General features: G+C 56.7%; 9 protein-coding genes across 15 annotated transcripts; 4 read left to right on the forward strand and 5 right to left on the reverse strand.

Moving 5' to 3' along the window:
* Positions 1 to 7,197: 7,197 nt before the first annotated feature.
* Positions 7,198 to 15,249, forward strand: KDF1 (keratinocyte differentiation factor 1). 3 transcript variants are annotated; one of them, XM_030964607.1, is made up of 5 exons: positions 7,198 to 7,242; positions 8,276 to 8,447; positions 10,412 to 11,534; positions 12,359 to 12,433; positions 13,027 to 15,249. In XM_030964607.1, exons 3-5 carry the CDS (start codon positions 10,430 to 10,432, stop codon positions 13,107 to 13,109), a joined length of 1,263 nt encoding a protein of 420 aa, XP_030820467.1. In that variant the 5' UTR covers positions 7,198 to 7,242; positions 8,276 to 8,447; positions 10,412 to 10,429; the 3' UTR covers positions 13,110 to 15,249. The 3 variants fall into 3 exon arrangements, with proteins under 3 accessions (XP_030820467.1, XP_030820469.1, XP_030820468.1); XM_030964609.1 differs by lacking the exons at positions 7,198 to 7,242; positions 8,276 to 8,447 and adding an exon at positions 10,103 to 10,139; XM_030964608.1 differs by lacking the exons at positions 7,198 to 7,242; positions 8,276 to 8,447 and adding an exon at positions 10,204 to 10,272.
* Positions 15,250 to 17,430: 2,181 nt separating this feature from the next.
* NUDC (nuclear distribution C, dynein complex regulator) lies at positions 17,431 to 26,147 on the reverse strand. Its single transcript, XM_030964547.1, has 9 exons — positions 26,012 to 26,147; positions 24,911 to 24,988; positions 22,246 to 22,464; positions 21,895 to 21,978; positions 21,397 to 21,510; positions 20,803 to 20,997; positions 20,144 to 20,227; positions 19,935 to 20,053; positions 17,431 to 18,292 (listed from the first exon to the last, which is right to left on the reverse strand). The coding sequence occupies exons 1-9, from the start codon at positions 26,105 to 26,107 to the stop codon at positions 18,241 to 18,243; spliced, it is 1,041 nt and encodes a 346-aa protein (XP_030820407.1). The 5' UTR covers positions 26,108 to 26,147; the 3' UTR covers positions 17,431 to 18,240.
* A 1,233-nt stretch (positions 26,148 to 27,380) lies between these two features.
* On the forward strand, positions 27,381 to 28,704 carry NR0B2 (nuclear receptor subfamily 0 group B member 2). The gene is made up of 2 exons (XM_030964359.1): positions 27,381 to 27,897; positions 28,433 to 28,704. Exons 1-2 carry the CDS (start codon positions 27,381 to 27,383, stop codon positions 28,702 to 28,704), a joined length of 789 nt encoding a protein of 262 aa, XP_030820219.1.
* Positions 28,705 to 30,332: 1,628 nt separating this feature from the next.
* Positions 30,333 to 34,863, forward strand: GPATCH3 (G-patch domain containing 3). Its single transcript, XM_030964661.1, has 7 exons — positions 30,333 to 30,721; positions 30,931 to 31,366; positions 32,863 to 33,037; positions 33,464 to 33,523; positions 33,774 to 33,895; positions 34,052 to 34,179; positions 34,529 to 34,863. The coding sequence occupies exons 1-7, from the start codon at positions 30,342 to 30,344 to the stop codon at positions 34,746 to 34,748; spliced, it is 1,521 nt and encodes a 506-aa protein (XP_030820521.1). The 5' UTR covers positions 30,333 to 30,341; the 3' UTR covers positions 34,749 to 34,863.
* Positions 34,864 to 35,720: 857 nt separating this feature from the next.
* Positions 35,721 to 40,057, forward strand: GPN2 (GPN-loop GTPase 2). Of its 2 annotated transcripts, none has more exons than XM_030964591.1 (6): positions 35,721 to 35,774; positions 36,144 to 36,588; positions 37,786 to 37,942; positions 38,204 to 38,364; positions 38,925 to 39,055; positions 39,498 to 40,057. In XM_030964591.1, the coding sequence occupies exons 2-6, from the start codon at positions 36,172 to 36,174 to the stop codon at positions 39,568 to 39,570; spliced, it is 939 nt and encodes a 312-aa protein (XP_030820451.1). In that variant the 5' UTR covers positions 35,721 to 35,774; positions 36,144 to 36,171; the 3' UTR covers positions 39,571 to 40,057. The 2 variants fall into 2 exon arrangements, with proteins under 2 accessions (XP_030820451.1, XP_030820452.1); XM_030964592.1 differs by having other exon boundaries at positions 35,726 to 35,774; positions 36,090 to 36,588.
* A 3,906-nt stretch (positions 40,058 to 43,963) lies between these two features.
* On the reverse strand, positions 43,964 to 45,663 carry SFN (stratifin). The gene has a single exon (XM_030964581.1). It carries the CDS (start codon positions 45,155 to 45,157, stop codon positions 44,417 to 44,419), a length of 741 nt encoding a protein of 246 aa, XP_030820441.1. The 5' UTR covers positions 45,158 to 45,663; the 3' UTR covers positions 43,964 to 44,416.
* Positions 45,664 to 48,031: 2,368 nt separating this feature from the next.
* Positions 48,032 to 58,868, reverse strand: ZDHHC18 (zinc finger DHHC-type containing 18). Of its 4 annotated transcripts, none has more exons than XR_004061354.1 (10): positions 58,621 to 58,761; positions 56,515 to 56,600; positions 54,968 to 55,117; positions 54,117 to 54,254; positions 53,665 to 53,713; positions 53,240 to 53,342; positions 51,950 to 52,059; positions 51,207 to 51,306; positions 49,421 to 49,512; positions 48,032 to 48,622 (listed from the first exon to the last, which is right to left on the reverse strand). XR_004061354.1 is itself a non-coding variant. In XM_030964702.1 (9 exons), the coding sequence occupies exons 1-9, from the start codon at positions 58,866 to 58,868 to the stop codon at positions 49,471 to 49,473; spliced, it is 1,101 nt and encodes a 366-aa protein (XP_030820562.1). In that variant the 3' UTR covers positions 49,316 to 49,470. The 4 variants fall into 4 exon arrangements, 2 of the variants coding, with proteins under 2 accessions (XP_030820562.1, XP_030820563.1); XR_004061353.1 differs by having other exon boundaries at positions 48,033 to 48,622; positions 56,515 to 56,675; positions 58,621 to 58,868; XM_030964702.1 differs by lacking the exon at positions 48,032 to 48,622 and having other exon boundaries at positions 49,316 to 49,512; positions 56,515 to 56,675; positions 58,621 to 58,868.
* Positions 58,869 to 59,116: 248 nt separating this feature from the next.
* Positions 59,117 to 64,635, reverse strand: PIGV (phosphatidylinositol glycan anchor biosynthesis class V). Its single transcript, XM_030964701.1, has 5 exons — positions 64,479 to 64,635; positions 63,418 to 63,528; positions 61,785 to 61,938; positions 59,977 to 61,128; positions 59,117 to 59,893 (listed from the first exon to the last, which is right to left on the reverse strand). Exons 3-5 carry the CDS (start codon positions 61,869 to 61,871, stop codon positions 59,597 to 59,599), a joined length of 1,536 nt encoding a protein of 511 aa, XP_030820561.1. The 5' UTR covers positions 61,872 to 61,938; positions 63,418 to 63,528; positions 64,479 to 64,635; the 3' UTR covers positions 59,117 to 59,596.
* Positions 64,636 to 66,532: 1,897 nt separating this feature from the next.
* ARID1A (AT-rich interaction domain 1A) lies at positions 66,533 to 119,857 on the reverse strand. Its single transcript, XM_030964462.1, is given in 21 exon segments — positions 66,533 to 69,489; positions 69,726 to 69,856; positions 70,142 to 70,322; positions 70,324 to 71,007; positions 72,730 to 72,826; positions 72,906 to 73,037; positions 73,287 to 73,437; positions 73,584 to 73,756; positions 74,062 to 74,194; positions 77,613 to 77,820; positions 78,261 to 78,470; positions 79,335 to 79,444; positions 79,525 to 79,670; positions 80,999 to 81,314; positions 82,019 to 82,186; positions 82,810 to 82,899; positions 83,175 to 83,415; positions 96,092 to 96,205; positions 97,425 to 97,871; positions 98,534 to 98,746; positions 118,763 to 119,857. Coding segments are annotated over 21 exon segments (6,765 nt in total). The 3' UTR covers positions 66,533 to 67,764.
* Positions 119,858 to 121,896: the final 2,039 nt, after the last annotated feature.

Below are 121,896 nucleotides of genomic sequence, written 5' to 3' on the forward strand. Positions count from 1 at the left end.
CCTTCCACCAACCCTCCTGTGCTCACGGACTGCGTCAGCCTCCCTGGCCCGGAGGAAAATGGGAATAAGTGTGAGAATTGTAATGGATGTCATGTTCCAGCTGAAAATACTCCAGGAATACAAAGTGGGATGAGACTGTATCCTTACTGAGACTGAAGGTGAGGAGCAACCATCACACACAGGGATTTTTAATGATTTTGGCCTTTCTGCTTTAATGGAGTTGATTTATTATACATTTAAGATCTTTCCCTGCATTTCCTCTAAGTCGGTTCCACTCTAATCAGGTCAAAAGCTGATTTCCAAATAATCACCACAGAAAGGGAAAAAAAAAATCAAGGGATTTAAGGCCAAGCTGTGCATTCCACACTATTAATTGAAAGCCAGGAGAGATAATGTGTCTCTTCTCCTGGCTGAGACCCCTAAGCCGCTCTTAGCAGCAAACTCTGCTCTCGGCTCTGGGAATCACCTTTCAGCTGGGATTAGACAGGGGAAAATCTCCCTGGCCCTGGGGAGGGAAAGGGCAGGAGCTGGGGAGCACCAGAGGTGTCAGAGCATTCACAGCTCTGCACCGGGCAGCACAAAACCAGGAGCTGTTGGAAACCTGGGATTAAAGGGGAAAGGCAGAGCTCCTGAGCGTGGGGCTGCAAAGGCAGGATGGGAGCTTGGGTGTTTCCCTGCCACCTATTTTCTGCAGATATTTATGTGCAAGCTGTGCCTTGTTTGTCACCCAAGTTTGCCTTCTTTGTCGCCTTATGTGAGTTTTTCAGGACAGACCATGTCTGTATATATATATATATATAACAGTGATGTCCTGCTGCAGGAATTCTGAATGTATTCTTCCCCATCTCCCCACACACTCAGAGGAGGGAAGAGTTTGATAATCAGAGAAATCCACTCTAGTATTAATTACATGCCATTACCAGGGCTTATTTGCTAATCCCCATTCTAATCACCCTCCCGGTTATATTTCAACCAGCACTCGAGGACACTGCACGTCATGAATAAAATATATATCAAAGTTTATTCCAGAGCACGGGCAGCACGGTGCGGGCAGCGCAGCCAGGGTTACACAACAGACCTGCTGTCACACCAGCGGAGGGCGGCACATTCGGGCGTCAGTGAATCCCCCACCCCAGCCCAAACCCGGGGTCTGGGCTTTAAATTTAAATAAATAAATAAATAAATAGATAGATAAATAGCAGTGGGTCGGTGAAATCCCCCCCCCACGGTTTTTTATATTTTAAAATTTCAATAAATAAATAAATAAATAAATAAATAGCAGGGGGTTAGTGAACTCTTCCCCCCACCCCAGCCCAAACCCGGGGTTTTGGTTTTTTAAAATTTAAATAAATAAATAAATAGCAGGGGTCAGTGAAATCCCTTTCCCCCACCCCGGCCCAAACCCAGTGTTTTGGTATTTTAATTTAAATAAAGAAATAGCGGAGGGACTTAGGTTTTCCGGGGGATCCATGCAGCTGCTGGGGAGCGCCACTGCGGAAGCTCGGAGCGGCGGAGCGGGCGCTGCTGGCTCGGCGAGGCGCGGAGGAGGAGCGGGGCCGGCCGAACCTCTGCAATTCCCGGCGGGCACGGGCTGATCCCATCCGGCCCCAGCGTCCGTCCTGAGGCCGGCTCAGGGCTCTGGGACAGCGGCGGGGACAGCGACACCAGGGCCCTGCACGGCTTTCAGTCCGGAGGGAGATCCTTCATCCCGGACAGGGAACCTTCATCCCGGAGAGAAGTCCTTCGTTCCGGGGCAGATCCTTCATCCCGGACCCGGACAGGGATGCTTCATCCCGGAGGAGATCCTTCATCCCGGAGAGAAGTCCTTCGTTCCGGGGCAGATCCTTCATCCCGGAGGAGATCCTTCATCCCGGAGAGGAACCATTCATCCCGGACAGAGATCCTTCATCCCGGACAGGGAACCTTCATCCCGGAGAGAAGTCCTTCGTTCCGGGGCAGATCCTTCATCCCGGAGAGAAGTCTTCGTTCCGGGGCAGATCCTTCATCCCGGACAGGGATCCTTCGCCCCGAGCCCATCTCCGCCTCCTCGCGCCTCCCTGCCAGCCCGCAGCGACCGGCTCTGCCCCCAGGTGACATTGGGTGCCCCCAAGGACGCTGCTGGAAGCACCGGGAGCGTTCAGTGTCCCCGCGTGGTTCGGTCGGTCACCGAGCAGTCCCAAACTCCGCTCGCGGCGGTGAACGGTGCCCGCGGAGCCCGAGCCCCGCTCCCGTCCCGCTCTGTCCCGCCCGGGCTGCTGCAGGTGCGGTGGCCCCGAGCCCGCCCCGCTCTCCGCCGAGGCTTGCGGGGGGCACCCCAGGGCTGCCCCGTGCGAGTCACAGTCCCAGCAGTGTGCCAAGGGCTGGGGTCCACTCCCGGGGGCCGCGGGGCTCAGGCGGGGAAGGGGCCCTGCCCCAGAACCTGCTGCCTTCAGGGCGGATGTGACCCCAGACCGGGCTGGGGGTGCTGGCAGCAGATTCCTCTATAAACACCCCCAAACCTGGCAAGATCCTCCAGGGATCCCAGACTCTGAAGTGTCTCCCAGTCCCTGGGAGGTTCCCAGAACCTGCTGGGTCCCCCAGTCTCATTGTGTCCCCCCAGTCTGCCAGTTCACCTGGACCCTGATCCTGCAGGGTCCTTCGAGCACCACAGCCTCAGGGATGCTCTCCCCACCACACCCCTCAGGGCACCCCAAGGTCCCCAGACCCTGCTGGGTCACCTGGAGTGCCCTAATACCACAAGGTCCCCTATGGAACCCCAAATACCCCAAAGTCTCCCCCCATCAGACCCCTTGTGCCACTGCTGGGGCTCCCAGACCCTGCTGGGTCCCCCCACCCCACAGAGTCCCCAGGACCCTGCAGGATCTCCCTGGCACCCTCAAGGATGCTTGAGCCCTTCCAGCCCTTCCAGCCCTGGATCCCATCCAGTGGACCTCTCAGACCACCCCCAGACATGTCCCCAGACCTCTCCCACCCTGCAGGATCCCTCTGGCACCCCCAAATCCATTGGGTTCCAGCCCACTGGATTCCCCAGACCCTGCTGGGTCCCCCCACCCCACAGGGTCCCCTGGACCCTTCACACTCTGCAGAATTCAAATGTAACCCTCAAACCCACCAGTTCCAAACCCACCAGACTCCTCTGAAGGACCCCAGACCGCACTGGGTTGCCCCACACCAGGTGGGTCCCCCAGATCCTGCAGGGTCCCCGAGGCCCCTCACACTCACCAAGGTGCCCCCGACCCCAGGACTCCCAAACCCATCGGACTCCCCAGGACTCCCTGAACGACCCCAGGCCCTGCTGGACCCCCCCACAGCCCTGGCTCCCACAGTTCCCCCAGTGAGCCCAACAAGGTGTCCCTCCACTTGCAGAGCCCCCAGACCTCCTGGTTCCCCACGGATCAAACCCCCTCAAGCACCCCAGACCCCCCCAGCTCCCCAAACCTCCCGCGTCCCCACCATTTACCCTTCCCAAAACCCTCTGAAGGACCGGATCCCCCCCACCATGGGCTCCCCCAGATCCTGCAGGGTCCCCGTCACCCCCAAGGCGTCCCCCACCTCCAGAACCCCCCGGCTCCCCACCCACCAACTCCGCCGGGTCCCCCCGACCCCCGCAGCCCCCCGGCCGCCCCGCAGCCCCCCGGCCGCGCTAGGCGGAGCCGCGGCTGGCGGCGGGCAGGCGGCGCACGGGGGGTGCCCGCGGCGGCCCCGCGGCTCCGTGCGGGGGCCCAGGGCACGCAGCTGCGCAGGGCGCGGGCGGCGGCGAGCAGCGCTCCGGGCCGGGGCCGCGGGCGGCGGCGCAGCCCTTCTGCAGCCGCTGGCTCTGCGCGGCCAGGGCGAGCTGCGCCTGGGCCACGCCGGCCCCGAGGCGGCCCAGGGTCTCTGCGCGGGCGGCCAGGCGCAGCTCGGCGTGCAGCAGCGCGCAGTGCACCTGCCGCACCCGCCCCTCCAGCTCGGCCGCCGCCCGCCGCCGCCCCTCGGCCGCCACCAGCCGCCGCCGCGCCGCCGCCAGCTCCACCGCGCCCGGGCCGCCGCTCTTGCCGTCCCCGCCGCCGCCGGGGCCGCCGCCGGGGCCGCCGCGGGACGGGCGCTGCGCGTCGCCGCCGGAGGGGCTCGGAGGTGCCGGTGCCGCCGCCGCTGCAGCCATGGGAGCGGGAGCGGCGGCGGAGGATGCGGCGGGGATATATAGCCCGGGGGCGGTGCCGGCGGCGGCGGCTCGGCCCCGGCGGGGGCGGCTCCGGCACCGGCACGGGGAAAGGGGGTGGGGGACACGCGAGACCGGACCGGCACGGCGCAGCCCGGGGCTCGGTACGGGCCGGCACCGCACCGGCACCGGGCTCGGCGCGGCACCGGGGCGGGACCGCTATGGACTCGATGCTACACCGGGCTCGGTGCCGGCATTGATGGGCCCCGGGCTCGGTGCGGTACAGCCCTGGCCCGGTACGGCACCGTCAGGGGTCTGGGCTCGGTACCAGTCCCGGACAGCGGGCTCGGTACAGCTCGGTACGGCACCGGCCCGGGGACGTTACCGGGGCTGGAAACGTGCCCTCCCTTGGAGGGAAATGCGGAGCTGGGGCCGGGTGGGAGCGCTGGGAAGGGCACCGCGGGGTCACGGGGGGTCCGGGAGGGGCTGGGCCGGGCTGTCCCGGCACCGGGGCGTCCTTGGAGGTGCGGCTGTCACAGCAAGGTCGCTGCCAAAGTCACTGTGATTACACGGTGTTAATAAAGCTGGGAGCGGGCTGGCGGGGCAGGGGGCTGCAGCAGAGGTGCCACTGCCACCCTGCTCCCCCCAGAGCCTGGATTTTGGGGTTCCTCCTGCTGGAATGTCATCCTCAGCGGCTGCATCTGCGTGTGGCTGCGTGGGTCTCGCATCGGAGCAGCAGAGATGACAGAAACCAGGTGTCAAGGTTTCATCCCACCCCCAGACTGAAATAAAAGCCTAAGCCAAAAACAAAACCGAGCCTAAATCTGTTTCAGGCAGAACCACATCCAGGCCTTCAGTGGATGTCGCCCACGGGGCTGGTGACATTTTTGCTTTCCTTACCTTAGGAGGGAAAAAAACTCCCATCTCTTGTGCTTTGCATCACATCCCTGCTCCTGCCAGGCTGCCACACGTCTGCCAGGCACCGGAGCAGCGTCAGCAGCTGCTGCTGCGTCACTGCTCAGCCCCCGCAGCCGTCCCATCCCATCCCATCCCACCCACCCATCCCATCCCATCCCATCCCATCCCATCCCATCCCATCCCATCCCATCCCACCCCCCGGCTGCCAGCCATCCCCACCCGGCTCGGAGCACGGCCCCAGCACCTCTGGAGCTCCTCGTGCTCCTCTCCCGTCTGGGGGGAAGCTGGACGCCGGGCTGAGCCTTCATCTATCCGATAGAAGGCAGGAATTAAACATAATCTCTCATTTTATTATTCCTCCTCTCTCATATTTTTTGCTCTGATCCAGTGGAGCTGGACCCTCGAGGGTCCCCCCAAGAGGGGATAGGGCTGGGGTGTGTCCTGCCCTGAGTTTCCCCCTCCCCAGAATGAACCCCGGGATCACAGAGGTTGGAGGGAGCTCAGGAGGTGCCTGCTCCGTCACTGCCTGCTCAGAAATAATCTCTTTTTTGGGTCACCCCCCATGTCTGCGCTGCTTGACGCCTTCCCAGCTCCAGGCCCTGCTCCAGGGTGAGAGAAGGACATGGAAAGGGGGAGCAGCTGTGCCTGGACACGAGTTCCAGGAGGTGAGCTGGGGACACTGGGCAGTGAGGCTGAGCCCCCAGAGCAGCCTTTGTGTCTCCAGGCTGGCCCAGCACATCCCAGCGGCGAGCACACAGGGGCTGGTAAAGGCAAATCGTAGAAAAAGACAAGAAATGTCCCTGCCCTGAGGCCAGGCACAGCCTGAGTCCCCAAACCCCTCTGGCACTGCAGGATTTCTCCTCGGGCTGCCGAGCTATTAATGATTTAGCAGAGGAGGCTGCAATTAGCAACGCTCAGAATAAACCTCGGTGATACAAAAACCCGGTGAGAGCTTCGTTCTCCCTTTGCTCTCCCTTTGCTCTCCCTTTGTTCTCCCTTTGCTCTCCCTTTGCTCTCCCTTCGTTCTCCCTTCGTTCTCTTTTTGTTCTCCCTTTGCTCTCCCTTCGTTCTCCCTTCGTTCTCCCTTTGCTCTCCCTTTGTTCTCCCTTTGCTCTCCCTTTGTTCTCCCTTCCCTGGCAGTGCCGCTCTGCCGAGGCACCGGGGTGGGACACCAGGACAGGACAGCAGGACGGGACACGGGGACAGGACACCAGGACGGACACCAGGACACGGCCCTGTCCTGTGTCCTGCAGCCAGCACAGCCCCCGGCACTGCCCCGGGACACGGGACTGGGGATGCAGGAGGATGGAGTGAGGGATGAGCAGCGGCCTCTCTCCAGCCTCCATAACCCTGCGCTGGGATGTGCTCCAGAACAGCCAAGCCTCGTTACAGGCAGCAATAATTAACGTCGGTGCCCTCCCTCCCAGCCTCTCCCCAGGTTTTTTCCCGGCTGTCCCAGTTACCAGGGCAGGAGGGACTCGGCGCTGCACTTCCATCCCGGCAGGTTTAGGGAAGGAATCGTGCTTCAGGAGTGCAGGTTTAAGGCCCAGGACTCCTGGGCTGGCCCAGCTCCCTGTCCCACCATCCTTTTGGAGCCCAGCAGCAGACTCAGTGCCCCGCTGCCGTTCCACCAGGCTGCCTCCCTGCTGCCCTCCGATTCTCGGGGGCAGGATCCGACCCCAGGAGTGAATCACCGGCTCTTTGGGATAGGGACACCTCGGGACAGGGGTCCTCGGGGCTGGGAACACTCGGGGTGGCCCCAGCGATCCTTGGGGAGGCGATCGGGCCGGCAGAGACCCCTGGCACCGGGGGGCTTTGGGGCACGCACCTTTGGGGGGCCGGGGTTTCTACTGGGCTTTGTGAAGGGTTTGTACCCGGGTTTGTGCCGGGTTGGTACCCAGGTTTATACCGGATTTGTGCCCGGTTTGTGCCGGGTTTTTGCCCGGTTTGTACCTGGGTTTGTGCTCAGGGTTTTTACGCGGGTTTGTACCCAGGTTTTTGCTCGCGTTTGTGCCCGGGTTTGTCCGGGTTGGTACCCGGGTTTATACCGGATTTGTGCCGGGTTCGTGCCCGGGCCCGGAGCAGCTTCGCCCGCCGCGCTCTGCTGTCCCTCGGCGCGGCCCGTCCGGGTCACGTGGCGCACCTGGCCCAGGTGAGGCGGGGCCGGACGCGCTCCCGGCTCGCAGGTAACGAGACCCGGCCCGGCCCGGCCCGGCACGGAACCCGGCCCGGCCCCGACCCCGAACCCGGGCACAAACCCGGCCCCAGCCTCGGCACCAGCCCCGGGCCCGGCCCGACCCCCGCCGCCGCCCGGCGCTTCCCGGCCCGGCCCGGGGCAGCCGCAGGCCGCGACCGGCAGGGACGGAGGGAGGGAGACAGGCAGGGAGGGCTCGTCCGTCACCCCACAGCGGGCTCCCCTCGGCCCCCGGGCTGCCCCCGGCGCAGGGAGCCCCGGTGCGGACAGCCCCCGCCGCCAGCGTTCGGCCCCGCTGCCCCCTCCCGCTGGCCCTGCGGAGGCTGGGGGCGGTCGGGGCTCTCCCGGGGGTTTGGGACCGGCTCTGATTCCCAGGGCTGGAAAACGGAGCGGGGGCCGCGGTGGGAGCCGGTGCGGAGCAGGGCAGGCGGGGATGGGGCTGCTCCTGCTGCCGGAGCTCCTCTCCCCAAAATCCCCCGGCTGGAGCTCCTGCTGGGGGCCAAGGTAGGCAGAGGGAGCTCCCTTTGGCGCCCAGGTGGGTGTGCCCTTTTCCTTCCCTTTCGTTTGGGGGGGAAAAGGGTCGAACTTTGTTTACCCGCCCCGTGGTGGAGCCCTGGCTGTCAGCTGGAACGGGGTGGGTGTTTTGGGCCGGGGGCACAGGGGAGGGTTTGGCAAGAGGCCGTTCCTCGGGCAGGTTGTTGGTATCCCAGAGGGATGCACAGGGACAGTGCTGCATCCACATTTACCCTGGGTCAGCATCTCCATCCCCCTGGTGCCAGCAGAGCAGTGAGGAGCAGGAGCTTAGCAGGGGACCTCCAGCTCCTGGCAAGGCTCCTTAGGACACTTCCCAGCTGTGGATGCTTCCACAGAGTTCAGAGAAGCTGCATCAGTGTGTAAATCCCGTCTCCTGAATTTAGGAGACATTCCCTGGCTGCCAGCAGCACCATCAGCGTGGTAATTGTCAGATGGATGTGACATTGTTCAGGAGATTCACAACTTAACTGAGCTTTTTTAAAACTTTCCAGGGAAATCCCTCCCTCTGAACAATGAAGATCTTAGACCCTGGCTAACTCTGAGTGCTGCAAACCCCCTGTGGATCCTTCCTGGCTCCTCTGGAGCAGATGCTGAGGCTCTCTAGAGGGACCTGCAGTCACTCCCAGTGCCTGTGTGAGAGCAGAGGAAGCTCCCAGCCATCGTGTGAGTAACACTTGGATGTGGATTGTGGTCTGAGCATTTATTTATGGCTGGGGGTTTTGGTCCAGCCTGTTCCTGTGCTGGGGGAGCTGCTGGATTGAGGAGCTGTGTCCTGTCTGTGCCCCTGAGGAACTTTTCCATGTGGTTCAGAGGTCCCAGAGGTGTGAGCTGTGATGGGAATGGGCCAGCCCAGAGGTGTCTCTGACCCCTGTGCCTGCAGGTCTCCTCCTCAGAGCTGAGATAGTGCTCCTCTCTCTGTCCCAGATGCTCTGAAGTCTCAGAATATTGTCTGTTGTTACATAAAGGGGTGTTGCTGTGCAATGCAGATGTTGGGTCTCTCAGTGGGGCCTTGGAATGAAAAGAAACATCCCAGTAAGCAGTTCCCAGTTCAGCTCAAATGTTTTCATTTCACTTCATGGTTTTTTTCAGTCTGTTTTTAAATTCTGAACTGCATTACAAAAATGAGGAGGTTGAGGGGAATAACCCCTGACTTGTTCTGAAGTGAAAGCAATCAAAACTCTGCAGTGATGCTGAAGTGAGGGAGCTCTGCCTGCTCTGCACTGAAATTGGAGCATCTGGGGCTTTTTATTTTGCATATTGCCCAGGAATGTGCAAAGGGAGCTCCTGGGATGAGTTTTCATAAGGTAACACAGCCAAAATATTCCTGGAAAGCAGTGGTGTGCTGTAACTGCCTGGCTTTCCGTCTGGGCCTGTTTCTTTGTGAGGAAAATGTGACTCTGGGTTTAAAAACCAGGGAGAAAGAGGCAGGGCTCTAACAAGGTCTGACAGATTTATTTATTCATGCTTGAGGTGCCCTATAGAAAGTCCACAGTAAAACAACAAGGACAGCCCTACAACACTTACACTATGGCTGGGCTCTCACTGCTTATTAATTACCCTAATTAGTATTTGAAAGGATCTCTTGGAGGTGCAAGCAGCGTTAGCCAAGAAGCCTGGAAACCATGGAGAATTCCAGGACCCACCACAGCCTGGGATAAAGGCTCAGCAGAAGTGGAGAATGACAGCCCTGACCCGACTTTCCTCACGTCACGCCGTGCTGAGCTTTAATAATAAAAAGATTAAAACCAGGGAGAATGAACGTGCCAGAGTGTGAAGGCTGGCTCTGTGCAGAGGGAATGTGACAGGGATCTCTGTAAAAACAGTTCCCTGCTGCCTGCAGACCTGGAGGAGCTGTGCTGGCACAGCTGAGCACAGTCTGCTCTGGGGTTTCTGTTTCTGTAGGGTTTGTAAAGGTTTTGTTCCCATGAGGGGTGATTTGAGACCGACTTGTTGACAAGGTCTTTTCTTTAATCCAGATGAAGACGTTGGGTTTTCACAGGGAAGTCTTTGACATCGCTCGACCTTAGCATGACTGGCAAAAATCATTAGTGTTGGTAATGCTGTCATTGCTAAATCCTCTAAATTGAAATAGCAGCAAATAACGTGGAGTTGGAATTGGCAGCTTGCATAATGATGGATTGCCTGTCATCTCCTCCTGGGCACGATGTGTTTTGAAATGGATAAGTGCTGTCAGGGCCCAGCCTAATCCTGAGGAATGCAAGACAAAGGGAAGTTGTTTAAAAAAAGATACTTTCCCTTTGGAGCCTGTCAGTGGCTCCACCTCCAGCTGTGCTGCTCCTTCATTGCTCTGGAGCTGACTCCTCTTCCAGCTGCGTGGAGGAAGCTCTTCTGAAGGTTACGGGGATTTTGATGTCTGAAAATAGCCCTTTTAAAGCATCTCTCTTCTGGTGAGAGCATCTACCCAAAGCAAGCAGCAAGGCTTGGGTGGTGGGAGAACCCTGGAGCGCGGGCCCTGAGTGAGAGCAGCGTGAGTCCTGACACAAAATATTCCCGTAAATCGTTGGCTTTGGGAACCTCTGGCTGTCAGATCCCTCTGTGCTGACGGACAGCTGGCTGAGGTGGGGCTGGTGGTGCTGGGTTGCTCTGATTTCCCCCATGTCCTGCAGGTGCCCCAGTGCCGAGCCATGCTGGGCCGGAGGAGCCGCCTGCCCCCCGAGCTGAGCAGCGCCCGGCAGAGGGAGCAGCCCTGCCCGGAGGCCGTGCCCCTGCGGGCCCGGGCAGCCAGGGACTCCAGGGACAGCAGGGACACCGATGTCAGCCTGGAGGTGCTCAGTGGCTCCGAGATCAAAGCGAGCCGCGGCCGAGCGCAGCAGATGCGGGACAGGAAAGGGCGCAAGGCCGAGCTCAAAGACCCCAACGGCCGGGAGGCAGAGACCATCACCTTCATCTCTGGGACAGCAGAGGCTCCCCCAAACCAGAGCTTCTGCTGCTCCTCCCTGTCTCAGGCCTGGAACACGTACAAGGCTGTTTTCTGTTGCATAGTGACGTGTGGGGGCTGCTTCCAGGACTGCAGTGTCTGCATTCCCTACCCAGGGCCCGCTGAGACCTCCACAGATGATGGGAAGAACGGAGACTACAATGGGCGGCTGCCAAACAGCCCCACCAACACCTCTCCTGCTGAGAAGAACGGGAACCAGATCAAAAAGTCCAGCATGGGCAGCAGTTTCAGTTACCCAGACGTGAAGCTGAAGGGCATCCCTGTCTATCCAAACAGGAACACCAACCACCACGTGGAATCTGATTCCTGCTGCAAGGAGCTCCTGGAGAAGCCCTTCAGGAACAGCATAGAAAAGCCAGCGCTCCCCAGCAGCCACCGGAGCTCAGAGGAATATTATTCCTTCCACGAGTCCGACGTGGACATCAGCGAGCTGAACGGCTCCATGTCCAGCAGGCAGATCGACGTCCTGATCTTCAAGAAGCTCACGGAGCTCTTCAGCGTCCACCAGATCGACGAGCTGGCCAAGTGCACCTCGGACACCGTCTTCCTGGAGAAGACCAACAAGATCTCGGACCTCATCAACAGCATCACTCAGGACTACAACCTGGACGAGCAGGACGCCGAGTGCCGGCTGGTGCGGGGCATCATCCGCATCAGCACCCGCAAGAGCCGCGTGCGGCCCCACATCTGCAGCCCGGCCAGCCAGGGCCACCAGGACCCGTCCGGCCGCGGCACCGCGCCCGACAGCGGCAACGAGACCATGCTGGAGTCCATGGTCATCAGCCAGGACGGTACGGGGGGTGCCGGGGGTCCCCGGGGGCTGCAGGAGGGCGGTGCCAGCAAAGCCACCGAGCTGTGGCACTGGAGCGGGGCTGGAGGCTGCTCTGCCCCAGTGGGCACCTTCTGCTGGGCTGTGTGAGTGCAGAGCTCTGCTTCTCACCCTCCTCCCTGTGCTGGGGCTTTCCTGAGCCTGTCTTTCCCTGCCCATGAGGTTTGTGCTGAGCAATAGATGGGTTTGTGCTGCTGCTGCTGCTCCTGCCTGTGCTCATCTGAGGGAGGCAGAAAAACGGTGAGTCAAACTGAACTGGTAGGACCAGACGAGCTGCTCGTGCCCGAGGATGTCCAGTTACTCAGCTGGCTCTCTCCCATGTGCTGCCTGGCTCATGCCACCCCTAGACTCTGTGACAGCGTGTCCTCAGAGCCCAGACCTCCTCCTCACAGTGAATATCCCTGCAAAGAGGAGGGGAGGGCTGTTCCACAGTACCAGAGCTTCTGCTTCTTCCTCCTTGTGGGAGCAGCCTCAAGTGTCTGAGCTCCAGAGCAGGCTATAACAGTTTGTTGTAGAAAAACCTTGAAAAGCTGAGTGTGGGAGCAAGGAGACATCCAGAAGTCCCAGAGGAAACCGTGTGGGTGTTGTGCTTCCCAGATTAGCAGGGAGGCTGCTCCTGGGATTTAAGGACACAGCTCAGACCGTCCGGACGGTGGCGGAAGCAATGGGAAGAATCAGACTGTGCCTGTCGTGTTCCCTGAGGGTGTTCCCTGACAGGATCCTTAGTGCTGAGTCATCCTTTGCATCCTCCTTCCCTGTCTCAGGCCCTCTTGGTTTCCATTGCAGAGCTGGCCGTGCAGATCTCGGAGGAGACCCCGGCGGATGTGCTGGCCAGGAACATGAGGCGGCACAGCAGTGCAGGTAACACGCTCACCTGGCTGGGCCTGCCTGCAGGGAGAGCCCTGAGCCCCCCCTGTCCATGCCCTCACCCTCCACACAGCCTGAGCTCACCCTGCTCCTCAGGCTCCCCTCGGTTCTCCTGGGCTTTGGGGGTGATGGAGCTGGACGCTCCCTGGGTTGGGGGATCTTTCTGAAAAGGGTGAAATCCGAGTTCCCTGTCCTTGCTTAGGACCTGTCCTGAGAGCTCTCAGTCTCTCTGTACCCTGACAAAGTTTGGGGCTGTATTTGGGGTGTGACTGCCAGAGGTCACAGCTGGGTGAGACTGGGAACAAAAGGAACTGTGCAAAAGGGAAGCAGGCAGGGCTGCCCCGAGCTCTATCCTCCCAGAGAGCAGCCCAGGGCTACAAGACAGGTTTCCTCCTGCACAGCAGCTCTGTCCTGGGAGATGGCTGCAATGCAGGCAGGGCTGTTCCCTGCCATGGCTTTGTGTGGCTTTCTCCTCCCTCATGGTACACAAAGCCTTTTGTGGCAGCTGCTTCCCCAGTGCCAGGCTGCTGTGCTTCCCCTGGGCTAATGGCACTGTCTCTTCTCTTCTCTTCTCTCTCCTCCCCAAGGCTCTCCAACCAGCAGAGATTCCTCTTTCCAGGACACAGAGACTGACTCGTCCGGGGCACCTCTGCTCCAGGTGTACTGTTAAAGGACCCGAGCAGCATTCCAGGCCTGTGCTGCAGTCACAATCCTCCTCCTTCCATGTGGACTGTGTTGTGCCAAGTTGAATTTTTTTCCTCAGTCTTCCCTGATCCTTATTGAAGTCAGATTTCTCCTGCTGTCTGAACTTCACTGGATATTTTGGTTTTTATGGACAATCAAGGAAGCAAACTGCGGAGCTAATGAATGTGGAGGTGGAATGTGTGCCCAGGGAGGAGAAGATGGACAAGGAAGTAGCAGAGAACTTGTGCCTCTGTGATTCCTGTAAATCACATTTAGCTCCAGCAGCCTCAGTGGCTCGGCCCTTTCCCTGTTTTGAGGACCTGTTGTACAGTTCTGCTTCCTGCATTGCCTGAGTGAACTTGGATAGGGAATAACTGTGGTGTCTCTGTGCTGGTGCTGATGTTGAGGTGCATGCTGAGATCCTGCTCTGCAGGGACCCAAATCTCTATTTTGAAGTGCCTGTGTTGGTCCCACCAACCCAAAGTCTTCCACCCATGGTGTTTCCAGTAGGCAGCTCTGCCTTTCCCTGCTGAGCCTTGGTGTCACCTCCTGCTGCTGAGAAGGTTCAGCTTTATGGGGTTCATTCAGTTTGTGGCCTCTTGGCTCATCCCCTGATTCAGGGCCCGTGCTGGGGCCGGGGTGGCTGCTGGGCTGCCCCTGCATGGGCAGACCATGGGGATCAGCTCTGCTGGAGTCCAGGAGCTCACACTGCCTGCCTGCCAGCAGCTCTCCCCACTTCCCTTTCCATGTTTCCCCTGGGAGAGCCTGGAGCAGGATTGTGGCAGGTGAGGAGAACACCTGATTCACTTCTGACTTTGTGTGGTTCAGAACTGGGCTCTTTGACTGTTCTGCTAAAAAATCCCTTCAAATCCCTTGGTTTGCCTCAAAGGAAAGGTTCCTGAGAGTGTCAGCAGAGGGTTTGTGAGGCACTGCTGGCCCTGCCTTTCCCTGTGGGCACTCAGCACCTTGTCCTTCCCTTTGCAGGCACTGCAGCCAGGAGATGGGCACTGCTGTCCCCGGGGCTCAGTGCCAGCTGAGCTGCAGGGCTGCAGCAGGAGGAAGCTGCATCTGTGGTGTTGCCACTTGGTTGTTTATCACAAAGTAAACATGTCAAGCCATGGGACTTGTTTGGAGCTTTGGGTGGCCTTGGATCTGAACAGCAAATGCTTCATTTAATTCACCAGCCATAGGATAAACACACCCACTGGATTTTCGGGAGAGGGAAGCCCAAACAGGCCCTGGGCTTCAGTGTGGACCATGGTTTTGTGCCTTAGATGGGCTGGAATGTGCTTCAGTTGGACTGAAATGTGCCTTAATTGAACTGAAATATGTCTTAGTTGAAATGTGCCTTTATTTTATAGCTTGTGATTGCTCTTCAGAGCTTTGGGCAGGGAGGAAGGATTTCATTCCTCTCATGAGCTCTCAGGCTTCTTTAAAAGGCCAAAACCCTTTGAAATGGACAGTTCCAGTCCCTGTTAGAGCCTGTTTCTGTAAATCACTGGCTGTTTGTTCAGAGTGTGCTTCCAGGAATCAGGGGCATTACTGAGACCACACCTGGAGACACTGACAGAGATATTTCAAAGATGAAGGGAAGGGACTGAGCCTTGGATTTGGCTTCCCCTCCCTGCTTTGTGTTTAAAGCTGTTGGTCGATGAGAAATCGAGTTTATACAAGGGAAAGACTTGAAGCAAGGCCAGGCTGGGACTCCCAGGGGAACTGTGTGAGGTCACCTCCCTCCAAATGCTGCCCATCCTGAGGGACCTGCTTGGCTTCTGCTTCTCCTGGGTTTGTACATTGTTATTTGGACAAGTTTCCTCCAAGCTGTGTGCTGAGGTTCACGTGGGTCACACTGACACAGCTCTGTGGGCTGTGCTGGAAACGAGGGGTGAGCTGGGCTTGCAGAGAGCTGCAGTCACTGCTACAGGGCAGATGCACGTTTCAGTGGCTAGGCTGGGTGTGAAGAGTGGGCATGTGGGGATTAAACTGGCCAAAAAAACCCCAAGCCCCCCAAAAACTCACCGAGAGGAAGACTGTCAACTCGATGGTCCCTGAAGCTGGCTCACCTGTGGTGTCTTATGAGTTTCTTTTGCACTCATTGGCCTTAAATGTTCTGGTTTGGTCTTTTTTTACAAAGTAAAAGTTGTGCTCTTTACTGTGCTGTGACTTTTACATTCCTGTTCTCATCAGCTTGGGCATCCTGGGGTGGGGATTGCACAGGGGGTGGCTGATTCCTGCAGTCCCAGATGGACAAGGACATTTTCATCCATTTGGTAGCTCCAGGGGGATCCTGAATGCCAGGCTGGTGTCTGGATGCAAATGAAGGAGCCTCTGGGGAAGGGTTTGTTGTCCTGCAGGGAAACCTGGACCTTCCCTGGGCGTGATGCTGGAACTGAGCTCTGGAAAAGCTGAGCCTGGGGGGAGAACTCCCAGGTTGTCCCTGTGATGTCACCAGCTCGTGGCAGCAGATGTGGGGTTTGCTCCACAGGATCAGCTGAGGGATGGAGGGTGGCCCAGCCTCTGACCCTGGGACTTGAAGGACCAGTTCTGCACTTCCCAATTTCAGTGCAAACCCCAGGATAACCTGCCGGGCTCCATTCCTGGCCCCTGACCTTCCCTCACCCTCTGGGGCAGGGGCTGGGCAGGAGCCCTGGGGGTTTCCTGCTGGTGCACAGGAGCAGAATGTGTTTCCTGGGAGGATTTCAGAGCCATGAACGGGTAAAGCTGCTGTTAAAGATAAAACCCAAATGAATGGGGAAAACCTTACCCTATAGAAAGCTCTGTGCAGAGCCTGTTGTGCCTGCAAAGGCCTTGCTTTTACAGGAGGTGGGGAGGAGCCCTGGGCAGGTGAGGAGCTCCAGGCTCTGCCCTCCAGCTGGTGGCAGCACCTGACCGGCTGCTCCAGGTGACCTGGCACAGGTAGGGAGAGCCAGAGGGACCTCGGTGAGCTGTCCCTGTCCAGCACTGCCCTTCCTGCTCTGCTGGGGCTCAGGTCCCACTCAAGGTGTGTGCATGCTGTGGGTCCCAGTGCTGCCCAGCATTTCCCTGGTGCTGCCCAGCATTTCCCTGCCGTGGGCACAGGACAGGGCCACGCTCTGAAGTCTCCAGGGACTCAGACTGAGGTGGGGCTTTGCATTCCTCAAGCCTGGAGCAGCTGCTGGGACCCAGCAGGGTTTATCCCAGGGGAAGCTGCCTTGGGAAGCAAAAGGGTGCTCCCAGCTTGCTCTGGCTGGGGCAGTGGTGGCCGGGGGTGTTGGCAGAGGACAAGGCCGGCAGTGAAACACCTTCTGTTCCGCTGCTGAGGGGGCAAAGTCCAGGGGCAGCTCTGGGATCAGCCACGTTCACAAACACGGCCTGGGCATTCACCTCCTGCGGGGGTCAGGGCACCAGGGCTGGCCCCATTCTCCCACTGACCCTCCTTCCTCCCAAAAACCCCCCCAGCTTCCCTGGGGTTCACCCACAGAGCTGAGAACAGGGAGAAGCTGATCACACCCCAGAGCATCTCAGCCCTCCCAGCTCCCCTGTCCCACAAACCAGCAGGTAGCTCATTCTGGGGCTAAAACCTTCAAATCCAGGGGAGTTCAGCTTTTTTTATGAAAACAGGAGATGCTGCTCTTTTATCAGGGCCAAAGTACAGACAGGCAGGTGGGTGTAGGTGATCTGTAAGACAAACAGGCAGGAAGATCCAGCCCAGAGGCAGCTGCCCCAGTCTGGGTCCTTGCTCACTCTCAAGGTCACTGCTCTTCTGGGTGGGGGCTGCTTTTTAACCCCAAGAGTCTGTAAAACTCTTAATGCAAACAGTGCTCTGCTGCTCAGAAAACAACCCCACCACGCCAGGAGCTGCGCCAGGCCGGACTTTGCCCAAACAGGATTTTCAGCCCTTTGTGCCCATCCCTCGGAGAGGAGGTGGAAATGTTTGGGGGAGGCAGAGGGAAAAGCCACAGCAGCAGGGATCTGGGATAGAGCCCAGGATTTCCTGACACTCTCCTTGTTAGCTGGGCATTAAGGAGACCTGGGGCAAGGGTGGCTTCCTGGTGTGGTCACATGCTGCTCTGTGGAGAGCAGAGCCTGGAGCAGCCACCCTGGGGTTAGAGCTGGGAACGGGGCTCAGCAGCGCTCCCGAGCAAAACACAGCTCCCACTGCCACCTCCTGAGGGAGGGAGAGACCAGCAGTCCAGAGCTGGGAGCACGAGAGGGATTCCCAGGCAGCTGCAGAACATGGGCACAGCACCCCTGGCACCCCTCCCTTCTCCCTCCCAGCCTGGGTCCCTGATCCCTTCTGCCAGAGAAACCACACGCTCTGCCTGGGATATTCCACTTGTTTTCCTTTATGTTGCACTGCAGTTTCAACAAAGACAGAACATGCAGAGTGATGCCACTCGTCAGCGGGAGCTCGCAGAGCGCGCGGCCAGAGGGGAGGGAGGCTCTTGGGGAAGAGGCAGGAGACCCTCCCAGCAACAACAGCATCCCCAACGCCCCCCTCGTCCTCCCCAGCCACAGCCACAGAGTCCCCAGCCTCTCCTTGCTCCAGGACAGCAGCCTGACCATCTGTGCTGGGAGCCCCAGGGTGCTCCGGCTGTCCCACTTGTGGCACAAACAGGAGCAGCAGCAAGGAGAAGCAGGGTCTGTCTCCACTGCAATAGCTGTGCTTTCCAACTGCTGTTCTCCCTTCCCAAGAAGGCAGGAAAAGATTTATTTTACAAAATAAACTGATCCCTGTTTTCACAGGAGAGCAGGAGGGAGCAGAACTCAGGAGTACCTGTGCCAGGGGCAAAGAGCGGATGAGCAGCTCGGAGCAGCCCAGGGAAGCGAAGCAATACCTCAAAGATTTATCCCAGAGCCTCTCAGGTCTGGCTCTCTCAGCCCTAACACCCTTTTGGCTCTAAGCCCTCCTCCTCTCCTCACTGCCTTTGGGAATTGTGGCAGATGGCTCTGTCTGGAGCTGCTCTGGGGCCCTGCCTCTGCTCCCAGGACACCGAGGGGGGCTGAGCAGGGCCCTCCACAGCAAGCTCGCGTGGGGGATGCTGAAGTTTAACTTGCCCAAGGTGAGGAATATCCAACCATACATTTCCTGCCCCATTCAAGGGGCTGACTGAAAGAGGGGGGGGAAGGGGGACAGCTCAGTTGAATTTAGCCTTTGAAAAGTCCATTTCTGGATGCTGTTCCATGAACCTGCAAGGAAAACAAAGATAAGAGTCAGAAAGAGCCAAACAGCTCAGTTTGGGGAGGGAAGGGCTCCTGCTTCCTGCACTCTGCAGTTCTGCTGCAACCCCACGCCCTCCACAGCAGGAAGGGCTCTGCTGAGCTCCTTGGGACACATTCCCTGGACTTTCCCTTCAAACACCTTTTCCTCGGGTCAGTGGGAGCAGCATTCCTGCCAGCCTGCCAGGTCAGCAAGCCCAGGCACACGGGAGCTGTTAATTATCAAACACTCACCCTCACTGCTGCCTCTGGGCTGCACACGTAGCAGCCACCACAGACTGTGGGGCACTGGGGAGATGGTGAAGGCGATTAGGGCTGGCAGCTTTACTGGAATATGGGGAATATCCCCAGTGCTCTGACAGTAAAATCTCAGGGAGGACATGACCAGAGGTATCTGGTTTCACATCAAGTGAAATCTGATTTCAAATGTACTGCAGTCCCAGCAGAGGGAATCACAGAATGGTGTGGGTTGGAAGAGACTTTGAAGATCATATTTTTCCAACCCCCTGCCATGGACAGGGACACCTTCCAGGAGCTATCTGGACTCAGGTTGCCACATCAGAAAGTTCTGAGGGCAGTGCTCTGTGCCCAGGAGTGCCCAGTGCACACAGAGGCTGCTCTGCTCTGCTCCCCAAGGGACACAGCACATCACAGCCCTGTGGAGGCCTCACACACCCTGCAAGTCAGGGCAGCTTGGTCTCCTCTGTGTTCCCATCTCAGGGTTTCCCCTGGAACGCCCCCACAGCGTTTCCACTTCCAGGGCCATCTGTGCTGTGAGGATCCCGTCCTTGTTTGGCAGCCAGGACAGCTCCCCTGGCAGACATCAGCACCCACATGGGTGTCACTGAGTCACCTTTGGCCTGGACAAAGTCTAAACTTCCTCTCCATCCTCTGCCAGCTTCCAGAGCACCAAACAAGAGGCCCTGGCAGCGAGGTGTCCTGCATGTGCCCTCCCAGGAGCAGAGGGTGCTTCCCATCCCACTGACACCAGGGCAGCCTGGTCTCTGCTCTGCTCACACCCCACTCAGCTCCACAGGGAAGCTTCTGGCACTACAGATGAGGCCAAGGGAGGCAAGGAGTCAGGTCAGCCACAGCAATCCTTCACCCAGAGATAAGGTGTGGGGCTGCACTTGCTGAAGAAGCTGTGTGACCCAGAATTGCCTCCACACCTTCCCAGATGGCCTTGGGAGCTCCAGGAATCATTTCCCTGCCACAGTGCATTTATGCCAAACAAGGCAATAAAGCCATAAAAGTGGCTTGGGGACAACTGTCTGGAGGCAAGAGGGAGGGGTGGTTAGCTGGCTACTGAGGGAGATTAGACACCAATCAAGACCATGTTAAAGTTCAGCAGAGATGGCACCTCCAGTTCCAAACGTGCCTTCTGGACTTGAAATCAGCAGATTAGGACAATTCCAGAGCTAGGCTATTCCCAGATTTCCCCACTGGGCTCTCTACCCCCACAGGCTTTTACAGACACTATTGTTGGTGTGTCTGGCCAAAAATACAGAGATGTGCAGAGGTGAGCGTGGCTAGGACTGAAGGCCAAGCTGCTGTTTCCTTTTTTGTGCCAGAGAGGAAGGCAAAGCCAAGCAAGGGAATGAGCTGCACCCACTTTTTCAAAATATCCTGCTTCTTCTGCTCATCAGAGGTGGGCAGGCCCATGGACTTCTGTCGCTGGTCATACATCATCTTCTCCACCATGCTGCGAGTTTCGCTGTCCAGGTCTGACAACTGCAAGCAAGATCCACATTGGAACAACTCTGGGCTCAGCTGAGGTAATTCCCGAGCAGGCTCTGTCCCTTAAAACAGAACAATTCTTACCTTTGAGTTCTCTGGATTGATCTTCTTGGTGTTGATTTCTGGGTCTGTGGAGACCAGTTTGTTCCACCATTCCATTTTGTTGATCTAGAGGACGAAGGAGCAAAACCAGTTTATCTTTCTTGGACTTGTTCTAGGGTTTTTAAGTCTCAGTCACAGGAAAAAAAATATGGAATCAAACTTTATTTGACAGTTTTCTAAAAAGCAGTAAAATCTGAACATAGATAAAGGGTATTTTTGTTTCAAATTACTTTAGGCAGCCTAAATTTTCACAGCTGGGAGATCTGAGAGAATGTCAGATGTCCCATTTGGCATGACATAAATGGGATTACAACAACCCACCCGGAGAGGCCCAGAGAGGACACAAGGAGGGACACAAGGAGGTCTGCCCCTGGATTTTCATGTCACTAACAGATGTCAAAACACACTAGAGGACAACATTAAAATGACTAATTTCCTTCCAGATTTTCCTGAACTGCTGAGAATTACACTTGGTATCATGGAATAGCAGAAAATTAGGCTGAAGATGGAGGAACTGAAATACCCCACTCCAGTGGCACCACTGCCAGTGTGCCCAGGACACCACGGTGGCCCTGCTTCAGCTGAGGCCCAGAAGAGGCTGAGGGCCAAGCCTGACCCCTGCCCAGCCCCTCCTGCTTTACCTTCTCCAGGTGCACGGTGACTGTTTTGCCATCCTCGATGAGCCAGGAGCTCTCCTCCACCTTGACCTCGTTGAAGAGCTCCCCATCAATGACAGGAGGGTGGCCCTTGAGGCCGACCTTGAGGCGGCGTCTCTGGATATCGACCACCACGTCCTTGCCCTTCAGCCTGAAGCTCACCTTGAAGGGCACAGCCAGCTGCAGCAAACAGGAGCAGATCTGAGCAGCTGGGCAGGGAAAGTCCTCCTCATCCTGCCATGCTGCTGCTCCAAGCCTTCCTGCCTTGGTTTCACCAGAGCCAGGCAGAGCAGGGACTCTTTTCCATGAGGTACTGAGCGAGCAGGAGGTGAAAGGAAGAGACCATAAAAAGGGAAGCAGATTTTGATGCCTGGTTGAAACAAGACCAAAATTTGGAAAAGCAGAGCTCCTGGGAATTCTACTGAGTTACCAAGCTCTCTGCCGGCTATTGAAACATTGCTGTTTTCAACAAACTTCCAGAGGCAACTGAGACACAGGGAATTGGCTTCACTTCTTACCAGCACCTGCTCTTATTCCCCATCTCAGATTCCTCATATCTGGTCATAAAGCACTACTTACATCCAATTCTGAAAGAGTCTGTGTCCATCTGTAATTTGGAAGGTCAGCTCCATTGCCAGAGTTTGGCTTAAGTTTTCCTTTATCCTTCTCATCTTCCTCTTCATCATCTGTTCCCTAAGCAATCCAAGAAAAAGAAAGAAGCTTTTCAAGTTTCCATTGTAAGAACAGCTCTTTGGTTTTATAAGGATTGCAGGTCAGTTGTTTGTATTTTATACCCACTTAAATTTAGCTCCGTAATAGCTGCTTCTGGTAAAACATGACTACAAGAAAAAAACCCATACGCCCTCTGTACTGGCACATTTAGGAATTAACTGTGCATTTTTAAAGCCAAATTTTCTAATTTGTATTTCCAAATTTTCTATTTGTATTTTGGACAGGGCTTGGAGCATCCTGGTGTAGTGGAAGGTGTCATGGCAGAGGGTGGAACACGATGAGCTTTAAGGTCCCTTCCAACCCAAACCATTTTATGCATCTGAAGTATTTCCAGACAAGTTTTACCTGTTTGTTGGAATCTGAAGATTCACCTTCCTCCTCCGAGGGTTTCACTGGGACACTGTTACCCTGCCCTTGTGCCTCTTTCTTCTGTTTGAAAAGAGAAGAGCAGGAACACGCTCAGCCAAGAGCTGGCACTTTGTGTCACCTCCTGAGCTGGCACTAGATGGCCTCAGCCTTTCAGCTCCAGCTGAAGAGCACCCACTTTGGAAACAGGGAATTTTCAGCCCTTACAAAGGTTAGGGTAAGCTTAGGAAAGAGGTACTGCCAAGGGGAAGAGCAAGCGTGATCCGCTCTGGCCCCTCGCAGCCACGGGGAGCACAAAGCTGCACCTGCAGGTACCTGCCGGGCTCTCACCTGGTTGATTTCCAGCTGCAGCCTCTCTGCCTCCTCGTCAGTGAGCTCCTTGATGCGCGGCTCGCCGGGCTGCGGGCCCTCCCTGTCCCGTTCCCTGTCCCTGGCCAGGCGGGCAGCGCGCTCGGCCTTCTCGCGCCGCTCGGCCTCCTGCCGCGCCTTCTTCTCCCGGCGCTCCTTCTGAGCCAGCTTGTTGTGGTGGCTGAAGGCCTCTGTGATCAGCTGGGGACGGGGGCACAGGGGGTTAAACACCACCCACTCTACACCTGAACCACCACACGGAGTCAAACACCACCCACTCTACACCTGAACCACCACACGGGGTCAAACACCACCCACTCTACACCTGAACCACCACACGGAGTCAAACACCACCCACTCTACACCTGAACCACCACACGGGGTCAAACACCACCCACTCTACACCTGAACCACCACACGGGGTCAAACACCACCCACCTCACCCCTAAACCACCACACGGGGTCAAACACCACCCACTTCACCCCTGAACCACCACACGGGGTCAAACACCACCCACTCTACACCTGAACCACCACACGGAGTCAAACACCACCCACTCTACACCTGAACCACCACACGGGGTCAAACACCACCCACTCTACACCTGAACCACCACACGGAGTCAAACACCACCCACCTCACCCCTGAACCACCACACGGGGTCAAACACCACCCACTTCTACACCTGAACCACCACACGGGGTCAAACACCACCCACCTCACCCCTGAACCACCACACGGGGTCAAACACCACCCACTTCACCCCTGAACCAAGCCCACTCCTGAGGAGCACAGGCTGTGTGCATCTGGTGTGTCCCTGCAGGTGTGGAGATCCACCTGGACACCAGCACCAGCTTGGTGTGGTGGCTGAAGCCTCTGTGATCAGCTGGGGCACATGGGGTCAAACACCACCCACTTCACACCTAAACCAAGCCCACTCAGTCTCCTGAGGAGCACAAGAACATCTGCTGAGTCACACACATGTTGGGAATCTTCCCTTCATCTTCGCTCAATTTTTTGGACTGGGAATCTAGAGATTTTTCAATTTAAAAAGCAGAGGAGGAAGTGAAAAGGGAGGAAAATGGGAAAGTTTGAAATATTTATGTGTAGTCCTTCCTAGTTATGGAGGGAGTATGTTTCCAGGAGATAACAGTGAAATAAAATCCTCCACTAATTTTGTCCTGTGCGCAATTCCAGCAGGATGAGCTGATGCCCAGCTCAGCCACCTGAAGCTACTCCAGACCTCCAGGACAGCTGGACACACCAGATCCAACTTCTTTACCTACTTCTGACGTTTCCCACGCCTGGGCTTTTCTCCAGATGGAGCCTCAGTGCCAAGATTTGGAGGAGAAATGCTTGAAGCACTTGTTTTTACACTGAGGGTGAGTTCCTCCACACCCCCTTTGTTTCAGCCCTACTCCCAGGGCTCTGAAGGTTGTTGTGACTCTGGGAGTCAATCCCAAGGTCTGGCTGCCAAGGGCCTCGTGCTCAGGGAAAGCTGAGTACACAGGCAGGGAGCCAGAGCACTGCCCCAGGCTCGATAAGGCCAGGGCTGCTGTGCACAGCAGCACGTAGGTGAGCTGAGGTCTGCCCCAGAAACAACAGGGACACATCCTCACACAGGAATCATCACAGGGGGAACTTTTATTTATTTTTATATCTATCCCAGGAGCTTTGGGGTGGGAGGGAAACACAGAAGCTTTTCTGAGCAAACTGCAGTTTGTAAGCAAGCACTGAGTGTTTCTGCTTGGCTTTAGGAGCAAGGATTGTTTACACAGTGTCTCCTGGAGAACAGAATGCAAGATGTGCATCCCCCAGCATGTCCCACCTGGGTGAGGAAACCACCTTCAGTGCCCGAGCTTGTCCCTGTCACTGCCCACACCACGAGCCTGCTGAAACAGCCCCCAAAACATGCAGTGACCTTCCCACCCTCTCCTTTCTCTTTCATGCCAAGGGCTCAGCAGGGCTGGGGAAGCAGCTCCTTCCCTACTTGCTGTGTTCCTGTGGTGGCAGAGCACGTTTCCAGGAGGCCATAAAGCATTCTGACAGATGCCAGCACTGCCAAGGACAGCAGCCAGGCACCTCTGAGCTGCCACTCAGGTGGGATCACACAGCCTCCAGGAACGGGGGAGGTCTGCTCTCTATTCCATAAAAATGACAGCGGGGTTCACCATCCTTTCCTTCTTTCTTTCAGAGAATCACAGGATGTTTTGGGTTGAAAGGACCTTAAAGCCCTCCAGTTCGAGCAAGGGCTCCCTGCAGGAGAGGGGATGCTCTGTCCAGGCTGCCCAGCCCAGCCAAGGCTGCAGAGCCCTGGACTTTGTGTTTTTCCTGGCTGAGCAAACAAGGTAACAGGGGTTATCACCTGCTGTGTCACTGCTAAGTCAGTGTGTCTGGCAGGTTTGCTTTCCAAACTAGCCTTTGGCCAGAGCCTGGCAAGAAACCTGCACTGAGGCACCATCCCAGCAGGGAATTGGGTGCTCCTCACCTGACAGGGGCAGCTCTGGGTCTCCTTCCTTCCCTCGGGAGCTGCTGGTGCCCACGTGCACCCAGATGCTGGGAGCTGTTCAAGCAGGGGAGCCCTGGCATGGCACACACAGAGGATGGAAGGGTGAAGAGCTAAAGGCCTGCAGGTTTATTTTTTACCTTCTCTGCTACTCCGTCCTCTCCCCCGGTGAAGAAATCTGTCTTCCTCCTCAGGAAGCTGAAGAAGGTGTTCACGAGCTGGGGAACAGGGTGGAGAGAGAGGGAGCCGTGAGCCCAGGTCATTGAAAGGCGCCTCGTGTCCCTGGAGCAGCCTTTATCCTTTGTCCTCCCTATCTGTGGCTGTGCCAGCAGTGCCCTGGAATCAGCCCCGTGAGTGCTGCCTCCAGAGCACACTCAGCTGTGCACAGCCAGCCTGGATTCCTGCACACAGGGCCTGGGGTGCTTTGCTTAAAGGCAGCAGTTTATTCCCAGCTCCTGCTCCCACGCCCCAGGCTGTTATCCCAGGCAGGAATGGATCTGTGCATGCATACATATCCCATAGATATACATATATATATAAATATATTTATATCTAGAGCATGTTTTGCTTCTTTGCACACCTAAAAGCATGCAAACTCCTTATTTTATTTTTACAGCTGCCAGGGACCACCGATGCATGAACCAGCACCTCCAAACCCCCTCTAGAAACCCAATTCTGCTTGAGCTTGGCTGATCTTTATTTCCCAGGAATCCTGTCCCGTGTGGGTTTCACTCCGAGGTGTCGCCACATGAGGGGCTGTTACAGGAGCATTTCTCATAAATTATTTCTGAGTGGGATGTGAGTGCGATGTTCCCGCCCCCTCCAGCGTGGTGCCGGTCAGTGCCGGATCCCGGAGCCCGCAGCCGGTGGGACCGGGATGGGCGAGCAGATCCCGAGCACAGGGGGACCCCGCGATCACGGCCACGCCTCGCGGGGTTGTGCTGGGAGGCTGACCGGGGCAGCCCGATGCTGCCCTGCGGTGCTTTGCCCCATCACCGGCACTGCCGCGCACCCGGAGCCCTCCCGGGGCACCGGGGCCGGGCCGCGAGGCCGCGCCGAGGGCGCCTCATTAACACCGCACTAATTAACGAGCGGGGCCGGCCGTTATCGCCGCTCCGGCAGCGGCGCACGTGCGGCCCCTGCTCCACGTGCCGGGGCGGGGCCCGAGGAGGCCGAGCCGCTCTCCGCTCGCTCCTCCGCTCCCGCCCCGCCTTCCCCGCGCCCGCTGCCGGCGGCGCTACCTCGCGCACGCCGCCCTGGTGCTGCTGGGCCATGGCGAGCAGCATCCCGTCAAAGCGGTCCTCCTGCTCCGCCGCCTCCTCCGCGCTCAGCCCCATCGCGCCGCCGCTCCCGCACCGGGCCGCCACCGGAACCGGAACCGGCGCCCGCGGAAGCGCGAGGCCCTCCCCGCCCGCCAATCCCAGCGCGCCCCCGCGTCGCCCTCTTCGCCGATTGGTCGCGAGGGCTGTCAATCTCGCAGGGAAGGGCGGGCCGCGCGGCGCGGCGGGGTTGTCATGGCGACGGGCCGGGCGGGCCGCGGTGCCCGGGCCGCGGTGCCCGGGGCGCGGAGAGGGCCCGGGCCGGGCCTGGCCGCTCCTGCCGGGGAGCCGGGGCCAGAGGGGTCTCCTGAGCCTCCTTTGCTGAGCCCTCCTGCTCCCTCAGCCGCTCCTGGCTCCATCCCTCCTCGGCTCCGTGCCCTTCCCCGGACAGCTCAATGTCTGCCTTGCAGTGAGGGGCCCAAACTGGGCCCAGGGCCTGAGTGCGGTGCCACCCCAACAACCATTGCCCACTTTGGCTCATGGTCAGCTGCTGTCCACCAGCCCCTCTGGATCCCTTTCCACTGGGACAATACGAGATTTTTGGCCTTTTTTCCTTTCTTTTCTCTCATTCTGCAAATGGGAGAAGCGTTTTCCCTTTCCCAGCCCTGTGTTTCCTCTGAGGTACAACACCTGGGCCGTGTTTCCACTAGGACAATACCAGAATTTTAGCCTTCTTTCCATACTTTTCTCTCATTCTGCACAAGGGAGCGTTTTTCCTTTCCCAGCCCTCTGACAGACCCGACCCCTGGGCCCATCACAGCCTGCCGGTTCACCGGGTTCCTCTTTGTGCACCACAACAAGCGGCTCCCGAGCAAGGCCAGGCAAACGGCTGCTGATAACACAACTTCCAGGTTGCTGCTCCCAAGGCCGGGCGCCGGGGCCGTTGAACGCCGGGCTCAGACGAGCGCCCCGTGTTTGTCTGTGAACCCTGGCAGCGACAGCTGCCCGATGGGGCCTTGGTGCCATGGTACAGCCTGGGCTAATGACTCTGTTTATCCTGTTTGGGTAATCCTGATAAGGCCACACAACCCCTCCCCGCCGATTCATTGAGAAAAACAGCCGTTGACCGCGCCTGGCCCGGCCAATCCACCCAGCAGCAACGGGGTTGGTCGGCTGGTTTAATGAGGGCTGCTTAATCAGGCCGGTCAAGGCTGCCGAGGGGTGTTCACTGTGACCCGGCCTTATAAGAGCTGGCTGGAGCAGCCAGGGGCCGGCAGGACAGGGACAATCCAGGCCGGGACTCATTCTGGAAGGGATTTTGTGTCTCTCTCTCAAAGGAGCTGGCAGAGCCATGAGCTCCAGCATGGATGCAGGCTGTGAGCGGTGCCGGTGCCACGGCAAGGAGAGGCAGCCCGCCATCCTGTACACGCTGCTGAGCCAGGAGCTGCGGCCCCGGCAGCAGTGCCCGTGCGGGCAGCGCCGCGCCGTGTGCCTGCGCACGCCGCAGCTCACCTGCCACGCCGCCTCGCACGTGCTGCTCAAGACCATCAGCTTCGTCAAGAACGTGGCTGCCTTCTGCCTGCTGCCGCGCGAGGACCAGCTGCTGCTGCTGGACAGCTGCTGGGTGCCGCTCTTCCTGCTGGGGCTGGTGCAGGAGATGGTGACCTTCGAGGTGATGGAGGCGCCGGCGCCCAGCATGCTCAAGAAGATCCTGCTCAGCGGGCAGAGCAAGGGGCAGGAGCCCGAGGGGACACAGCCCACGCTGGCGGCCGTGCAGAGGCTGCAGGGCTGCCTCAACAGCTTCTGGAGGCTGGACCTGAGCCCCAGCGAGTTCACCTACCTGAGGGGAGCCATTCTCTTCAATCCAGGTGAGTGCCAGGCCCTCGTGGCTCTGCTGGCCAGTGCTGGCAGCTGGGCACAGAATCGCGGCGTTCCAGAGCCACTGAGGCTGGAAAAGATCTCCTGAACCATGGAGTGCACCCTGTGCCACTCCCCATCAGCCCGGAGCACTGAGTGCCATGTGCAGGGATAGGGACCCCACACCTTCCCAGGTGGACACAGACCCCGTGGCCTGGAGATGCTCAGAGATGGGCAGGTGTGAGAGCAGATAGGGCTGGTCACCTTTCCCATAACTCTGGCCATTCCCAAATGCACTGGGAAGCAAGAGGGAGGGATGTCACAACCTCTGCCCGCCCTGCAGACAATAAATCCTGGATTCCTTTACTTTGAAAGCATGACTTTCCCCGTTAGGTGCTGTCCCTGCCTCACCCAGCATCCCTGGAACAGCGGTGCCTCTCCAGCGCTGTGTGCATCCCCTCAGAGAAACGGGGAGGGGTGGGAATGGGAGAAACGTGGCTCTGTTTGCCATCCCTGACCTTCCTGTCCGTGTGCTGTCCCTCGCAGACATCCCGGGGCTGCGGGCTGCCCTGTACATCGAGAGCCTGCAGCGGGAGGCGCAGCGGGCGCTGCGGGAGCTGCCGCACCCCGAGCACCGGGAGCGCTTCCCGCACATCCTGCGGCTCGCCGCCTCGCTGGGCTCCGTCCCCGCCGCCCTGGTCACGGCGCTCTTCTTCCGACCCGTCATCGGGGACGCGGCCATGGGCGAGCTGCTGGCCGAGATGCTCTTCGAGGTGTCGGGCTGGCCGCGGGCGCCCTGGCTGCCCCTGCCCCGCTGAGCGGGGACACGGGACAGGAACGCTCCGGACCTGCGGGATCTGTGTGTGCCACCGGCGCTCCGGACCTGCGGGATCCCTGTGTGCCTCTGGAGCTCCGGACCTGCGGGATCCCTGTGTGCCACCGGCGCCCCGGACCTGCGGGATCTCTGTGTGCCTCTGGAGCTCCGGACCTGCGGGATCTCTGTGTGCCACCAACGCTCCGGACCTGCGGGATCTCTGTGTGCCTCTGGCGCTCCGGACCTGCGGGATCTCTGTGTGCCACCGGCGCCCGGGACCTGCGGATCTGTTGTACCTCTGGAGCTCGGGACCTCGGGATCTCTGTGTGCCCAGGCCGGGAGCCCTGTGGGACCCTGCGGGATCTCTCTCTGTGTGCCCAGGCTGCGGGAGCCCTGTGGGATCCCTGCGGGATCTCTCTCTGTGTGCCCAGGCTGCGGGAGCCCTGTGGGATCCCTGCGGGATCTCTCTCTGTGTGCCCAGGCTGCGGGAGCCCTGCCGAGGCAGCTGCGGCTCAGCAGGCTCACAGAGCAGTGTGAGTGGGCAAAGGGTTTCCTGCCCTGCTCCCGGTTTTTGCTCATTTTGCTGTGAGCTCCAAGCCGTGAGGGCTGTGCTCAGCTTGATGCCGCGGTGGGATCCTCAGTGGGATCACTGACTGAGGGATAATTATGGAATTAGCTCTGGGCCTGGCTTCCGTGCTTGGACTCTTAGAAATGCTCAGGACATTTCTTCAGGGAAAAAGCCAGAGTGTTAAATCCTACAGGGTGGACAGACTCACCCCTCTTTTCCTTAGATTCTCTCTTCCCTCTGTAATTCCATGAAATGCAACAGGATTAAGAGTACTTAGCAGCACCTAAACCTACTGCACCTCCTGTGGGGCTCTGGCGTCCCTGTCTGTGTGAAAAGTTAGAGCTGAACAGAGCTGGTTTAGTGGGACATCCAAACCTCCCTCCTTCCCTGGAGACAGAGCCAGGAGCACACCTGGAAAACTCGCTTCTCCTGCCTCCAGCAGGTGAGGTGTCAGTATTTTATGTGTACATTCGTGTTGTTTGTATATAAGATGCAATAAATTATTTTTTTAATAAAACGTTTGCTGTTTTGGACCATGGTGGTGCATTTTTAGCAACGGTGTTGAATTTTGGTTGGGCAGAAAAAAAATGCAGGTATGGAAAAGACAGAACGGAATAAAAAGGGATTTTCCATCTGGCAATGCAGACAGGGGGCTGAACGGGGGGGGACAAGGCCAGAGCCCTGGCGTGGGGTGAGGAGGGCAGCCCGGGGACCCCCTGAGACCCCCGGGGCTGTGACCCTCAGAACCGGAGACCCCCGGGGGTCCGGCCAAGCCCTGCTGCCCCCGGGGTCTGTTAAACCCCCCCCTCAAAGGGGGGATCTTGGTCCCCAGCCCCTGTGACCCCCAGGGTCCCTGTGTGACTCCCCCCCGCCCCTGTGACCCCCAGGGTCCCCATCCCCAGCCCCTGTGACCCCCCAGGGTCCCTGTGTGACACCCCCCGCCCCTGTGACCCCCCAGGACGCCCCGCCTGCCGCGCGCTCTCCCGCCACAAGGCGGCGCCCTTCACCCGCTGCGCAAACGTCATCACTGCACGCATAACGTCATCACAGCGCGCCAGCACCGACGGGCCAAGATGGCGGCGCCCAGCGGTACCGGCGGCGATGGCGGCGCGGCCCGGTACTGCCTGGTGAGCGGCATCCCGGCCGCGCTCCGCTCCGCGCAGCTCCGCGCCTACTTCAGCCAGTTCCTGGAGGCCGGCGGCTTCCTCTGCTTCCACTACCGGCACCGCCCCGAGCGCCCGCCAGCGGGCGGCGGCGGCGGGGCCTCGGCGCCGCGCACCTGCTGCTGCCTGGTGTCCGTGCGGCCCGGCCGTGCCCGCCGCTTCGTCCGCATGTACTCGGGCAAGCGCTGGCTCGGGCCCGGCGGCGCCGCGCTGCCCGGCCGCTGCCTCATCCGCAGGGTCCGCCTGAGCGCCGGGACAGGTACGGGAACGGCACCCTCGGGCACCGGGTGGTTAAAGCTCCTCCTAGGGCTTCCTCAACGCTTTAAATCTGCTCCGAGGCAGGAAGAGCCCGGGGGGCTCTGCTTATCCTCCTCCTCCTTGTGAGTGCCTGGATTTACCTGCCCACGGTGGGGTGTGGGACCCCCAAAGCCATCCCTGCTCTCCTGTGAGCCCCCAAAACCATCCCTTGTCCCTCCCTTGTCCCCTGCAGCCCCCCAAGCCTCCCGTGTCCCCTCCTTGTCCCCGCAGGCCCGGAGGCTCCCCCCAGCCCGGCCGGGGCTGCCGCCGGCCCGGCGGTCACGGAGGCGGAGCTGCGGCGGCTGCCCGAGCTGAACCCGCCCTCGTTCATGCCCCGCGGGAACGTGGGCACCCCCCTGGGCGTGTTCCTGGAGCTGATCCGGGCCTGCCGCCTGCCCCCCCGCGTCATCTCCCGGCTGCAGCTGGACTTTCCCAGGACGGGCTCCTCCCGCAGGTATGGGAACGTGCCCTTCCAGTACCCCGGCACCGACACCGTGCCTGAGCAGGAGCGAGTCTACACGGCTGCAGGGGATGAGATCACCGAGGGAGAGGAGCCCGTGGCGCTGACTCAGCCTGCCCAGCCCCAGGAGGATGAGGAGGGGCAGCAGCAGGAGGAAGAGGAGTCAAACTCGGATGACGTAAGTGGAACATTCCAGCGCCATCCTGTGGGCTGGGCTGTTGGAGCTGTGAGGGCAGATCCCTCTCTCTGAGCTCATTTTTCATCTCTTACTTGGATAAACGACATGTTAAAACCAGCTTTAAAGCAGGATTGTTCACCCCTTGGTGCACTGAGCCCCTCGGGGCAGGGACAGGGGCCCTGAGCCCCCCAGAACTGCTCAAGGGGGGTGGTGGGGCTTGATGCCAAAGGCTCTGATCCGAGGAGGAGCAGCGGGGAGGCTGGTGCTGCCCAGCAGGTCCTGCCCTGGTGCCTGGCAGACGGGCTGGCAGAGGCTGGGCTGTGTCCCCAGCTCCATGGCAGGCTGTTCTGTGTCCCCTGCTCCATCCCACCTCCTTGCTGTGCTGGGATGGCGTGCAGAGCTGCACAGAGGGCTGGCCTCGGGTGCTCCTGCACTGGGGCTTTAGTCACTCTGGGGAGAATGGCTTTAGTGACAAAGGCTCCTGGAGAGCTGGGCAGGGCAGGAGCCGTCGCAGCCCTGTCCCTGGCAGGCGCCTGTCTGGCCCATTCTCCCAAAGCTCTGTCATTACAGATCCCCAGGCAAGCCATTCCCGTTTTCTCCTGTGCCAGAATTAACTCAGATGCCAAATCTCTGCTGCAGCTGCACCCTATTCCTTTCTCCTGGCAACGTGGGGCACAGGGACGCTTTGTTCCCTCCTTTTCCCAGCTTTTTATTCAGCCTTTCCTTCTGCAGACTAAACAGACTCCTCCAGCTGTGTCTCCCGGGCTGTTCCTTGGCTGGGCAGTGGCTGTGCCCAGGACTGGGCAGGCAGCTCTGTGTCTGTGCCAGGAGCTGCTTCCTGGAGCCCACGCAATCTCCAGGGATCAGCTGCAGTGGAATGAGCTCCCTGCTGGTGCTGACTGAGGTCCAACAGCCCTGCTCCTTACATGGGCATCAGCTGGGGCCCCTGGGCTGGGGCTGCTCTGGGATTGCTCCTGCTGACTCTGGCAGGGCTCTGAGTCAGGGATGAGCTCATCCCTCGTGTCGGGGCCTGAGCAGAGCTGCTCCAGGGGAGGGCGGTGGGAAGGGGCTGGGAGAAGGAGCAGGCTGAGCTGCTGTCGCCAGCTCCATGCCAGATTGTCCTTGCAGGACAGTGACATGTGTCAGGAGGGGGCTGTGCTGTGTCCCAGCTCCATCCTGGGCCATGCTGCTGTCCCCTGCAGGACAATGACACGTGTGAGGAGGGGGCTGTGCTGTGTCCCCAGTGCCATCCCCTGCCATGCTGTGTCCCTGCAGGACGATGACACGTGTGAGGGGGGCTGTGCTGTGTCCCCAGTGCCATCCCCTGCCATGCTGTGTCCCTGCAGGACGATGACACGTGTGAGGAGGGGGCTGTGCAGTGTCCCCAGCCCCATCCCACGCCCTGCTGTCCCCTGCAGGACAATGACATGTGTGAGGAGGGGCAGGGGGCTGTGCAGTGTCCCCAGCCCCATCCCACGCCCTGCTGTCCCCTGCAGGATGATGACACGTGCGAGGAGTGGCAGCGGCACGCGGCGCTGCACGAGGACGTGACGCAGCAGGAGCGGCTGCGCGAGCGGCTCTTCGAGGAGGAGATCGAGCTCAAGTGGGAGAAGGGCGGCTCCGGCCTCGTGTTCTACACAGATGCCCAGTTCTGGCAGGAGCAGGATGGAGGTGACCCTGCTGTTTGTGTCACTGAGCCCACGGGCCAGCTGGAGCCCCCAGCACCGTGCCCTGGCTGCTGAGCCCTCCCTTGGGCGCAAAGCTGAGACCCCCGTGGTGCTGCTGGCAGCCCCTTGGCTGGGCAGGGGGGTTTGGGGGGTCTCTAAGGCCATTTCCTCTGTGCTGGCACTGCTGAGGCACCAACCCGAGTGCAGAGCTGTGTCCAGAGACATGGAGGGGCTGGGGATGCCCAGGGCAGGGGCTGGAGCTGGGAAGGGGCTCAGCCTGGAGCAAAGGAGGCTCAGGGGGCCCTTGTGGCTCTGCACAGCTCCTGCCAGGAGGGGACAGCCGGGGGCGTCAGGCTCTGCTCCAGGGAACAGGGAAAGAGCTCCCCTGTGCCAGAGCTCACCCAAAGTGCTGCTTCCCTTCTCTTGGCAGACTTTGATGAGCAGACAGCTGACGACTGGGACGTGGACATGAGCATCTACTATGACAAAGGTATGAGAGCTGAGGCACCCACCCCAGGGGAACCAGGGAACTTCTGACCATGCACAATTCGGGAGTTCTTTGTCATTCTTTGAAAGCACCCAAGCTGTCAGTGAACCTGGAACAGTGTTTTTCTGGTCTGGCAGCAAGGCTTGCCAAAAAGAACAGGTTCTGCCTCCTGTGCTGGTGCTGTGGGGAGCACGCTGGTGGTGCCCAGGCTGCCTGAGCTGGGCTGTGCTGACCGTGGCTGCTTTGTCCCCAGATGGAGGGGACAAGGACGCCCGGGACTCGGTGCAGATGTGGCTGGAGCAGCGGCTCCGGGCCGGGCTGGAGGAGGGATCTGTGTCAGGGCAGCACATTGGCACCTTCGAGAGGCACACCAAGGTGGGTGAGCTCTGCCTGCCTCGCAGGGCAGGGCAGGGCAGGGCAGGAGGGGCTGGGCCCACAGGATGGGGGCAGGAGGAGGAGAGGAATTGGCCGTGGGAAGATGAGGATGGGATTTGTCCAGCAAGTCTGTGATGGTTTTTTCCCCTCTCCCAGGGCTTTGGCAGGAAGGTCCTGGAGCAGCAGGGCTGGACAGAGGGGCTGGGCCTGGGCAGCAGCAACTCTGGCATGGCTGAAGCTCTGGACAACGAGGGTCAGAACCCCCGGTGCAAGAGGGGGCTGGGGTGAGTTCCCAAGTGCCCTCCCAGCCCCTGTTCCCCCTGTGCCCAGGCTCACAGCACTGAGGGGCTGCAGAGGGAGCTGGGTGGGGACAGGGCTGTCCCAGGGGTCCCTGCACAGCTGGGCAGTTCCACAGCCTCCACAGCCAAACAGGCTGCTCCTCCTGACACCTGGGACTCCTCGGTGGAGCAGGGCTGGAGCCTCTGTGGGAGCTGTCCCTGCCCATGGCACGGGGTGGAACTGGGTGGGTTTAGGGTCCCTTCCAACCCAAACCATTGCAGGAAACAAGCTGGGAAGCACAGGGATGCCTGATGGCCTCTGCAGCTCCAACCAAACCTTCCTACTCCCCTGCAGGTACCATGGGGAGAAGCTGCCAACCTTTGTGAGGAGGAAGAAGCCCCGTGGTGACAGCTCTGTTGTCATCTCCACCATCTACGATGAGCCTGAGCCCCAGGACATGGGTGACCAGCTGCTGAGGCGCCAGCCCCTCACGGCCATGAAGTACAGACAGGACATGGCCTTTGTCCGAGCGTCCCAGCCCGCCCTGGGCAGCCTCAGGGCCCAGCCACGCTGAGCAGGGACTGTCACAGCCTTCGTCCTGCTCCCCAGGCCAGGCTGGCTCCTGGGCTGAGTGTAAGCAGGCTGTTTTTGTATTTATTTTTAGTAAAAATACAGATTTGTAATTAAAATCACCACAGTGGGTTTTTTTTCCCCCATGAATTGAACCTTCAAATGAAAGGAAATGGTATTCTGTGTGAATGGAGAAGGATTTAAGGTGATTAACACTTACATTTGTGCTGGGATCAACCGAATGTGTGCGTTTGTGAGGCTGAGGAAGCAGAACTCTCAGCCTGGGAGGCAGGGAAGGACAAGTACAGGCAGGGCACAGTAACTCCTTCCCTGCCCCAGCGTTCCTGGGGCGCGGCCGTCCCACTCTGCTCGGGATGAAAGGCTGGTCCTGGCAGCCTGCAGGGGGATTCTCTGCCTTCCCTGTGGCTCTGGTAGGGGTGCTTTCCAGGCTGCTCTGCCCTGTTCTGCAGGCACTGGCACAGGGGACAGCTCTGTCCCACTGACCCAGTGCTGAGAGGCCAGGCCCTGTGTGACTTCCTGAAGGGGTGAAGGGGGAAAATGCAGGGAGGAATCCCTCCTTCTACCTGCCAGGAGCATGTAGCCACCTGGGAGGAGGCTGAGGGTGGGCATTAGGAAGAATTTATTTACAGAAAGGGGGATTAGATTTAGGAATGGGCTGCCCAGGCAGGTGGCGGAGTCACTGTCCCCAGAGGTGTTTAAGGAAGAACTGGGCGTGGCACTCAGTGCCATGGTGGTGTTTGTTCAGAGCTAGGGCTCGATGCCCTCAGAGGCCTTTTTCCAACCCAATTTATTCTGTGATTTGGAAAAAAGCGGGGCTGGGGCGGTGCTGGAGGGACAAGAGCCGGGGCCGGGACTCGAACCCGCGTCCCTCGCGCTGACCGAGTCCCGGGGGGGCTGCGCGTCCCTCCGGCCGCCAGGGGGCGCTGTGGGAGCGGCGGTCGCTCCGCACCCGGAACGCGGCGCTCGGGGCCCGCGGGCACCCGGACCCACAGCGGCGGCACCGGCAGCGGTGAGCGGGGATTCCCGGGATAACGGGGGGATAACCGGGACTGGGGGGGATAACCGGGACTGGGAGGTTCATAGGGGATGAAGCGGTCCGGGCAAGGAGGGGATATGAAAGTGGGGAAGGAGGGTCGTGAGGGAGAAGAGGGGATGCGAGGAAAACTCAGGGCCGAATGGGGTGGTGGGGAGAAGGGGGCGTGGGGATAAATGGGCCGGATAAAAGCCCCTATGTGGCGCTGTCCCTGTGTCCCCTCTATCACAGCCTATCCCTATAAGCACAGACCCTCAGTGTGGCGCTGTCCCCGTGTCCCCTCTATCACAGCCTATCCCTATAAGCACAGACCCTCAGTGTGGCGCTGTCCCTGTGTCCCCCCAGCCCGGCAGCAGGAGGAGCATGACCCAGCATGGCTGAGGGCAGCCGGCCCAGCCCGCTGGCCTTTGGCCAGGTGGTGATCGGCCCCCCGGGCTCGGGGAAGAGCACCTACTGCCAGGCCATGCGGGAGTTCCTGGCGCGGCTGGGCCGCCGCGTGGCCGTGGTGAACCTGGACCCCGCCAACGAGGCCGTGCCCGGGCCCTGCGCCCTGGACATCGGCGAGCTGGTCACCCTGCCCGACGTGATGGCCAGCCTGGGGCTGGGCCCCAACGGGGGGCTGCTCTACTGCATGGAGTACCTGGAGGCCAACAGCGACTGGCTGCGGGAGCGCCTGCAGGACCTGCGGGGACACTACCTGCTCTTCGACTGCCCCGGGCAGGTGGAGCTCTACACGCACCACCAGGCCCTCAAGAACGTCTTCGCCCAGCTGGCCAAGTGGAACTTCAGGGTAGGGATGGGCTGGGGGAGCTCCAGGCAGCTCCACACCCCTGGGCACAGCAGGGCTGGGGGTCTTGTGGCTGCTGCCTTCAGGAGGTTTGTGGCCTTTCAGGTGAAGTGGCTTTTTCAGGGAAGGAGGGGAATTTTGCCCTGTTTTATGGTGGGAGAGATTGGCAAACGAATGGCCTGTCAGGGCTTTTAGTGGGGTTGGGAGCAGGAGCACAGATTCCTTCCTCACACTTCACACAGAATCCCAGAATGGGTTGGGTTGGAGAGGAGCTCAAAGCCCGTCTCATTCCAGTCCATTCCATGGGCAGGGACACCTTCCACTGGCCCAGGGAGCCCCAGCCTGTCCCTGAGCACTCCCAGGGCTGGGGCAGGAGTGTGTCCTGCTGTGCTGCACGATCCTCCCCCAGCCTGGGGGGGTTTCACCAGGGTGGGTTCTGTGTGAAGTGCCGGGAGCCTTGGCACTGCCCTGAGGAATGCAGGGGCCGTGCCAGGCCCTGCTGCAGCCCCAGCAGAGCCCCAGCAGGGCCCTGCAGCAGCCGTGGGACGGGCTCTGGGCTCTTGCACAACGGGAGCTGCAGGTGAGAGCAGCCCCGAGCTGCTGACGCTGCGCTTGCTCTGCGGCGGGGCCGCAGCACCAGCGTGCAAACCCTGCGTGCTCTGAGCGAGAAGGGCAGCTTCATTTGCTTGGGAATGTCACTGGGAATCTGCACATCAGAGCTTATTTTCATTGGAGTGAGTGGACATGGGAATGGAGTTGCTAAAATAAGACGTGTACAGGGCTGGTTCTGCTCTGCCTGGGAGCCCCAGACTGGCTGGGCTCTGCTGCTGTGACTCAGCCTCAGAGCCCTGACTTGGAGTGACTTCCCCAGCTCTGGGACCACATTGTTACAGCCACACAAAACCCAGGGAATCAAAGTGCTCGTTAGTGTAATTATTAATTATTAGTGCCAACCACAGGGGACTCTCCCAGCAGAAGGTGGTGAGCTGCAGGTACTGGTGGGGCTTTGGGTCCCCTCTGACCCAAAGCAGTCCAGGATTCTCTGGTGCTGTTTAGTGGGCAGGAGGTGGGAGCTCATTGCCCAGGAGGTGCAGCCAGGCCTGGGCAGGTTCTCCTGTGGCCCCTTCCAGGCTGTGCCACGGGCAGGGCTGGGTGTCACAGCTCTGACCTCCTGTGTCCCTTTGTCCCTTCACTGCCCAGCTGGCTGCCGTGCACCTGGTGGACTCCCACTACTGCACAGACCCCGGGAAGTTCATCTCTGTGCTCTGCACCTCGCTGTCCACCATGCTGCACGTGGAGCTGCCCCACGTCAACGTCCTCTCCAAGATGGACCTGATCGAGCACTACGGGAAGCTGGGTGAGGGTCTGCTGAGCCACAGCCTGCTCTGGGGGAAAAGGGAGCTCTCACCTCATCTCTTCTGCCTCCCTTCCACATGCCAGGGGGGCTCAGAGCTCCTTTCTGGCCTTGCACAGGGAGGAATTTGAGGGGCAGGGGAGTGGAATTGGGGTGCCAGGTGCAGATCAGCTCTGTGACAATGGGGCTGGGTGGGGATCTGTGCAGATCCCACTGTGCTCCTCAGCTGCCAGCTTGCCCTCAGAGCTCCCTGTTGCCCTGCAGCTTTCAACCTGGATTATTACACCGAGGTGCTGGACCTCTCTTACCTCGTGGACCATTTGGCCTCCGATCCCTTCTTCAGGAATTTCCGCCGCCTCAACGAGAAGCTGGTGGAGGTGATTGAGGACTACAGCCTGGTGTCCTTCGTGCCACTCAACGTCCAGGTGAGCCAGCAGGAGGGAACAGGGAGCCCTGCATGTGCTGCAGCTGCTTTTTGTGTGCTCAGAGCCACGGGGCTGGAAACCTCAGCTGTGAAGAGACTCAGGGAAAGCACAGCCAGACTTGTAAATGATCTGTGGCAGCCAAAGGAAAGAAAAAGGCTGATGAGCTTGGGGCTACCTGGGTCTTGTGTCCTGGGGTGGGGAATCCAGGCTCCCCCTTCCTTCAGCTCTCCTGGCCTGCATTTCCAACCTGGGCTGAGGGTCACCGAAAGCCCTGTTAAATTAGGGAGCAGCGAATAATGAGAAGGGGGAGGGAGGGCTGGAAATGCCCTTAATCAGGCAGTTGGCAGAAGTGTCAGCAGGCAAATGGGCTGGGGGAAGGTGATGAAAGGGAACGAGAGGGTGGAGGGCCCGTAGCAGTGTCCCTGTTTGTCCCTGTTTGTCCCTGTTGGTGTCCCTGGCCCTCGGGCGCTGTCAGGGTGGCCCCAAGCCCCAAAGGGCCCAGGCCAGCGTGGGCTGCTGCCCGTGGGGAAGGAGCAGGCCCAGCGAGCTCCCTCCTGCAGGACAAGCAGAGCATGAGGCAGGTGATGCAGGCTGTGGACAAGGCCAATGGATATTCCTTCGGGGAGCGGGAGCAGCGCAGCCTGGAGGCGCTGATGTCGGCAGCTGTGGGCGCCGACTTCCACTTCTCCTCGTATCCTCTCTGCTGCTGCGTTCAATGTCCCTCTCCCTGGGGGACAAAGGCTGAGTCTGCAGGCCCAGGTTCATCATCTGGTGGGTGACACACACGTGGGGAGTGGGATGTGCCCAGCCCAGCCTGGGACAGACACGTGTCCCCAGCAAACCCCCAAAGGTTGGGAATTGATACTGTGAACTTGTCGGGAACCCTTTGACAACTTTCCTTTCTCTCACCCTCTCTTGGGTGGGTTCTTTCTTCTCCTTCAACCATACAATTGATTCTCCTGGACTTGTCAGGCCTGGGATCAGGCAGAGCCAGAAGTAACTCAGGTGATGCTGCCTCTTCCCGATGGCCTTGGGGCTAATGTGAGGCTGGGCTGGTTCCTCGCTGGGAACTTCAGAGCAGAAGGGAGTGTTTGAGCCCAGCCCCTCGTTTTCCTTAATTACTGCGTTATCAGCACCCTGGCAGTGCAGGAGAAGTATGTGCAATCTCAGGACAAAGCTGTGGAAGAGGAGGTGATGGATCTGTGACACGCCCTTCCCCGGCTCCTCTGCTTTGACACCTCTCCTTTTCCTACCCGGAGCTTCAGCTTGACTCAGAGCAACTGAAAACCTTTCCAGGCAGTCTGGACCCTCTCTGGGTGGGTTTGACCTCCCGAGCTTCAGGCCTGCTGCCCAGAGCAGGGCTTTGGCAGAAGGGAGGTGGCCAAGGGTCTTCCCTTAGGAACAGAGAGCCAGGGAAGGCAGGGAGAGCAAGGAAAAGCAGTGAGATAAGGTCTCCTCCATCATAAGCAAGACAGATCCAGAGAAAGAAAACTCAGCAGGAGCTGCCTCGTGCAGTGAGAGTGGAGGCAGCAGGCCTGGGGGTGCTGCAGGAGGAGCGTGCAGGGGCCCCACGCTCCCAGCAGAATCCAGGCCAGCACGCCTCCACGCCGTCCCAAGGACAGAAAGATGTTTGTTTTTCTTTTTCTTAGAAATAATGATGGACTCTTTCTTAATAAAACGCTCCTCAGTCTCACTTTCATCTTAGAGTTTGCTGAAGCTGAGTAAATAAACCCAGGAGTGCTCTGGAGCCCGAGGCCAAAGGGCCTGTCCCCTGTGCCCTGCTGGAAACAGGCTCAGCCTGGCAGGGCTGGGGGTGGCAGGCAGGGCACAGCTGCTGCTCCTGCCCCCATCCAGGGGCACAGCAGCAAAATGCCAGCTCGGCTTCTTTGGGTTAAGAAAGCCCCTGTGTGACTCAGCTCGTGGTTTGCATCTCGGGCCTTTCCCAGGAGCAGCCCTGGCTGTCCTCATCCACCTTCCTTCTCCTGGCCTTGCTTCCTCCAGTCCCAAATATCCTGGGGCTTCCCCTCCTGCCCGTGGAATTCCCTCTGGCTGTGCTGCTGCAGCTCCCAGGGCTGGCAGCAGCTCTGAGCCCCCTCGTGTGCTCCCTGCTCTGAGCCCTGCTCCAGGCAGCAGCTGGGGTTGGATTGGGAGGGCTGGGGGTGATCAGGAGGGCTGGGGGTGATTTGGGAGGGCTGGGGGTGGATCCGGAGGGCTGGGGGTGCCAGGGGGGTGTCCACATCAGGGAGCCCCCGGGTGCCTCCCGGCAGCCCCACAGGGATGGGAGCGGGCACAGCTCCCAGTCCCAGCTCTGCAGACTCAGCATCGCCTCTTGCCCAAGATCTTGCATAAAATGCAGCAGGATTTTCTCACAGGATGGTTTGGCCCTTGGCAGAGGGATTGGAGACTGGATCCTTGATGGATCTAAATGTGAACAGGGTCTTGGGCAGCTGGGCAAGGAATTAAAAGGAATTTTTCCCTCATCTCCAACCCTGTGGCCAGGATTTGGAGACAAGGAGGAGCTCAGGGAGAGGAGGACACAGACACACAATGCTTGTGCTTCACCCAGACCCCTTCCCAATGAAACTGAGATTTCAGATACCAAAGTCAAATGCCACAGTGCTGCCAGGGCCTCAGCTCTTCCCAGAGCCCAGGAATTTCCCTGGGTGTTCCTGGCTGGAACCCAGCAGCTGCATTTCAGTGCTGGGGCTCTGGAAGCCAATCTAACCATACCTGAGCTGAAATCCCATCCTCACCCTGTGGCTCGTGGCCTTGTCCTGCTCGTTTTGGAGCTCTGTAGTTGCTGTGAAGGGGTGGGAGACAGGATCATAAAAATATTAATTTTATAGTGGCTTTTTCCTGGCTTTGAGAGATTTGGTGGCTTAAAAGGGTATGGTCAGGTCAGGCTGAGTTATGCAAGAGCCATCAAAGCTTCTGTGGCTTTTTGGCTTTTTTATTTGAATGCCCTGGATATCTGCAGCCTCAGCCTTGGGATGGAAACTGCTCAGCTCAGCTCAGGATCCTCTGCTCTGCTCCAGCCAGGAAATGCTCAGCTCTCAGAGAGCCTCAGCCCCAAAACTGCAGAGTTTTGCACCGAGGAACTTCTCAGAGATGAATGTGGGGCTGAACCAGGACCCAGAGCCCGGAGGGGACAGCTCTGCTCCTGCCCAGGGAGGGCTGGAGCCCCTGGTGTGGAATGCAGGGTGAGAGGAGCCTGTCCCTGCAGCCACACACGCCAGGCAGGGAGGGGACACGGTGGGGCTCCCGGGCCAGGGAGGGGACACTCTGGCTGCCAGGGAGGGGACACTCTGGCTGCTGTCACTGCCTTGAGCAATCGGCGGGGCCAAGGGCCAGGATGAGTCACCCCAAGCCTGGCACGTCCCTGGGAGGGGGCTCAACTTTCTGCTGAGCTGGTCCTGCTGCTGAGCCCACCCTGACGGTGGGACTGACCCTGAGGGAGAGATTTGAGCACCCATCACAGCCACAGAGCTGGGCTTTCCTGAGTCCCCCCGGGTTCCAGCCCTGATTTCCAGCTCCATCACGGACTCCTGCTCAGAAGCTGTTTCCCCATCAAGTGGTGATTTTTAATGGGGATAAAACCCTCTCCAAAAACGCCAAGGCCCCCGGAGCAGGCAGTGGTGCCAGCCTGGCAGGAGGCTGCCCGGGCCAGGGGCGATGGGCGCCCCGTGTCTGTGCCCCAGCCCGGAGCCGCCAGCCCCAGCCCTGGGCACAAAGCCCTGGGGGAGGCTGGTGACAAGGACAGGCAGGGCTGTGTGTCCTGCAGCTGCCACCCAGGGTGGGCAGAGCCGTTTGCAGGCAGCAGAACGTCCCTGCTGGCCCTGCTTTGGTGGCCCTGTCCCCACGGCCACCTGCCCTGGTGTAGGGGCAGTGCCAGGGCCCTGCTGGGGAGTGACTGTGAGGGGGGGACACTCCTTGGCCCGGGCACCCAGTCCTCTGCTCTAAGGGTGTTTAAGACACTAAAACTGATCCATTTGAGAGCTTTTCTGGCTGTCCCTTCAGATGGGAATGCCGAGAGCATTCCACAGCCATGGGACAAGGACCAGGCTGGGGATCGAGGTCCCGGTGTCCCCCTGGTCCTTCCACCTGGGTGCCACTGTCCTGGGTGAAGCAGGGGGACAGAAGGGCCCCAGAGAGCTCCCCAGCAGCACCAGCCTCTCCCAGGAGTGTCCTGGGGACCCAGGGCTCCTCCTCCCCAGGCTGGAAAAGCTGCCGGACCGGCTGGGAGCGGGGAGCACCTTCCTCCCACAGGGCCCAGCCACGCTGCAATTTCGGCAGCTGTTGAAATCGGTTAACTCCTGGGGAGCCGGGGGAACCCACAGCCCCGGGGGTGGACAGACACCCCAGCTACCCCTTCCTGGGCACAGCACTGCCAGCTCCAGCCCCGCCATGCCCAGTTTAACCAGTCCAGGTGTCCCCGGGCCGTGGGGTCAGCGCGAGCCCTCGGCTCGTTAGTCCCGCTCTGGCTAATTACAGGGCTGGGGCTGTTCCCAGGCTGGCAGAGCTTGGGGCCAGGGGGAGGCCAAGCTTTGGGGTCCCCCAGGACCAGCCCTGACACCTTGGGGGACCCCGGGGAGCTGCTGGGGGGCCAGGGCAGCACCAGGGGCATTGTGATGGGGCTGGGGAGGACCAGGGGGCTCACGGGGGCTCATCCCCTCTGCAGCCACCTCTCCAGGTGTCCCATCCAGGTGAGCAGTGCTGCTTTGTGCAGCCCAGCCTCCCACAGCAGAGCCCATCCCAGGCCAGCCCCTCATTCCCCCAATTCCTGGATGCGCCAAGGGGGTCACGTCCCTGCTCGTGCCTCATTCCCCAAAGCCCAGGGCGTCCCTGCACTCCTTGGGCTGGGATTTGGCCAGGCCAGGGCTGGGGACTGGCGTGTCCCCCCCGTCCCCCTGCAGCACGTCCTGAGTCAGGCGCCTTTCCTTTCCTGCCAGGGCTCCCCATCAAAGGCAGCTCCCGCCCGGCCCTGCTGGCTCTGCTGAGCTCATAGCCCAGGGTGCTGTGACTGTATTTTATTGTAATTATTGTTCGTGTTGAAACGCGCTCGTGGGGGAAGGCGGAGGGAGCTGCGCCCTGCCGTGGCCCCGTGCCAGGGCCAGAAGTGCTGAGCTTTCACCTGTCCCAGCGCGCCGGGACCTCGAGAGGGCTGTGGGACCTCGAGAGGGCTGTGGGACCTCGAGAGGGCTGTCCCCAGCCCAGGGCTGTCCCTGTGTCCCTGCCCGTGCAGCTTTTGTGCATTTTCCTCCTCGGAATGGGGGAGTTCCTGGGGACCCTCACAGGGGTGTCAGGGGCAGGTTTGGGGGAACTCTGGGTTTGTATTAATGGGGTTGGGTCAGGGACTTGGGAACTTTGAGCACCTTGAGGAGCAGCCAGCCTGTGTGGGGCTGCCAAAACCCCCGTCCCTGGGATGCACAGACCCCCGAGCCCCTCCATGGGCTGCAGCTCAGGCCAAGACCCTGCTGGGGGGCTGGGGGCACCGAGGGCAGGCAGGGCTGGGGGGCCCGGCTGCCCCCGCCCTGGGATGGGAAGGGGGGAGGCAGGCCTGGAGCTGCCCGGACATGTGCGCAGGGAGAGACGAGGCAGACGAGAGCAGAGGTGCAGGAGAAGGTTTATTGGAGCACAGAGGCAACACGAGACCCCCTCCCGGAATGGGGGGGCTGCCCGGACCCCCCTCACCCCGGCCCAGCCCCTCACCTCCTCCTGTCGCTGCTCCAGCCCTCTGGGACAGGGGGTTTGGAGCTGGCACAAGCCAGACAGGACACCCCCCACAAAAAAATGTTAAATAGCTGGGGGCTGGCAGCTCTCTGGGACAGAGGCACCCCCTCTCCCTCTTTAACCCCTCCCCAGAGCAGAGGATGGGGGAGAGGGAGGGAGGGACCCTGCCAAAACCACCCCCACTCCCGGTATCCAGGCTGGGGGGGGAGCTGAGACTCCTCCCCACCAAAACCGACCAAAAAAAAATTCAAAAAAAAACGACAAAAAAAAAAAAAAAAACCATGAAGAGATGCCGAAGGGTCTGGAGCGGGGCAGGGGACGCTCAGTTCTTGGGCTCTTCGCCAGCCTCGCCGCCGTCTTCGCCAGCACACTCGGCTGTCCATAGCGTGAGGTTGTCCCTGAGCAGCTGCATGATGAGGGTGCTGTCCTTGTAGGAGTCTTCGCTGAGCGTGTGCAGGTCGCCCATGGCCTCGTCGAAGGTGGTCTTGGCCAGGGAGATGGCCTGCTCGGGGGCGTTGGCGATCTCGTAGTGGAACACGGAGAAGTTGAGGGCCAGCCCTAGGCGGATGGGGTTCGTGGGCTGCATCTCCTTTTTGCTGATGTCCATGGCCTCTTGGTAGGCCTCCTGGGCCTTCTCTATCGTCGACAGGCGGTCGTCCCCGCTGGCCACCTCGGCCAGGTATCGGAAATAGTCGCCCTTCATCTTCAGGTAGAAGACCTTGCTCTCGGTGTCGCTGTCCTTCTTGATGAGATACTTGTCCAGCAAGCCCAGCACGTTGTTGCAGACGGCGTTCAGCTCCTGCTCCACCTTCTCCCGGTACTCGTTCACCACCTGCGCCTTGTCGTCGCCCTCCTCGGTTTTGTGCTCGATGCTGGAGATGACCCTCCAGGCCGAGCGCTGGCAGCCCACCACGTTCTTGTAGGCCACGGAGAGCAGGTTGCGCTCCTCGTTGGACAGCTCGTCCCCGTGCTCCACCACGGCCTTCATGAAGTCTGCCATGTCCTCGTAGCGCTCAGCCTGCTCGGCCAGCTTGGCCTTCTGCACCTGCTGGTTTCTTGCCATGGCTGGGACGCGGGCGTCGGGCGAGCAGCGGGGCCGGGAGCCGTCGGAGCCTCTGCCGAGCGCCGCCGCCGGGATTCGCTTTTGGCCGCGCGTCGGAGCCTCGAGCGAGAGCAGGAGGAGCCAGCCAGGTCCAAGGAGTGTCCTCCTCCTCCTCCTCCTCTGCTTCCTCCCCGCCGAGCGCGGCCTTAAAAGGAAAATCGCGGTGAATCAGCGCCCGCGGGCGGCGGGGCTGGGGAGGGGGCGCGGGGGGCGGCCAACGCCCTGCCCTCCCCGTGGGTGCGGCACCCGCGGGTGCCCCGGGGCTCTCCCCAGAGCCAACGCCCGCCCCGGCACCGGGAAACGCCCTTGGAGCTGCTGAGAGCGCCGGGGAGGCGACGGAGCTGCGCTGTCCTTCGGGGGGGACGGGGACACGGGCAGCGCTCGGCTCGTCCCCAGCCCGGAGAAATGGGCCACGGGGTGTGGCCGCTCGTGAAAATGGGTCCCACCCCCCCGAAAAAGTCATATCACAGTCGTTTTTAGTATGGAGATTGCCTCGGCGGTAATTGCGAGGGCTTGACGGGCAGGTATTTATTCCCACAGCTGGGGAAACCGAGGCAGAGGCACCGCGCCTCTCCCAGGCGCCGCGGGAGGGACCGGCCCAAAAAGCGGGGCACGGTCAGCCCTGGCCCTTGAGCCGCACGGTGGGACCCCCCGAAATCCCCATGGTGGGAGCAGCGAGGGGAGACCCCATCCCCAGCGGGGGGAGACCCCATGGCCAGCAGTTCCAGCCCGGGGCTGCCCTTGCCCGTCCCACCGGGGCCGTTCCGCCTCTCTCCGGCTGTAAATGAAGGGTTTTTGCCTTCTCTCTCTGCAGGATTTGGGCTGTTCCGGGCTGGCCGTGGGCCGCGGTGCCCGATAGGGATCTGAGCTGCGCCTTGCGCTGAGTTTCACTCCGAGCCTGTTGCCACACGCCGGGCGCTGCCGCAGCCCCGGCCCCGCTCCCGGCCCCGGCCCGGCCTTATCTCCGTGCGGGAGCGTGCGGGAAGGGCAGGGCGGGGCGGGCGGCTCCGCGCCAAGCCGAAGAGGGGGTTGTGATTCTTTTCGTGAGCTCTCGCTGCTTTGTTCCTGCCTGCCGACACCCGGCCGGGAGCCCCCCGCGCCTGCTCAGCTCCCACGCCAACCCTGCTGGGATGGAGGAGGCAGGGAAGCCTTGAGGATGCTTTTCCCAGGCACTTCAAGGCCAGGAAAACACCCTCGGCCTTCACATCCCCCCCTCTGCGCCCTGGAATTCAGGAAAAAGGGATTCGGGGCCGTTCACCCCTTCCCGGCCAAACCCCTGACACGTGCTGGGGTTTGGGGTGCCCAGGGCGCCATCGAGGGGCTCCTGTGGCAGCAGCGTGAGGCTGCCCAGCCCCACCAAGGTGCCCACAGCCCCTCCATGGCCCCCACAGCCCCTCCATGGCCCTCCATGGTGAGCTGATCCCGAAGGAACAGGTGAGCAGGAGACCACGGCCTGTCCTCCACCCTCTGCCCAGCACACAAAGCAGACCCACAGAGAACTTCAAGAATTTCAATCAGGCACAGCAGGACTGGGGCCAAAGGGTCACCCCAATGTATCAGCCTGCCAAATCCACCTCCTTCCCCTGGAAAACCCCAGGCAGGAATCCCTGGGTGGGTTAATCTGAGCTCACACTCCTTCGGGCAGCAAGGCCATGATGTGGGTTTGGGGTCTGCAGTCCCCAGGCCTGGTGAAGGACTCACAGTGTGCCCAGGACCATCCTGCCCCCCCTGCATAAGGGGAGACCCCGGTGGGATCCCCAAGGGCCTGAGCTGCTGCCCGGTTTGGCTGAGGAGGCTCAGGGAGGCTCGGCTCCACCGGTGCCATGGCCAGCAGGGCTGGGTGAAGGGCAGAGCCCAGATCCTGGGCAGGGGGGCTGCACCATCACCCCACAGAGCACCCGTGGGTGCCCCAAAGGCCGGAGGGCAGCGCCAGAAGGGGCACCCCAAACCATTCGGTGGTTCTGTGAGCTCCCCAAACCGTTCTGTGAGCTCCCCAAACCATTCAGTGGTTCTGTGAGCACCCCAAACCATTCGGTGGTTCTGTGAGCTCCCCAAACCGTTCTGTGAGCACCCCAAACCATTCGGTGGTTCTGTGAGCACCCCAAACCATTCTGTGAGCTCCCCAAACCATTCAGTGGTTCTGTGAGCACCCCAAACCATTCGGTGGTTCTGTGAGCACCCCAAACTGTTCTGTGAGCTCCCCAAATCGTTCTGTGAGCTCCCAAACCGTTCTGTGCTTCTGTGAGCACCCCAAACCATTCTGTGAGCTCCCCAAACAATTCAGTGGTTCTGTGAGCTCCCCAAACCGTTCTGCGGTTCTGTGAGCTCCCCGGGGAGGGGGCACCCGCTGAGCCCAGCCCTGGGGCCGCTGCCCAGGCCGGAGCACGTCCCGGGAGCCCAGGGCAGGCGTGGGCCGGGCAGAGGATGCTCGTGGCCGTTCCCAGCGGCACGGGAGCGGTGCTCAGAGCCCGCCCGGCCACCCTGCCCGGCCCTGCTGCTCCCCCTGGCTGTGGGGACGCCGCCAGCTCCCACACATCAGCGGACAGCGCATTTTTCCGAGGGTGCTCACGGTGCCCCGGGTCCTGCGGGCACTGCCCATGGCTCGTTCCCAGCCTGGAGGAGGGCGCAGCGCCCTGGATGGTCGAGAGCGGCCCCGGACTGTGCCACAGCCCGGTTTGGGGCGCTCCTGGCTCCCATCCCCAGGGCTGGTGGCACAGCAGCGCCAGCCCTCGGTGGCTTCCCTCGGCTCTGCTCGGGCCTGCCCAGGCAGGAGCCGCTCCCCTCCGCCCGCCGAGCAGAGCCAGACACCGGAGTACGCTAAATAGGAGAAACTTTCATTTTGTTACAAAAGTAAAAGGCATAAACAGACGGTGAATCCTACAGGGCTGGGGCAGGCCTGGCTGCCCCACAGCTCTCAGCCCAGGGAGGCTGCTCAAGGTGCTGGAGCCCCTTCCCCTAAATCCAGAGCCGTGCTGGGATGAGGCTGGCAGGGGGAGCTGGCCCGGGGGCTGCAGGGATGAACTGACCAGGTACAAATTCCCATCGGGAAAGTCCTGTGGCACACGGACACGGCTCGGAGGGGCTGGGAGGGTTTGGTGCCCCTGGTTTGGCTGTAAAGGCTCTGGAGAGATCCTGCTCCTTCCAAAATCCACTTGGGATGCCAACCACGACATTTCCAGGCAGGGAGGCGCCGGCACCGAGCGCCCAGCGGCGCCCCGGTCCGTCTGTCCGGCGGGGCACGGCAGGGGCTGGCTGCGGTTTTCAGCGCTCTCCTCGCCGCAGGGGCTGTATGGCTTCGAGCTCCGCTGCCCCCGCCCCGGGGCAGGGACGGACGCAGGGAGGAGCGGAGGCACTCGGGTGGTCATGGCTGTGGGCTCGGCTGCCGTGGCTGCCCCACGAGAGGCTCAGGCTGCTGCTGCTGCGGCGCTGGATCCGCCCGGAGCGAGGGAGAGCCGAGGGGAGGAAGAGAAAAAGAGAGTTAGTGCCAGAAACGGACCTGAGGAGCAGCAGGAGCAGGGCGAGCATCCAGGCTCGCTGGCACAGTGGCACCAGGCTGGGGCACAGGGAGGAGGGGGCTCAGGAGCTCATGGGGGGCTGCAGGGAGGGGGCAGAGGGGCAGCTCACAGCCCACAGGTGACACGTCCCATCCCAAGTGCCCTGAAGGAACTTACCTTGGCCACAGGAGGAGGAGCGGGTGTTGCAGAGAGGAAAACGGGCAGAGGGGCCAGAGGGGTCACCAGGGCCACAGAATGGGTCAGGGCTGGGGGTCCAGACCCGCCCCAGGGGCCACGGCTCCTCCAAACACCAAACCTCTGCCTGGCTGGGGTTCCCTCACACAGCCACGTCTGGCTGGGCTCCAGCCAGCCCCAGGCTGCAGAGCCCTCTGCCATGTGTCCCACAGTGTCCCACAGTGTCCCACAGCGTCACACAGTGCCCCACAGTGTCCCACAATGTCATACAATGTCACACAGTGTCCCACAGTGTCCCACAGTGTCCCCAGGCAGATCAGGTGGTTCCAGCCCAGCACAAAGCCAGGAAAAACCAAACCTCTCCTCTTCTGGCAAAGCCTTCCTGTGCCCCCTGACCCCACAGCACCGTGCCCCCGTGGGTGGCATTCTGGTGGGATGGCTGGTGGCACGGCTGGGGGTGATGGGCTCTGAGAGCTGTCATGCAGTGGAGATGGGTGGCTGCAGTGGTGAGAGGGAGAAGGAAGCACTTTCTTACCAGCCAACCCTCAGAAATCAGGGCAAACGTCCGAGGAGGGGCAAATCCCGTCAGGCTGTGCAGGAAATGGCAAAGTCCTGGCAGGCATCCTCCTGGGGAAGACACCAGAGGTTATGCACCTCACACCTGCCACGGGGCCACAGGGCTGGCACAGACGGGGGCACAGATTCCAGCTGGGGACAGGACACTGAGGTGACAGCAGCCGGAGGGGATGAGCCCCTGCCCAGCCTGGAAATGCGGGACAGCAAATTCCCTTCACTCCAGAGGAGTCACAGCAGCGCCAGCTGCTGCTCATCCCTCCCTGCAGGAGCTTCCAGGTGGGGCCTGAGCCCAACAGAGGGCAGCTGGCACCTGGGAGATGCCAAACACCGGGACACACCTGCCCCCTTCTGTCTTCAAGGAGGAAATAATCATCCAAGCAGTTAACTCTTTCAAAATAAAATTTTATTGAGTAACAAAGGAAACTGGTTTAAATAAAAACAGGAAGGAGTCTGGCCCCTGGTAACCCCCTCCTCACTGCTCCTCTGCCATCCCCCTGGCACAGGCACTTGCAGAGTACAAAGCACGATGCTGGTGAGCTCAGGGGGGCTGGGCTGCCCCCCAAAATGTGCTGCCCCTGCCCGAGGGTGAAACTGGTCTGTCTGATCCAAGGAAACCTGACAGGCAGCACGGCACTGTGAGCCTCTGCCTGGTGCCAGCGTGCACAGCGCTCCCTGCACAGCAAAGAAAATGTTCTACGTAGAAAAAAGTCCTACAAATTGTGCAAAAATATCCAGCAGCTTTGAGTAACACGATTCAAGTATTGCTACAAGGTTTGTGACTCTGCCTTCAGCCCAGGGACACGGAGCTGGCTGCCTGGGTGCAGAGGGGTGCTCAGGGATGAGCAGCTGGAACGGCTCCCAGGGCACTGGGGACAGCCCTGGGGACGCTCTGCTGCTCAGAAACCAAACCAAGAGCACACCATGAGCTTATCAGAGACCAGCACCCCCGCACTGCTTCCTCGTGAAACCCCACCTGGGAGGGAATTCAGGAATTCCCACACTTTTCTGCTGCCTCTTCATCTCCCACAGACAGGACACAACCCTGGGAAGCTCCAGCTCCCAAACCTGACCCCTGCAGCCTTGTGCATCTCCTGAGAGTCACAGAGCACAGAGTGTTTCTTCTTCCCTGCTAGATGAGGGTCCCCTGACTCGTGTCCTTGCTGCAAAATGTGTCTGACCAACTGGCAGGGCCAAAGCACAGCCCCAGCCAGCAAACAGGAGCAGCAGGGATCACCCAGGACATCCTCACTTGCCTCCAGGCCTGAGTGCCAGAAGAGCCCTTCCAGGTGGGCCCAGGGAACAGGGAGTGTTGATGGAGCTCACAGGGACACCAGGGAGGTGACACCTCCTCCAGCCCAGCCCCGAGTGGGAATCATCTGCCAGTGCCACCTCCCAGCCCTGGCCCATCTCATTCCCAGCAGGAATCACAGCAATGCCCTGGAGTTCAGGCTCTGGGGGCTCCTGGGGACCCCCTGTTCCAGCACGAGTCCAAGGGTCCCACAAGCTGTTGGGCTCTGTCAGGCAACACCCCTGACAGGCCACCTCACAGTGAAACAAATGAACAAAAAGTAATAAATAAATGTAAAAAAAGAAGGCAACGCATGGCTCGAGTCTTTGGCAGCTCTGGGTGCCAGGGCTGTCCCGCCTGAGGCCGGGCATGGGGCAGGGGAAGGAACTGGCTGGAGCAAGGTGCAGGCACAGCAGGCACTGGGGACATCACAGCACTGCTAGGGAATGCCTCCTACCATGCTGGTGTCAGTTTTGGCTCCAAGGGAAGGGATTTCACTCTTGGGACTGGACGGGGTCCCGATATCTGGCTGGATAAATCCTCTTCTGTCTATCAAACTGCAAAACAGGAAGGGAAGAGCAGTTCAGGGAACAAAGACTGAACCTGGGGGCTCACAGGCCACAGGGAAGGCTCCTCTCCCAGGAGCTGCTGAGCACAGCACAGGCAGGATGCTGGAGCACAGGGTTCCTGCCCATCCCAGGAGCCACAGGGAGCTCCGGGCCACCACAAACCCAAAGGGCAACTGGCCAAAGGGCTTTGCAACATGAAACCCCATGAAAGAGGAACAAACTAGAGTAAAATGCTGTTCTCCTCCCCACAACCTCCCAGCCTGGCTCCCTGCATGCACACATTGACCAGCTCTGAATGGCAGCACTGCATTTTGGCACCTCTGAACCCACCACAAAGCCTGGGGACACTGCAGAGAGCAGGGCCTGATACAAAATGTACACCACAAAATATAAACCACACTTTACTCTGCTGCTGTTAGCACCACCAAGCTGCTCCAGGACTCCAGCCTGGATCCCCCAGGGACCCCACATCCCAGGACAGGCTGGGAGCTCCAGGCAGGCTCTCAGAGGTGAGGAGCAGAGCAGGGCCTGACTCTGCCCAGCTGCCCCATCTTGTGATGGAACTGCAGCTGTCCTGTGCTCTCCCGTGGCAGGAGGCAATTCCCAGCGCCTGGAGGCCACGGGCTCTTACCTGGGATAGAAGGGTCCACACAGCACTGCACAGCAGTTTGTGAGGATGCTTTTATGGCTGTAGGGATTGGCAAACTCCGAGCCCCTCTTGTTTGACCAGGAGCCTTTGATCTGAAAGGGATGGACAGAGATTAGGAGGGGAAGGATGGAGAGCAGACAGTGACACAACAGCAGTGGATCCTTGCAGGAGTGGAAGGTTTGTCCCAGAGCACAGGGAGGACACCTGCAGGCACAGCAGCCACGTGCTGCCTCTGCTCAAGTGCAGCCCTGCAGCTGCAGAGCTCCCAAGCTGTGCCCTCCCCGTGCTGCACAGCAATTCACTGTCACTGCTGTCACCACCTGCCACACCACCCCGTCCCCCGGGCTGGCACCCATCAGAGCAGGGCTCTGCTCCCTCAGGCTGCACAAACAGCCTGGGGATTCCCGGCCCAGGGGCTCCTCTGTCCCCACCCCTGCAGCTGCCCCAGCTCTGCTCCGAAACTGCCTGTGGCACAGGGGGTGGGCAGCGGCCACAGCTGCCTCAGGCTGCACTGAACCAGCACCAGCACCTCCACCAGCACATTTCCTCCTCTTGTTCAACTTCCCCTCCCCAGCTGCAGCACGAGGCTGGAGCCATGGTGCTCCCAGAGCTGGGGTACAAACTGTGAGCTTCACCCACACAGCCCTGAGCAGTTCTGCCACACCTCTGAATGTAAGGTGGAAAAAGCAAAACCAAAAGGGATGCAAACACACTTTCTACAGTGCTGGAAGCTCCCAGCAAGGATTACAGGTACTTCTGGCCAGAAGGGCGAATTTTGATTCTGAGGATCAGACAGATCCTGCTTTTCCATACAATCTGCCCCACTCAGGGCACTCATTTGGTCCTCAGAGCCTGTGCACACCCCAGATTTGAAGGTAAATCTCATCAGATGTCTGTACATTGTTTGCTAATTAGAGATGAGGAACTGCCAGACACAAAGGGACTGGCCCAGGGTCTCAGAGGAAACCCATGGTTACATGGGATGCTGAATTCAGATCACCAAGCTCACACCCAAATACTCCCCTGGGCCAGCCTCCCTTTTTTAATCTCACAACTCCTAATTTAAGCAAGGCCACAAACAGACTGGAAAAAACACACACGTGATGGTTCTAACTCAGCCACCTGAAAGTGCAGCCGTGGGCACAGGCTGTGCTCTGCACTGGGTTAGCACAGGCAGTGAAACACTGCACTGGGGCAGCCAAGAATGCCCTGAAAGCTGCTCAGGATGGGTCACGGGCAGCCTGGCAGCAGGACAGGCATCCAGGTACTTACATCTTCGTTTGTCGTCAGGTTGGAGGCAACCAAGTAAGTGTGAAAACCTGAGAGGCCCAAAATGGACCAGACTGAGAAAAAACAAATCACCAGCTCCAGCACAGTGAAACAGAAGTCAAGGAAGTCTCCAGGAACAAAATCATCCCACAAGGAGAGGCAGAGGACTGTCTGGGGAGGTTTGGGCAAGCTTCCCATTCCCCGGGCTGGTCTGCAGGGAACCACCAAGGCACAATCTGCTCCAGCTCTTCCCTTTCCACCTAAACCTGCAAACTGGGAAACAACCCACCCTGAGTCCCAGGTAGCCAGGGGACTAAAATACTTTGGGGAAAGGACACCAGGGTGAGCTGCAAAGAGCTCCTGGTCCCTCTGTGTCAGTGATTAGCGGTGCTGGGCACCCCGAGCAGCTGCTGCCAGCAGAAGGATATCTCGCAGGGGTTGTCTTCAGAGTGGCCAGGAACCCATCCCTCTGAGAGCCTGCAAAGAGAGAACAAGGAATGGCATCCCAGCAGGCAGCCCTGCCCCTGCAGCCAGAACTCCACCCCGTGGGCCGTGTGACTGTGTCTGTGTGCCTGAGGAACACCTGCAGTTTGGGACGCTGCAGGAATGTCAGTGCATGGACACGGCTCCAGGAGATTTGGGGCTGCTGGCAAAGTCACCTTCCGTGCCAGGGTAAGGGTGGCTGCACCGGCAGCTCACCTGCTCTGGGAAGCAAATCCCCTCCCCAGCCCCCAAAGCCCCTGTGCAGTGAGGTGCAGCAGACCCGTGGGATGCTTTAGTCCCTCAGCTGGTGCAACCCCGCAGACCCTCCCCGTGCTGTGTCCCACGGGAGCAGGGAGCAGAGCTGAGCTGGAGGCACAGCCCCCCGGGCAGGACTTACGCAGGGTGAGGTGGGTGACGACGCAGGCGAAGATGAAGGCGGTGAGGAAGGACAGGGACAGGATGAAGGCGTAGAAGTAGCGGTAGTTGCGCTTGCCCACGCAGTTGCCCACCCAGGGGCAGTGGTGATCGAATCTCTCTGCAACAAAGGCTCGAGGTGAGGAGGGCTCCTGCCACCCCACACCCAGCATGGAGCAGACTCTGCTCAGCCCCCCAAAATGAGGAGCTACAAACCCATGTTCCCCCTGCACTCCGAGGGCACAACCTCTCTGCAGCAGGGCAGAGGCACAAAGTTTCCACAGTGTCTGTCCCAGCCTGGCCACACACACTGAGGAGCCTGCAGCAAACCTTGTGTTTGTGCAGGCCTGCACTGCATTTTACAGAACCCTCCTTCCAAAACCAGGGAAAACAGAGCCATGGAGTCTTGGATGTGCTGCCCCTTGCCCTGAAACACTGCACTACTGCTGCTTTCAATTTAAATGCAAAGGAGACAGACCATGCAGTATTTTATAATCCTTCAGGAGAAGCAAAAAGCAATCTGTCCAGGAACACAAGTGACAGGATCAGTGACAGGACCAGAGGGAATGGATGGACTGTGTCAGGGCAGGGCCAGGCTGGATATTGGGACAAGGCTCTTCCCCAGAGGGTGCTGGCACTGCCCAGGCTCCCCAGGGAATGGGCACAGCCCGAGGCTGCCCGAGCTCCAGGAACATTTGGACAATGCTCTCAGGGATGACCAGGGTGGCGGTGTTGGGGTGTCTGGGCAGGACCAGGGCTGGATCAGTGATGCCTGTCGGTCCCTCCCAGCTCAGGATACCCCATTTGCTGCCCAGCTTCCCCAGCCCTGCTCACCCACGCAGTTGTCGCAGACGCTGCAGTGCGAGGTGCGCGGCGGCCGGAACATCTTGCAGGTGTAGCAGTACTTGAGCTTCACCACGTACTTGTTGATCACCACCTCCATGGTGCGGGCAGGGGGACGGTACGTGGAGCTGCCCATGCTGTCTGCAGGGACAGGGAGGGACACTCACACCCCTGTGCCACCACCCCCAGCCGGGGCAGGGGCTGGCACATGCTCTCCTGGCTTTAACGGAACACAGGATTTGTTGCAGGGTGGGCAGCCAAGAGCTCAAGTCAGCTCCAGCATTATTTATGGCTTGTCTTTGTTCAGTGGAGATGCTGCTGGGATGCCAAGAGGAAGCAGTGAGTGCCCAGTGCTGTGGAACATCAAGTAATTTACAAACAGTGAGAGTGAAGCAGCAGCCCAGGAACACCAGCTCATCTCGGCGTGTCCAGCAGGTCACAACAGGCAGCCTGGCTGTGAAGGCACGTGTGGCTCTGCCACAGGAGCATCCCTGCCACTGCCAGCACACAGCCTGTCACCCTACAGCCTGCAGGGACTCGCCTCCGTCACTGTGGGGAAGGACAGCAGCAGGTCTCAAGTGCTCCAGTAGATTCCCTGGAATTTGACATGTTTGTGTTCATAGCACAAGAGGATTCCTCCTCCTCCTCCAGGTTTAGACTGAGGATTTTTAGGGGCACTGCAAGTTAAATCTCTGTGTGCTGGCACTCCATTATTCCCTGGGGGCTGGAGACTGTTCCTGTACACAGCAAGAGCTGGGAACCCCTGGTATCATGTTTACAGTTTTGGGGTTACTCCTTTTAGACAGTCCCAAAAAAGTACCTTTCCAGCTGTGAGGAATTCTTTGAAAATAGTGATGCAACAGTGAGCATGTTAAGAGGATAATAAGTGGATTATATTAGCAGTAACAGCTGGCACATCAGGCAGCATCTGCAGCCAGATTACTGCTTTAGGCCCTTATAAATAGAAACATGGACCACCACTCTGGGGATATTTAAAAACCATCTTTAAAATCAGATGCAGAATTACTGCCTTGCATCTGTCTTCAGTAGGACAGATTCAAGCTGTCTCATATCAGCTTTGCTAAAGCATTTGCTCCAACCTGTCACATCAACAAGGTCCTCAGCTCCTGGATGCAAACACCTCCTTGGCTGTCCCCAAACCAGCGTGACAGAGCAGTTTTTAGAAGAGGACAAACATCAGCCTACTCTAAAGAACACCTTGCAGCACAGCAGGCTCAATGGCAATATCAAAAAGCATTAATTGTCCTTCAACTCTGCTGCCTGGGAAAACACTGGGACTGAACAGGAGCAAAAACCACCTGAGCTGCTGTGCAGATCCTCTCTGAGGCACTGCCAGAGGAGCTTGTTGCACCTCTCATCATGACTGGTAAGCACTGTCAAGCCTCACAATCTGATACTCTGAATTTCTGTCCCCCCTGGACAAACCCAAAGGAGCCAAGATCCAAGGAAGGGGCCTCATTGAGCTTGAAAGGTGCACAGACACACACAGAGCTGAACACAGGGATCAGAGCTCTCACCAATTCGCCTCTCCAAGTCTGCAGCCTCGCTGGGGGTGGCTCTGGGCAGGATTCCTGGGTCCCTGAAGCTCGTCTGGAGCAGGCAGCTGATGACAAAGAAGAAGAGGACGGCAGCAATGATGGGGATGGCCAGGGTCAGGTGACTGGCAAGGAAGGGGCAGCTGTTGAAAGATAAATAAAATGGAATTGTTATCAATCATTGCACAGACCCGCTGTCAGCTGGGACATCACACCACAACCTATCACGGGGCAGTGGGCTCAGGAGCCGACCTGGGGCTGGTTTTGCAGAGATGGGGCTGGTGTGATCACACCCCACACCAGGGCAGCTCCGTTACCCGCAGGCAGCAGCTGAGGACAGCAGAGGACACAGCCCTGCGCACACAGAGCCACTGTCCCCTCCTGCAGAGCACCCAGAGCCAGCACACGATGGGCTGCCCCAGCCCCGAGGGCTGCAGGCAGTGCTCAGGCTCTGCACCACTCTGAGAGGATTAAGCAACTTTTGTTTCACCTCCCCAGCTCAGCTATCCAGAACCAAGCAACAAAACCCCTTCAGTACAGGCCTGAGCCCCTCAGTCATCCACAGAAAGGTCAGTGAAAGGAGAGACGTGAGCTTGTTGTCAGCCCTTTCCTGAGAGAACCTCCAGAGCCCACTCTGCCCCACCAGGGAACAAAAATCACACAAATCATAGAATCCCCAAAGGGTTTGGTTTGGACCTTAAAGCCCATCCAATGCCACCCCTGCCATGGGCAGGGACACCTTCCACTGTCCCAGGCTGCTCCCAGCCCTGTCCAGCCTTGCCTTGGACACTTCCAGGGATCCAGGGGCAGCCACAGCTGCTCTGGGCACCTGTGCAAGGTTTTCCCACAGAAACCATGAAATGCAGACACAGACAGATGTATTTACTGCAACCCAGCAAACTGGAGTCTGTGCAACAGAGGAATCCTGCAAAAATAACAACTTGGGAGAGCCCCAGGGCATCCTCAAGCACGAGAGAGTGACTCGGCAAGAAGGGAGGCAGAGCAGATGTCCTGTGTGCTCTGCCCGGAACACAAAGCCCTCACTGTGCTGAGCTGCCCGTCAGCCCCCGACCTGGCACGGAGCTGTCAGGGCACGGATGATGCTGAGAAAGGGGTTTTTCCATCGGGATGCCGTGCCTGCCTCCCGCAGCTGCCTGTCCCTTTCAGCTCATCTGACTTCTCAGAGCCTCTAATCCGATCAAGTACTTTCATCTCCCCACCAGCAGGCTCGGGCAGCTCTGCTCCGAGCCTTGCAGGGACAACGCCGTGATCCAAAGGCAGGCGTGGGCCCCCGCTCCGGGGAGAAGCGGCTCCCATCCCTCCCGGGACAGAGACAGGCAGGACAGCAGAACCCTCGGAGGCGTGAGGAACCCAGGGCGCTCCTTCCCCAGCCCCCAGGCAGCACAGGACACACCGGGATGCTCCTGGCTCTCCCCTCCCTCGGGCTGCAGGAGCAGGGAGCTTCCCTGGACCAGCTTCCAAAGGAAAGGGCACTGGGGAGATGCAGAGCCCAATTCCCCAGACTCTGCTGCACAATGGGGGCCCAGCCCCAGCGCAGACCCTCCAGGTGGGACCCCGAAGGTCCCGCTAGGAACAGAAACACCGCTCCTAGATCCCAGTGGTGGACAAAGCCCACAAGCCTCGGGGGTTTCCTAGGTGCGATTTTGGGCCAATTCTCTTCTTGGGAGCAAAAGGGGAGACCTGGGGGCTGTGTTCAGAGCCCAGGGGGGCATCCTAGGGGGACGTTAAACCCCTCCCTGGGGCCAGACTGAACAAACACGGCGCAGAACGACCCCTGCCCCCCACAAACACACCTGGGCACAGGTGATGGGGCAGTGACTGCCGGCACAGGGGGTCTGGGGGCTGCACAGTGGGAAAGGGCAGCGGGCAGCACGGACAGCGGGGATGCCACGGGGGCAGGGGACCCCCAGCCCACCTCCCTCCCGGCACGGGGCCAGCGTGGGGTGCAGCTAACCCCGGCTGCCCCAAAGGCAGGCCTTAACGGGGACACAGCAGCCGCAAGGGGCGGCCCCGAGGCACGGAGCCCGCACGGCGCCGGGGCCCCGAGCCCGCCGGGCCCAGACTCACTCGAAGGCGAAGAAGAGGCCGCTGGTGGCCAGGATGAGGCCGAGCGTGAGGGCGAAGACGCCGCTGTGCCGCGCCAGCATGAGGCGGCCGCCGCAGTAGAAGCGGTTGCGGCCCGGGAACACCTCCCACTTCCTGCGGGGCCGCCGCGCCGCTCCGGCCCGCGGGGCCGCGGCCGCCGGCCCGCCCGGGCCCGGGCCCGGCGTCGCCGCCGCCCCGGGCGAGATCTGCCGGTACTCGCAGTCCTTCATGGCCCCGCCGCGGCGCCCGGAGCCCCGGCCCGGCCCGATCCCGGCCCCGCCCCGAGCCCCGGCCCGGCCCGCTGCGGGCCCGGCCCCGCCCCGCCGCACAGCGCCCCCTGCCGGCCCCGCCGCCACACCGGGGGCGCAGCGCGCCCGGCCCGGCACCGGACCCGATCCCGGAACCCGTGACCCCGATCCCTGCCCCGATCCCGGCCCGGCGGAGCGGGCGGAGCCGCCTCTCCGGTAACTTTCACCTGTTTATTGGGGTCGTGCTCGTGCCCCCGCAGCGCCCGCCGTGCCCCTGCCCAGCCTGGCTCGGAGCCCGGAACCGGCACCATGGAAAAGGAATCGGAACAGTTTGAGCAGCTCGGGGCAGCTGGACCCTCCCTGCCCTCCTGTCGTGCCCACAGCACGTCCCAGGGAATCCCAAATCCATCACAGCATCCCGCCACAAATCCGTGCCTGCCATAATCCCCCCGGGAGATGCAGGAACCTAGGTGCATTCCCATCCCAGGCAGGTGATGGGAATTTTGGCCGTCAGCAATGCCAGCTGAGCGGGGCAGAATGCTGCAGCATCACACCAGAGAAATCATCCTGCCTGGGACATGGTAACGGAGGAGTAACACCTTTGTAACTGCAACGACAGCGTCACCACAGCCACCTCAGGCTTTCAGAGCAGCTGAGTTTCAGTTCTGAGCAGTTCCTGCCCCACTGCTGGCCTGTGCCAGCACAGCCTGCTACGTCCACGGGAGGAAGTTGCAGTGCAGGACCAGCCCCAGCAGCCAGTAGCCCAGGAAGAACGCCAGGATGCTCTTGCTGAGGGGGGTAATCGATCGCCAGTTCAGCAGCAGCCTCACAACGGGGTTGTCCGAGGTCCCTTTCCCACAGGAACTGTGGGATTTACCCAGAGGAGGCTTCCCAGAGGCTGGATTATCAGTCCCTGAGGTCCAGAGTAAAGGTTCGTGTTCCAAAAGCAGGTGAGCTGAGAACCAGTACAGGATGGGAGAGGAGGAGCCAAGGAACCGGGTCAGCACCTGGAGACGACAGGCAGAGGAGAATCACCCAAAGTGCTGTGCTGTCACTGCCCCAGCCCCACAAGGAATCCCCCCTGTCCTACCTGCACGTGCATGCAGAAGAACCCGAACGCCAGCAGGGCCGTGCTGTGGACCACGTACACGAAGGCAGCAGGGCCACAAAATCCATCTCTTGCCTTTCCCCTCTCTTCACTCTTGCTCCTCACTAGACCAAGAGTCAGGCAGTGCCGGGGGTTTGTGCTGACGTAGGTCCAGGCAGCCCACGAGCACAGAAGGGTGACAGGCAGAGCAAGCAGGAAATTTGGGATCTGTCTGAGCTCAAAGTACCTTAGAAAGCCCACGTTCCAGTAAGTGTCCTGGATGTAGGAATAGACCAGGGGGACGCGCTGGGAGCACCAGGGGGGTTTATCCTCACCCACGCCTGCCACACGATAGCCCTTGTCCCGCGCCAGCTGCAGCAGCGCCTCGGGCACGCTCTGGGCCAGGCCTGTGCCGGGCTCGCAGAACCTCACGTAGGCGTAGTACTGAAACAAGGCAAAAGGCAGGAAAATCCCGGCACACACCAGGGCTGCCGAAGCCACCAGGCTGAGGGCCTGCTTCCACAGCACGGGCAGCTCCCTCGGGGACACTGCTGTGCCCTGCAGCTGCAGCACGAAGCACCTGCCCCACGAGTAGAGCACGAAGCCAGCGTTGACCATCCCGTTGGCGCGGGCCCCGGCAGCCAGGGCGAAGAGCAGCCCGCTGAGCCACCCGCGCCCCTTCTCCAGCTGCCACATGGCGCCGAAGGCCAGCGCGGCGAAGGCGCTCTCCGAGTAGGCCGCGGCCATGAAGACGCCGGCCGGGCTGAGGGAGAAGAGCAGCGCGGCCAGGAAGGCCTGGCCGGGCCTCCGCAGCACGGCCCGGCCCAGCGCCAGCAGCGCGGCGGCCGCCAGCACCGCCAGCAGCGCGTTCAGCAGCGCGGCCGCCAGCAGCAGCCGGCTCCGGGGCTGCAGCGGCACCGGGCACGGCAGCAGCGCCGCCAGCAGCCGCAGCCCCAGCGGGAAGAGCGGCAGGAAGGCGCAGTTGTGCTCCAGCAGGTAGCCGCGCTCGGCGATGAACAGGAAATGCTCGGCGTCCCAGCGGCCCAGCCCGCCCAGCAGCCGCTCCAGCAGCGCGTCCCACAGGCCCCGAGGGCCCGACCGCGGCGGGGAGAAGGCGTCGGCAGCGTGGTCCGGGATCAGCACGTTAAACACGGCCTGAAAAACAAGCGGGTTGCGGGGCTGGAGGCTGGCAGAGACGGCAAACAGGGCTGCAGGCTGGCAGAGATGGCTGCAGGCTGGCAGAGATGCTCCGGTACCCAGAGCACCAGGTAGGAGAGCTCCTGGCGCTCCAACAACCAAGACCAGAGCCCAGGATGCCCATGAGGCTGAGAAAAGGTGCACACACAACCCTTTTGGCGTGTTTACATCTGAGCAGAATAACACTCTGGGATGCAGCATGAATGCCTGCAGAACTGGCCAGGGAAAGCTGCTCATGGTTATAACTGGGCTCTGTGCTGGCTCTCACAACCAAGCTCTCCCATGCTCAGAGAACGATGTCTCTGGAAATAAGACTTGGGAGGAACTTGTACAGGAGGAGATTATTGTTCCATTTTTGTGGATAAACACACTTTGAGCCAAACCAGCCTCTTGCAGCAGCAGCATGAAAACACAGCAAGTCACGAGGAGATTAATGCAATTTTACTTAACAGCAACCTGTAAGTAAAACCCCTGGCTGCAGACAGTCTGTTGGCTCTCCAGAGAGGATGATTTCCCCATTGTGCAGAAGCGGCTCACGGATCTCAGGGGTACAGCAGGGAGGAGCCTGGGAGCAGCAAAGCCCAGCAGAGCTCCCTGGCTGAGGACAGACTTGCCTGCAGCAGCAGCGCCAGGGCCCGGCAGCGCAGCGCGAACCACACCACCTCCCGGAGCTGGGGGTCTGCCCTGCTCCACAGCTCCATCCCACAGCCAGGAACCGCCTCAGGAGGTCACCGGTGCCAGCGGAATCCTCCTTCCAGTTTGGGAAACCTGGGTTGGTGAACACAGAGGACAAAGAAAGGGATTTCTGTGAGTTTTGCACCTTCATTTACCGTCAGACACTTGAAAGGTGAAAGTCTCTGTGAACAAGAGAGTCGCTTATGGAAGAGATCACAGATCTGCGAGATGATGCAGAGACATCTTTGATATTGTTTCTACTAAAAAATAATCCCTGAATTGTTAAACTTGGCCAAGACACCGAGGGAGAGAGGCTATGGCATGTTCTGTGAGCCCGGGCTGGGGTAAATCCCTGGAGCAGACAGGCTGCTGGGCTGCCTCAGCAGGAGCTCCAGCAGCTGGAGCCAAGCATCCTCACACACATCCAGTGCCAGTGAATGGGATCTAAGCCTCTTTTTCTTGGAATGGAGACAGAATTCCTGTGGACTGTGAGCGTATCCCCCGTGTGAGCAGTTGCTGAGTGGGGCTGCCAGGAGCTCCCTCCTCTCTCCTGCTCCCTGTTTGCCCCTGGGAGGCCAGGAATGGATTTACTCAGCTGGCTCCACGGCAGCAGCTCTGCCAGAGCAGGGTGGAACTCAGGCACACAGCTTCCCCCAGCACAGGCAGCACACAAACTCTGTACCACCACCTGCAATTCTCCAGTATCCTGGCAAAGCTCCTGGCACCTGCCTGCCGGGCACACTGCACGTTCTGAATCCACCTGTCCACCTCCTCCCTGCAAACCTCCCCTGAGGGATTTCAACCTCTTTGTGCAGCCTCCCCAGTTCAGTGCCTGCCTGTCCTGGGTGCCGTGGTGGCCCAGCTCCGATCCCCTGGCCCTGAGCCACGGGAGGCAGGCAGGATCTGCTGTGCAGCTCTTTAAGATAAAACATTTCTTCCGTTGGTTCCCCGGCCACCAACTGCTTTTCAGTTAGAGAAACACACAGCCCACAGCTCTCGCTGGGTGCCATGACACCACATCCTGCCCTTCTGTCTGCTCCAGCACTCTGTACACACAGAGATATACCCAAATCCATTGCTCCACAACCTAAAATCACTGACATTTCCCTAGTGCCACTGTGGAGAAAAAACCCTGCCAGGCTGAAACTGCACGAGAGGGCAGAGAGCAAATCACCAGCAAGGCAAAAACCATGATCCAGACCAGCTCACTGACAACTCCAATCCCCAACCACAGAGTTATGCTTCCTATTTAACCACAAATAAAAGTTTTGGGGTTGCTCCTATCCCCCCTGTGCTCCCCAGCACTCACAAAGCAACTGGTGGGAGGCACATTCTCCTGCATCACGAAGCTGTGACGTTATTTTAAGCGAGGGGACACTTCAAACCCAGCTGTAAACCCTTTTAAAGCACATTCACAGCTGCAAATCCTATTAAAGCACAGCGGCAAAAATTGTCCCGGCACTTTAAATATAGTTTTTTTCAAAAAGCAGAGAAAAAGCCTCGCCTGAATGTGCCAAGAGAGCTCAAAGCAAACAGCTTTAAAAAGCCTGTTCCTGTCACGACGCAGCACACCTTGTGACAGAGCAAAACCTTCAAAAGAGCTGCAGCCCACAAGCCCCGTTTGGATCCCAGAACGCAGCGTCGGGAACGGCTCTGCCCCAAAAATCCTGTGGGAAACAGCACCTGCACGAACACAAAAAGGAGAGGGAGAAGGGCGTTAAAAATACTCCAGCAGAAAAACGGGCAAATCTGAATGAAAGATGTTTTCCTCTCTGGGTTCTGCGCTTCCCTTGGCTCTCAGCTGTGAATCAGAAGTTTTCCAAACTTCTCAGTTGGGAAGCGGCGCTGAGAGGGGGACGCGGGCAGGGACGGAGCAGAGGCCGGTGCAGGAGGAGGGGACGGGAGCGGCGGGTCCGAGAAGCCGCAGTGCGGGGCAGGGACCAGCCGGTGGCAGCAGCCGCTCGTCACAGCGGCATCGCCCGCCACGGCGGCAGGTCCGGGATGCTGCTCCAGCCTCCATCCCAGCGCGGCCCGGGCACCGGGCACCCGGTACCTCCCCATCCCAGCACGGACGCCAAGGGAACGCGGCAGGATTTCGGAAATGCCCTTTGCCTGGTGCTGTTTCTGCGGGCCTGGCGCTCTCGGCCATCCCTCCTGCCCGCTCCGGCTGCGGCTCCAGCAGCGCTGCCCGGGGTCTGGGTGCAAACGGCAGCGGCTCTGTCCCGGGCAGCAGCGCACGGGGTGACCAGGGGAGCCTGCTCTGGGTCAGAACCCAGCTGTGCCCGCCCGGCTGCGGCTCCAGCCCGGCACAGGGCCGGGACCGCTCCTGCCGTGCCCACGCCGGGACTGCCCGGGGCCGGTTCCGCCGCTGTTCTCCGGCAGCCGGACCCGCTGGGGCCGCAGCGCTCTGCTCTCCCCGCGCAGCAGGACCGGCCGGGGCTGCTCCGGGTCAAGGACAGCTCCCGTTAAACTGAGGAGCGCCGGACACGGGAGGGGGCACGGACCGACCGGCCCCGGGCACACGGGGGTGTCCCGGGCCGCCTCCAGCCCGCCGGTGCCGCTCCTGCCGCCGCCGAGGCCGCACGGCGCTGCCGGGACACGAACCCCGCCCGACCCGGCCCCACCGGCCTCACCGTGCGGCTCCTGCCGGTCCCGGGGCCGGGCCGAAGGCGACAGGGACACCCCGGCTCCGGTCCCCGTTCAGATCCCGGTTCCGGTTCAGATCCCGGTCCCGTTCCCGGCTCAGATCCCGGTGCCGGTTCCGGTGCCGCAGCGCCCCCTTGCGGAGGGACGGAGGGAGCAGTGCCCGCCCCCCATCCCCGCGGCGCGCGCGCGGCTCCCTGGCCCCGCCCCTGCCCCTGCGCGCGCAGCTTCCGGCCCCGCCCCTTCCGGCGGCGCGCGGCGGCGGCGCGCGCGTGTGGTGAAGGGGCGGGCGGCGCCATCTTTGTTGAGGGCGGGCGGGGGAGCCGGGCCGGGACCGGGACCGGGACCGGACACCGGAACCGGGACAGGCCCAGGGCTGGGCCAGCAGCAGCAGCACAAGGACCTGAGGCGGCAGGGCGGGCCCGCGGGAGCCGCACCCTGCGGGGTGTCAGGAGGGGCACGGGGGGACGGCCCTCGCTCCCACGCCGGCGGGCGGGGCGGCCAGAGTGCCAATCCCTCACGCTCTGCACCCGAATCTTTCCATTCCTAGGGCAGTTCGTTAAACGCCTCTCTGTGACCCGACCCCTCTGCCCTTCCCCATTTCTGCCAGCAAAGGGGAAAACTTGAGTTCAGCCAGAGCCCTCAGTAAAGCGCTCAGGGTCGGATCGGCCCGGATCCACCGGGGGTGAAGGAGAAACCATTAAGGAGACTCCCTCAGCACTTTCACTGGGCATCAGCCCTGGAAGAACCCACGTTTTCTTTGCTGACAAAAAAATGGGGAACAGCAGAGTGACTGGGGTCCAAAGGTGTCTGAAGGAATTCCTGGGATGGAAGGATTTGGGTACAGATCGGGCCCAAAGCACCAAGGGTTTGAGCTGCAGGCCGGTGTGGCTCCCCCAGTGCCACGCTGTTCTCATTTTACTCATTTCTCATCTCTGCCCTCCATTTTCACTGTTCGAGAAGTGCACAGAGGCTGTGGTTGTGCCCACACAAGTGATGGGGAGCAGAATTCCTCCCCTCGGATCAGCTGGGTGCAGAATTCTGGTAAAATGGGTCTTGAGGAGCACTCCTGCCTCTCCTCCCCCCCAGCCATGATTGAATCCAAACCAAGCTGCTGCCGTTACCTGCCTCCAGGTCACTGATGGCTCCTCTCTGTCCAGGAAAAGCAGCAGAACTTCCACGTGCATTTGATCAGGTTCAGCACAGCTCCTGGAACACACAACGGACTGTCAGGGGAGCTGGGGGTGCCCTGGCAGAGTCCAGCAGAATCCGGGGTGCCAGCGTTTCCTGAAGCCAAGGAAGCCCAGCACCGTTCCTGCCTTCTGAGCAATCCATTTGAAGGACTCTCCTGCCAGGACGAGCTCCCACCATTCCTGCTGACAGACAAGAGTTTTCAGGAAAAAACTCTTTGATTTTGGCACAGTCGTTCCCAGGAATCTGAAGTCTGAGGAATGAAGGCTCTGGGAACTGAGAGCTCCTGAGGAGAGGACTGGGAAGATAAAACAAGGGGAATTTCTGAACAAAAATGACGTTTGCCTTTAAAAAAATCTGTTTTTTCTTTAATGAGCAGTTCTAGCTACCCTACTTGCAGCATCCACTGAGGACAGAGCCTCGGGCTAAATGAAATACCTGCTTCCACAGCCCTGAAACTGCAGATCCTCATCCTGAGAGCCTGAGCTTGGCTGCTTGCTGCAGGAAAGCCTGGGAGCTCTGTCTGCTGGAAAGCCCCAGCTCGGGAGGAAGTCAAAAGTCTGTGCCACGCTCCCAAGAAAATGTGAAAAATGTGAGGGGAAGGAAAATTTTCCATTTTACAGAGCTGGGAGGGAACTGCCTCCCTTCCCAGCAAGATCCTTCCCTCCCTGGCAGCCACAGCTTCACCTCATGCTGCAAATCCTGAGCCTGGGCAGCTCCTCAGGAAAAATTCCAGCAGGGAAAGCAAAGTCAGAGCAAGCAGCATCAGAGCTCCTGAGCAGGGCAGGCCTCGGGCATCACCAGCACTGAGCTGCCCTCCCTGTCCTGCCAATAAAAAAAACCCTTACAAACATCTTACCAAGATTTAATGTACATTTATTCTTAACACGTGGAACATATAGTATAAAGATTTCATACTGAATAAATGATATTCATTAAGCCAAAAAAGGAAAAAAGGGAGGAATTTACATCAAGTTTTTAGCTACATCGTCTGAAATACAAATATGCAGAATTCATCACTGAAAAATCTCAATTGTGTTTCTTCATCAGGAACTTCAACTGAACCTAGAACTTTTTCACACCTCGATTAGAAAGAAAACAAAAACAGGAAAAAAATAAACTATAAGTTGATTGGCTGCTGAGACAGCAATGACTTTATACACAGAGACCTGTACAGCATCCTCCAGGGAGGGATGTCTGGCAAGAGATTAAATAATTGTGTCTCGCTTTTGCAGGTCATCAACTCGTTAACTCGTCATACTATAAAGGGTGGGAGGGGACAAAACTGCAGGAGTCTCAGGGTATGTGCAATGTACAACGTCATATATATATACACACGTGGCAGCGCTGGGCTGCAGCTAAAGGTTAAAACCAGTTCTAAGAGGTGATCTCAGGGTTATTCATACAATCAAGGAGGAAGAGAGAAAGAGGTCAGGGTGTTGTAGGTTCACACATTATACTTTGGGGGAAAAGCCTTTTTTTCTCCTCAACATTAACTAAAAACATTTTTAAAAACTACAGCTTGCTGCTGATCCAGCGTTTTTTTCTTTTTTTTTTATCCATGTGAGACATTATTACAGTATGTTTACAGTTTAAGGTGTACAGTACATGGAGTTCTACACGCTACTGCACAGGCCTCCCTTGGACAAGGTCTGTTCACAACTGGCAACTTCTTGGTTCCTGCAAGATTGTGAATGTACAACGATAAACCACACAGAGTTCAGCAGTCACTTTTTGTCCTTCAGAGTTTACCATTAAAAACAGTTATGAAAGTGGTGCCTGTCAATGGGATAACACGGCAAGTCGTCTTTCCCCAAACTCACTGTAAACGACAGTAACTTTGGTTAAAATAAAAAAAGTCTTCTATGTAGACAGAACTTTGTCTCCTTTAATAAGGGATTGGGGACAAATCTGAGGGGCAGGGAAGGGGGAGAGGGGCCGGGGAGATCCTTCCCCGAGGGAGAAGCAGGACAGCGCAGGGCAGACAGTGGATTCTGAGGTGGTTTTGCATAAATAAAGGGCAACAGTCAGTTTCTAAGTTCTCCACTCACGCACACGCACACGGGGGCTCGGATCCCACAGCTGTCATGACTGGCCAATTAAAAACAGTACATCACAAATAACTTGTGAAACCAAAGAGTTCATCAAAGGCGACACGGAGATGTCCAAGAGCCGCGACTCGTACAAGGTGAACTCCGAGTGGTTCTCGTCCACCTTGGCCAGGGCCAGCAGCGCGCGGGCGGCGCGGCGCATCATGTCCACGCTGGTGGCCTCGAAGGGCGGGCTCTGCATGTGCATCAGCCCCGCCTGGCTCTGCTGGAACTGCGTGGCGGCCAGGCTGTCCTCCAGGAAGCCCAGCAGGTTGCCAATGCTGCCCTTCTGCACCGCGATGGCTCTGGCGGCCAGGCTGTCCCCCTGGGCCAGGTTGGCCAGCAGCACCACGGCCATCTCCCGGCACACCGGGTTCTTTCTGTCACTGAGGAACCGCACCATGGTGCTGTACAGCTTCTCCAGGCGGCTGAACGGCGGCGTGGCCAGGATCAGATCCACGTTGTTATCCTGGATGCTGAGTTTGCTGAGTGTTTCCAAAACCAGTCTCTGAGGGGAGAGGACAGCGTTGGGTCCCAGTGTCGGAAAGGGATCCTGGGCCTCTGCTGAGGGACACACTGCCCAGTGGAGGAGTCCATCCAGGATAGGCAAACAGATGCTTTCCGGGTAAGGGGAGAGGTCCAGCTGCCCAGAAATGTTGGCCAACGTGACCAGTGTGTTTTCACGCAGCATCTCCAAACAGTCCCACCACCACTCCACCTTGTTGCAGCTCACCCCTTGGTCCTGCTCCTCCTCCTTCTCATAGGTCAGGGGGGCCTGTTTGCGTTCTGGATGCTTGTGGTGTAGGAGGATCAGTTTCCCTAGAATCAGCAGCAGCCCAGGGTGTTTGGACATTTCAAAGTCATTGCCTGGCACAAACGATAAACTCCTGATGATGTTGGAGACGCAGATGCAGCGCTTGGCCAGAGAGTCCTGCCAGTCCAGGAGGGTGCAGAGCGGCGTCTCGTCCTTACTGTGGGGTTCATCCTCCAGGATTTTTATATTTCTGTGGCTCTGAGCTGGACTGATGACAAAGGGAAACTTGCTGCTCTCCTTGGCCGTTTCTGAAGCTTTGACCTCCTCCTCCTCGCCTGCCAGGGAGCCCGGGCGTGCTGAGAGCATGTCGTCCATGGTGGCAGTTATCCTCTTCTCCGAGGAGCCGTCGGGTGCGGGAGCCTCCCCTTCCCTGGGGCTCGGGTTGCTCTCGGCTGCTGAACGTTTCCTCAGGGCAGAGGAGCAGGAAGCTCGTTTGTGAGGCAAGGGCAGCTCGGTCTTGCTCTCGAAGTGTGTCTGGATGTGCTCCGTGGTGTCCCCGCCGCCGATGCGCCAGTGCAGGAGCCCGCTGTCGAACTCCTGCACCCGGCCCAGTTTGTCCGAGTAATCCACCACAAAGGGGTCGTTCTTCTGCACCACCTTCACTGGAAGCTTGTCAAATTTACTCACTAGCTTCTCCTCGCTGCTCTCTAGAGGTACTTTGTCCTTGCTCGAAAACGCAGCCTCCTCCTCTTCCTCATCCTCCTTTTCCTCCTCACAGTTCAGGCTCCGTGGCTCATCGTCCTCCTCCCCTTCTTCAGGGGAGGAAGCTGAAGATTTGCAGAACCTTTCTGGATCTAATAGTGTTCTTTGCCCTGGGTCTCCTACCTCGTATTCCTTCAGGATTCCAAAGATCTCGATCAGGCAGCGCCGGAAATATTCCACCAAGAGTTCCAGCAAGCCTGGCAGCTACAGGGGGGGAAAAAAACAGGAGGGGAGGAAGGAACAGCGATCAGAAAACAACTCTCAGGGAAGGCCTTTGCACACACACAGATCACTCAGGCCAGGGAGTGACCAGTCACAGCCGCCCACACCCCACGCTCCAGGTACAGAGGCTGCAGGAGCTGCTCATTGACACCTGGCTGACAGAAACCCCTGCAGCATCAGCACTTCAAAGACCTGTCCCAGAGAGCATCTGCACCCACCTGGCTGAGGTTGAAGGTCATTATGCTGTTGTCATCATAGAGCAGGATGTTTATGGTATCTAAGGCCCACGTACTTTCAGCCAGCAGCCCCGACTTCAGAGACATCATCACTCTCCAGGCTTCAGGAGTTCCTGTAACATAAACATATGACACTTCCAGCTCCCGGAGTTTCAAAACAAAAAGAAGACACTTGATACTGATTTGGACCTGTGAAGAGCAGAGCCTGGTTAAGATGATGTGCAGGCTGTGTCTACCACCAACCTCCCTGCAGGCAATGCCAGAATAAGGGCTCAGAACACAATTAACCTGCAAAAATGCCTTTTTTTCAAAGCCAGCAGAGCCCCTCTGTACCAAAGGGCCAAGGCAGCACCAATCCCTCAGAAGGCTCCAGCAGAAGGGCAGCAGTTTCCTCTTACCGATATCTTTTGCCGTCAGCCGCCTCCTCTGCTTCAGCACGGGTTGCGTGGCCTCCACGGAGCCGGGCGGGAAGGTGATGTCCCGTCGGATCATGGGGGGCTGCACAGCTGCTGGTGTGATGTGCGAGGCAGGCACGGGCGGCCCCGCCTTCTGCATCTTCATCCCCGAGTGCAGGAACGGGAGATTTACTGGGAGAAGTGCGGTTCTCCAGAGGTCTGGGCAGAGGTGCTGGGCTGGATACCTGAGGAATGTGATTCTGCATGCTGGGGGGGGTCTGGTAGTTGGACTGGGGGGGCCTGGTCATGGGGGGCACGGGGGCGGAGGCGCCATAGGGAGGTTGCCTGTTCCCGTGGGAAGGCCATGGTCCCTCGTGGTTGACCCTCTGGTCTGAATGCAGGATTTCATCCGTTCGAGCGACCCCGTGGTAGGCGGGGCCCTGCGGCGCCGCGCCCGAGCTCTGCCGGTTGGGGTAACTGCCGTAGCCCAGCTCGTTCCTGCCCTGCCACAGGGCCCCTTGCTGGGGACCCTCCGGGGCCGGCTGGATGGGGCCCCCCATCATCTGGGGGGGGATGTTCTGCTGGGCGCCGGAGCCGGGGGCGGCCGAGACGCGGTCCCTGCCGAACTGGAAGGGGAACTGGCTCTGGCCGGCGCGGCGCTCGGCCGGGTACGTGCTGCCGTACTGGTTGTACAGGTCCTGCTGCGGCGAGGGCTGCGCCGGCGGCTGCTGGCTGGGCTGCTGCGGCTGCGCCGGGGGCAGCTGCTGCTGCGGCTGGCCCTGCCCCGAGCTGTAGGGAACGTTGTAGAGCTCGCCCTCGTGCCGCTTGGCGGGGAGCCCGTAGCTGCCGTCCATCGGCCGCTTGTAGTTCTGTGGGGACAGAAAGGCACAGGTGAGGCCGGGTGAGTGGGAATTTGGGATTGTTTCTCTGGAAGGGGCTGCACAGGGCAGTGGTGGAATCAGCATCCCTGGAGCTCTCCAAGAAATGCCTGAATGTGGCTCTCAGTTCTTTCCCCTGGGTGATGTGGTGGTGATTGGTCATACATTGGACTCACTGATCCCAGAGGTCTTTTCCAACCTCACTGATTCCATGAAACAAAAAGCCAAACCTCTGGGCAGAGTCCCCAGAGCCAGAGGATCTGCCCCACGGCATGGCCTGGGAGAGGCTCTGTCTCCTTGCTGGCCGTACCCGATGTGAAAGTTGGATCAGTTGTTCCATTTCACAAGCCACGGCCAATTCCTTGTGGCTGCCTGGGGAGGCTCCCTGTGGATTCCACAAGGATGCCTCGGGGGCAGGAGTCTGCCCACAGAAAGGACTTTCCTGCAGAAAAGGCTCAGCTCTACTCTGCATTCACCACAAACCAGACCAGACACTGGCACTTGCTTCCTTCCACATCCAGGAATTTCATCAGACCCTATTTCTCTCATTTCCCAGGTTTCTGCTCAAGTATCAGACAAAATGCATTAAAAACTGTTGTACTTCCTGCTTCTTCCTTTCCTGTGGATTTCAAAACACTCTGCTGAAAGGAGCAAGAAGGCTTCTCACCCCTATTTCTTTAAAGTGCAAACGGAGAAAACAGCCAACTGCTGCCCAAATTAAAATCCAGGCTCTCTCTTGCCTCCAAGGTCTGAGCTGTAGCTGCTGTGGAGGCTGTTCAGACACTCCATGGTCATAACTGGCTTCAGATGGAGCTCTAGGGCTTCAAAGATGACAAGTTCCAGAGTAACTCGAACTCTTGGCTCCGAGCCCCGTGGCTCTGGTTGCAGAGCCAAACTGCAGAGCAGTTGGAATTATTCTTAGCACAGCTCAGTGAGTGCCCTCTCTATACTCTCCTAAACCATAGGACTTAAAATTATCAGGAGAACATTATGGGTCCTGGCATGGATACAAAGAGCAAGTCGTATGTGAGGATTATGGGAAGGGATCCACGTTCATTCAAACTGTCCTGAAACAAACCTGATGGGTTTGGGAACACCAAGGAGAAGGAGGAGGAGGCAGTAGGGCCATGGAGTCTGAAGCCTCTGGCTGCACGATGAGAAAGGGAAAGACCACAAAAATTCCCTGTTTTGTGCAGAACAATCCACCTGAAACAGCTCTCCTGAATGATCCAGGACTTGTTCCAAAGAAAGTCATCACTTGGACCAAAAATGTTAGAGAAACAGGATGGGATTCAGAAAGTTCCAGAGGGACAGAGAAGCCCAATAAAGCTCCCCGATCTTCTGCTACCTGACCAGAGCACACAAACCACACAACCTCCGTTCTCAGAACACTCTTTTGTTAACACAGCACTGGGAACGTTAATTAAAACTTTTTACAATTGTTTTCAAATGGGAAAAAAGTCTCCTGTACAAAATGAGGTTGGACAGGGCTTGGAGCTCCCTGGGAAGTTGTTCCTGCCCATAGCAGGGGGTGGCACTGGATGGGCTTTAAGGTCCCTTCACCCAAGCCACTGTGTGATTCTGGGATGAGGTACCCAATTCTTCACATTCATAAAGCAAATGCACAGCCCAGAGAGTTTTCATCTTCCCCTCTTCACAAAGAGCACGGGTAGAACTCTCAGTTGAGCCGGTTGGGATCCCTGGATCACCCACCTGCTGCTGCTGCTGATACATGGTGGTTTGCTGGCTGGGGAAGGGGCTGCCCGAGGATGTGCCTTGAGCGGAGAATTGATTGCCATAGGAATCATGTCTGGAGAAGAGAGAGATGTGTCAGTGTCACTGTCACAGGCTGGCAGCCCTGGCTGGGGACAGCAGCCCCTGGCACAGACCTTTGCTGCTGCTGCTGCTGCTGGGGGTAGCGGCTGGGCGAGTACATGCCCGAGTCGGGCGCGGCGGGCAGGATGCTGGGCTGGGGGGTGCCACTGCCCAGGCTGCCCTCGGGCCCCAGCCCCGGCTCCGTCCTGTGGGGAGAGACAGAGAGAGCCCCACGGGCACTCAGGACCAGGCAAAGAGACACAGAGAAAACCCCATGGGCACTCAGGACCAGGCAAACAGAGAAAACCCCACGGGCACTCAGGACCAGGCAAACAGAGAGAGCCCCATGGGCACTCAGGACCCTGCGTGGCACAGGCTGCTCAGCACAGCCATGGCAGTGGGCAGAGGTGCCCCGGGGAGGGCAGGGCAGGGCAGGGTGGGCAGGCAGCACCCACCTGACTCTGTCGTAGGGGGCTCCGTAGGAGTAGTGCTGCCGCTGGCCCATGGCCATGTTGCCCATGCCGGGGCCGGCGGCGCGGTTGTAAGGGTCACCCATGCCACTGTTGGGGCCCTGCCCTGAGGACATGAAAGGGTCGCTTCCTGGAGCTGGAAGAGAAAAAGAACCACTGAACACATCCTTAGGGAAAGACTTCTGAGGATCTGGGCAGGAAGGGCGAGCAGGGGGTGTCCTGCAGCGTTTCCAGCACCCAGCCAGGCAGGGATGGGGGCTCCAGGAGAAGGTGATCCCTCACCTTTCCTCATACTGCTGTAGGGATCTTTATTTGGCTCGTAAGACATGCGACCCATCATGTCAGAGGTATTCATGCTGGGCTGGTACCCTGGATTTGGAGTCATGGAGTTCCGTTTCTGGAACGTGGGATCACTGCCGTCTGCAAAGGCATCCTGAAGGCCCACGGAGTTACTCCTGCTCCAAAAAAGCCCCACAAAGACCACATTACAGAGGTCCACGATGGTCCCCAGGATACTCTTCCTCACGTGCTCCCTCTCAGGTGTTGCCATCTCCTCCAAGGGCCACAGAATCAGGAGGAACTGCCCCTCCACAATGCTGTCCTCAGACCCAGCCCCAAAATTAAAGAACATTCACACACGATGTTGCTGTCAGCCATGAGGGAAGGAGCCAAGCTCTGGAGTCTGACCAAAACAGGCACCCAAGGCCCCAACATCTGCAGCAATGACCCAGAGGTGTCACTCCCAGCAGTGGTGCCATACCTGATGCCTGGCAAAGGGGGCATCTGACTGTGAGGCGTCGAGGCTGGAGTCGGTGGCTTCAAGTCTCCTCCTTCTGCCATGGAGCTGCTGGTGGACTGAGGTGTCTGAGGGCCCTGCATGGAGCCTGAACCCGCTGCAAGAGGAGGAACGTGGGGTGAGCAGCTTTGCACCCTATGGATGCAACCCTGAACCTCCCAGAGCCTCGAGAACAGAGAGTCCTTTGAGGAAGAGACAGATGAAATATGGCCAAGAAAGCACGAGGAGCTCAACAGTTCAGGGACAGGCTGGGCCAGGCTCCCCAGGAGAACCCAAAGCTGAGAGGTTGTGTCTCTGCTCATCTTAACCCCACTCCCTTTTCCCCACCATGGCCCTGTGTGGTGCTTCCCACGTTATCCTGTCAGAGCTGATGCTCTGGAGGGCACCACGTGGGAGCAATGTGGGGCTTCTGCCAAGTGACAACCCCTGGCGTGCCTGTCACCTTCTCATCCCCCCAGCCAGGAGGGGGGGGCTGGAACCCTGTCCTGGGAGCCTCAGGATCTCCCCAGCCATGGAAACCTCAGCTGAAGGAGGCTCCTCTGTCTGCTCCACCCCTGCAGAGCAGCGAATTCACCAGCGGAGCACCACTCCCAAGGATTCCTGGAACAGGGAATGCCGGAGCTGCCGGATCTTTCACTGGAGCACAAAACCCGTCCAGCAGGTTCCCTGCACGTCCCAGCTTTCTGCTCCACTGAGCCTTGACCAAATTCCCCTGTGCAATCCAGTAATCCAGCTGTGCTGCAGCTCCAGCAGCTCTCCCCTGGCCTGGGATCGCTGCGACAGCATCAGCTCAGGTTCAGCCGCTCCTCGCAGCTGGCAAGAGCTGAACTCTTAATTAACGTTTCCATTAGTTCCGTCCCCAGCACCCGATATCCCTCAGCTTCAGCCCTGCTGGCTGATGAGTCATTTCAGCTATTCATTAAAATCCTCCGAGGTCACGTCCAGGCCATGTTTGTTTACACCCCACCTTCCTGGCACCCTGTCCTCTGCTCTGCGACTCCCTCCGGCCGGGAGGGCTGCAGGAGCAAAGGCACAGGAGCTCCTGGGGAGTTTCACTCACAGCCCCTCCCTGGCAGCCCAGCCCCGCTGCTTCCCCCAGGAACTGGCTCTGGAAGAGGCCCTGAGACATTCCCCAGACATTCCCCAGACAGTCCCTGCCTGCTGCCATTTGGTGTTTGTCCCCAGCTCCTGCTGTCCCTCCCACTCACAAACTCACCCGGAGCTGGAGCAGGGCCAGCTCCACGCTCTGGGAATTCCAACCCAAGGTGCCTCCCCGGGGACTCTGCCAGAGGAACCTGCGGGGCTTCCAGGAAACTCCCAGTGCCCATGGGGGAGTTCCCAGTTCCCTCTGGCCACCGTCTCTGGGACGCTCCTGGGTGCCGAGGGTGTGATGGACCCTGCATGGAAGAGCTCTGGCACCAGGAGCTCCACCTCTGCAGCCCCAGGAAGGGTTAATGGAGAGCAGCACAGTGCAACCCTCACCATTCCCAAAGTTCTGCAGGAGTTAATTTGGCAGAACAGGCTGAAATGAAGAGCAAGACAATGCCAACAGGTTGTGGGGTCTGCAAGGAGAGCAAACTACGTCTGTGGGACAGCAGAGTCCTTCAACCAAATGATGAAATGGCTTCAACACGTCCCCCTGTTGTCCACACGTTCCCAAACAGGGAATTTACTCTCATGCAGGCGATTCCCTGGGGACAGGACTGTGTGGGGCCCTGGAAGAGCAGCATCCACACTGCCCTAGGGCTGCTCAGCCTGGAGCTGGGCTGACAGAGCACTTTCTGTCCTGCCCCACACCCCCGGGCCCTGAGAGGAAGAAAAGGAAAGTGAAAGAGGAGCAGGGACAGCTGAGTGATTCAGCATAAAGGATCAGAGCCCAGCCAGGCTGCAGTGCTGCCCCTGCACGTTCCCAGTGTGGGAGTTGGAGCAAGGCACCCTGAGAAGGGTTTGAGCTGGAAATGCAGCAGGGTGCTCCCAGAGCAGGACCCAAACGTGCAGAGTTTGGGGTAAGGGCCCTGCAAATTCCTCCTGCTGAAGCAGGAGCTCAGCCCATAAGGCAGAGCCAGGCCCTTCCCAAACACCATGTGAGCTAAAACAAAACAAAATCTGATGCAGCACCTAATCCACTCTGACACACACCTAGAGCCACAACAAGTCTAAAGTGGCTTTCTAAAAGTCTCAGCGCTCTACAAATAAACTCCAAATGCTCTCAACATCTTTATTCCACTGCCTTGGGGGGCAAGAAAGAGGTTTTGGAAATAAAGTGGGATTGGATTTGTGGTCTAGTTTGGGCAGAACTCAGACCCACTTTGGACAGAGGTTCAGTCTAATGGCACAGAAGTTACTTTATCCTGCAGAACACACCAAGGCTGAAGCCCCACTGGGGCAGGTTTCCTGACCAGGGACAAGACATGATTTAGTTCTTTACAAAAACCCCCCTGTAGCTGGAAGGAGAATTGTGGTGCCCAGCAGAGCACTGGGACAAGCCCACAGTCCCTGAAGGGTCCAGCAGGGCTGGGACACAACTGCACTGCAGGCAAAAGAGCTTCATTATTCTGCTCCTCAGGAGCCAGACGAAGATGGTGCCAGGTTTCAGAACCAAAAAGGCATTTTTTTGCAAACATTATAGGAACTTCAAAGCAGACCAAATTTTTATTTCACCTACATGAGCGGGCTCCTGACCAGAAAAAGCATCTGAAGATTTTTAGTTATAAGACAAACTGGAAAACTCAAGCTTAAAGAAGAGTTGGCAAATTCAGCAGCAATTCAAGCAATGAACTCAATGCAAATGAGAAGAAAGGAGCAGACTTTCCAAAGACTAAAGAGCACAACGTGCATGGCTGGCCTGCATGTCTTTTCTTTTTTTGTTTAACAAATCTCAATTGAGCATTATGCTTAAATATTCAGAAACAGGAGCACCCCTAAAATCTGAAACAACAGCAAAGGTGCATTTTAAAGATTCCTAAAGCACCCAGCTTGCTGTAGGCCCCCAGTGCTCTGAGCACAGAGCCTCAGAATGCCCTCCCTGGCTCCTGCTGAGGGCTGAGAGCAGGAATTCCTGAGGAGGGTGAGTGCACACCCACAAGCAGCCTCTCCTCCCAGAAGGTATCACTGGCACAGTCCAAAGCAGCTCAGCTTTTGCAGTGGGTTCCCAAACAGGAGCAGTAACAAGGGCTGCTGTTGGAGCCACCCTGCAGGGAAACTCCAGAGCCCTCTCTCCACCAGAGAGATGCAGCAGCAAGCACAGAGGTGTGTGTGTGTGTGTGTGTGTGTGTGTGTGTGTGTGTGTGTATTTTTAGGTTTTCCTTTTTCTCAAGCTTAATCCAGAGCTTGGACACACAAAACTGAACTATCCCAAGAGGCTCATCCACTCCCACTTTACCAAAGCATTTTTATCCTGCACAGCCGGAGAACAGGGTGGGGGGGTTTGGCAGTTTGGAGCAGCCTGGCCCCCAGCACGTGCCACAGACCCTCCTGCTCACACAGCCACTGCTCAAACCAGGGCCTGGCCTCACCTGGAGACGGGGGCTGGATCTTGGTCTGGGACTTCTTGGAGTCAGCAGCTGCGAAGATGTCGGGAGGGGGGTCCTCGCCGCGCTCGATCTTGCACTCGAAGGCGTACAGACACTGGATGTACTGCTTCTTCAGAGAGCTGGCTGCACTGCTCGACGTGCCCACGTTCAGGTTGGTGGCCAGCTCACGCCACTTCTTGTTCTTGTTGACCTGCACGAGCAAAAGGAGGCTCTAAACTCCAAATCCCAGCTGTACCACCTCCCAGAGGAGACATCAACCCTTCCCAGCTCACACAAAGGATGCACTGAGGGCCAAGCAGAGCAACCCCAAAACCACTGAACTCCCTTCTTCACCTGCAGAAAACTTTTCAGATTTACAGGGACAGATTGCAAATCAAATTAGGCACGAGGTCAGCTGACAGCCAGATGCAGAGACAAAGACAGTGTCACCAACCTTTGCAGTGGGCAAGCAGGAAAAAGGGCTTGGATTGGATCTGGCCACAGACTGTTCTCACCCAGACAAAGGGAGAGCAGACATCTGGCTCACTTAAAGGGTGCTGGGTTTTATTTACAGAAATAAAACAGATAAAGTGTGGCTACATGGAAATTCATGGCTCACATGTGGCCCCAGAGCTGATCTTTGTCACTGACCTGAGTCAATCCCCCGATCTCCTTGACAGAGATGTAGAGCCTGTACAGGTCCAGGGGCTTCCTGCCCACGGCTGGCAGGTTGGTCATGCCCATGGCCTTCTCCTCAGTGAAGGCCAGGTATCGATCCACCCACAGCTTCCTCTCGGGCTCCCCTCCCAGCTCGTACAGCTTGGTGATCTTCTCGTTGGTCGTGGTAGAGGAACTGGACTTCTAGGAGAAGGAAAGAGAGATCAGGACTGAGCAGCACAACAGCAGCTCCTCCATGTCCCAGGGGGCATCTGGCCCTGTCTCCTCCTGCTGGCCCTGTCTCCTGTGTCCTTCACCACCGGGAGTGGAGGCAGAGATGGCTTTGGCACTCCAAATCCTTACTCAAAAATGAGCTCCTGAACTAGAGGTGTTCCTCAAACCTGATATGTTCCAGGTGAACCCTAGACCCAGAACTGAGCATGTTCATGGCACATAAGATTCCTTCTACAGCACAGCCCTGATTTCTGGCCAAGAGCATTCAGGTCCTCTTTTGCCATAAATAAGAGAGGCAGATGGCAAAGCACAGCAGCACAAGTGAGAGATCTCCTGGATCTTCTTGCTGCTGGCACAGCGATCAAACGTGCTGAGCATTTGTTTTCCTTCAGGTAGCAAAGGAGGAGACCAGGGGCTCAGAAACTGCTTTTTTGGTGGTTCTTTTGAAACTGGTAGCAGCAATGCAAAGAAAAACACTCCCTGAAGAACTTGTTTGCCTCCCTCTTCTGGCTTTGATACAGGATTAGTGAGAGGTCTGTTTGTGAAACAACTGCAACACTTTAGTTACCACGTCCCAGCTGAGAGCTGACTCGCTCCAGGCCCACTCCACCAACAAACTCAGGTTTGTTTATGCTGCTTTTGGCAGTTTCACTGTGGCAGGTAATAATTCCTAATACTGAATTTGTTTTCCAGGTGAAATCCATGTCTCCCACAGGACTGGGAAGCACTCCCCTCCATTTCTCACACTGTTCAATCCAACACAACACATGGCTTTATTTCCCTGGATGCTGAGGAGGATGGGAGTCAATAAAAACACAACCCAGAACGTTTTACCTTTGACTTGGATTCTGCTTTGGGCGTCCCATCTGCCTTGTTGTTCATTTTAGTTGCAGGTGTTAATTTGACATCCCCGAGTCCCATCATTTCAGGGCTTGCTGCCATCCCTGGGAAGTTAAAGGAATCTTTAACACTGATTCTCCTGCCAGGGCAATGACACCAGTGAAGTCCTAAAGCTCTGGCTTACCTGCAGAGTTGTTGGCCATGTTGCCCCCCATGGGGTAGGGGGGCCCCTGGGGGTTCATCATGCCAGCCATGCTGTTAATTCCCTGCCCATAAGGAGGCCCAGTGCCCATCATTCCCCCCTGGTTCATGTTGGGATAACCAGGAGGCCTGCAGGAGGAAGAAACACACAATTACTCCACACATTAGGCACTACTGGGATATTGCCTTCTGAGGAAGCAGCTTTGCTAAAAGAAACTTTAAAAGGACATGGAGAAGTGACTTGCCCCAAACCATTTTTCCAAGAGAAGAACAAAGATCAGGTGCTCTTGTAAAGCTCAGTACCCAGAGCCCAAGTCACATTGTCAAGAGAAAAGGGGATGCAAACCCTTTGGAAAGTGGGACTTGAGCTCTGAACATTTTCCCCCTTCATCTTGTTCTCCTACATCCACAAACTGAGCCTCATTTCAGTTGTGAAATTGCCTTTAACCTGCAGACTTGGGCAGTGAAGTGCGAATTTAGAATTGTGGAATGTCCTGGGCTGGAAGCATTGTTTTCCATGTATCGCAAACCTCCCACACAACTGTGGCTCAAACTCCTTCCTCAAAGGGACAGGCTTGGGTGCCTTTATTGGGGTTTGGGAACTTGAGCCTTGGCAGGCACAGGTAAAAGCAGGAGGCTGCAGGAGCAGCCCCCAGGTGAGGATAAAGAGCAGTGTCCAGTCAGACAACAAATAATCCACCACTTCTGGGGGAACCCAATTTAAGAGCACGTTCATGGCTCCCCTGGCATTCTGGTAGGCCACACACACCTACTCTGAAATGGGCAATAAAGGAGAAAACAACCACAGAAAACAGTGCAAAGTTCAGAGCTGAATTCCAGCTGCTTTCCCACAGCTGCTCATCAAGGCCCTAAAAGGAAGAAGCTCCTCACAGTGGACAAGCAATGCCTTGGATCACATACACAGCTGGGTGGCTGCTGGGTTTAGGGGCTGCAGCACAGGGGCAGCATCTCCAAGTCACCCAGGGAACAGAGAATACCAGAAAGCAAAATGCAAAAACAACTGAAGGGATCTCATAGTTGAATAATTCCACCTGTGAACATTAAAAACTCCCTAAGTATGTCATAAATGATGTATAGAGTGCTGGAATGGTTTGGGTTGGACAGACCATAAGGATTATCCCCTGTTTAACCCCCACCATGGGGCAGGGACATCTTCCACTATCCCAAGCTGCTCCAGGCTGTGTCCAAGCTGGCCTTGGGCACTGCTGGGGATGGGGGAGCCGCAGCTGCTCTGGGCATTCCAACACACACACAGCTCCTCCAGGCTTTACTCTCTTCCTTTTTAATACTTCACTTGGGAACCAAATATCCATGAAGGGCAGAAACCCCCACGGAGGGCAGAAACCTCCAGAAGCGCCTGTGAGCATTCCCCCAGAGTCACCCCCAGCCCCGTGCAGCGAGCTGTGCCAGGCCCCGTGCCAGCTGTGCCCCCCTACCTGTTCTGGATGGAGTTGGCAGCGGCGTGCATGGCAGCGGCGGCCGCCTCCTGCGCCTTGCGGTTCATGCCGGCGGGCGGGGGGCACATCCCGCTGCCCACCTGGGGCGGCATGTTGGCCATGTTGGGCCCGTAGGGCCGGCTGCCCATGGCCCCGTGGCCCATCCTGCCCGGGGGCAGCCCGCTGTACGGGGGCACCCCGCTCTGGCCGTGCATCTGGCTGCCCGCCCCCATGGGGTTCATGCTGCCCCCCATGCCCGGGCTGGGGTAGTTGGCGTTGGACATGGCGTTGTAGTTTGGCTGCCTGGGGTACCCTCCTGGGGAGAGAGCACAGGGGAACACAGCATCACTCACCCCGCTCCATTCATGAATCACCACAGAAATCCTCTATCGGCAAATATTTAAAGATCACTAACAGAGATGAGGGGGAGTGTTCACACCTCAACACAAAGTCAAAGTACTTGGATATAAGCCACGTAAAATGTGTTTTGACACAGCCAAGTAACAACATCGATTCAGAAGCTGCCTGAAACTCTCCCAAACCTCAACCCAGCACAGAGAGCTAAACGGCCCAGGACAGGATGGAAAATCCCACATTAACCCTTCCCAAAACTGGCACCACTTCATCATCTTCCTCTCCAAGGAGAGCCATCCCTTTGTCACAATTACATGGGATGCACAATCTGCTTATTCCTAAATAAAGAGGAAGAATCCTACTTTTAGAAGTACAGCTACCCCTGAAAGCAACATATCCCATCAATCTCAACAGGAGCAAAGCTCTGGTTGGTAGCACCCAAAGATTAAGAGGAGACAAATCAGAACATTTATCATGGAATCATGGAGTCCTTTGGAAGGGACCTTGGAGATCATCCCACGGGCAGGGCCACCCTCCACTATCCCAGATTGCTCCAACCTGGCCTTGAACACTTCCAGGGATGGGGCAGCCACAGCTTTTCTGGGCAACCTGGGGCCCCAACAAGACATGAGGACAGAGAGAGGCCTTTGCTGGCCCCGTTCCCACCTTGAGGTCCGTACTGGCCGCCCTGGGGTCCGTAGCTCCCCATGGAGTTCTGCTGGTAGGGCCCCATGCCGGCGTGCATCTGTGCTCCCGAGGACTGCCGGGGGGATAAGGCTGAGCCGGGCTGGGGGGAGCTGTACTGGGGCATCTGGGGGTTCCTCTGCATGTACCCTGCACACCAGGAGGGAAAACATCGTTAGTGCAAAGCATCCCCAGCTGCCAGTGCACACACGTGTGCCAGGCAACACCCCCAGCACCAACAGAACCCTTCCAGCAACAGCCTGGACACATTTTAGTGGCTGCATTAAGGAGCTGGTGTTATCTGAGCAGATAGCAGATCCAATTTCCTGTTTTAGTCAGAAAAAAAACCTCTTAGTGTCACAGCAGAAGCCAGTACAGCTCTGCAAATCCTTGGGGCTTCTTGTTCTTGGTTTTTGTTCACTTGTTTGTTTTCTCAGGGTGACAACTCTATACCTTCAGCCAGGAGAGCTGAAATTTTACATGCATTTTTACCCCCAAAATCTTACTCCCTCAAAGGGCGAAGGCACACAATATTGTTGTGAGCACCCCTTGTTTTGAAGCTTAAAGCATATTAAGAAGCCAGAGAAAACATCTTAGAGGCCAAAGCACCAGTTTGGACGGAACATTCAGAGGCCAAACAGCCACCAACAGCTGAATTTACTGCAAGGTGCCTCAACGCTTCAGCCTGTAGTCCTGGGGCAGCTTTCCAGTGCTCAGCCCCACAGAACCCTGTCCCCAGGGCAGGGAACTGGAGCCAGCAGGGTGTGACCCACCTCGGTCCTGCGCGATGCTTGACTGGTTCATGGAGGGGTGCAGGATCGTGTCCGACTGGCCGCTGGGCGGGCGGGGAGGCATCTGATTGCCTGGGCCACAGAAAGGACACACGCCATCAGCACAGACCTCCACACACCCAGCAGGCAGCAGTCACACCCCAGAACCCCAAACAAGCCCAGGACAAGGGGAGAACGGCAGCAAGTGGTCACTCAGGCTGGAGCAAGGGCACTGCTGGCTCCCCAGCACCTCACCCACCCCCAGAAACCTCTCACACACACCAGGGAGCTCAGAGGAGCTCAGTAAGCACCCAGGGCAGCTCTGGGCAGCACAGCAGAGCCCCAGCAGAGCGGGAGTGAGAGGTTACCTGGGACTGCAGCAGGGGACAGGGGACCGGAGCGGGACTGAGCAACGCTGGCTGGAGATCCAACTGGGGAGGGGGAGGGTCCTCTGATGCCTGGCAGGTGAGGAGAGGTATGTGGCGAGAAAGGAGACTGAGCTGGGTTACTCTGCTCTCCTTGGCTGCTGGAAATCCCTGATGTGCTTACTCCAGGGCTCAGGGCTCCTTCGGTCCCCATGGGCAGGTCATCTATGGAACCAGACAGGTCCTGCAGGGCACAGAAACACATTAGAAACCACAGAGCCACGGGGCTGCTCACTCACACACTGCTCAGGAGGAGCACTTGTCCCTGGGCATGCAGCACACAGGAGTCAGTGAGCTGTTTACTGTTGGTACCAAAGGCTGCTGCAGACTGAGGCAGCTGCCAGACGTGTCTTATCCTGCTGCCAGTCTGAACCCAGGAGCTCCTGAGCTGGTTTGCTGCTGGCCCAAACAACTGGCTAATTCTCCTTTTGATTCAGTTCAGAGGTGGGAAGTTAAAGAATGCATCAACAGCACACGCAAAACTGCAAACACAGGAGACAGTCCATGTGATCATGGCTTGGAAGGGAAACGTGGCTCAGCCTCTGAAAGACAGAAAACTCCTGCCTCACCATAATTAATTCATAAACCTCCTATGAGCTGGGAAACTACTCACTTGAGATGGATAAAAACAAACTAAACAGAGATTTAAAAGAAAACCATAAAATACTCTTCAGGGTTCCCACTTCCCTTTCTTCAAAGACAGCAAAAATTAGCAGTTACTGCATCAACCTGTAAAGTTTAGCTTTTCTCGAAGGCAAGGCTAGAAAACACCCTTCCTCCTGCATGTATTCACCTTGCAGAAGAAAAGCACAAAAAGCCTAAGAGAGCTGAAACCTCCAATTGCCACAGCATCAAGAACCAGCTGGCAAGTGTGGAATGGGGCTAATTCCAAGGAGCTGATGTGCAGATCAGATCCAGCATGCCCAATTGTGCTGGCTGGCTGCTAACAAGGTGCATCAGCTGCTCAGGCTTGGCCTGCACTCAATGAGTCAGGAGCAGCCCCAGCCAGAGGAAGTGGCAGCCTATTTGAACAGAAAGCTGGGAAGTTGTAACTATTCCAGGGATTAGATAAAATCTCTGCCAGAGGTTCAAAGGATCACGGCAGGTGAAGAAGTGGAGGCCAAAGCTTACCAGGACTTCACTTACCCTTCCTAAGTCTTCCAGAGCAATCAGCTCTGGATCAGAAGGGTTCTGGGTGAGCCCTGAGGGAATCCCAGGTCATCTTCCCTGCACAGAACTCAGCTGAACAGCACAAGCAGAGCCAACCTCATTTAAACCCCACGGAGAAAGGCCGAGGCAGCTGATAAATCACCTGGACAGCCTGGTTCCATTTACACTGACAGCACAGCTCCTGGTTCAGCAGCAGTGCAGGGAATGAATGCTTTCCCAGCCCTGGCAGTGCACATGGACCTGGAACAGACACTGCACCTCATCAGCCCTGGGGAGCAGGAGCCCCCACACCCAGCCCTGCCTGCCAGGGGGTCTGCAAAGGCTCTGACAGCACAGCCAGGACGTGGAACGCAGGGAGAAGGGAATTATGGAGGAATAAAAGCCAACACGGTGACACCCAAGCACCTCATCACCCCGTGGGACTGGGACACTCCGAGGGCAGAGCTGGGCCTCAGCACCACCTTCAGCTGCTCCAGCACAGCAATTTCCTCTGTTTTAATGGAATTTGAACAAAATGCTTCTAACAAATGCTGGCCAGTGTTACTTTGGAGCTGCAGAGCCCAGACACTTGGTGGGATGATTTAGTGCAGAGCGTGTCCTCCCTCCCCTTCCATTACTGCTCCTGTTGGAGGGCTCATTTCCTGCACCACAGTCTCTGAGGTGTATTTGCTTACTGCTCAAGTATTATCTTCCTGAGGGGGGAAAAAAAAGGCTTTGTTTTATTTCAATGAAAGCTAAAAAACTGCAGAAAATCCTAAAAATAGTGTCTAAGATCTCTTGCAATTTTCACTACTTTCCTATTGTAACATCAAAAGCACTGCTCCTTTATGCAGCTATTTGGGTGTTTTCCCCTGGACAGCTTTGACAAATCCCACATTCCTACTGCAGAAACCATCTGAAGTGGGAGTAAAGAGACATTATTTCCAACATTTTGCATTAAAAAGCATCAACCAACACAAACAATCAAGAGCAAAACACTCCTCTCACTGAGATTTACTGCACCCAACTGCAGCCACTGATACAAGACACACAAAGAGACTCCCCCCAGAGCCCATGAAAGGATCAGAATGTCCAGAAACCAGTTCAGTCCAGCCTACAACTGGATGGAAATACTGGCATGTCCCTTCAACACATGAAGGTAGTTTTACTTTGAATCACCAAATATCTGCAAGACATAAAATGAAGGAACGTTAAAAATGGTTTGAAAATTAACTCCTAAGAAGCAGATAACAATCTGCAGAGCTCATGCCTTCCACCTTGCCTGTGCATCAATGCTTTAGTACTCAAGGCATTTAAAAACATCCCATTTTAATGGAGCAGGTGGGTCCTGGGTGGCTGTGCCCCAATGCTCACACATCAGGAGGGACCCCCAGAGCTTCAGCTGTGCATCAGGCTCCCAGATTATCAGTTTAAGTGAGTTGGAAGGGAATTACACACCTCCCTTTCCCAGCTGTTGGGACATGAGCTGAAACAGGACCGTGAAAATCTAGTAACTCCTGAAGTGACTTTCACCTCCAAAGATAGGTAAGTTTTATGAATTCCAACAATAAAGTCATTTCCCAGCAAAGAAGGGTTCTGCCAGCACAGCAGCATTTTCTGAGTGTATTATTCAGCAGGACTGAGCTGCTCAGAAGGGAAACTCCTGCAAGGGGAAGGAGAAAACATGGACTGGAATGTCTGAGCCCCAGCAGCTCATCAGGGGGGAGCTGGTTTCCTCCCATCAAATTCTCTCTCAGGATGCCAAGCACCAGGGCACCAGGGGTTAATTAAACCTAAAAGACACCTCCAGCTCTGCCACCCTCAAAGCAGGGGAAAAGGAAATCCCTGCATCTCCCTGCAGCCTGTTTTCAGGGCAGCTGCAGCAGAGAACCTTTAAAAACAATGAAACCTGATGGAAATAATGGAGCCCTGCTGTCGTCAGGGGGTTCTGGACGCAGCCCAAGAGCAGAGGGCCTGGGAGGTTTTATTTGCCTCCCACGGAGCACCAGGAGCAGCCCTGGGAAGGCACAGCAGCAGCAGAAGGGCTCTCCCCTCTCCCACAGCACAGCCAGGCAGCCCAGACAGGAGGTGAGGCTCGGCAGCAGCAGCTCTGCCAACTCAAGGAAACGTCAGGGTCTGGAGAATTTCCTCACGTGTTTCCAATGTGTTTTTTATGCATTTTATTGCTCATCTGCCATGCAGATCAAAAACGCTGGAGGGATTCCAACTATTTCACACAGAATCTCACACTCCAGGCTGGCTGCAGCCCCAAAGCCTGAGTTTCTTCACTTGAAATACTGCCCAGTGTTATTTTGGGATGTGACCTGATAGCGGAAGCCCACGGGGACCCGGGGAGGGAGCGGTTCCAGCTGCGAGAGAGAGGATGCCCGAGCCGGGCCGGTGCCAGCGCGGGGCTCTCAGTGCTGCTGACGAGCAGCAAGCAGCACAGCACCTCCTGCTCGCAGCACAGCAATCCCTGCCTGCAGCCACACAGGCAGGGGCCAGGGCAGCTCAGCCCTGCACAGAAATCCCTGCAAGCCCCGGCGTGGCAGCACAAGGAGCCGAGGGTTTGTGCTGGAAACAGCCGGGATTCTTTTATCTGGCAGCAGGAACCAGCACCCCTCCATCTGATACAGCTCATTGGTTAAACAAACAGAGATGGAACAGCCAGAAATGCTTAAGATCAAGGTAACAAAGTCCCAGAGGAGCAGAGAGGCTCGAGGCTCTGCTCCGGCCCGTCCCACTGATCTGGAGGAGCAGGAAGACTGACCAGACAGCAAAAGGAATTCCTGAGCAGGGACTGCAGCCTCCCCTGCCCATCCCAGCCTCGGCCCTTCCACGTGGAAGTGTGGGGGAACAGGGAATGATCTCACACCGTCAGATCACCAGACAGCACTCAGGGAAATCATGGTCTGAGATGGGCATGTGCTGCAGTTTATAAATTCTATAAGGCCAGTTGTTTCCATAAGATGCTCACAAGCAAGACCAGAGAACAATGGCTAAATTTATTCCCCAGTTCTTTCTGAAAGGGAAAAAGCCTCTTCCTTCCTTCTGATTGAAATACTCACTTTCTATTACAAGCTCTTTTTCTGTGCAGTTGCTTTTCCACTTACTCAAGAACTACCAACATTTAAAAATCACAAGCTTGTCCTTTCCTTCCCCTTTATTTCCACACCCAAAATACCTCAATCCTCTCTATCACAACAATCACACAGCTGACTGGCAGGATCTCCCTGCTATTTTTGGGACATGGATAGATTTGTTCCTCCTTTGGCAGCACAGACAAATCCTGCCTCTCGTGCTCCACAGAACACTTTCTCCTGGAGACTTCCCCGTGCTCCACTCACAGCACCCCCACAAAGGAACCTGAGGTTTTCCCAGATGTGACAGAAGGGTCTGGAGAGGCCCTGCAGCCCCAGGGCTTTCCTGCTGTGCCTCTTCCAGACTGGTCCCCAGCAGAAACCAGAAACTGGAGCTGGGAACAAGTTCAGCTCCAGTGGAAACCCAGCTGATGCTTTTCATCCAGAGATTTCTCATCCAGCGTCTCCAAAGCTGACAAATCAAGAGTCAGAATAGCGATTTTCCAAGTCTTGTCCTGTCCCGAAAACTTTGTCCTAGGGTGACAAACACACAGCTTGTGCCAGGGATGGCCATCATTTCCCCTCCCTCTGCTCCTCCACCACCAGTCACTGTGGAGAGGAACACGAGTCCATCTTTCCAGCACCAAAAGCACCTTCAGGATCATTCCTGGTGTGGGCACGGGCCGGACAAGACACAAAGGGGACGTCCTCCTTCAAAATGGGACAAAACCAGGAACAAAGGGATGTATTTGCAATGAAATCACTGGGATTGGCCCCTTGGATATGTCCCTGGAAGCTCCACCTCTGATCTGAGCAGGGGTGACATGAGAGCAACAAGAATTGAGTTCAGCAAGAGAAAAAACACCAAGTTTGGTACCAAACTGAGTGTGCCACAAGGACCTGGGAGTCCTCACGTGCCACTCACTCCTCCCCACAGTCCTTACAGAGAGGAAGGAAGTGCTAGACTTTACTACTTCAAGGGGAAAACACCTGCCCACTAAAACAAACAGCAGCAAGGCTTCAGCAAGGCTCTGCTACAGAGTCCATATTCCCTTCCCTTCCAAGGAGTTGCAGCTCCTCTCAGGCAGCAGCGCTGGCAATTACAAACCTAAGATGGGGACTGGAACATGCCAGAGAGATTCGTGCAGTTTCCTCGCTCAAAAAAGAAGCTGAAAAGCTCATTCTTCCAGGCTGGCTTCAGACAAACTGGGAGAAGCTGCTGGCTCGAGCTGCACTGCAGGGAAGGGAGGCTGGCAGGAGGAGGGGCTCGGTGCCACACGAGAAATTTTACTCTGATTGCAAAAATAAGCTGCTGCTCTAATCCAGCTCAGTAGATGTGGGTGAGGGTGGTGGGCTGGCAGGGAGCAGGCCGGGGATGGAGCGGGCAGGACAGGGGAAGGGCTGCTGGCTGTGCCACATTCCTGCGCCGGAGCCTTGCGGAACAGCTACCGCAGCAGCCATTGATTTTTCAGAGGTCGATACTCCACTCCCACAGATCTCCTCGGCAGGAGCTTTAATCACATCTCCTGCTCCTTCCCTGTGCCACCCCTCCTTCTCTTCCCCCTCCAAATAAAATAAAATAAAATATATTTTAAAAAAAGGGAGGGCGAGGGGGCTTTCCTCCCCCTCCGAGCATGGAGCAGATGAGCAAATCTCATCTTCTCTGTCTTTGGAGAGCAGAGATTCAGAGCTGTGGCTGCAGCACAAAGTGGAGAAGGAGCACCATGATTCATCCACAGAACAAGATGTCGCTGGAGGGAGAACTCGCCGTGTGGAAGGGCAGCACTCCCACCCGGGAAGGACCCTGTGAGATCCAACAGGACCCTGCGAGATGCAACAGCAAAACCCCACACAGGAGCTCCCAATTAACCCTTTGGAGGCTGCTCAGCTGACAAAAAGGACTCCCGGCTTTACACAAAGGTTGGTACAACATCAAACATCCAGAGCAGAACAAAAATGCCGAATTTTCCCAGCCACGGTGGCGTCACTTCAGCTGTCCCAGAAGCTGTCCTGTCCATCCAGCACAAAAGGGTGACACCTCCAGCTCCCACAGTGACCCTGACCCCAAAACAAGCTCAGGAAAGAGGCAGGAGGCTCTGGGCACAGGAAGAAGCAACATGGCAGCAGCAGCAGGGGATGCTCTCCCTGATTTTGGGCAGGTGTGGGGATGCAGGGATCTCCAACCCATCAGTGGGAAAGGAAGTGCAGGAGGGAGACGAGTGCAGGCCTTAGCTGACAGACCTGCTTATCCACAGAGCTTCTGCTTTCCTTCCACAGGATTTTCCTCTCCCAAGTCTGATGATGAGCCCAGCTCCCAGAAAACCCAGGATCAGGAGGAGGCTGGAAGCTCCCCTTGCACTGCCAGACACGAGGATATTCCCATTCCCCAGCTTCTCTGGAAGGCGCTTTCCAGGCTCATGTTCCACGCACTGACACTCCAAAGCATTTAGTCATCCCAGCATGTGACTGTGCCACCATGCCAACCTCCCCAGCCAGGGTGGGCACAGGGAAGCAGCAAAGGCAAGAGGCTGAAATTATTACACAATTTAAAAGGCCCCTGTTCGGGCAATACTTTGGATTTTAAGATAAATCAGCTTTTAGTATTCTCATCAGCCTCTGAAACAATTAACAGTGACAGAATCAATTTCTAAAAAAGCAGGAGGAAGATTTTAGGACAGAACAAGATTTATAAAGTCTCAGGCATCTGCAAGTGTGGTGAATCCAGTGGTTCTTCCCCTGGAAGCTGTCCCTGCCTGTGGCAGGGGGTTGGAACTGGATGATCTTTAGGTTCCTTTCCAACCCAACCCAGCCTGTGATCCTGGACTGATTCTGAGAGACAGCTGGAGGCTGGCAGCTCCTTCCCCAACCCCCTGGAACCTGTGGGAAGGGTTTGGCCCCTTGGCACTGGGGCATCTCCAGAGCAACCATTTCCATCCAGAGCTCTCTGCAGTGCCACCCCAGGCTGGTGCTGCTCTGGGTGCCATGGGGAGGCTGAGACACGTTTGGAGAGAATCAGGGAACTGCTCCTGGCTCAGAGCAGTGAGCAGGCACAGGAAGAGGCACCATATCCATGGAAACCTGGCCCAGGCCAGGCTGCCCTTGGGGTCAGGGCGCCAGAACAGTCCATGCCTGGAGATGTCACTTCTTGTCGTTTCAGGAAATTAAACCTTTTTTTTTTTCCTTTCCCTTAATAGAAGCTTCTTCTTTCCAGATTCAAAACTGCAATAAAAACCAATCATACAACTCCTCCAGTCACCAGGGCTGACTGGGATCCTGGTGTGACCCATCCCAGCCCATGGGAGCATCCCAGGCCTTGGGCCCCTGCCAGGCCCCACATGTGGGCACCACGTGGGAAGAGTTTCCCCCATGGTATTTATGATCCCTCATATCTCCAAGACGAGTCAATCCAGCGTGCCAGAAGCAGAACAAGAGGGAAATTACTCCTGTGGAGCGAGAGCTCAGGTGTGGTGCTGTTTGAAGCACCCCAGGGTTGAACACCCTCCAGAGGAGGGTCCCCCCAGCGCAGCCCCTCCTTCCCAGCACAGTGGGCTCCCCTCTGGCAGGGCTCTTTGCATGGAAAGGGAAGAGGGTGAGCATCAAGCGCCCCACGTCAGACTCACAAGAGGCTTCTGCACCTTTTAAAGGGTGTGCAGTGAGCCCAGGCAGCAGCAGAGAGGAAGTGAAAGCCTGACTTCCCTGGCCTGCAGCCCGAGCTGCTGGGAGAGCAGGGCTGGGCAGGGCAGGGGCTCACCCTGCCCTGGGGAGGGGGCTCAGGGCCCCTGGCACACAGGGATGTGAGCAGCAGAGCACAGAGCACAGCCAGGAGCCCTGGCCAGGGCTGCCCACCCTGCAGACCCTCCTGCCCAGCAGCGAGCTCTCAGGCCATGGCTGGCCCGGGGGGTCCCATGGGGGTCCCAGCTCTGCTGCCCGTGGTGGGGCTGGAGCAGGGCGGGCTGAGGGAAGGGCTGGGCTGCGGGGAATGCAGCGAGGCGCAGGCAGGAAGCCGAGCTGAGCTGCTCTAGACCAGAATAGAAACAGGAAACGAGCCCGGCACTGAGCACAGCGCACAGCGCAGCTCCTGCAGCGGCTCCCCTGGGATGCTCTGGGGAGGGGACCGGCCCCAGCGTGGGGAGAACCTCTGGCACAGGGGATCAGCTGCCCTCAGACCCCAGGAAGGGCTGGCAGGACAGAGAACTGCCCCACGGACACACAGCAAGGCTGCCCTGGGGCAGGGCTGAGTGCCAAAGGTGTCACTGAGCAGCTGAAGGTCAGGGTGGCTCTGGAGATGCTCTGCACAGTTAACAAAATAAAAAAACTCGGGGGAAAAGGCACAGCCTTCTCAAGGAACCATGCAGAAATGCTGGGCACAGTCACACAACAAGAAAACCTTGTGCAGAGGAGCACTGAACAAGGAAAAATGCATTTTTACCTTCCACTATCACCAGAGCCTGGGATAAAACCCTGCAGATGGCACAAACTGAAGGCAGGGAGGGATCTGCACTGCCAGAGTTTCAGGTGCTCCTGGGGAAGCCTGGGGTGCTGGTGGCTTTATCTGCATATCCACTGTGCTGCCCTGCTTTGAAATGCACACACTGCTAATCCCTCTCCTAAGGCAAGCAATAAGAGGGCTCAAAAGGCCAAACACAAACCAAACAGAAGCAGGAAGTCCCATATGGAAAGAGAAAAAAAGGAGAGGGGAAAAAAAAAGGGTTTGAAGTGACCAGCAGATTCAACTATAAAAGGTTCTTTCTCCCTGCCCCCTGAAAAAGTTGCCAAAATTATTCATTTTAAACTGAAATTTTAAGGAAGCAGGCTGCCTGCCTCCCTCCATGGCAGCTCTGACAGTTTTTTGCTGCATTTCAGCCTGTTGCATTGATTATTTCCAGGTCAGGGGACGCAGCTGACAGAGCTCAACTTTATTCCACTTCAAGCACTCCCAGAGCAGCTGAAATGACCAGTTGGAAAGAAAGGAGAGCCCAAGCAGTGCTTCCTGACAGCCTGCAGTGCCCCAGCTCAGCAACTGCTCCACTGAGGGAGAGATAATCAAACCAAAACCACCCCACAACTGCTGGGGACATTCACTGACGAGATTTTTCTGCCAAAGCTCTGCAGCCTCATTCCTCTCCCCACCCAACAAAACCTAATTTCCTTCAATCCACACTGCAAAGACCCAAGGCCAGAACCCACACCCAGAAATTAACCTTGGATCAGGAATATTTTCAGTTGGTTAAAATCCTTTCTGCCATTGATAGGACACTTTTCAGATCCAAATTCACAGACGAACCAGAGGGAAACATCACTAAATAAACAAAATGGCTTCCCAACAGTGCAAAATAGCAAAATACTGAGGTTAAAACCATTCCCACTCTATAACAGAATGAAAATAAACTGTCCAGGACAGGGAGGAGATTTCTCCCTCAGGCTCACCACTACACTGACCAAACGAACAACATTCTGGGGTAGGAATTCCAAAATTTTTGCCCCAACTGCCCAGTTTGCTGCCACAAAAATTCAAACAGACCTTGCTGTGTCAGGACCTCCAAAACGCTGCCAGACTCTGTGCTCCTGATTTATTAATGGCTTTTGGGGCCAACCTGGGAGCTCAAACACCAGAGATGCCAACTTGTGTGCCTGGGAAGGGATGAACAGCCTGGTGGCACCCCTGCCTCACGCTCCACATCCTTCCCAAAGACATCAGGAACTCCTTCAAGGCAGCCCAGCAGACAGACTGGGGCAAGGTAAAACCTGTCCCATGTTCCGTAACGAGAGACAGAATCCCTCCCAACAAACCCAAAACGCCAAAGAGCTCTGCAGCAGAGCAGACCTGCAGTCCAAACCCAAATGGATGGAATCTGCTTCCCCCAGAGCTGCTTCCATGGCTACACAAAGGAAGATTTTACCTGGAAATGTGTGATTCCTTCAGCCTCAAAACCCAAGACTCAAAAGTTGAAGCCAGCACTGAATAAACTGGATACAACTCTCCAGGAAGAATTTTTTGCTAAGGAGAAGAAACTAGGGAATCTCCTGGGAGAAACAGATCTATCCCAAGGATCACTATTCCTCTATTACACCCAGACACAAAATACTCCACTTCTCCTGTGCAATTGCAATCTAAGTTTAGTTTGGCTGCAATCCTGATGGAGACTCCCTGGGGAAGGAGTGAATTTTACAGAGAAATTCCTCAGCCTGCCTGCCACAGGAAGGGAGAGCAGCCGGGACACTCACAGGGAGGTAGGGCTCTTTAAAAGGCACCAGGGAGAAAGTTTAGTTAATGACACAACAACCACTGGGAAGGAATCCTGAAGGCCCCACCCAGAAGGATCCACAGGACATTCCTCAGGCAGACCCCAGAGCAGCCACAGGAGCTGAACAACCTGACAATGGCCCTGCCAGGAGACCAGCACCTCCTGAAGGGTGATGCTCCAGCCAAAGGAATATTCCCCTTTATTGCTCAGAATTCCAACATGAACATTGGTGCACAAAATCCACGTGCAAAGGCCAAGGACTCGTGAAGGCACTGGGACATTCAACACTTCCCGGGAACCTAAAAAGCAGAACCTCCTTTTCCTTCTCCTGCTGGGGCTGATCCCTGTTTAATTAATTAAAGATGATGCATGGCATGATTTGCCCCAGTTCCAGGATACCCAGTGAGCTTTTCCACAGCACCCACCAGGCCTGGGAAAGGGCTCAGGACTCTGTAATAAAATTAAAAGCCCACAAACAAACTCTGCTCCTCTAAGTCATCCATAATGGCAAAACAGGGATCTGGGAATCCTCCTGAGCAGGATAAAACTTTCTCAACTAGACAGATTGAGCAATATCAGGAAGATAAAAAGAAATTGATAGTGCCCTTCCATGGAGATCTTGTGTTCCTGAGCATCCCCAGGCCAAACTCTGTGCAGGAGATTGATCACTGCAAACTGAAAGAAGGATTTGGCTGCCAGCATCCCAGAGATGCCTTTCAACACCTCACAGCATCCCTGTCTGAAGCCCTTCTCAGCTGGTGCTGTTCTTGTCCTACAGGATCCCAAAGAGACAACAAGGAGTTATGGAAGATGTACAAGTGAGTCTCCTTTTTTTAATTTTTTGTGTACTAAGGAAGAGAAAGGCCAAAAATACAACAAGGTTGGGTAAGCTAAAGACTGGCTGATTTCTTAAATGCAAATTATTTAGTGGTAAAGCCAGGAAAACCAGATATTCCCTTGTTTCTAGGCTCCTCCACTCTTGCAGCTGGGATGGATTTCTTTTCTTAGACTACTCAGGAGAAGGGACAACTTGAAAAGGGCCAAATATATTTAACCACAAGGTACAACACAAACTCCCACTCGGTGCTGAGAAGGAGCCACTTCTGCGAAGCCTGGCTCCTAATTCCTGTAATCCAAGGCAGAGGGATCAGTGGGATCCAGGAAGGCTCCATCAGCAGTGCCTCTGAAAGGACTTCCCACCGTTCTGAGCTACAGCAATTGCTTCAATTGCTTCAGTGGCTTCACTTCTCCTGAGCTCCTCGCCAGAAGATGGGTCACATGGAAGAACTTGTGGAGAGGCAGAGTGGAAAGAAACATGCTATTTAAAAAGATTCTTCTTTTCCCCCCTGGCCTCAGAACAAATTAAATCTTTGTAATCAGGGTCCAAAAGGAGAAAAAGAAAAAAAAAAAGGGGAAGAAAAAGCAACAACCCACAACTACTCCCATTAGGTGGTCAGAACTAGAATCACTTTATATTTTGGGTGACAATTTGCACCCACAATCTGAAGGCATTATTTCAAGGGGCTGGTAACAAAGCTGTTCTCATTGCTGGGAGCAAAAATAACTCAGTTCTACACACAGCTCACTCCTCTGGCCAATCCAGCTGCAGCTCCCAGCACTGACTTAGCCAGTGGCTAAAGAAAAAAATAAAACCTCGCTCACTTCCTACTGGTTAGAACAAAAGTTACCAGCAAAATTGGAACTCAGCAGCTCCAAATTGTTCTTCCAAGCCAGAGGCACAGACCAACTTGAGCAAGTTAACCTAAACTTTCAACTCTTCTCTGTTTTCTTGGTGTTTTAACACAAAATTTAACTACTCTGGCCCAAAACGTGCTGGAACACTGGGCACTAACCTCATCCCCAACTGGTCACTGCACATTAGGATTTAGGATGCCAAAGAAAATCCAATTCTCCATCTGCCAAGGAAGGAGCTACATGGGACTGATCTTTCTCACTCCAGATACCAATGAATTTGTCGTTTTCACCAACTGTTCAGTCACACTGGACCAGAGAAGTCCACTGATGCTCCAGCGCCAGTCAACAGCGCCACAGTGGGCCAAGGAACAGGAAAATAAGGTAAAAATGAGGATTTTCCTGGAGGCCAGGGCCTAGTCTGACAGCAGCCGGGTACTGCAGACTCTGCACACAGAGAGCTCACCGAATGAACTGCTTTAGGCAGCACCTGCAGACCAGAGCACTCAGGGTTAAACTTCCCTCTCAAATCCATTACTTTTGTAAATTACATTCAACCTCCAGTGGGAAGCCAGAAGCTAATGACTTAGTAAAGAGCACAGCAGCCTCCATGGCTCCCATTTCCACGTGGAACAGGACCAGTGCTCATTTTCCTGCTGTGCTGCTGATTGCCCTCGGGCCAGGCCCCACTCACCGGCAGGCTGGAAGGTCTGGACTGAAGATTCAAGTTCATCTCTTCTTGCCCTTTACTGGAAGCCATTGAGGGAGCAGAGGATGCCTGGGACCCAAACGAGTCTTGAGATAACTCCTGAAACATCAACCAACACACACACAAAAAAAAGTCACAAATGGGAATACAATGAAGCCTCCGTTGGAGTCACTCTGGGATATTCTCACATTGCGGCAGATTTATGTCCCCTTGGTGAAATTTGCCCAAAACAGGAGGTGAGAGCCAGGACTGAAAGCCAGCACACACAGATAGTGCTCAGAGCTGGGAGCTTCCCAAAGGCTACCCTGGATGCATTGCAGTGTTTGCTGAAAGGGCCAAGCTTTGTTTCTCCTCCCCAAAGCCAACTTTTGCTTTTGCTGGTTACCACCTCTGTAAGCCACAGGAGAAGCCACCAGCTTTGTCCATGTTGTGCCACCCAGCTCTCCGTGTGTAGCTAACCAGTTCTCTGTGTGTAACCAACCAGTTCTAACACACAGAACAGGAGCTTTGCCCACGTTGTGCCACCCCGTTCTCTGTGTGTAACTAACCAATCTACACAAAGCGTTGTGCCACCCCGTTCTCTGTGTGTAACTAACCAATTCTAACACAGAACAGGAGCTTTGCCCACGTTGTGCCACCCAGTTCTCTGCGTGTAACTAACCAATTCTAACACAGAACAGGAGCTTTGCCCGTGTTGTGCCACCCAGTTCTCTGCGTGTAACTAACCAATTCTAACACAGAACAGGAGTTTGCCCACGTTGTGCCACCCAGTTCTCTGTGTAACTAACCAATTCTAACACAGAACAGGAGCTTTGCCCACGTTGTGCCACCCCGTTCTCTGTGTGTAACTAACCAATTCTAACACAGAACAGGAGCTTTGCCCGTGTTGTGCCACCCAGTTCTTTGTGTGTAACTAACCAATTCTAACACAGAACAGGAGCTTTGCCCACGTTGTGCCACCCCGTTCTCTGTGTGTAACTAACCAATTCTAACACAGAACAGGAGGTTTGCCCACGTTGTGCCACCCCGTTCTCTGTGTGTAACTAACCAATTCTAACACAGAACAGGAGTTTGCCCACGTTGTGCCACCCAGTTCTCTGCGTGTAACTAACCAATTCTAACACAGAACAGGAGCTTTGCCCACGTTGTGCCACCCAGTTCTCTGCGTGTAACTAACCAATTCTAACACAGAACAGGAGCTTTGCCCACGTTGTGCCACCCAGTTCTCTGCGTGTAACCAACCAGTTCTAACGCACAGAACAGCAGCTTTGCCCCACACAGAGTGCCCTGGAGCAGCAGCAGAGCAGGGCCAGCCTACCTGAGGCGGGGGGAAGCGCTGCTGGCCGTAGGCCGAGGGCTGCTGCGGCGGCTGCGCCGGCGGGTATGACGAGGAGGGCTGGGCCGCGGGCTGCTGCGCCTGCTGCTGCTGGTACGGCGACTGGGACTGCTGCTGGGAGTAGGGGGGCTGGCCCTGGGGGTGCTGCGGGGCCGCCTGCTGCGGGTACGGGCTGGGGGGCTGCTGATGGGGCGGCTGCGCCGGCGGCTGCGGGTACGCGGGCTGTGCTGGGGCTGGGGGCTGCGCCTGCTGCTGCTGCTGCTGCTGCTGGTACGAGGGCTGCGAGTGAGCGGGCTGCTGCTGCTGCTGCTGCGAGTAGGGAGCCTGCTGCTGCTGCTGCTGCTGCGGGTGAGGGCTCTGCTGGTTGTAGTAGGGGCTCTGGCTCTGCTGCCCGTACGCGCTGGGGCCCTGCTGCCCGTATGGAGGCATCTGCATGGGGAGAGAGGGAGGTGAACCAGTCACAAGGGTGTTTCTCACACACACACACACAGATTCTGCTCCAGAAGCAGAAATTCAGAGCAGTAAGTGCACTGGAATTGCCACTACCTAGATAATTCCCAGAAAACAGCAGAAGTTGTGTCACACACTTGTGTCACACACTCACGAGTGACATTATTCTTGGCAGTAACCAAGTTCTAACAGGCATCATAGCTAAGTTTTTAGGGATCCCTATCTGACCACCCTTCAACAAAAGTAACATTGAAAGGAAAGACTGCTTGCTCCAAACATTAAAAAAAAAAAATTGCCTTTTGAATCCTGCAAACAGTCCAGCAGGCGCGCACTTGGATCATGTAATGAGCCAAAACTGACCTGGAGTCATTTCTTGTGCAAAGAACAGCTGTGTCTCTAACACAGCACAGCAGAAAGAGGATCTCCCTCCCCTGCTATTTATTTTTCCCTTGCTGGATTCACTGCTCTGCCACTGCCTCTCCTGGAGACAAGGATTCCCCAGGCTATGGATCCCACCTGGATGCAGGTGTGGCACAGAAGCCAGCCTGGAGAAATGCCATTTTCCCCAAGCAGCCCAGGCTGGCTGTGCGTCCCTGCCTGCCCAGCTGTGTGCGCCAGGCTCGGGGCTCGGGGAGCTGTACCTGCTGTGCATAGGAGATGCTGCCCATGGCACTCTGCGTCCTGCTCTGCATGGCCATGGGGTATCTCTGGGGGCCCTGGGGCCCGTAGGGCTGCCCGGGGTAGCCGTGGCCCTGCTGCGGCCCCGCCTGCGGCCCCGCCTGCTGCGAGTAGGGGTTGTTCCCTCCGTAGGGCTGAGGCCTCATCTTCCCCATCTGATCCATCGGGCTCGCCGGCTGCAAGGCAACGCAGGACACGTCAGGCACATCCACACACAGAAATCCTTCATTCAAACATCACAACTCCCCAAAAACCCCACAGAAATTCGGCAATTCGGCACCAGGGAGAAGCTCATTGCCTCTTCCCAGGGGCTAAAGCCCAAAGTTACATTTGGAATTAGAGCAGGATTCCTGCTGCCCTCCCAAACCCACCACTGCACCAAGAACAAGCCCAGTGAGAAGTCATTTAATGCTGACATCTCTCCCGTGGCAAGACACAGAAGAACAGGGGAAGGATCATCAAGAAAAATTAATTATCAGTGGAAGTGGCTTTTCCCCATTGCAGGTAGTAGTTTAATGTCCAGATATTCCACAACAAGTTAAATTTAGGCTGAAAATTTAAATATTCACAAGAAACACTGCTTCTTTCACGTATAACAAGGTCTCCCAAAACACTACAGGCTGTTAATTTACACTTATGCATTTCAATTAATGCACATTGATGTAGTAACACTGGGCAGTGCTGCTGACATCCACAGTCCTCAAGACTGCAGTTTCATTTTTGAATATATTTTTTACATGTGCTTTGTGTCTGCTGCCTTTTGGAGAATAAAGAGTTTCTAAATCAAATTTATACAGATGCATGTTAAAAACTTTGTCAGCCTCAAAAGTCAGGTCCCTGAGCTTTAGAGCAGAGACAATGAGTGAAGAAATGCAACTTTCCTTGGACTTCATTTGTACTACCCCTGCCTGGAGCCAAGATTCAGGAATACTCAATTGGATTTCCTGAAAACACTATAAACCTCAACACTATAGACCTCAAAACAGGGCTTTTTCACCTTGGCAGTTATCCCCACTAAAGCAAAGGCTGTTCTGGCATGGTGACCTCTAAATGAATCCCAGCACAGTCCTTAACCCCCACTCCTTGGACTGAATGGGAATCCTTCCCTGAGCTCCTGGTGACCTAACTAATCCCAATTAGATGTTTTCCACAGATCACCATGACAATGGACTCTGTTACACCATCCCTTCCTGCCACCAGCCCCGGGGTGGTGTTTGTACAGATCCACCCTCTCTGCCTGAGCTCAGGTGCTCGAGGAGCGGCCCTACAGGTCTGCACAAGCCAACATCACACAGAGCTCAGGCTGGAAACCCCACAGAATGCTGGAGAGCAGAGCAGGATTCCACTGGTGCTGCAGAACCCCCGCTGCAGCATGCTGCACTGGAGAGAAGCCTTCCCCAGCAGCCAGCACAGCTTGGAGCCCCAGCACACATTTGTGTGCCCAGCTGTCAGCGCAGGGCGGCTGCCAGGAGGCTCAGCCCCGAGCCAGCAGCCAGCACAGGGACACCACGGGCAGCTCGTGGGGCTCTGCTGGGCACCAGGGGCTGGCACTGAGGGGGGATGGCAGGAAAAGCCCCTTTGCTGGGAAAGGGAAAGGCTGCTGGCTCCACAGGAACCGGGCTCGCAGAGAACTGGTGTCAGTGTGGCACAAATGCGTGGAGAGCAAAGCCCAGGTGCTCTGTGCAGCCCCAGCTCAGGGCACCATGGACTCAGCCCTGCACAGGACACCCCAGAGTGACATCCTGTGCCTGAGAGCGTGTCCCAGCTGCTCCTGGAGCTCTGGCAGGCCCGGGAAAGCCAAGCCCTCTGTGAGCACAGCCTTGGCCACCCTGTGGAAGCTGCCCCCAGCCAGTGACTCTCCCTGCAGAGGCAGATTTTGGATGCCCTCCCACGCTCAGCTGTGCTGGCTGTTCCCATTCTCGTCCATACCGACACCAAACCAGCCCTGAATAAGTTTTATTCTGTGTTTCATGTCCAAGCTCTCACAGATGGGGAGTGACAAGGGCAGAGGCTGCAGCCCCCAAGGCAGCCCCAGGTCCCTGCCCTGGGAATGCCAGGCACCCACACAGGGTCTGTGCCAGCTGGGAAAAGGAGCTTCCATTCATGGGGGCAGAAAAAAGAGATCTTTGAAGGCTCTGGTGGAGCCCTCAGAGCTGCAGGGCCTCAGTCCTGAATGGAGCACCCATGTGGAGCTCCCATACACCTTAAAAGATGCAAATTGTGTTTACATCTTCTCAGCAATTGACCCTGGTGCTTCCCAAGTCTTGCCTTGTGGGTATCCCCTTGCATTACTGACATCTTCTCCCTGCCCACATGATCTCCTTTGGTATGTAAAAACGGGGCCACCAGGAGCTTTCCTAGCCCCTGGCTTTTGACTTCAGCCTGCTCTCACCACCCCCAAGCACTCACATCCTTCCTTCCACCTGACAAAGTGCAACTTCGGGGTTACTGACTAAATATTTCAACATCTCTTCCATTTGCTACGTGCTTCCTTCTGGTTGTAACTCACCTTTGCAGCCCTCTACCAAGGACAGCTTCTCAAGTACATTCTTTTTCGGGTTTTTTTTAACTTTTTTTTCCCCCTAAATACACTCATACCACATGCTGCCACCCCTGCACTGATTGTCTTGTCTGTGGTCACCCACAAGACCAACCATCTCTTCAGGGAGGAGGAGAAAACAAGGTGAAGATTCACTTTTCCATGACTCCTACAGGAAGTATGACAACTACCAAAAAACTTCCAAGAAACATTTGCAACTGTTTATGCAGACATTAAAAAAAAAAAAAAAAAAAAGAGAGAGGGAGAGAGAAAAGAAAAAACCCAAAACACAAACCCCAAACATCTTTCCAGGATGTGACCAAGTCGTCACCTTGGCTGCTCAGCGTAGGAGGACACAATGTGCCTCAAGCTGCCACCCTTCCACCAGGCCCTAGCACAGAGAGGGTGCTAAAACCAAACATCAAGAGCATCTAGATTGCAGCCTTATGGACAAAATTCTATCACCAGGAGGAATGTAAATGCCAATTAATCCCTAATGAAGAAACTATTTCATACACATGCTCCTGACTCATAGCAAGGCTAATTCGTGCTCCCCAGGGTTGCCCTGTACATCTCAGATGCTGCCATGTGTTGTTTCTTCCATCAAAATATGCCATTAATTCAGAATATCCCACACATAGGGCTTTAACTGCTCTGGACCTGGTATTGCTGCTCTGGCTCAAAGAGTCAGCCATCAGGAACCTGCTGCCCCAAAACCCTTTTGGGGAGTTCATGTGCCTCAAGAAAAGAACCAAGGTGGAATGCAGGGATCGATCCAGGGGCTGTGTGGGTGCTGGGAGCAGCAGAGGCTGCACAGCCCCTCTGCACAGCCATGTCACAGAGATGGGCAGGGTAAATAGGGAAATACCAAACCCTGACTGCAAAAGGCTGGAAATTCTTCTCTGGGCTGATACATGGGAAATCCTTTCAATAGGAAACCGCAGGAGTAGATTACTGTGATTACACTTCAAAAGCAAAGGCCCTGCCACAGAGAGACATAATTGAGAGAAAGTGTTGCTCCTTGATCACTGAAGTCCAGACCCCCTGCTTACACCTCCCTGCATTCATAGAAATTGCTTCTATTCTCCCTCAATCCCACTATCTCTGCTGTTGTGCAACACCAGTAAGTACCAAAACTCACAAAACATCGTCCTGCCACCAGTCAAACTCCCAAAACCAAAGCTGTGTGGTTTGGTGAGCAAAGAGAGTGTCCATAAGCCCGTGCTCTAGAGAAACTGCGGAGCTTTTGGGGTAATTTAAGATATTTCTAGACTAAGAGTTTGTAACAGCAAGCCCAGAGTGAGCTTGAAATTGCCGAGTTCAAAAGCTCTTCAAATCACTCTGTGTGATGTGAAGGGTGTCAGGCCCCTATAATGAGGCAGCGCACTGAAACCAGCTCTTCTTCCAAACAACACCAGGGTTTTCCTTAAGAAACAAAAAAAGCTTGAGGCAGACAAGAGGATTCCATGAACAATTCTTTTCAGATTTTGTCCGGTGGAAGAGAAATTTGGCCTCTTGAATGAATAGCTTGGTTAAATTGGAGAGGACATGCTATTGGTCCTGTCAGGAAAGTGAGTAAAGGGAAGAGGCAAATCCCACTTCGGAAGCAAGAGCCAAACTCTCCACAGCTGTACAGAAAAATGGAATTCTGACTTTCCCCATTACCTTATTACATATTTGTATTTTATTGGGCCAGAGGAAGAAAAAGAAAGAGAGTGATTTACTGAACTCCCCAGTTTCAAATCAGCGTCATTCAATTATTGGCAAACATGGGTGTTGGCCACAACTGGTTTCTTCAGCTGCCCTCCCTGACCCCCTCAAAAAAATAAGAAGGCTGAAAAAATAAGAAAAAAGCCCTCAGCTCCCACCTTGGCTTTGAAATCTTTTCCTGACCAGCTTTGTTGTCCGTTATTTGTGATAAAAAAATAATAAAAAGCATTCCTGGCTGTTTAACCGAGAGAAGCCCTAATTGATTCCCACAGTCATTAACCTGCATTTTACCTCGGAGAGTGGTAGTTAAGGAAGTCGGCACTGCTATTTATAACTCATCTCAAATTGAGGGCAGACTGCCTAAAATCTAACACATCCCAGCTGTACTCCTGTTTGAACTGGGGCCAAGGGAATTTTTTAAAGCAATCTTGGCACTGAATGAATGACACCAACAGTATGAGCGCGTGTGGTTGTGTTGTGGTGACGTAGCTGGAGGTGGAGGGGACGGGGGGGCCGCTCTCCGTAATCCCTCTCCCAAGCCCAGCTCAGCCCCGAGCCGGAGCCGCCCACCCAGAACCAAACACAGGAAACGTCTTTTCCTGTGCAACGCCTTCAAGTGAGAAGCACATGGCTAATCTGCATAAAAGCAAAGCCACGCCACTGCTGCCAGGAAGGTTGAGCTCGGAATCCCCGGCCACCGAGCGCTGCCTGCGAGGCCTTGGACCCGCGCCGGGAATCCCAGAAAGGGCCAGGAACAGATGGGGAGGACCCCGGCAGCACCAGCCATTGTCTGGCTGCTCAGCACTGGTACAAAGAGGAGCCTGCAGAACCCCCAGGGAGGCGCCAGCTGCTCCCTGGCCAGCCCAGCTTGGCCAGAGAGGGGTCCCCGGGGCGAGGTGGAAGTGGCCAGGCTGAGACGATGCTGAGCAGCACCAGTGATGGGTAACACATCCCCAGGCTCAGGGACAAACTGCTCACCTCCCCAGGGCATCTCACTGCACTGAAGCAAGTGGGTCTTGGACAAGAGGGATGAGGGATTTGACCTCCCACCTTTAAACCCTCGTCCCAAACCCTCCAACCCCTGCCCCTTTCCAACCCCTGCCCCTTTCCACGTTCCAAGGGCACTGTGTGAGTTCCAGCACCGAGGCGTGAGCCACACAAACCCCATTTCCCCTGTGATGGTGCCAGCTCACGGGGCTCATGAACAACAGGGAGGCATTGCCCAGAGCTGGCACCGAGCCCTGGGCATCCACCAAAACCGGGCAGACTGTGGTGATTCCACAGCTGAGAGCAGCAGCTCCTCTCCTGCGACACCACAACCACGGCTGACCCACAGCATCACCAAAACGCGACTAGTGGGGACAGGGACACAGCAGCACCCAAGGGGCAACACAGGAGGCTCCAGCAAACCCAGCTTGAGCAGGTCACTCGTGTTTGCACATCAGACAGTCTCACACCCATCTGTGCCTTCCAAAATCCCCCCCCAAGGCAACTCCAACTCCTCCACAACCGGAGGAATGATCACAAACCAACAACCGTCCTCATTCAGGAGCAAACACGGCTCACCTTGCAGTGGGGAACTCTTTCATCTGCTCTATTTAAGGTGCAACTGGCTGTGCTGAGGTCAACACCCCGGCCTGAACTCGCTGCCTTTTATAGCCTGGGTCATGCTCCAATGCCTCTCTTCCCATGGAGGTCTGCTTTTAAAGGTGGACAGAAGAGGCTCAGGGGAAGCTGAAGTTAAAATAAAGATCCTCCAGCAGGACGTGAAGATGCCCCCAAAAGAAAACACCTAGAAAACCCATGGTAATAAACACTCCATGAGGTGTACCCACCAGCTCACTGGGACAGTTTCAACAACGAGCCTGTTTCTCCAAGAATATCATCACAGAAATGCACAGTTCCTTTTTTGCTTTTCCCCTCCCTTTTTAAACTTGAGAAATCCACCAACTTCCTTCATTCCCCCAGCACACACAGGGCAGACAACAAGCCTGTGCTGGCCCTGCTCAGCTCCCACCAGGGACTCTCCTTGCCTTCCCCCAAGGCAGCCCCATCCCTCTGGGAACCCCACTCCCTTCAGGAAGCAGCTGGGATGCTCAGACTCACACCCATAAGCCTGGAGTGCCAAAACCTGACTTCTGGAATACAGTACAGGGTTACAAATGCTCATCCCTTGGAAACATGCAGGCCAAATCCATTTTTACATGAGCTACAGAAAAATAAAACTCCTCCCTCGCCCCCACAAATCCCAGAATCTAACTTGGATTTGGACACATAACCAGGAGGTGATGTATCATCACCCCATTATCAATGGCCAATGCAGATGAAAGTTTGGCTGTCAAAACAAATGACCTCTGCTCCACAGTTTCAGTTCTGCAACCAGAAAGAGCCTGGTTTTTCTTCTGACTTTTCCCAGTAGGTCAGAGTTTGACCCCAGACACTTTCTATTCCTCTAAACCTCTGCTAACACCCCGACCTCAGAAGAAGCTCACGACACCAACACAGGAGAACAGGACCCTTGCTGTATTACTTCAGTCACCTGCTTCTGTCTGGAGCTCCTGCAAACCTCAAATCTGCCCTGCTCCATGTTTAACCCCTCCTTGATCATTTATTACCATTTTTTGGGGGAGATCTGCTGTAAATCCAGATCCTGAGTTGCACCAGTGGAAGGAAGATGAGTGAGTTTCTCCCAGCAGCCATCCTGTGACCTGTATCTCCCTGCTAAACACAATCCAGTAATTACCCATTAATGTTTCTCAGCAAGAGCCCAGTCCACACATCTCAGAGGACTTTCCAAAGCACAGCTCTTACTAAGATTCTTCTAATTGATTAAAACTGACCAGAGTTTTGATTACAGGATGTATCATTATGGAACGTCTCATTCCTGAAAGAAGTCAATCAGCAGAAGGTGATGTGATGGGAAGTGAAATGAGAGTCACCTCTCAAAGCCTCACTGGGAACAACCCCACAGCAGCACAGTGTTCATGCCCAAGTACCAGCAGAGTTGTGTTATTTTTCATTTTATCAAAAACTGGAGGGTGGGAAGGTGCCAAGTCTGCCACAAGCACCACGATGGTTCCTCATGGACACCTCTCCTGCCTGCAGGCTCAGAGCACATCCCCATGGGAACAACACAAGGGATCCCCCACCACCTGAAAATTAACAACAACCAGAGGACTCATTCCCTGTCCCTCCACCTCAATTACTTACACCATGGCAGGTCATTCTGACAAACACCATTTACTGATTTAACAGCAGTCAAAATTAACAAAAGATTATGATTACTGTGCAACAGCTGATGACCAGTGAAAATTTCAGGCATTTCCCAGGCAGCTGGGGTCAGATGATGCAGTTTGTTATTCAGACTGTGTGATCCCCATACAATTTATAGTTTCACCTTACATTTAAAATACAATTTCCTTCTATCCAGAGAACTAAGTAACAAGCTATCTATCCCTCACTGTCAGGCTTCAATTCACTTTACAAGCACATTATTCAAGCAACTCGCCCTAGGATTCCCCAAGTGCCACTGCTGACTCCACCCAAAAATCCAAGCAACACCAAGATGTAAAGAAAACTGTGCCTGAGCTCCATGGGAGATGATCCCAAGGAACATGTGATCCTTGTAATGAGGTGCTGCTCCTTTTAAGATGGAAAGAAACTTCCTTCCTGAATATTAAATCAGGCTTTAAGTTTAGCCAACCTCCTACTTCTGCCCTAATGAACTGGAGGCAAGTCAACAAAAAGACTCTCGGATGTCTCCTTGCAGCGCTGCCGCTCCAGCCCGGCTGGAAGGAGCTCCTGTTGTACCACAGCAGTGGGACCGGGCCAAGAGCAAGCCATAAAAAAGGCAGGAGGAGGAAGGGCTAGGCTGGAAGAGCAGAATTACACTGTGTCACCACCGCTTCAGTGATCTCACTCCAAGGAGCACGAGAGCAGCTGTTCCCCATCACCAGCGAGGGAGTCCCAAAATATTCGCTCCAAACAGCGCTGAAAACCTGAAAGGGCTCCAGATGCCCCGTAAATACATTCAGACACTGCAACCTGTGGCAGACTTCAGTCATCCAGCTAATTCCCTGTAACCCCTGCTTCCTTTAAAACAAGCCCTGCTGATCTCATGGGCAGATGTCTTTTGCTACAGAACACGAGGGATGTTTCCCAAAACTGGAGGTCTGAAGGAAGAGCCAACGCAAGGGCTCACTGCAGCTTGCTTTCTAGAATAAAGGTAGTTTTTATCAATTCATTAAAAGCCTTTTCTGCACAGAAATCTGAGGGCGCTGGTGCATGCTCTGGAGTTGATAAGACACCTCCAGCACAGCCTCCTGGGTTCCTTTCTAAGAACACTTTCCTGATAAATCTTCATCTGTAAAATGCAGCAGCACAGGTTTCTACCCACTTGTGTGTCTGAAAGCTCCATCTGTATTTGAATATCTCATCACTTTGCAAATTCATCTCATTTTACACCAGAATAAACAGTGGCTGAACAGACTGAACTGGACAGGCAGACTCCCATGACCCCTGCCCACGCCGGGATGGGCATTCCTGGGGAGCCTCTGGGATCAGCTCAGGGCTCTGAACAACCCCAGGTCCCCACAGCCCCACCTCTCCTACCACACTCAGCACCTCGAGGGAGGAGGACACAGCCACCCTGATGCCTGGAGAGCTGCAGCTCCTGGAGGTGCCTCATCCTGGAGCTCCATCTTATCCACAGCCTCCACAGGAGCTGCGTGTCGGGGCCTGCAGCTGCTCCAAGCCACGGCTCAGCCTCTCCCCTGCTCCTGCAGAGCGGCTGAACTCATTCGAAAGTGCATTATGGAAGATCAAAATCATCCAAGAGGTCTGAGGCTGGGGATGGATCTGTGGAAGACAGGCAATCCCAGTTGGTGCCAACACAACCCCCTGTGCTCCACCACACTCTCACCGCTCACAGCTCCACAGGGGAGACCACCCCGGCCCTGGGATGGGGTAACATAGGCCAGGCTGCTCTCACAGCCCCAAGGCACAGCCCGATCCCAGCCAGGAGGTCGGGATAAGCATCACTGATCACCCCAAGAGTCCCTCAGACACCCCTGGGGTACAGGAGCTGTCACCACACACTGTGCCACCGACCCCCTGTCCCCTGGTTAGGAAGTAACTCAGTAAATCCCAAATGCCCTCCCATCGCTCGTGACCGCACTGTGTTTTGTATCCAACCCAAAACAAGATAGCAAAGCTTTGTTTTGCTAATAGGAAACAGAAAAGTTACGTTATTTCCCTTGTCATTACAGCAGCTGACAAATCCGGGTGCTATTTTTGTGGATTTTATTGAGCCTTCTCTTATTTTAGCCTTAAAATTCAACCTTCAAGCCTCCACTTCAGTTCCACGGAACCAAAAATATTTAAAATTGCAGTAATGACAAGTTACCATCTGCATTTACTGAGGATGGGCTCTGTAACTTTACAGCAAAGCCACAACCAATCTCCAGTATTTACACCCAAACGAGCTATTTGCATCCAGCTAAGCAGGGCTGCTGGGGAAGAGGAGGCTGGGGGAGATGGAAAGTCTACGTGGGCAAGAAACTTGGAGCTGCAGCCAAGGCAGCTCCAGACAGCAGGGAAGACACTCCTGGAGCCTTCACCAAGCCAAGGCTGCTGTGATTCAGGTTCACTACAGACACATCCTGAGTGACACAAGCTCCCTGTTACTTAAAAATACTATTTTTTTTTTTAAAGCCCACCAGGCCTTGCTTACAGTAATTTTTGAAGCCTGGTTCTGATGCCTCACGCTCGTTTCTGTCCTTGGGCTTTTATTTCATTTCCATCCAGAAAAATCCAGGTTTCTTTCCAGGCAGAATGAACAACGTGGGGAGTTGCTTAGCGAGTTAAGAGGAGCGTGTGCTGGCAGCTGGGGAGAGGATACAAGAATTCCCAACCGTGCCAATGCCATGGGGGCAGGAGGAACAGCCAACGCTGCAAAGTCTCCACTGGTTCCAGGAACAGGTATAACAAGAATCCGTAAGGCAACTCATATGAGGAAAGGAAGATGAGCCATGACTGTACCTTGACAGCAGTGACACCTCTGAACAGTTTATTGCCATTTACAGAGTGATCAGACACAAAGCTCTCCTCAGTTCCTGCCCCTCATTCCATGGGAGCAGCACCAGCACGCTCAGAGTCCTCACCAGAGCCAGGAAATCCCTGCTCTGGGGCTCAGCAGCACTACTCCAGGCTCCCCAGCACTACTCCAGGCTCCCCAACACCCCGGCTGAGTTATTCACCTGAGCAGGGGCTGCAGATTCAGCACCTCGCTCCAAGGAGAGCGCAGGGAAGGGTTAAGGGCCAGAACACAGCTGAAAACCAAGGAGCACACGATTGCTCTGGGATGTTTCATACAACACTAATCACTTCATCTGATTTTAATTCCTGACACCAAATCAGCGTATAGCTTTTCAAAGGAAATCTTGTCCCAGATTGCAAGGTAATCAATCACAATTAACGTGGAAAGCAGCTTTTGCAACGCCACCATGGCCTGTGAACCGAGCAGGAAGGGGCTCAGAAGAAACCTTTCAAGTCCAGGCAGACAGGATAATTTGGGGTAGGATTGGTCTGTCAGTGCCTCCTGCGCAGCAGCCAGTCAGGCTTTTTGCTTCTGCAGTGCATGACCTGAGTCAGGGTGGGTTTGATGCCAACACTCTCACTCCCCCCTGAAAGTCCCTTCCCCAGCAGTGTGCCCTGTTCCAGGGAGCCACATTCTGCCCACAGGCTGCTGGAAATCACATTTCCATCAAGGTGATTTTTCCTTAAACCAGCGAAAATTCTAAAGAGGATGGTGCCAGACTCTGCTCAGTGGGGACAGTAACGGGATGAGGAGCAATGGCCATAAACTAAACCACAAGTTCCACCTCAACGTGAGGAAGAACTTCTCTCCATGAGGGTGGCAGAGCCCTGGAACAGCTGCCCAGGGAGGGCTGGAGTCTCCCTCTGTGGGGACATCCCAAACCCACCTGCACGTGTCCCTGTGCCACCTGCTGACCCCGCCTGGCCAGGGCTTGGGCTGGGACAGCTCCAGAGGTCCCTCCCCAGCTGTGATCCTGTGAAAACTGTTCTAGGTGTAAACCCATGCCCAGAGAGAAATTCTGATCCAGCAGTGAGGGCATTAACCTGGATTCTGAGCTATGGCTTAGAGCACCCCTCTGCCACCTGCAGGGTGCAGAGCCAGGGAAAGGCTTCCAAAACACGGAAACTCCTCCTTCAACCCCCGCTGGTCTGCCACAATAACCTGAAAGACCCTGACATACATACTTTGATACTTAAATGTCTCCTCTCAAAACACTGTCCAATTTATCCACATATAATTTTTAAAAAATTAATGTTCACCTTGGCTGTATGCAGCAGCTGTCCCAGGACCTTCCCAGGGGATTCAACGCACTGCAATCACCACAAGTGCCCCACAGAACAGAAAGTACATGAGTTTGGGGTTTTTTATAATAAAAAATACCCCACACAGTCCGAGGGGACAGGGCTGCAGGGCTCCCCAGAACAGAGACACACGTGCAGCCACAGCACATAAAGGCAGTTTCTGGAACACGTGATCACACTCAGTAAACTGGCCTTGAATGGGAAGTCTTCTCCTTGATCAGTCATGCAAACCCCAAAGTCAAAGATAATTTAAAGAGAAAAGAAAATCAAGTTTTAACTAATTCCAGCACTTCCACCGTTTCACTGGATCTCCTGCACAGAGGGAAGAACTCTTGTTGAAAGTCTTTCAGAAGGAGCAGGGCTGAGGGGAGATCACCTCTAGCCCGGCACTGGTTTAATTATTTACACAGAGTTAATGAGTACCAGACTCTCCTCCTAAACTCGCAAAGGGTGCATAGTCCTACAGTCATTTGGACTTTAAATCCACCCTTGGTTATGAAGTACAAAACTGCAAACAGGCCTCCAGGAAGGATCCCACAGAGAGCAGCGAGCCCAGGACCCTGGCAGAGTTCAGGTGGCAAAGCAGGACAGTCCAACCCCTCCGAGAGAATTCCCACAGTAACCTGGAAGCAAAGGGAGGCATTCTGCAACACAACCAGAGAGGTTCTCCCAAGGAAACAGGCACAGAGACACGGGTTTAGGAGCAGGTTACTGTGTGTGCACTTTTGCCTCTGCTCTCCACACGTGGAGAGACAGGACAAGAGACACTCAACGTGATGTGAGCTGGAGTATTTTCCCTAATGTCCAATGGGCAGCACAGCACTGAGACACAGGGGCAGCACTGCTGTCTGTGCTCAGGGGTGGCTCCAGAGGAGGAGGATCAATTCACCAATTCACCTCCAGACCCCTCAAACATCATCACCAAACAGACAGCACAGGCAAGGAACCCACAGTGAGACCTGCCAGGCAGCAGAGCCCACACTGCGTGTTCTCCTCCCCAGAATGATCCAGTTCAGGGCTGAAACCCAAACCAGCGTGGCCATTTCCAGAGCAGCTCCCTCCCTGCCCTGTGTCCCCTGTCCTGGGCAGGGTGAGCAGTGCCACCAGCCCTGCTCCTGCCCCAGCAGGGCCGTTCCCAGAGCCCGGAGGTGCAGCTGGGGCTGGGCCCAGGGTTTCAAACATCCCTGCTGCCCGCTCACAGGCAGGCTGCCAGCATGTGCTGACATCAGAAGGGAAATGGTAATTTTCAGGGTTTCTCTTAGTCAAACCTGAATGAAATTTCACAAGTGAGTGGATGGGAGGGAAAGTACTTCTTTAACCCATTCATCCTCCCCGGGTGGGAAAGTCCAGAGCCCTCCCAGCTTCAAGAACTTCTCTTTGAGAAAAGAGTCACAGAATCTCTAGGAGTGGAAAGCTGTAAGTGGCAGAAAGTCAGGGCCACCTTTGGCCTCAGCCTCCTCCCAGCCACGTCCAAGGTGTCCCCATCACATCCCACCAAAACAAAGCCACCTCTGGTCCCCTCTGGCTCCCCACATGGCCAAGCACCCACAAAACCAAGACAAAGTGGAGCCTCTGCGCCACCAGCTGCATCAGGGGTCCCAAAAACCACTGCTCACATCTAACTCACATCTAACCCAGAGCTTCTTGGACCAATTTAGGCTTAATGTTAATTATCCAGGAGAGCGAGAAAGTTACTCAGAAAAAAAAGAAAGTTAATAGCAATTGAATTTGTCCTTGAAAGAGTTTCAATTACCAGAGCTGGCTTAAGGAAATAATGACATGCTGGTTATCACATGAAATGCCAATAACTGTAATGGAGCAGCAGGTTTTTTGGAGTTATTTATACAAACTGATTTTTCACGGGAATTTCATAGGAATTAAGACATAAACACTATCCCCACTCTCTCATAACGATATTTCTTTACCCTATTAACAGAATTAACCAGTCCTTCTATTTGAGCCTATACACTTTTGTCTCCCAGAAAAAACAAATTAACCAGTCCTTCTATTTGAGCCTATACACTTTTGTCTCCCAGAAAAAAACATAAAGAATATTATTAGAAATTAGACTCCAGCCACATTTTACTCTTAACACCCAAAGCAAAAAGAAATACTTGCTGATGAATTCTGAGGCAGCTTTTATTAAGTTTACCTGTCATCATGCAGCATCCTTTATGTTTCACTACAGAGAACTCATGCCCACGTTGTGTAAATACTCACTGAGCTGTCACTTCGCACTCAGAAACACTCCAGAAAGACACTGTGGCAAACCTGGAAATGCTCTCCTTGATGTGGTGCAAGAGCCCTCAGGAACGCTCCAGCTGCAGGACTGAACTGCTGGCTTACAGCACTGGGGCTCAGGTGAGGGAAGGGCCAGGGGCGGGAGCCCCTGCCTCACCATGTGCTAACACATGATTAACCCGTGTCTGATTGGGACAGGGAATGGTCAAACACGCACAGGAGCTGAGTCCTGGCAGCAGCAGCTCCTCCTGTGCAGCCCTGGGCTCTGCTTTAAGCACACAGCTCCATCACAGGGGTCTCAACGTGCTCCCAGGGAGGGAGGCTGGGGTCACACTCACAGCACAGGATGAGACAGAGGATCCACATTCCCCTCCCCACCCTTCCCAGCCCTGGAGCCTCAGCCCTTCCCAAAGCTCCCAGAGCAGCAGCTCAGCTGCTGAGGAACAGCCACTGAGGGAATTCAGAGCCCACGTTCCAGCCCTGCTTCACAGGGAGAGACAAAAGGCTGCCTGAAACCCTGAAATCCTGCACAACTTCAGACCTAAAGAAACCCAAAGAAACCCAGCTCCTGCAGAACTTCAGAACCCTAAAGAATCCTAAAGAAACCCAGCTCCTGCAGAACTTCGGACCCAAAGAACCAAAAGCAGCATCTCCAGAAGCAGAGAGGATGCTGAATTTGGGATTGGTGTTTTCCTGAACACGACCGATGGGTGGGCACAGCATGGTCCTCCTGAGCCCCCAGAAGGACACGTGCTTTATCTCCAGGTGAGGACGTCCCCTGCTTTTCCAGGGAAGCCAAAAGGGCAGCAGAGCTCCTCTGGTGCCCCCCGGGAGCTGGCGGGCAGGAGGGAGCGGACACAGCCCCGGCAGCTCTGTTCCAATGTGCCAGAAAACAGCTTTTTTCTTCCCATCCCGCTTGTCATTCACTTCCAGCTGGAGATTTATGGCTCTGGCTAACAGACATCCAGTCCAGTTTTCCCACTGCCCGTGCATAAATTAAAGACTGAACTTTTTGCAGCCAGCACACAACAGAAAAAAACTTTTGTAGGACTTCTTAAAAACACTTTTTCCCAGCAGGAAGGTATCCTTCCTTTCTCTCCCACCAGAACAAAAGGGGAAATGCTGCTTTCCACCCTTGCTGATAGTTTAAGGACCATTCCAGAGGGGAAAAAGCAAATGGCTAAATATTGACAAGCTTATCTTTTCCATCTCCCCAACCAGGTTTGCTGCCTTCAGTCTCTGTTTTGCTGCTGCTGCTCCTTGAGAGTTTCCAGCGTTCCTAGCAGGAATTGGGCAATGGCATTGCTGATGAGCTTCTCCCCAGAGCAATCCATCACACAGGAGTTGCAATGCAAAGAAGAAATCAGGCTCACTAGCCAGAGAATTTTAAATACACAGAGTAGGAACCGGAAAGGGCATTTTCTCCTCTAATATTTTAATTACCCAGAGCACAGATGCAGAGGGTAAAAGCTGGATTTCCAATTGGTGGCGTTCCTTTGAAAAGAGTAAGGGAGAAAAGTGGTGGAAAAGTCGTGTACGAGGTAACAGATAAAACCAACAGCTGCACTATTAAGCCTAATTTTAGACATTATTTTCTCTGTGAAGGAAAGCTGCTGGGATTTTTAGCACAGCCCTCATGGAACGTGTGATACGTCTGTAACACAGGAACCACTGACCAGAGTTCTCAAAGGAGACAACAGAAAAATCCCAAAGCATTATGAATACACCAAGCTTATGAGAACAGTCAGGCACAGCTTTGTAACAGAACATTTGACTGTCCTGCCTCCCCCCAGCCCAGTTTCTAATATTATTTAAGACCAAGGAAGACATTCTGCCTGCTTGTTGAGGGAAAACAGGAAGTTTTCCTGATTCCAGAAACAGGAAACAGAAGTTGTAGCAGGTAAAAGGAATAAAACTGGGCAGTTCCAGGAAACCACTAAGTATTATAGGCCCCCAAAAAAAGGCCTGAAAGTCAAACATAAAACCTTCCAGAAAACAAATTTCTGTCTTGCAACCAACAACATCCTTACAAGAGACACACCACAGGGGGAAACCCTCCCCTAGCCCAGATAATAAATAAGGATTCACAGGGCAGCTCAATTAAACTTCATAAAAAGCAGTAGGCAAGCCTTGCTAACCCCATTTCACCATAACACTCAAGTGGTTTGTCCTGGGTTTCCCAGTAAACTGGTGGTGATAAGGGCAGGGAAAAATAAAAGCTCCAGCTGAGAGTGAGGACTGAGTTTTACTGTCCTGTATCCCACACACATCCTGCCTGGAAACACTGGACACCTCCAAGCTGGGCATCAGGGACATGGTACTGCAGAAAATTAGAGATTTTAAGTGAATCAGACAACTCCTGGTTGACTTCAGGCTGTTTAAAAAAGATAAAGCAGCAAAACCTCCAGTGTCCACACCAGGATTAACAAGATTTTATCCAAATTAAAAAAAAAATATCAAAGCAGCACAATTTTCCTGCTTCTTCTAAAAGAGCCAAGCCCTAAAATCGCTCATTCAGAGAAAGGAGATGCAGCACTCTCCTTTTTGTTGGAAAGCTCCAGTGCACAACACACAACTCCAGGGCTCCTGACATTACAATGCAAAGCAAGGAAAAACCACGAGCCAAGAGGAGCCAGGTCCCAATTTCCCATTCCAAGACATCGCAGCTCACTGGCAGCACAGTGCCTTTTGGTGCCAATTTAGTTTAAAAACCATATTTCCAACAACGTTTTTCATGCCTCGCTCACTACTAAAGTCGGAATCAAAGTCAACAAAAAATAGCTATTGTATGGCAACAGGCCCAAAAGCTTTTTTTTTTAAATTAACATAAGATTTTTAAACTGCTTTCACTGAACTTATAGCAGAGGCCTTGAGATGCTGGGGCACCTATGGGGAGGTTATCCAAGATGTCAATGTTTAATGTGATCCAAAGAGTTCTCCCATTACAGGAGACACTTCGTTGTAGCCAAAGCCTGAGAAATGCCCATCTATTAAAGGCAGGGAAGTCCTTTCCCTCAAGCAGTTTCCTTTAAATCCCAAGACCCTGGGAAAACTGGCGCATTACTAAGAGCTGCTACATGCTCTGAGGGGAAGCAGTGGAAACAAATCCATGGGAGAGTTGGAAAAATTGAAAAGCAGGACCCATGGCCTGGCTTCTTACAAGTCATTCCCACAGCAAACCCCGGATTTCTCATCCCACACAGCACAGATCAGCCATCCTGATCTCCTGATCCTGCTCTGTGCTCTCCAGCTGGAGAGATCATCTGGAAAAAACACCAAGTCCCCAAAAACATGGAGCATCCTTGTGTTCCCTGGCTGTGGGTGAAGTATCCGCCAAGGTTACACACAGGAGCCACCCCTGTGTAACCCTGGTGTGACCACACACTCCTCTCACTGCCGGCAACATTCCACCCAAACAACTTTCACAGAAAATTACCGGGCCTTTCCTGATGAGCAAAGTGACAAAATCCTCTTGATAGCATCACTCAGAATTCCTGAAGAGTCCCAGAAGAGGGATTAAAGGCACCACCCTGCTCCTCACCCCAAAGTGCTCTGCGCCCCGGCATTCCCAGGCGTGCTCTTCCCACATCCTCCTCCCCAGCGTGCCCCGAGATGTTCCTGGGAGGTTTCTGGCAGGTGAGCTGCCCTCTGCCCTGCTCTGCATTCCCGGAGGTTCTCAGAGCTGGGTGCGAAGCACCCGCTCTGCTCATTGCTGTGCAAGACAAAGAAAGACACAAAGCTCTAAATTCTCCTAATCCAGGGAATTTAGGAGTACACAGCACAGGAGGCTGTAATTCAGGCCTGGAGTATTATTATTATTAATCAACCTTTTGTGGGCAGCACAGATGACACGTGGAAGCTTTTTTCTTTAGATACCTCTAGTCTTTTCTTTTTCCAGCAGAAAAAGAGAAATTGTCAGTTTAAGTCCAACAATCCTGGGCACAAGAAGGACTGGAGGGGAAAGTCATTTGGTTTTTGAGGTGAGGGAGTTTCTGGTTAACCTTCTACATCCACTATTTGTCCTTCCTTAAGCCAAACTAATTCTAAAAACAACTATTCATTAATAATTCCAGTTTGTGGGACTACTTACTCAGGTATTCCTAATTCACTGTGTCAGCAGCTTGTGGAATTAAGCAAAATTCATTTGCCAAGACAAAAAAAAAGCTTCTTTTACAAATTTGTACCAGAACACTGACAGAAGTGAACTGCAGGAAAACACCTGAGAAGTTCAACTTGACTCCGTATTTTAGTACACATTTTATCTAAATTGAGATTTTCCAGGATTTACAAAGTAAGCACTTTGTGCTTCCATGGAACACATGGCCACGTTCCCAAGTAGCTGAAACCTTCCCTGAGGATGCTCCACCACTCAGTGCCAGCCACCACTGGACGTCTGATAGCCCCAGCAGAGCAGATCTGCTCTCTAGGACAGCAGAACCTGAAAGAAAAGCCACTCCAATCACTCAAGGTGCTGCAGCAGAGAATGCCTTTGGTAATCAAGGGACAAACAACTGAGTAGTTTTCAGATCAGTGCAGAAGAAGTCCTGAACAAGAAGGGAAGCTCTGGAGGCTGCAGGTCACCCTACGTGGTACCAAATATCTCCGACCTCGGCCTAAAGTTGGAGCAAAGCACACAGAATGAAAAGGGAAGTTTAGTCCTGCACGAGGCCACCACAGGCCTTGGAGATGCGAGTCTGAGCACAGAAAGGAACCTGCTTTTAATCGAGGCTGTCACAAAGATACCAGCACCTCTTTTCCCCGTATCTAAAATGTCTGATGCTGTGCTGCCTTCTCCTCTGCACGTTTCCTGGCCATTCCTATTCCAGCAAAGAGGGAATTCTACACATCCAACAATAAAGATAATCCTCAGGCTTGCTTCTGCTAGTTCCACTCCTCAGAAGAGTTGTGACAGTGCTGAGCCTGACCACAACCAGCACCTGAAGTCTCTAGGAAGCGCCTGTATTTATGGGGGGGAAGGAGACAGATCAGTTCTCATTCAAAATAAGTCAAAATGTGCCCTAAGACACGGAGCTAGAGATTCCTGCCCTGTATCACAGTTCTGTTGAATGTAAATTGATAATTCTTGGTAACTGACCAATTTCAGCATTTTGGCCACAAGTTTGGTTCTGATTGTTTGGTTGTTCGAGGATTTTTTTCTCCTTCTTTAGGCTGTAACACACCTCAGAACCCCCCACATGCTCCCATCTAATAAAGAACCCAAACAGCCCCAGTTCTGAAAAGGGCCAAAACCAGGCAGGAACAAACGCATCCTCAGATCCATCAAAGAAATCATTTATACCAAGGGGAAAGTCACATAACCAAAATAAACAGCAAGCCCATTGTGCGGAGCAGCCCTGCCACCGTTCCGACAACACAGACTCTATTCCAGGCTGAATCCAACATCACAAGGAAAATAAACCCAAGGTACAAACAACGTGCCCTGGCCTCCCGCTCCGTCCGGGGCACGGGGCAGAGGGATGCGGGGCTCAAGGTCACGCCGGGGGATGCGGAGAGGGGCGCGGGGCTGCCCCGTCCCGGGGCTGGCGGAGGAGGCGAGTGTGGAAGTTTATGAGCTCATCAGGATGGTTGTACCATTACATCAGAGGCAATTATAAATGGCCAAGAGCAGGGGATGGGGAGCCAATCAGATCACAGATGGGATGTCAACCTAAGACCAACTGTCTCCTGGCTTTGACAGAAGGATTTTACCTCCATAATTCAAATCCCAAACCCAAGCGATCCGCACTCGCTGCTCCCATCGCCCAGCTCCCCGCCAGCGCTCCCGCCCCGGCCCGCGGCCCCTCCGCCCGCCCCGCGGCCCCGCGGCCCCGCCGGCCCCTCGCGGCCCTGCCCGCCCCGCCGGACCCCGCCGCGGGCCGCGGGACCCCCGGGCCGGCGCCGGGGGTCGCGGGGCCGCGGGAAGGCGGCGGCGCTGCCGGGGCCACGCGTTGTCCCGGGCGCGCCCTTCGCCGCCCCGGCCCCCGCGCCCGGCCCCGCCGGGCCCTCGCCGCCCGCCCCGACCCGCGGGCCCCCGGCAGAGCCCCCCGGGGCGGCGGGGGAGCCCGGCGGCGGCGGCCCGGGAGCCCCGCACAAAGGCCGGGGAGGAGGAGGAAGGGAAGGCGGCGAGGCAGCCATTTTAGAGCGAGCGAGCAGCACAGACAATGGCAGCGCCCGGCAGCGCCGGCCCGGCGGGGGGAACCCGCGGGAGAGCCGCCGCCGCCACCCCGAGCCCCCCGAGCCCCCGGCCCCCCGCCCGGCCCCGTGCCCGGACCCCCCGGCCCGTCCCGCGCGGCCCGGCCGGTACCTGCTGGCTCCTGCCGAGGCTCTGTCCCCCGCCGCCGCTGCTCCCGGGGCTCATGGGCGCGTGGTGGCTCCTCGGCGGGGCCCCGCCGGCCGCTGGCCAGCCCTGGCCGCTGCCCCCGCCGTACTGCGAGACCATGTCGGCGGCGCCCTTGGCGGCGGCCGCCCCGTCCTGCGGCCCGGCGCTATAGTCGCCCCCGGGGTACCCCTGGTAGGCGCGGGCGGAGCTGGGGGAGGTGAGGAGCTGGTTGAGGGTGGGGGTGGCCGTGGGCTGCGGGGTGGTGCCCCCTCCTCCCGCGCCGCCGGCGGCCGAGGGACCCATGACCCCGAAGCGCTGCTGCTGCTGCTGGAAGGCGGCGGCGGCGGCGGCGGCCGCGGGGGACTTGGCGGCCGGCGGCGCGGAGCCCCGGGGGGAGCTCAGGGCGTAGGCCTGGGGGGGAGGCGGGTAGGAGCCGGCGCTGCGCCCGGCCGCGTAGTAGGAGTTGTACTGGTGGTTGGGGAAGCCGTGCTCGGCCCCGGCGCCGTGCGAGTTCTGCGGAGGGGGCGGCCCCGCGGGGGCTCCCGCCGGCCCCGGGTAGTTCTGCTCCAGGCCCCCGCTCTGCAGCGCTGCCATGCCAGGGCTTTGTTGTCCGCCATGTTGGTGGAAGGCAGCGGCGGCGCCCCGGCCGTAGGGCTGCCCGAAGCCGTAGGCTGGCGGGGGCAAGGCGGCCGGGTGGGAAGGGGGCGGCTGCTGCTGCGGCGGCGGCTGCGGCGCCCCCACCCCGTCGCTGCCGCCGCCGCCGCCGCCACCGGGCGGCTCCGGGAGGTTATTGTTCAGGGTGGCGGCGGCGGCGGCGGGCCTGGGGCCCGGGTTCCCGTTCGAGCTCTTCAGGTCGGACTCGGCCCCTGCGCCCCCTCCGTTGCTCTCGGCCCCGTCCTGCAGCTCCTTCCCCGACGGGCCCTCGCTCTCCGCCTGCTTCTCGCCGCGCTCCGCCGCCGCCGCCTCACCCCCCGCCTCCTCCGGGGGACAATCCCGCTGCTGCGCCTCCGCTTTCTTCAGCTCGGATGGAGCCGGGGCGCCCAGGCTGCTGGCGGCGGCGGGGGCGACCTGAGCAGCCATGATCCCCCCCCTCCCCGCCCGGCCACCCCCCCGGACCGGTCCCCCCGAGCTGCTCCCTGCCTGGCCGGCCGGCGTGAGGCCTCGCTGCTCTGCTCTCCCCGCTCAGGCGGCGGCGGGCGGCTCTTCAGGGCAGCGGGGGCTCATTCCCCCCCGGCCTGCTCGGCGAGGCGGGGAGGGCTCCGCTGGGCTGGGCTTCCCGGGGCCTGGCCCCGCTGTACCTCCTCGGTTGCAGCCGGCGGAGAAAGGGGAGGAGGAGGGAGTGGGGGGGAAGGAGGAGGAAAGGGGGGGTTGGGGGGGACCCGGGACGGGGCTCCCGGTGCGGGAGAGGCGGGAGGGAGGGAGGGGGGACACGGCGGGCGGGCGGGCGCCGTCCCCGGAGCGGGGCCGAGCGGCGGCGGGGCCGGGCTGGGCGAGCTCCGACTCTGCTCGGCCGAGCGGGCTCAGTCCGACACGAGGCTCAGCGCTGCCATTTTACCCAGCGCCGCGGCCGCCTGCCAAACCCGGAGCGGAGCGCAGCCCGGCCCGGAGCGGAGCCTCCCCCCCGTCACAAAGGAGGAGCGGGCCGGCCCCGGCCGCCGCCGGCGCGGAGCTGCCGCCCGCAAAACCCGCGGCGGATCGGCGGAGCCGGGGGCCGGGGGCAGCGCTCCCCGCCGGGCCGGAGCCGCCCGGGGCGATCCCCGGGGGCAGCGGGCGATGTCCCGCGGCCGGAGCGCTCCGGGGGCGTGCTGGCCGCTGGGCGGCCGCCGGCCCCGGGGTTTCTGCCCGTGGGTTACCGAAGCGCCTCTTCTTTGTCCCTAGAAATTCCATTTAGAATTAAGCCCTCTGCGAACTGTTAGCGGTTGTCATTTCCTCTCCGCTTGGCCGTGTCCCTCTGGAAAAGGCGTTGGCGGCGCGCCAGGGCTGTGACTGCACGCGCGGACAATCCAAGAAAGTCCGGCTCCCCGCTCCTGCCAAGGCGAGGGCGGTGGGCACGGAACCAGGAATTCCCAGATCCAAAACCACCTGAGCGCATCTAGACACAACACGTTGGGCAGCGGGACAGGATGCGCTGGCAGTCAGAGCCCAGCGCCGGGCTGGAGCTCCCCGGCTGTCAAGAGGTGAACTGGGAACTGGGCCATGCTCTTCTGCAACCCTTTCAGACCCAGATTCCCACCTCCTCCTCCATCCCGAGGCCTTGGCAGAGCGGGAAGAGGGAGGAGAGCAATGTACCTGGAGCTCCGTCCTGGACATAGCCTGGCCTGTGCCAGCGGGGTCTGAACCTGCCTGCTTAACTTCAGGTGGTGCAGGGCATGGGAGGGACACAAAGATGAGTTATCTGGGATATAAACACCAAGTTCTTAGAAATCAGGACATGGATGGCCAGTAAAAATGGCAGGCATGGTGTGGGTTAGGCCTGGGTCCCGTGTACCAGTGTTCCTCTGGAATATGGAAATACTTAGAAAAGTGAAGTTGAAGTAAATACAACTTTAAGATGAGAGAAAACATCAGAAAACAGTAGGTGGGGAGCCAAAAGAGACTCTGAGGTCTGAGGCTGCCATTTTAGAACATCACCACAGAACAGATAATGTGGCAGAAGTGACCCCAGTGCAGGGACAACAAACAGGGCTTGGCCCCAGCCCAGCACGCAGCAGGACACACCACAGGGAATCCCTCTGGGAGGGAGCAAACGCCAGTCCAGTGCAGGAGGAGAAGCCTTGGGCAGCAGGACTGGGTCCCTGCCAGCACTGTGTGCCTGCCGGGGATCAGGTGAATGTGTCAGTGTCTGCTGACAGCCACTCAGCCCTCACACCCGTTATAAAACTTATAATGTGAAATATTTATCATCTACAGTGCAGGTGGAGGAACAAAGGGGTTATTCCAAAGCTGGAAAGTGGGAGGGGAAGTGGGATATGGTGATAAATAGCAAAATTCTAAGTGTTTTCTAGAGCAAGAAACTGCCCCTCAGGCTCCAAACAAAGCACCTCTGCCATTTCTCAGCCTGCACAGTTGACTGTGCAATATGGAGCAGATTCCATCCAGCAAATTGGCTGGTCAGCCTT

This window comes from Camarhynchus parvulus, chromosome 23 (assembly GCF_901933205.1).
Source record: "Camarhynchus parvulus chromosome 23, STF_HiC, whole genome shotgun sequence".
NCBI classification, from domain to species: Eukaryota; Metazoa; Chordata; class Aves; order Passeriformes; family Thraupidae; genus Camarhynchus; species Camarhynchus parvulus.

Coding starts and splice junctions, on each gene's coding strand:
- KDF1 (XM_030964607.1), top strand. CDS start 10,430: ATGCTGGGCCGGAGGAGCCGCCTGCCCCCCGAGCTGAGCAGCGCCCGG. Junction 11,535..12,358: donor CATGGTCATCAGCCAGGACG/GTACGGGGGGTG, acceptor TTTCCATTGCAG/AGCTGGCCGTGCAGATCTCG. Junction 12,434..13,026: donor GAGGCGGCACAGCAGTGCAG/GTAACACGCTCA, acceptor CTCCTCCCCAAG/GCTCTCCAACCAGCAGAGAT.
- NUDC (XM_030964547.1), bottom strand. CDS start 26,107: ATGGGGCTGAGCGCGGAGGAGGCGGCGGAGCAGGAGGACCGCTTTGAC. Junction 20,228..20,802: donor TCACCGTGCACCTGGAGAAG/GTAAAGCAGGAG, acceptor TTCGTCCTCTAG/ATCAACAAAATGGAATGGTG. Junction 18,293..19,934: donor AAGCAGGATATTTTGAAAAA/GTGGGTGCAGCT, acceptor TTTTCCTTGCAG/GTTCATGGAACAGCATCCAG.
- NR0B2 (XM_030964359.1), top strand. CDS start 27,381: ATGAGCTCCAGCATGGATGCAGGCTGTGAGCGGTGCCGGTGCCACGGC. Junction 27,898..28,432: donor AGCCATTCTCTTCAATCCAG/GTGAGTGCCAGG, acceptor TGTCCCTCGCAG/ACATCCCGGGGCTGCGGGCT.
- GPATCH3 (XM_030964661.1), top strand. CDS start 30,342: ATGGCGGCGCCCAGCGGTACCGGCGGCGATGGCGGCGCGGCCCGGTAC. Junction 33,038..33,463: donor CTGGCAGGAGCAGGATGGAG/GTGACCCTGCTG, acceptor TTCTCTTGGCAG/ACTTTGATGAGCAGACAGCT. Junction 33,524..33,773: donor GAGCATCTACTATGACAAAG/GTATGAGAGCTG, acceptor CTTTGTCCCCAG/ATGGAGGGGACAAGGACGCC.
- GPN2 (XM_030964591.1), top strand. CDS start 36,172: ATGGCTGAGGGCAGCCGGCCCAGCCCGCTGGCCTTTGGCCAGGTGGTG. Junction 36,589..37,785: donor TGGCCAAGTGGAACTTCAGG/GTAGGGATGGGC, acceptor TTCACTGCCCAG/CTGGCTGCCGTGCACCTGGT. Junction 37,943..38,203: donor CGAGCACTACGGGAAGCTGG/GTGAGGGTCTGC, acceptor GTTGCCCTGCAG/CTTTCAACCTGGATTATTAC.
- SFN (XM_030964581.1), bottom strand. CDS start 45,157: ATGGCAAGAAACCAGCAGGTGCAGAAGGCCAAGCTGGCCGAGCAGGCT.
- ZDHHC18 (XM_030964702.1), bottom strand. CDS start 58,868: ATGAAGGACTGCGAGTACCGGCAGATCTCGCCCGGGGCGGCGGCGACG. Junction 54,255..54,967: donor CGTCTGCGACAACTGCGTGG/GTGAGCAGGGCT, acceptor CCTTTGTTGCAG/AGAGATTCGATCACCACTGC. Junction 52,060..53,239: donor ACCTGACGACAAACGAAGAT/GTAAGTACCTGG, acceptor CATCCCTTTCAG/ATCAAAGGCTCCTGGTCAAA.
- PIGV (XM_030964701.1), bottom strand. CDS start 61,871: ATGGAGCTGTGGAGCAGGGCAGACCCCCAGCTCCGGGAGGTGGTGTGG. Junction 61,129..61,784: donor CCCTGGCGCTGCTGCTGCAG/GCAAGTCTGTCC, acceptor CTTGTTTTTCAG/GCCGTGTTTAACGTGCTGAT. Junction 59,894..59,976: donor TCTTCTGCATGCACGTGCAG/GTAGGACAGGGG, acceptor TGTCGTCTCCAG/GTGCTGACCCGGTTCCTTGG.